This window comes from Nerophis lumbriciformis, linkage group LG34 (genome assembly GCF_033978685.3).
Source record: "Nerophis lumbriciformis linkage group LG34, RoL_Nlum_v2.1, whole genome shotgun sequence".
Taxonomy (NCBI): Eukaryota; Metazoa; Chordata; class Actinopteri; order Syngnathiformes; family Syngnathidae; genus Nerophis; species Nerophis lumbriciformis.
In genome coordinates, this window is record NC_084581.2 from 11673908 (window position 1) to 11818086 (window position 144179).

Sequence of the window (144179 nt, forward strand, 5' to 3'; positions counted from 1 at the left end):
CAGTCTCCATGCCTAAGTGCTTGATTTTATACACCTGTGGCCGGGCCAAGTGATTAGGACACCTGATTCTCATCATTTGGATGGGTGGCCAAATACTTTTGGCAATATAGTGTCTATCCAATGGTAACTATAAAATACAGTATCACAAACCCTAAACTAAGCTTTCTGCAGATCTAGAACCGAAATGTCCAAAATGTGGCTCAGTCGGTTTTTGTTGGCCTCTAGAGTTGCACGATATATTGACCATATACGATATATATATTTGGCCAATATTAGAGCTTCAATACTATCTTCATATTGTGAATTTGACATTGACAAATGAGTCAGTAATCATGGCCTCTATAATAGCAAATAAAGTAAGTTTTTTACAAATCACATTATCATTGGAGGGCGAGGAGTAGCTCAACATGCTACACTACACGACACACCGTATGAGGATACAATGAGTCATGCTAACCATGTAACCACTAAGCTAAAGCTCCTAATGTAAACAAGGGTGGGTGGATTGATACTACAGTGATCAGATGGATATTTTTTATTATCACAAAATCTTTTTTTTGACATTTTTGTTACGGTTTACAAACTCGGGCAATATGTTTCTGGATACAGGAGGGCATAAAGGGCAAAAACCAAATGATTTAAATCAGCGTCAATAGTTTTGGGTTTGTTATTATACACTATTAATTTTATTTTGCTCAAATAATTCAATTTCAATATTTAATTGATATTGCTACACCACCATCCTGTGTTTGTCTGATTAAAATTGTGATCAAAAATGTAATCAATGATGTTGAAAATGTGAAGAATCAGTATTAGCAGTGGTATCACCAATTCTGTCCCGTAAGTATTTGGTATTGGATTGATCCCCATTTGTAGTATCACCCAAAACTAATGTCAAGTAGCCAAGCAACAGAAGAATAAGTGATTGTTATATTTAAACCGAAGTGTAAATAGACCCATGTTACAACAGAAAGTAACCATGTATGAGTAAATTTACAAAGTATATTAATAATAGTTTTGAAGAAACAATACAACCGGAAATTACACAATGTTATTGCATAAATCAGCAGCCAAATAAAAAGCATTCGTAACCTGTTTTGAAATGTTTTTATTATTTATATGCCACATAACATATTGTTACATATATTACTATCATGATATAGATTTTAGGCCATATTGCCCATTCCTACTTGATACGATTGACTAATCGTAACAAAAGGTTTGTTGTTAAACATATGAATATGTTTTCTTTAAAAAAAAGAAAAAGAAAAGGGCATCTTTTCATTTTTCTAAATGTGAGACATTTTGCTTTTTGTTGCAAAGCTCTTCTTAAAAATGACATACAGCTCGCTATTAAGAGTGTAAAAGTTGGGTATTCCGTTCAAATATAAATTTTGCCGTCTCAATTTCAATTTGTCTGGTAAACGGTGAGCCTTTTGTGCAAGAAACAATAAAAAACAAAATACCTGCAAAGAGATGTACGGTACTCATTTTATTGTTATCAGCAGCAGTGTGGTTGTATTTTTTTTTTTTTTTTTTTACAGAGAAATAAACAACGCTGCTTGCAGTATCTTGTTGTGCAACACAGGAATTCAAATTCATTGTGCATCAATGACTTAATGCATGATTAATATTTTGCAAACAGTCGATATGTGACGTTAAGACATTTCATTTGTCTGCTCACAAAATGCTACAATCCAGATGTGGAGTATATTTGCTACGCAGGTGATATTGTGCGCTAAAAGTCAACTAATTTTCGATTGCATTTGATTTTCGATACTGATTAATAAAACAGATGCATTGAGAAAAACACAATAATGAGCGTTTTCTGGCACCAACACCGCTCAATGCAGGCTGACACGCTGCCCTCTGCTGGTGTGGAGGATGACTTTTAGCCTATTTCTACACATAAACTTAAAAATGTCGTAGAAAATGGTTTGTTCTGAACCAGCAAAGTGTTGGCGTGGCTATGACAGCCCCATGGCATTGTGGTCTACATAGATCTGAAGGAAATGTGTTAATTGCATCGACAACGTAGCTGTTTAACATTAAAACTCGTACAACAACAATAATGCCAAACATTATTTGTAGATGGTCACTTATTCAAAAACATTTCACATTTATGATTGATTTGATACACAGATGATCACATACTTTTTGTTGATATGAGCAAGTGCTAACATGTTAGCATTTAGCTGGTGTAAAATTCCAATCACTTGTGCTGTATGTTTATTTATTTTTCAGCCTTATTGCAAGAATGCAGTATTTCACATAGGACTGCCATCTATCTGTGGGTTGTGGTCGTGGGGGCCAGGCTAGAGGGGACGTCGTCAAATTTAGAAAACAACGCATGTGAAAATAATTGGTATGGATGCATGAGACAAAACGTGAGCAAAAAATATGTTTACAAAGTCAAATTTACTTCCTTCTATCACTTTTTTTTTTGATCACAAGCAAGTCCCCTGTGAGCGGGTTTAGAAGGGACGAGCTCACAGCATCACCTGCTGCTCGTTGAAAAGAGCCATACGTTATTTCATGCCAGAGTCTCCAAAAATGTCCAATAAAAGATTTGTCGCCAGTCACTTTTTTTTTTACAAAACAGACTATGTCGGGGTTGGAATACTCGCTAAATATAACACCAACGTATCAACACTGACCCCTCCTGCTAAGTCTTCTTATTCTCGGCAGACCAGGGGAAACATTGCACTGCGGCAGAGCACCCTTATTCATTAATGTCGTTTTTGGGAGGGTAATACCTTAAACACACCAAAACATGCTACACAGTAAATTTCACAAGCTTCAATGTGTACATTCTGGGTTTTTATTTGTTGAACTACATTAATGTTTTAGTCCCTCATGTTGCACCAAAGGAATTTACAAAAAAATGCCAGCAAGTGTCTTGTAAAAAGTCTGTAGCTTGTGATATGTCCTCATAGTTCATCAGTCACCTGATGGTTTGCAAAGGCACTGATAGTGAAAACATCCAATGAGAGTGTCTTATTATTATCATTATTTCCTCCGTCAGGAGTTTACGTATTTGCTGGGCTTCGTCAGTTAGCAACAATACTACAAAATGTACGGGCTGATTTTGATGAAACTTTCAGGAAATGTCAACATGTCATTTGATTGTAGGGGTGATCTGGATCACTGTCTGGACTCAGGATTTTTTAAAGGATTCTTTACTATCGGGCACTTGGCGGAGTTCTACGCTCTCCGAGTGCTTTTCTATTTACTAATTATCATTGTGATCTTTGTTTGAACTACATACCTTCTGTAATTTGATGACACTGATAAAAGTCTTCTTTACAGCACAAGAAAAAGTCAATTAAGTGTCAGACAAAACATTCAGTAATACATGAGTGTCGTCATTCATTAAGAATTTTCTACAGTAATTCACTTGAGTATTATTTTGATATGATTTATACACATTTAACATATTTTCGGAAGCATAATAATTCATTTTGTGGTGTCGTGCTGCTCTCCAGTCCAGTATTGGTCGTTATAATCAACAAACACTTCATTAGGTACACCATTAAACAATTCAAAAGCTTTAAAAAAAATTCAAAAGCTAATTAGATAAGTTGCACATTTACAGACCTTGTAGCCCATCGGGAAGCTTCGAGGGCAGGGGTCGGGAACCTTCTTGGCTGAGAGAGCCATGAAAGCCAAATATTTTAAAATGTATTTCCGTGAGAGCCATATAATATTTTTTAACACTGAATATAACTAAATGCGTGCATTTTTAAATAAGACCAACATTTTTTGAGTATAATAAGTCTCTTATTCTTTTTAATAACATTGTTATTCTGAAGCTAACCAATAATAAAAAAAATACTTCTTACCATTAATGTGACTTCTTGAACAGGTGCGGAAGAAAACGGATGGATGGATTAAAATGCATGAGAATGTTTTATATTTTGAACGTTATTTTTAACACTGTGATTACCAGCGGAATTATTCATTGCAGTCATCAAAAGAGCCACATCTGGCTCTCGAGCCATAGGTTCCCTACCCCTGTTTTAGGGTCTTCCAATGCATTCCAATATGAAAGCCCGATTTGTGATGCTTTGGTGAATTACAGTTTAAAAAATAAATACAAATAATAACCGATACAAAATTATAGATATACATTCCATTTCTGTCACAGGTTTAGATCTCAATTACTGTTACAACCCCCCCCCCCCAACATTTTAGCTCAACCTAAATAAAACTGCGGCCTGTGTTCCACACACAAGAAATGTCGGACTAATGACCAAAGCCACATTGATCAGGTATACCTAATGAAGTATCCAGTGGGAGTACATTACGATTTCAAATCAAATTTTTAGACAGTCTTTTGTAAGTCAGTGGCATGTGTTTGAACGTAAACACAACAAGCGTTAATTAACATGAACTAAAGGCACGGCAAAACCCTGTAGTGAAGATGTTCAAGACGGCGTGGAGACATTCTTTTTTTTTTTTACATTTCCAGAAATAGCTGTGGAGGAATTTTAGGTGGTCGGCATGTACGATACATTTCATGCTGAGCGTTTCTTTGGTCACGTATACAGACAACATAAATTGAAGGGAGGAAGACGGAGAGCTGGTAATCCAGGTGCTAACAGTGCGCCCGAACAAGTAAAAACGTTGCTAGCATGACATCTGTTGACGTAAGAAGAGGTAAGAAAAAGACCCTGTAATCACCTGCCAACTGCTAACGTTTTCATCTGTTTTGCTACAGTTTGCTAGCTTGCCAGTTTACGGCTACTTTCAAGGATGTATACTGTGTTTTAAGAGTGGGGCTACATTTGAGCAGCTAATTGGTGCTCACGGGTTGACAATAATTTGGAGACAACTTCCGACGTTGTACCAAAAAATTCACTGCTGTACGACCACCGTTGTCCCGGTTGTTCTGGTAAATAAATTATTTCTTGGCTGCAAACTCTTCCCGATGTTGCAGCCCGACGCTTTCAGAGCAATAGAAGAGCGGATATTTAGTTACTTATACTATCAAATAAATAATAAAACTTTGATACACTGAGATGTAAGATGGAAAAACTGCTGGATGAGGCAGCATTTTATAAAAAAAAGTATATTACTAAATTTTGTTTTGAGTAAACAAGTCTAAAAAAAGTCCATTGGGAATGTTTGACGACAATGTAAGCTTCAGGTGATGAAGCCATGCCCCCTGCAAGACCAGTATATACCAGAGGAGGCGCTCAAATTAGGCTGGACTCACATTCCCATTCAGGATAGTAAAAACATACCAAAGGCTGGCAAAAGTCCTTCTTGCTGCCGTCCAAACAATCATGGGTTCTCGAGAGCAAGGGTTCAGATGTTGACGCGAAACGACTCCCAGCTGTCGTCTTTGCCAACACTTCCACCGTTCTTTGCCGCTCCCGCCGTAGTCATCCCTTCTCCAGACTTTCCACCCGGTTGGTCGCCAGTGGGCGTGGCGCCCGTGTCCGGGTAGTATTCGTCGTCCTCGTCGAAGTAGCCATTGTCCATCATGCTGAGACTGGAGGCGGCGCTCAGGTCCTGGCAGTTGCCCTTGTACTCTTGGATGGACTCGTGCAGCGACCACAGCTGGCACAGCAGAGACATGTCCTGCTGTCGCAAGCCCACCTACAGGGGGCAGCCATGAGACCTTAATTAAAGAATGGCTGATAGATCACAGAGTTTACCACATGATTGTAATCTCTTTGAGTGGGAGGGATGTAATCATGGAATTGGTTATATTGTTAAGACTAGAGTTTTTAGATATACGATATAAATGATATGAATTTACCTGAGCTTTTAATACTATCGTCATATCGTGATAATGCATCTTGATGACAAATTCTAGCTGTGTCTCGCAAATTTGACGACAAGCAGTAAGAGTGCTGAAAAAAGTTTTTAGGCCATCTTTATGCTTACCCACTGCACCTCTATGTCGTATGTCAGTAGCCAAGACAAGCTTTTATAACCGGTTTTGAAAAGGTATTATAATTTTTATGCCTGATGTAATAATATTTTGCGAGATCCGATTTAAATCGGATTGAGTTTTTCACATCCCTAACAAGTGGATGACCGCATCTTTAACGTAATGTAGCATCTTCACTAGTAGCTAATGTCCTTAAGGCAATCCAGCATACTTGCTAGCAAAATAGTGGCTAACTAATCCTCACCTCAATGGCAGCAAATAAAAGTGTCTGGGGATGAGGAATAACTAAACATGCTACACTTCACATCGTTGGACCGACGGTGTGTAGTATATGGCCTAAGAGAATACAATAAGCCAGGGGTGCTCATTACGTCGATCGCGATCTACCGGTCGATCTCGGAGGGTGTGTCAGTCGATCACCAGCCAGGCATTAAAAAAATAGTCCTAAAAATGAGCGATCATAAATCTTCACTAGGACGTCACTTTCGTCACTTGATTGACATTCACGGCACCCGAGGGTCTTCTGAGATGACGCTGGCTGCTGCCAACTCATTAAAATTACCGACTGGAAGGCGAGAAACACTTTATTTCAACAGACTCTGGCGCCGTACCTGTCGTCAAAACTCCAAAGACCGACTGCACAGTTGCACAATAAAAGCTCTGCTTCATCCTGCCTGCGCTACCAAAATAAGAGCCTCAGAAAGCTGGCGTGCACAAGCTAGCAAGCTACGGAGTTTGCCGACAATGTATTTCTTGTAAAGTGTATACAAAGGAGTACGGAAGCTGGACAAATAAGATGCCAAAAACCAACCACTTTCATGTGGTATTGGACAGAAAGGAGGACTTTTTTTCTCCTCCATTCGAAAATGCGGACGTTATCATCACCACTGTCTGATTCCAATCAATGCAAGTCATCACAATCAGGTAATACACCAACGTATATTCTTGTCTTCATGAAAGAAAGGAATCTATATGTGTTGAACATGCTTGTATTATCTTTAACCACCTTTAACTTGTTAACAATATTAACTATATGTGTTAAACATGCTTGTATTATCTTTAACCACCTTTAAGTTGTTAACAATATTAACTATATGTGTTAAACATGCTTGTATTATCTTTAACCACCTTTAAGTTGTTAACAATATTAACTATATGTGTTAAACATGCTTGTTTTATCTTTAACCACCTTTAAGTTGTTAACAATATTAACTATTTGTGTTAAACATGCTTGTATTATTTTTAACCACCTTTAACTTGTTAACAATATTAACTACCCGTATTTTCCGCACTATAAGGCGCACCTAAAAACCACAATTTTTCTCAAAAGCTGACAGTGCGCCTTATAACCCGGTGCGCTTTATTACGATTCATTTTCATAAAGTTTCGGTCTCGCAACTTCGGTAAACAGCCGCCATCTTTTTTCCCGGTAGAACAGGAAGCGCTTCTTCTTCTACGCAAGCAACCGCCAAGGAAAGCACCCGCCCCCATAGAACAGGAAGCGCTTCACCCGCCCCCGGAAGAAGAAGAAAAAACGCGCGGATATCACCGTACGTTTCATTTCCTGTTTACATCTGTAAAGACCACAAAATGGCTCCAACTAAGCGATCCGGTTCATAAAAAGACGCAATCTCTCCATCCGCACACGGATTACTACCGTATTTCACAGCTGATATTCCTGTGAACCGCACTGTGGAACGGGAGCACGTACGGTGAATATTCGCACCACAGGGAATGAGAAGTCATCCTTCACTGTGGTTCTAGCTTGCCATGCTAACTTCCACCCATGATGATATTCAAAAGGAAGACCTTGCCAAAAGAGACCTTTCCAGCCGGCGTCATCATAAAAGCTAACTCGAAGGGATGGATGGATGAAGAAAAGATGAGCGAGTGGTTAAGGGAAGTTTACGCGAAGAGGCCGGGTGGCTTTTTTCACACAGCTCCGAAGGCGAACACACCTTCACTAAGACGGGCAGATAGCGCCGGTCGACATACGCCAACATCTGCCAGTGGATCGTAAATGCCTGGGCAGATAGTTTCGGTCACAACTGTGGTCCGAGCTTTCCGGAAGGCAGGATTCACAGAACTGCTGCACAACAACAGCGACACTGAATCCGATGACTTCGACGAGGCGGAGCCGGCCATTTTTGGATCCCACGCTTGCGCAACTTTTCAATTCGGACACCGAAGACGAAGAATTCGAAGGATTTACGAATGAAGAATAACTTCAGAAGGTGAGCGCTATGTTTATTTTGTGTGTTGTGACATTAACGTTCGAGCAACATTATGTTGCTATTTATTGCTCTACACCATTTTGAATTTTACTATGTTTGTGATTGCACATTTGCGTACATTTTGGGACAGAGTTGTTAGAACGCTGGTTTTCAATATATTATTAAAGTTTGACTGAACTATCTGACTGTTTTTTTGACATTCACTTTAGCGCAGCGTTTTTTTGACATTCACTTTAGCGCAGCGTAGGCGCGGCTTATAGTCCGGGGCGGCTTATTGGTGGACAAAATTATGAAATATGTAATTCATAGAAGGTGCGGCTAATAATCCGGTGCGCCTTATAGTGCGGAAAATACGGTATATGTGTTAAACATGCTTGCATTATCTTTAAACACCTTTAACTTGTTAACAATATTAACTATATGTATTAAACATACTTGTATTATCATTAAACACCTTTAATGTATTAATAATATTAACTATATGTGTTAAACATGCTTGCATTATCATTAAACACCTTTAACTTGTTAACAAAAACATATATTTCATAAATGAGTAAATATAAATTATATATATATGAATGAGGTAGATCCCCACGACTTGATCAATTGAAAAGTAGCTCGCCTGCAGAAAAAGTGTGAGCACCCCTGCAATAAGCCATGCTAACCGCTAAGCTAGAGCTCTTGCATGTAAACAAGGGTGGGTTGATCACTACAAATAGACAGTGACGATAATATTATAGATTCTTTTTTTTTTTCAGGCTGTCAATGTTAAAGCGTTAGCACATTTGATTAATAGAGATGTCCGATAATGGCTTTTTTGCCGATATACGATATTCCGATATTGTCCAACTCTTAATTACCGATTCCGATATCAACCGATACCGATATATACAGTTGTGGAATTAACACATTATTATGCCTAATTTTGTTGTGATGCCCCGCTGGATGCATTAAACAATGTAACAAGGTTTTCCAAAATAAATCAACTCAAGTTATGGAAAAAAATGCCAACATGGCACTGCCATATTTATTATTGAAGTCACAAAGTGCATTGGGGGACGGGGGTTTGGGGGGGGGGGGGGCGTAGGGAGTAGCGGGGGGGTGTATATTGTAGCGTCCCGGAAGAGTTAATGCTGCAAGGGGTTCTGGGTATTCGTTCTGTTGTGTTTATGTTGTGTTATGGTGCGGATGTTCTCCCGAAATGTGTTTGTCATTCTTGTTTGGTGTGGGTTCACAGTGTGGCGCATATTTGTAACAGTGTTAAAGTTGTTTATACGGCCACCCTCAGTGTGACCTGTATGGCTGTTGACCAAGTATGCCTTGCATTCACTTGTGTGTGTGAAAAGCCGTAGATATTATGTGATCGGGCCGGCATGCAAAGGCAGTGCCTTTAAGGTTTATTGGCGCTCTGTACTTCTCCCTACGTCCATGTACACAGCAGCGTTTTAAAAAGTCATACATTTTACTTTTTGAAACAGATACCGATAATTTTGAAACCAATACCGATAATTTACGATATTACATTTTAAAGCATTTATCGGCCGATATTATCGGACATCTCTAGTGATTAATTTTTAAAAAGTATCGCGTTACCATAAATGAATGAGGAAATCACAGTGTTAGTTTAGACTGCCGGAAAGCAGCGCACATTGCACAGGAAGTGATCACTTCACACGCCACGATCATAGTTAGAGCGATGTGCTTTGCTCCCTTCAAAACAAACTTTGACGGGACTTTAGATAAAACAGGTAATCAATAAGTATTGCAGCAACAAACTTTCTTATCATCGGCGCACGTCACATTTAAAATAGCTTCATAAAGCGAAACATGAACGTGAGGGTGGCGTCACAAGCAGGAAGGCTACATGGACAGCAAACAGAGGACCACAAACTATGCTGGTTGAGTTTATCGGCACATACCACAGATAAATTAAACAACACCTTTGCAAAATGGACAGCCACCGCACGTAGTACACTTAACATCTGTGATGATTAAGTGCTGTGAGATGTCGTTCATGTTGCTAACTAACGTCGTACAAACTAGATGTCGTTTGTACCAAAAGAGATTAATGCTGTCCGCTGAAAAAGTGAATAAGCTTGTTTGTGTAACCGAGGTTTTATAATTACATAAAATCCAGCAGAAAAAACAGACAGACAGACAGACAGTCTCTCAGGGCGTCTGTCAGGGCGACACGTCACATCCAGTCAAAATGCGCCAACAAAATGAAAAATGGCTTACATTTGTTTAAACACCTGGCTGAACAAAGGAAGAGTAAATGCAGATGTAAATGGTGCACTATGTAAAGTTGTTTATGGGTGTCTTTATTACATGATCTATTAATATACTGTATCCTATATTGTCGCAGAGACTTTCAAAATGTGCACTTAATTCTTACTATACTTAATGTCACCAAGCTTTGAGCAAATCAATGACTTGCAGTTCAGTAAAACATTCAAAAAACGTTCCTATATGACATTCTGACTACCAAATTGCATTATTATCCCAATATTGGGGTAATTTTTTAAGCAAATCTTATTTATGCAAGCAAATAATAACCTGTGATTAATCACAGTTGAAGAGTGTGATTAATCTGATTTTAAAAATGTATCATTTGACAGACCGATATTTTAAACATTATACGTATACCATATATTATCACAAAATATTTTCTCGTGTTTGTTGTTGCTCACAAACATAGTTTTTGCTTATGTTTATTTATTTTGAACTATTGAAAATATTTTGCTCAAAATATTGTATGTAATGAAAGGGAATAAGGAAACAGTTTTAATATTTAAGTGATATTGTTACTTCGCCATCCGGTGTTTTTGTCTGATTATTATTGTGATCAAAAATGTTATCTTTCAAATATCTTGAATATTTTAAGTATCAGCGTTGGCATGACTAATACCACTCTGTAACTACTTGGTATCAAATCGATACCCAAATTTATAGTACCACCCAAAACTTTAGAATTGAAACCAGAGAAGAACAAAATACATTTTAAATTGAACAGAAGTGTACATAGAACCATGTTACAACAGAAAGTAACCAGTTAAGAACAGTAAATTAGCAAGGAGATTAAAAGTTTTGAGAAAATAATACAACCGAAAATGATGCAATATGTTATTGCATATGTCAGCAGCCAAATTAGGAGCCTTTGTAATCAGTTTTGAAATGGTGCTGTTATCATTTATTATAGCAATATCGTTATTGCAGGAGGCTGCAGAATATATCACAATATTGATTTTAGTCTGTATTGATCATCTCTAAGCAATACTTTTTATGCTATACCTGACATGTATATCTAAATGCAGAAACGTTTAACTCTGAGCCGGAATGTATTCTGTCTTTTTCTTGTCATTGTTTACATAAAAATAATGACAACATAATAGGTCTCTCACCATGTCAGTCAAAGATAGAAGGTTTGAAAAAGCTATTGTAATGGATGTTATTAATGTACACAAACATTCTGAAGGTAGAAAAGACACCACAGAAAAGCATTAAATGGTATTCTGCTGCATGACACTCAATGCTGACAATGCACATTGTTTGACCGCAGGGTCACTGCATCCCCTGCATAAACAAGTCACAGACATGCCAGTCAGTGTCGGTCAAACAGATTTGGTCGCTTGGTAAACTTGGAAAGGGACTCTCTGACAACTTAAGACTGCAGATGCAAGTGAAAAATACTCACATATAAGCCTCGACCTCCAAAAAAGAAATAGGATTTAACAAAGCCTGTGTTCTCGTGGCGAGGAAGAGATTGAATATATGAAGGGAAAAATATCCTAATCCATTGCTATTCTTTATAAAGTAAGACACATGCTGAATAAAAAGTGTCTGCATATGTTATATTATTATTTTATTTTTCCATATTTAACATATTGTGTTGAAGTTTGGGGAAATGTTTATAAAACAAACAGACCCAATAATTAAACTTCAAAAAAGGGTAATTAGAATACTACACAAAGCGTGCTACTATGAACCTACCAATCCATTATTCATAAGTTCTAATGTGTTAAAATTTACAGATATTGTGTTTTTAAAAACAATGGAAATTATGTTTCGAGTAAAGAACAACAGCTTTCCAGCTTGTATTTTTAGGTTATTTCAATTAAGAGGAGAAAACTATAATTTACAGAGGATATTGATTTTTGAAATATGTAAAGTAGGAACGGATATAAAATACAAATGTATTTCAGTTTCAGGAGTTAAATGGTGGAACAAGCTCAGTGATGAGTTGAAGACATGTAGTTATTTAAGAAAGCCTTGAAAGGTGAAATAATGGGAAAAGTATAAAATATAGCAACGATTACTTTCATCCCATTGATTTTTTTAACATTGATGTTCCAGGCAATCTAATTTTCAGCGAATGTATAGGATAGGCAAATATAAGCCTTGGCTTCAGCCTATTCCTTTTAGGTCATTCTTTTTCTTTTTGTGTGTGTATGTGTATGATTGTTAATATATATAATCTGTGCTATTAAATTGATTACACAAAATGGTTGATTATATGACCGAAATAAACTAATTTCATTCATTCATTCATGATGCTTCTGCAGGCGTCTGGCGCTTGGCATCAAGTGACAGAAGCAGGCTGTTATGTTACACTTTGACCAGCACTGAGCAATATGGAATAATAATATGTGGTCTAATGCTGATACGACAAAATCATGAATGGCTGCTGGCAATGAGAGGATTTAAGGAGAGTCTTCTGTTAACATGTCAATCTGCCTTTGTTCACTTTTAAGGCTTGCCAGGTCAAGTTTAAAAGGGTATTTTTTTGCAACAATGGATACACTTACTCAGGAATCAGGAAAGCAGCAAATCTAATGGAACACAAGCCTGAAGTCATGTCGTCTTGCGCCTGGGCGATATATCGAGTTTGTAAGATATATCTATATATTTTTAAATAAGATATGAATTAAGAAAATATCGTAATATCGATATAATTTAAATCACCTTAAAATGATAACATACCGCTTATTTGTTGTGTTCCTTGATTCTCCCCCGCTCCCGCTCCCTCTCAACACTCATAGGCTACTAAACCCCTCCCCTTCTTCCTTCCAAGATGTGCTTGCATGTATAAGAACATCCATGGTTGGTTGTTTACTATGATGAGTCACGATTGGTTGAGATTAAGGCAAAACATTAGGGACAGGCCAATCAGAGGCAAAATAGGGCGGGTCATGGAACCAGGAAAGGAAATCACAACAGACATTCCAAATGACAACGAGAGAGTTGTAGAAGAGAAGATGGAATTTGAAGCGGGCGATTTATATATTAAAAAAACTAGTGGAAGATGGCAGAGGGATTCTCTTCTTTAGATTTTTTTTTTGTAGCGATTTAGACGACGTCCAGGAAACCCATAATGCGTCTACTTGGCCACATTTGGACCAATGTATGCCTCTGGATAAAACATTCATTAGAGTTGTTTACCATGCAAGCCCAAATCGAAACTGTTCTTGAGTTGCCAAGCCGGGCATATTTCGTACGAGAAATGCTGCCAAAAATGTATGCCGATGTGAGGAAGATCATACCCGCACAATTAAAAGTAAAGTCACTTACCGGGCGCTGACCAAAACCATGCGTGTGTGACAGTCCATTACATCGTCGACTGGGAATTAAAAAGTGCCTGCCTGCAAATGTATTTTTTATCCGAGCTCTGTTATTTATTTTACGTAGAAATAATATTTGTCCGTTTTTTTTATGTTATGTAATTCTGTGCTACTTAAACAGTTTATTTTCTATGCTGTTGATACCCATCTTGACCAACTGGGTTAATAAAAGTGCCACTGACTGTTTACAGTACAGTTGTCATTCACTTCAATTTCAGTGAATCTCGCTCAAAAATCTTTATATGTATACTTTCACCGGAAAATATATTGAGATACTGTATATATCGAATATAGAGTTTAAGTAAAAATATATCAAGATATACTTTTTCGTCCATATTGCCCAGCCCTATGTCGTCTACTAGACCAGTGTTTTTCAACCACCTAGTGAGATACAGTGTAGTGTGCCGTGGGAGAATATGTAGTTTTACCTATTTGGGTTAAAAATATTTTTTGCAAACCAGTAATTATAATCCGCAAATAATATGCCGTTGTTGAGTGTCGGTGCTGTCTAGAGCTCGGCTGAGTAACCATGTTATTCTCCTAAATATCAGTAGGTGGAAGCTGGTAGCTAATTGCTTTGGAGATGCCGGGAACACGTTGTGTGAGACAACAATGGTTTGTCGTGATCACAATATGCAGAGGACAGCGGGAGGCAAAGTGCAGGTAAAAAGGTATCTAATGCTTAAACCAAAAATAAACAAAAGGTGAGTGCCCCTAAGAAAATACATTAAAGCTTAGGGATGGCTATGTAGAACGAAACTAAAACTGAACTGGCGACAAAGTAAACAAAAACAGAATGCTGGACGACAGCAAAGACTTACAGCGTGTGGAGCAGAGACGGCGTCCACAAAGTACATCCGTACATGACATGACAATCAACAATGTCCACACAAAAAAAGATAGCAACAACTTAAATATTCTTGATTGCGAAAACAAAGCAGGTGCGGGGAATAGCGCTCAAAAGAAGATATGAAACTGCAACAGGAAAAGCCACCAAAATAGGAGCGCAAGACAAGAACTAAAACACTACACACGGGAAAACAGCAAAAAACTCAAAATAAGTCATGCCGTGATGTGACAGGTTGTGACAGTACACCTACTTTGAGACAAGAGCTATAGTGATGCTTTTTTGATTAATTCAATCAATCAATCAATCAATGTTTATTTATATAGCCCTAAATCACAAGTGTCTCAAAGGGCTGCAAAAGCCACAACGACATCCTCGGTTCAGAGCCCACATAAGGGCAAGGAAAAACTCAACCCAGTGGGACGTCGATGTGAATGACTATGAGAAACCTTGGAGAGGACCGCAGATGTGGGTGACCCACCCCAACCCCTCTAGGGGAGACCGGATGCATTGGACGTCGAGTGGGTCTAGCATAATATTGTGAAAGTCCAGTCCATAGTGGATCTAACATAATAGTGAGAGTCCAGTCCATAGTGCGGAGACCATCCCGAGCGGAGACGGGTCATCAGCGCAGAGATGTCCCCAACCGATGCACAGACGAGCGGTCCATCCCGGGTCCCGATTGATTGAAACTTTTATTAGTAGATTGCACAGTACAGTACATATTCCGTACAATTGACCACTAAATGGTAACACCCGAATAAGTTTTTCAACTTGTTTAAGTCGGGGTCCACGTTAATCAATTCATGGTTGGTTATAGTTTAAAGTAATATCCAACAATTGCGACAACAACTTTTTACTGTCTACTGAGTTTCATTTTATAAATGATTTCTGCTGGTGGTGTGCCTCCGGATTTTTTCTATGAAAAAAATGCGCCTTGGCTCAAAAAAGGTTGAAAAACACTGTACTAGACTTCGCTTAAAAATGCAAGTTTGTCATTCAAGCTGCAGAAAAAACAAGAATACATGACGAAATACATTCCAAAGTGATTGCTTTCATATATAATGTGGCTCTTTAAAATAATCTGGAATAAACCAGGTCAAGTTATTATGAGTGTTGATCAAGGTAAAAATGGTTTGTAATATTTAAGGTTGATATACTATTGGCCTTGCAGTGAAAATGAGCTCCGAACACATTGGAAAGTAGTCATTTGCTTTGATTAAGAGTGTAAACTGCACATAATAAGTTAGCCGAATAAACCAGAATGTTATTAATGAAAAACACCATCGATGTTGGTGTTACGGAAGAATCAAGTGTGGAAAAGTAAGGCGAGAACAAATCGTGCGTTTCTTAACGGGTTCTGGTTACCATCTCTTTCCGCAGGAGAGCCAGGGCGGCGTCGAGGCTGGCCGGCTTGTTGGCGAGAAGGTTGTCGGCGTTGTTCCTGCCTCGGCTCAGGTCGTCCTGGATCATGGTCTTCTTCACGTACATCCTCTCCATGTCCCTCCAGGAGCCGCCGCTGGAGTTGAGCAAGCCGCTCAGGCTCTTGGGCAGCGGCGGCAGACCGTCGATACACGCCATTCCCCCCGCCGTGCCGTTGGCCGACTTCCCGTTCATGGCGACGTGCAGCGGCCGAGCGAGATAGCAGGAAAATGTCACCTTTTGTGACAAAAATACCTTTTTTTTAAAAAGTTGATAGTCACACAGGAGACGACGAGGAGACGCCTCGAATGAACACGTAGTGTTGAGCAACAGTCTTCGCCTGAGGACACTGGAGACGCCGTATCAAGTCCACCGGAATGGAGGCAAAGCCACTTCCGGTATCAGCTTCAAAACAAAACAAAAGCTAAGCAAGCCCCTCAAATATAAACACAACTATTCAACATTAAAACAGCATAGAGTTCTGTCGATTAAAATATGATGGACTACAACCTAACATAATTAATTTATATTATTTAGCTTAGTTTTTACAGACGTGTTACTTTTATTTTGAAGTCGATGTCCTTAGTATTATTTGTTGGCAATTCTGAGGATATATATAACTCAGTAGTTGGAAGATAAAACGACTTCCGGTCCCCTGTAACAGTGTGGCTGCTGGGCGTCTCCTTGCAGGCAGGAAAATAAAATTTCTAGCATTTTTTTTCAACCATGTGGCAATTCATTATGCTATTATAACCTACTGTATTACCATTTGTAATGAAACAAATCATAAAAAATGTGTTTTATCACACCTGGCAATGCACCAAAAATACTTTCATGCATTTATTCATGTGTTCAAATTGCATCCATCCATCCATTTTCTACTGCTTGTCCCTTTCGGGGTCGTGGGGGGTGCTGGAGCCTATATCGACTGCATTCGAGCGGAAGGCGGGGTTCACCCTGGACAAGTCGCCACCTCATCACAGGGCCAACACAGATAGACAGACAACATTCACACTCACATTCACACACTAGGGACCAAATTATGTTAGTATCTGCTTTTAAATATTTAGGATTTTTAATTGATGACCACTTGAGTTTTAAGGAGCACATTCAGTATGTTGTAAAAAAACTGAAACTTTTACTGGGATTTTATTATAGAAACAAGTCTTGCTTTTCTTTTACTGTGAAACAGAAATTGGTGGAAACAACCTTTTTACCTGTTATTGACTATGGAGATGTGTTGTACATGAATGCTACTGCTGCTTGTCTCCACAAGCTGGATAGTGTGTACCACGGGGCACTGAGATTCATCACCAACTGCGCTCCCCTTACTCACCATTGTGTGTTATACTCGATGGTTAACTGGACATCTTTATGTGCTCGACGCCTCAATCATTGGTATGTTTTCATCTACAAAACCATTCTGGGTATCACTCCATCTTATCTGTCTTGTCTTTTAACAAAGAAACAAGGAAGTCACAATCTTCGTTCAATGAATGTTCTGCAATTTGTCGTCCCCAAAGTAAGAACTGAACTGGGCAAGAAAGCATTTAGGTTTTCAGCACCGAAGGCTTGGAATAACCTACAATCGAACATTAAACTTCTAACCCTAGTTACGTTGAATGAGTTTAAAGCTTCTGTGAAAGGATTGCAGTCTACCTTGTCTGTATGCACATGTGTCATGTGAGCAAGTTTTAATGTTGTAAATGTGAAGTTTTATGTATTTGTTTACTGTTTTTAATGTAACCTTGCTGCTGCCCTCTTGGCCAGGTCTCCCTTGGAAAAGAGATCTTTGATCTCAATGGGATTTTACCTGGTTAAATAAAGGCTAATAATAATTTAGTGTTGCCAATCAATCAGGTGCATGTCTTTGGAGGTGGGAGGAAGTCAGAGTACCCGGAGTGAACCCATGCAGTCACGGGGAGAACATGCAAACTCCACACAGAAAGATCCCGTGCCCGGGATTGAACTCAGGACCTTCGTATTGTGAAGCACATGCACTAACCACCGTTCTGCCCTGTGTTCAAATTGTGGTCTATAAATAAACTTGACTTGCCCATTCTTCCATTTTCTATAGCGCTTAGGGTCACGGGTCATGAGGCTGAGTACACACCTCAATCACATACTGTAGACAAATGAGCATTCACAACTTTGGACAATTTAGTCTCCAATTAGCCATGCATTTGTGTAAGAAAAAACACCTATGCCAGCACAGGGAAACATGCAAACTCCACACAAAGATGTTCCAATGGAGCTCCTGATCATGGGGCCGACATGCTAACCATTCGGCCACCATGCTGACCTGCATTTTAACCCCCGAGTTTTTAAATTACTGCTCAGTGTTGGAATATTAACAGTATTTGTAATCCGAGTTAATAACCTGACAATGTTTTTTTTTCATATATCAAATAATCCTTTATGTCTGCAAAGTGACACTAATCAAGACAACACACAGTGTGTGTATAAAAGTGTGTGTGTGTGTGTGTGTACAAGCTCGACAATGGTACAAAGGACAGATGGTGGGCTTCACTTTCAGCCCTGCCTGCAGCCCTGCCACGACTATAAAAGCAACAATAACATTGAAAGCAACACACACACACACACACACACACACACACACACACACGCAGATGGGTGAACCCTAAAGCTATGTTTTTTTGTTTTAAAACTGATTTGCAGCCCGATTCACTTCCCACAGTAGTCCAGTTAGGTTCGGAATGGTGTGGAAGTTGTATCAGAAAAAATGGCTAAATTCTCATTTCATTTTTTGGAACTTTACTGTTGCAACATCTTGATAGGGGAACTTAACGGGTGGGGATTGAAAAAACTACACCCCAATGATTGGTTGTACAGAGAAAAGTAAATGAATATCTAACTTTTGTCATCCGGGAGGAGCTCAAAGTAAACCCGCTGCTCCTCCACATCAAGAGGAGCCAGATGAGGTGGTTCGGGCATCTGGTCAGGATGCCACCCGAACGCCTCCCTAGGGAGGTGTTTAGGGCACGTCCGACCGGTAGGAGGCCGCGGGGAAGACCCAGGACACGTTGGGAAGACTATGTCTCCCGGCTGGCCTGGGAACGCCTCAGGGTCCCACAGGAAGAGCTGGACGAAGTGGCTGGGGAGAGGGAAGTCTGGGCTTCCCTGCTTAGGCTGCTGCCCCCGCGACCCGACCTCGGATAAGCGGAAGAAGATGGATGGATGGATGGATGGAACTTTTGAAAATATAGATGAAATACATATGGATTAAATAATATTACAATATCAATAAAGATAATACATTGGAATAGTTTTTTTTAAACATATGTTTTAAATATTTGATCAAATTTAAAAACTCAAAACTTTAATTAATCCTAAAGTCACCCAGTGTTATGTGAAATATAGTACTTTAACATGAAATCTATTTTTCTTTAAATAATGAAAAACATTAATATTAAATGTAATATTTAATTTTGAATGTTGATGTGGACAGTACATATAATTACAAAATGTTGTAAATAAACTTAATTATGTAAGAAATGTAAATGTTCTTCATTTTTTTTATGTCGATGGCTCTCATACAATTAGTTTTTGTTAGTGTAGACATATGTATAATATGATATATTATATAGATGTGATATAGGGACGGCGTGGCGCAGTGGAAGAGTGGCCGTGCGCGACCCGAGGGTCCCTGGTTCAATCCCCACCTAGTACCAACCTCGTCATGTCCGTTGTGTCCTGAGCAAGACACTTCACCCTTGCTCCTGATGGGTGCTGGTTAGCGCCTTGCATGGCAGCTCCCTCCATCAGTGTGTGAATGTGTGTGTGAATGGGTAAATGTGGAAGTAGTGTCAAAGCGCTTTGAGTACCTTGAAGGTAGAAAAGCGCTATACAAGTACAACCCATTTATCATTTATCATTAAATTGTGCAATATTGAATGATTTAGTTCCATCAAGTTCCAGGTTTGAGCACCTGCTGTTTTTTTTAAGAACTGCGCACTTTCCACGACAGCGTTTTTTTAATTTTTACTTTGAAAGCCAAACTAATCTTCCTGGTTTGAACAATTAGCTGCACAGTGTGAAGAGGCTGATCCAGGACAAGCCGTTTCAACCCACATTATTTTTATCACTGTATGTCGACAGCACACTGGGGATTAAGACGTGTGACGGGACCCCCCGTGGAGAGGACGCACGCAACCCCAGCAGGAGTCTGCTAATCCTAAAAGAACAAGCAGTTAGTAATGCTGGCTAATAACGATAAAAAAGATCAGCCTACGTTTGGTCAAGAAGGACAGAACATCTTGTATAAATGACTGTGTACATGATGCATATATGCAGAAGTAGTCAGTAAGTGTTTATTTAAAAAACATATTTTCAATATAATAAACTTTATTTGGCTTTAAAACTGTAACAGCCATTAAAATAGCAGTAAAAAACAACAGAGAGTGTAACAAATATAAATATTAAGTAGCAGAAAAGGCTCAGCGACATCAAGAATAACATACCCATCGAGGCGCTTGATGCTGAGGTGAAGGACAACTACGTCGCAGTTTCTCTGTTGGGGCTGGAAATGACTTCAAGTAACAAGTCAAAACTTTTTTTTGTATAAAGAAAACATGTCGTCTTCATTGTGAATTAAGGCAAAGTGTTTCAACACTAAAAGATCACATGATATCAAATGTTTACACTGATAAAAGTGCAAAACCAAATACCGGTATATATATATATATATATATATATATAAATATATATATTTATAAAATAAAACCCACACCAAACATCCCTGGAGGAAACTTCACCAGCCGTTTCATAAGGTACACCTGCAACAAATACAAGAAAAGTATTTAACACTAATAATAACATTGATTAAATTGCATCACGTACACAAACAGTGTTTCCCTCACATTAGTGTATTTCTTGCGACATGCCACAAACAAATGTGGACTGCCACAAATATATATTTGGGGCAAACTGTTGATGGCGGTAAAGACTATATAATTCTGCTCCGAATTTCCATGCGGTCCGCATTTAAAAGGGAAAGACAGGAAGTGTTTTTTATGTCATGCGTTTACTCCGAAATCAAATACAAGCAGTCTTGAAAAGGTGATGTACAGTAATCGCCACAGGAGGTCCGGACATGCAGGACAACTCCACGAGCCCGGGGTGTGTGCAGTACCACCACCATGAAAGGCGAGGTGTGGAAGTCTGCAGAACAATTCCAAAAGCGAACAGACAGCCTTTCACTAGTTAGCATGACAGGAAGACAGAAGTCTTCCGTCCTTTGGTAAAACTTCGTCTTCCAGGTGATATTCGTGAACCAGGGATGTCCAAAAAAGAGGGCCGGAGAACATTTGTGGACTCGTTTTTTTTATCGACCTGTGGTACATTGTAGAAATAAAACAGAAATAAACGGCAAAAATAGGGCAAAAAGGCCTAATGTAAAGAGAAAAAGTTGAAATGTGGATACTAACTTACTGCTCGATTGATTGACTTATATGACCATTGGCCCAGACCGAATCACCATGAAACATTTTCCCAAGGTGTTATTAGCGTACTTGCTGCCTACAGTGCAGCGCACACAAACTTGCAGTTTCCTTAAAAACTTTTGCTTGGCTAGCAGGCAAAGGGCGTGAGGCTCAAGAATTCTGAAAATGTATGTCACTCAAATACCGATGAATACAGAGAGAAAAATAAAAAACTTCGGCCTCTTGCGGTTATTTATCGCACTAATTAAAACCTCCATGTCGATTCGATGACGATTAATCGAGCAACCCTAATTTGGAGCAATGTTCACGGACGGACTCCAGTATTTGGCTTGTTAGTTTGCCGTTGCAGGATAGTGATGGTGGTTTGGGTTGAGGAGAGACCTGTTAGAGGTTGGATGCCGGAAAATGTCAGATGCGTTGCAACAGTCAGCCTTAAAGGGGAACTGTACTTTTTTGGAATTTTGCCTATTGTGTGAATGTAAGTGTGTCTATCTGTGATGGCCCTGAAATGAGGTGGCGACTTGTCCAGGGTGTTCCCCGCTTTTCGGCCGAATGCAGCTGGGATAGGCTCCAGGAAGGAGGTTTCCTACTTCCACCCAAGCACAACAGCTGCTCATGTGCTTAAGACAAAGCAAGAAATTCTAAAGCTGCCTACTCATAAGCTCATACATGATGTCCCAACGAGGTGGAACTCCACTTATGATATGTTGGAGCAGCAGGTAGCTATATACTCTGCATTGACCCACAAGACACTGAAGACAAATGTCAAAGACATCATCAACCTGTCTGATGATGACATGAGAGTGGCAGAAGAGGTCCTCCAGGTGCTTAAACCCCTCAAAACTGTTACGTCTCTACTGAGCACTGAAACTTCACCATCTGTGTCAATGATCCTGCCACTGAAAACAAGGATTCTACAATCCATGGCTCCAAGTGTGGAAGACAGCGGCATCACTCCAGATGTCAGGCTTTATTTCACTATCTATGTTTCAAGGAAGATGATGTGCCTTCTTATGTTGCACTTTAAGTTGTTTTTTTTATTAATGGTCATTGGTCCAAGTTTAAAGAAATGAGAAATGCCTTTTTATGTTGCACTGTTTTTCATTAAATATGTTAAAAGGAAAATAAAAATGCATGTCAAATTGATCAACAGATTGTATTATTCTCCAGTGCAATAACAGTACTGAAATGAAGGCTAAAAGGGCATTAATGGGAGCTTTAAAAAAAGAAAAAGAAAAAAATAAGTAACTAAATAGTTACTTTTCACAGTAACGCATTACTTTTTGGTGTAAGTAACTGAGTTACTCCGCTACCCAAAAATTTAAAAAAAACTACAGAAAAACAAAAACCAAAACAAAATAATAATGGTAGTTAAAAAAAAAGGAAAAATAAAAAAAGAATATCAACAGATAAATAAATAAAGCTGACTTTTATTTACAAGTTAGAACGCATTTAAAAAAAAAAATACATACGTCGTCACATCTTTAATAGTAATTGTGGACAATAGGAAAAAAAAAGAGTGCAGTCCCCCTCTACCGCATTGCGGCAGCTAGATGATTTTTTTTCGATGTGCACGTCATGCAACACGCGTTTACTAGACAAGTCGGTGTGGTATGCGGTCGTGATCTAGGGGAATGGCAGCGGTGTCGACACCGACAGGATGTGAGACTGAAGAGAGAGGTGAGGAGTGCAGGTGTGTTTTTGGGTTAAAATACGTGCCGGTTGCGGGTCTGTTGATCACATTTTGAGTGGGGGCGGCATTGATGTCATATTAATACTTTTTTTTCTAATATTGTCGGGATCGAGTCCCAAAGACCACCTGGTCAATTGTGATCGATGGGTTGGCGACCCCTGATGTAAAGCGCGTTAACATTGTGGCAGCATTATAGGAAGTTTGTGTTCTGGTAGGAAATAAACTTAGTTTTGAGTTAAACTCTCAAATATAAAATTGCCTGTACATTAAGAATATTGGAAATTATTATAACGTATTTACATCCCGTAACACAAAGTCTTAGCCTTTTGCTATTGTCTTGTGTTATTTGCAGCTAAAAGATTTGCTAAATATCTTTTTTATAACTTCAAATCAGCCCAGACTATGAATTACTTGGTGCCTCAACAGAAATATGTTAACCAAAATATTAAAAAGAGTCATCATGTATGATACAACACATATTGCAAGCACAATGACAAACATTATTAAATTGACAAGGTGTACCTAATGAAATGGACGTCCTGGGATCGTCCTCGCTCAGGAGAGACAGGAGTCAAGATGCTGGTTGACGTCCGTCTCCTGCACCCTGGCCTGACACACGGGACAGTTGACCATCACCACAATAGAAGAAGAGGACGACGAAGAGGAGGACGAAGAGGAGGAGAATGTCGATGAGGAGGCGGAGCTAGCTTGTGGTGCCGAAGGCGTTGGTGTCTTCTTTGAGTCAATTGACTTGAGCTTCTTGTTGAAGAGGTCAAAAATGCTGGAAGAGTCCTCCAGCGGCCTCTTTTTGGACCGTGGCGTCTCGTCGGCAGCAGTGCTAGTGCTCGGGACAGACAAGGGACATTTGGGACGCTGTGTAGATGATGTGCTGACGCGATCATTGTTGTTATTAGAAGCGACAGAAGTCAGATTAGTTTGTGAGTCTGCGAGGGACAAACGTCTTGCTGACTTGTTGAACAGGTCCTCAATTGACGGCTGCGTGGCACTTTTATCAGAACCACAAGAAGGTTTGGAGATCCTCATAGGCGAGCCGTTGATGCTGACAAACACTCTGGTGTTACCTACAGACTTCTTGGGGGCTGTCTTTTGGCCCAGCAATGGAAACGGTCCTACTCCTATCTTGTTGTGAAGACTTTTCGGAGAGAAGGGAGGTGGGAGGGGTTTACTGACACAGGTTGAAGGCGCAGATGGAGAAGGGCCTGAAGATGTGGGCAGCTTCCCACCGAGGACTAAGCCTTTGCCACTGAATGGGATGATGTCCCGAATATCCTGAGAGACAAACCCTGACAGAGGGACACAACAAATTAGTGTTATTAATAGGGCTGTCAATATTAATGCATTGTGACACATGTGATTAATTTAAATGAATTATCGCATTATCAGAAATGTATGAAGATTAACCCGAAAGACGCGCGTATTTATTACACGGTCTGTGATTGCGATGAGGGGCGGCCAACTTTGCTTCAAAACAGAACTTTGGATAAAACTAAGGTAACTAGTTGGTATTGCAGCAACAAACGTTTTTATCATCAGTGCACATCAAGTTTAAAATACCATCTTAACGTGAAACACATATTCGAGGATAGTGTTGCCACTCCTCTTGGCGACTTTTTTGTAAACAGCTACAAGTGACAAATCTAGTGACTTTACCCGGTGATATTAGACCATTGGTTCTTAACCTGGTTTCGATCGAACCCCAGGGGTTCGGTGAGTCAGCTTCAGGGGTTCAGTGGAGCCTCCGCCGCGGACGTCAAGACACACCCGACTCATTGTGTACGGTAAATAAAAACTTCTCCCTATCGTCGTATTATGGATACGGCAACAGCAGAAGTCACACTGGTTTTCAGGTGTGTAATTTGTTGTGAGTTCATGCACTGTGTTGGTTTTGTTCTTTGAACAAGGTGATGTTCATGCATGGTTCATTTTGAGCACCAGTAAAAAAACATATAACTTTGTCTTGAATTTGAAAAAAAAACATACATTTTATTTTTCACTAAAGAAGGGTTTGGTGAATGCGCATAAGAAACTGGTGGGGTTCGGTACCTCCAACAAGGTTAAGAACCACTGTATTAGACTCTTGTGTCTTGGAGACTTGATTATGTCTTGGAGACTCTGAAGTGAAAGCAAGCAGCAGTTTCCGTCCTCAGCGAGCAGTGACAGCTGCTGCCAATAGCAAAATGAATGCTAGCTACAACCACAACAAGCAGAGGAGAACGCTAGGCTGGCAAAGTTTACTGATTCAATGTTGTCAACAAAAGTAGCACAGTTAAGTTAAACATATGCCTTTGCTAAACGGACAGCCACCGCACGAGGACATCTTACATCTCTGAAGACTAATTCCTGCAAGAAGATGTCATTCATACCACCGCAACTGATTCGTCGTACAATACCTTGAAGATGCACAATTACAGCAAGGATAAACCAACTGCACTACACACACCAAGAGCATCAACTTGCAACTAGTCTGACTGTGAATTTATTTTGCTTCCTGGAGACATATGTAAGTAATCACAATGAGCTGGGGTCGCATTGTACCAAAGAAAAGAGATTAGCATTGTCACCTGAAAAAGGTAAACAAACTTGTTTGTTTGAACAACTGTTTAAACTAAAAGAGAGTCAATGGTGCACTATGTTAAGTTGTTTATGAGTGTGTTTACTATATTATCTATTAGTAACTGTACCTGTAAAGATTTTCAAAATGTGCACTTAATTTTTACTATACTCATTTTCACCAAGTTTGAGTTTCATTAATAACATGAGTCCAGGTGCCAGGCATCAAAACTGTATATTCCCTTTTTTTTGCTTGATAATATTTGTGTTTGTATTCAACCTATTCCGGAATGAATACGATCCATTTTTTAAAAAGAACATCAAGATGAAAATCTTGATGATTTGGTCCGTCAGGAGGAGAAGTTGAAGAATGTGTCATTAATAGTTGCAGGATCACTTGTGTGATAACTAACGCCTATTGCTGACCTAATGTTGTGTCTGTGTAATTTAAAAAAAAAGTATAGCGGGCTTTTGCAGCAATGCAGTTTCCCAGCAAAACCAGCACAAACGCAGCACAAATGATTGGGACTGGTTTGGGAAGGTTTTGACATGGTTAAGGACTGTTTATATTTAATAACAACTTATTTACATGTCAATAACATAAAATGTTAATTACTTAAAAACTACAATAGTTAAACCAAAAATGCAGCACAAAGCAGCACAAACAAATTACACTATTTCAACAGAGTTTTGAGAGGAGTAGGGGGGCAACTTCACATAGGTCTTGCAGTTCAGTAAAACATTTCAAAATAACGTTTCTGTATGACATTTTAAATCCCAAATTGCATTTGTACCCAAATATTGGGGTATTTTCTTCATACAATTTTATTTATGCAAGCAATTAATAACCCGTGATTAATCATGATTGATCACAGGTATAGAGTGTGATTAATTTCATTCATTCATCCCATTTTCTACCGCTTGTCCCGTTCAGGGTCGCTGGAGCCTATCTCAGCTGCATTCGGGCGGAAGGCGGCGTACACCCTGGACAAGTCGCCACCTCATCGTAGGGCCAACACAGATAGACAGACAACATTCACAATTATATTAAATGTAATTGATTAAAAGTACAATTTGTTTATAAAAACACATTGACACCCCAGTCTTAGGAAGTCTATACTTTTTTTTTTTTTTTTACACACATTGCAAAATAAAAGGATGCAGGGGCTTTGTGATATGTTCACTTTTGTGATAAAAAAACAAAAAAACAAAAAAACAAAATGTTTAATTTAAGCAATCTTCTATTTTCCACACACAAAACAAAAAGCAATTTCTGAGAGGGCCCAATGTAATTAAACTAAAATTGGGACATCTCTTTGTTTTACTTGTTTTTACTGTACTATGTTTGAAAATGTCATACTGTTCTAAGTACGTGTAACTGCAGCCTTCAACCTATTTCAGAGATACACGTTTAAGAAACATTGTAAAGAGACAGACCAATGATATTATTGTGTGTACTATTTTTAGCTTGAGTATAATTTACATTTCACTTGAAGCTGTTATACATTTAATAGGTATAATTGTGTCATGTCCTTTTTGTCTTTTTGTTGTTAAAATTAGTATATTTCAGACATGGTTGTAAATGGTGATTCACATTTAAACTGTGATTAATCTGAAATGACAATCATTTGACAGCCCGAGTAACATGACAGCAGATTAACGTTATAAATAAAGTCTTCTTACCTGAAGGCTTTTCTTTGGCAGGTGTCTTTCTGTCTTGTTTAGCCTCCTTCTTGCCTTTGTTCTTGCCGTACCCCTCAGGCTCCTTCACCTTGATGTAGGTACCCCCACACGTCCTCTGGTGGTCCCCCCACCAAGGGTCCACAGATGAAGGGGCCCGATTCATGGCCCTCTTTACGTAGCCGAAGTAAGGCTTGCGCTTCTGGCAGGGCCCGTTACAACGCCACCAGTGCTGGCGGTACACATCCACCTCATCGTTGAAGCTGTGGTACACCTGGGAAGATAGGGCGGGGTGGACATTTTAAGACTTGATACTAGAGGTGGGAATCTTTGGGCACCTCACAATTCGATTACAATTTGATTATTAATTGACTATTTATACATCTATAGTTATTGTATTGTTAATTTATTGTAAATGAGTTTATATAGTCTAAATATCTTACGTGTATTTGTTAATAATGTCCATATTGTCTACAAGGCTCCTCCTTTTGTGTCATTTCCGGTCCGTGGATGTTTGCGCGGACAGAAAAAGACTAGATATGTGACAAGTGTAGCTGCCTGAATGTGAAAAAAAAAAAAAGTCCCTACTTGGCAAGCAGGCATCCTTGATTTAATTGTCTTGCCTTTTAAACCCACAGGATGTTCAGACACTTTGGCTCCAGTCGCCATAAACTTGCGGCTCAAATACGTGTGTCGCCTATGTACTACGTCTATCTATGGCTGAAAATGATACCAGCCTGTGGCCGCACTGTATGATTGTTATTCTCCTGATTTACTAATCTAGTTGCTAATTTTCTTTTCGTAGCTGGGTACTCTCCGCTGTAACACAGTTCCTATCATTTAGCTTTATGTTGAAATGTACAAAGAATGTATTCTTTTCTAGTTTCAATACATCACATTCAAGTTAGCTGAGCGCTGCAGTTAGCATAGCTTGTCCTCTTCTCCTCCCTCCTCCGTGTGTGTCCGCACAAACCTAGCTGACACACAATGCTAAAAGAATGTTAGCTCATGGTTCTCCCATGGTTAGTTAGAACCAAACCTATAACTAATGTTTAGAGCAGTGTTTCATTACCTTTTTGACCTCAGGGCCTAACTTTTCTACTAAAGAGGGGACCACTCAAGTAATAACACTGAATTATTAATTTGACTATAGATTTTAATCATATTCAATAATTACATATAACCTACTGACAGTTTAACAGGATAATAACCATTGTCAAATTATATGAAACCATGAACCATAAAACCAAAGGAAGGGACTCATGAAAACTGATTTAAAAAAATGTATAGACAAAATCCAAAACCAGTGAAGTTGGCACATTGTGTAAATCGTAAATAAAAACAGAATACAAGGATTTGCAAATCATTTTCAACTTATATTCAATTGAATAGACTGCAAATACAAGATATTTAATGTTGAGTCTGAGAAACGTAATTTGTTTTTTGCAAATAATCATTAACTTAGAACTTAATGGCAACAACACATTGCAAAAAAGTTGGCACAGAGGCATTTTTACCACTGTGTTACATGGCCTTTCCTTTTAACAACACTCAGTAAATGTTTGGCAACTGAGGAGACCAATTTTTGAAGCTTTTCAGGTGGAATTATTTTCCATTGTTGCTTGATGTACAGTTTACCGGTAAGTTGTTCAACAGTCAGGGGTCTCCGTTGTTGTATTTTACGCTTCATAATACGCCACACATTTTCAATGGGAGACAGGTTTGGACTATAGGCAGGCCAGTCTAGTACCCGCACTCTTTCACTATGAAGCCACGCTTCGTAGACCACAGAACACTTTTACACTTTGCATCAGTCCAACTTAGATGAGCTCGGGCGCCGTTTCTAGGTGTTATTGATAAATGGCTTTTGCCTGGCATAGTAGAGTTTTAACTTGCACTTACAGATGTAGCGACCAACTGTGGTTACTGACAGTGGTTTTCTGAAATGTTCCTAAGCCCATGTGGTGATATCCTTTACACACTAATGTCGCTTTTTGATGCAGTACCGCCTGAGGGATCGAAGGTCACGGCCTTGCCGCTTACGTGCAGTGATTTCTCCAGATTCTCTGAACCTTTTAATGATATTACAGACCATAGATGGTGAAATCCCTTGAAATAGCATGTTGAACAAAGTGGTTCTTACTCTGTTGGACAATTTGCTCACGCATTTGTTCACAAAGTGGTGACCCTCGCCTGAACAAAACGCAGACGCTGTGTCATGTGTTTACCTCGCACAAGATGCTGTAATCGATGGCTCTCCAGTGTTGATGGCGAACCTTCACATCCCATACTTGTCCTATTTTCAGGTTGTGGGGAAAGTAATGTAAAAGCTTTCCACAATTCCCACAGGTGGAGTAGCTTCATGCTGCACAATAGGGCATTTTTATACGTCCAAAAACTAACGGGGAAGCGCCGCAATCACGTAGCATAAGCTCAAAGTTAGTAGCAGCCGTGGCGCCTTGTAGTCAACTGAGTGCCTTTTGACCAATCATTAAAGAGTATACCTGAAACCGGGTTGGCCATACTCTCTTTATACACGACTCGAATTGGATATTATCATTACTGCCACAAGTGATGGAAAATTGTACTACAACAGAGTACTGCTGTGGCCCGTTCAGACCACAGCTGAGAAATATACTTTTTGACGGCCCCTTAAGGGGCGATTGAGGGCCAACAATGGGCCGCAGGCCTATAGTTAAGAAACACTGTTTTAGAGAACATTAGTATTAATCCTGCATTTTAGAACTGTCTATATTACGTAAATATATGATATTTGGACATTTGTCCATCGATTCATGAATCGCCACAGAGTATCAATCATTTTTCCCTAACTCTACTTGGTACAATGATCTCTAAGAAGGTGGCCGGATAAGACACTCACTGTGATGTTTGTCCCGCTGTCCATGTTGATGCGTTTCATGTGCTTGCAGAATTCGGGCCCGTGGCCATCACGGTCTCGGTTGTTGTGGGTTACAAACAGGAGAGCGTGGATCATCTCATGGAGGAGAGTCTGTGAGGACAAAGTGAAGCGTTATAGGCTTTACTGGACTCCGGCTTCCTCCCACCTCCAAAGACATGCACCTGGGGATAGGTTGATTGGCAACACTAAATTGGCCCTAGTGTGTGAATGTGAGTGTGAATGTTGTCTGTCTATCTGTGTTTGCCCTGTGATGAGGTGGCGAATTGTCCAGGGTGTACCCTGCCTTCCGCCCAAATGCAGCTGAGATAGGCTCCAGCACCCCCCGAGACCCCAAAAGGGACAAGCGGTAGAAAATGGATGGATGAATGGATTCAAGTAATCAAAGAGTCCTGCTTACCTCCACCAGGTCTTTCCTGGGTCTGAGCTTGAGTAGAGGTTCACTGAGCCTGATAGAACAAAGTCCACCACGGCCCTCGTACGAACACACGCCGGCACACCTGAAACAGAGCAGGAGATATTGAGGTGCAGGTTAGTAACGACTAGGAAGCTACAGACACAAATATATGACAGCATTCACAGTTTCGAATATTAAGCTTGATATCCATACTGTTGACATTTGGATCGTCCCACCCACTACGAGACTGGCTGGGGCTGCTAAGATATGCTGCGATGTACTAGCCATTTCTTACACTTACAGTGTCATCCTAGGGCTCCATTTAACCTCCACACCGTTGAGTTTTCCCCAGAAGAACCTGTTATTGAACTGCAGGAACATGGCCCTGACATCTGGAGTGGGGTCCAGCGTCTCCCAGGACGGATCCACGATGGACAGAGGCCTCTCGGGCCGCACACTGCGCTCCCAGTGCATAAGCGCGCCGCCATTGACTTCAACTTTCCGTTTCTTGGCATGTTGTCCAAAGTCGTTAGATGACAAAACAGGCGCATTGTACTCGCTGTTAAACTGCTCTTGAAGATGAAGGGCGAGTAAGTAGTCGTTATCCATCGCATAAACGCTGACTGTTGTTAGCTTCTTCTTGCTAACCGGCCAACAACTCCAGTCTGTACCGGCCTGCCAGAATAGACACCCATACAACAGCCTCGATAGCGTCTGTCAGATGTATACTCCGGGGGCATACCGTATTTATGTCCAGATTTAAAATAAAAACAACGTCGCTATGATGTGTTTACAAAACGACAGTTGCCACCAGCGCACAGTACATTGCCCTGAAAGAGTGCACCCCGCCCAAACATTTCCGGTGTTTGTTTCAAAATATAAGTCGTTAAAAAAACAATAAGGGCGGCATTTATCGTCATTCAACATGTATTAAAGAACATAATTTAGTTACTTATCTATATTGTATACAAGTTGAACTACTGTTCATCTCTCTCGACGTAAATTAGTATTTTGTAAACATTGGACTTTATTTTGCAGTTATTACAATCACTTCCGGCCTAATCTTGACGGAAATTTATGTGGCAATTGGCAAGTGACAGAGATTTTAAATTGTACATCAACGATACAAACACTTACATATTCGTGTTAGCAGCTATTTTACATATGTCAAATAAAAATGTGTATTTTGCGTATTATTCGTAAAACTGGGTTCGATTAGCAAAAACGCTTGTTGTCGTTAAAAAACAATAAGGGCGGCATTTATCGTCATCCAACATGTATTAGAGAACCTAATTTAGTTAGTTGAACTAAATTAGTTAATCTCCCTCGACGTAAATGAGTATTTTGTAAACATTGGACTTTATTTTGCAGTTGGTACGAACACTTCCGGCCTAATCTTGCCGGAAGTCTGTTTGGCAATTAAAAAGTGACAAGAGATTTTAAATTGTACATCAACGATACAGATAAATGCATATTCGTGTTAGCAGCTATTATACATATGTCAAATAAAAAATGTGGATTCTGTGTATTATTTGTAAAACTGTGTTCGATTAGCAAATCTCGTGACGTAACAGGGTGTCACCCAGTTTACTGTTTCCTGTTTTGTTTGCTAGCAGCTAACCATGGAGAGAGAATTCTCCGCTTCTTTTGGAGTATAGTTAATTCTGTGAAACGTAGTAAATTAAACGCCGCTCAAGATGTCGGAAACTGGAAATCGATTACGCAGGCTGCTCGAGTCTCCCAATTTCGAGCCGCAGAACTACGTCAAGCAGCTGTCCCAGCAGTCCGACGGTGACAGAGACCTACAGGAGCATCGGCAGAAGATCCAGAACCTGGCCGACGAAACTGCTCAAAATCTAAAGAAGAATGTCTACAAGAACTACAGGCAGTTCATTGAGACAGCCAAGGAGATCTCGTACCTGGAGAGCGAGATGTACCAGCTGAGCCACATCCTGACGGAGCAGAAGAGCATCATGGAGAGCATCACGCAGTCCCTTTTGTCCACGGATAAGGACCAGACTTCCAAGGAGATGCAGGCTGCATTCCCCAAAGAAACCGAGGAGCTGAAACAGAGAACCCTGACATCACTGTTGGAGAAGGTGGAGGGCGGCAAAAACATAATGGACACCCCTGGAAGGCACTTGGTGTACAATGGCGACCTACTGGAGTACGACGTGGATAACATGGCCCCCATCCAGAAGGTGCACGCATTTCTAATGAACGACTGCCTGTTGATAGCCACCTGGCTGCCCAACCGGCGTGGCACGGTTAAGTACAAATACAACGCCCTGTACGACCTGGAGAGCTTCGCCGTGGTCAATGTCAAGGACAACCCTCCAATGAAAGACATGTTCAAGATCCTCATGTTCCCGGACAGTCGCATCTTCCAGGCAGAGAACAGCAAGATTAAGAAGGAGTGGCTGGAGATCCTGGATGAAACCAAGAAGAATAAAGCCAACAAGGATGGACGCAAGAAAGAGGAGGAGGTCCCAACGTCCCCCGTGAGGGCTGAGGTGTCCACTAATCCTTTTGACGAGGACGAGGACGAGCAGGCTGATGCTGGGGAAAGCGTGAACCTTAGTTTGGAGTGGATCCAGGAGCTGCCAGAGGACTTGGACGTGTGCATCGCTCAGAGGGATTTTGAGGGCGCTGTGGACCTGCTGGACAAGCTCAACGAGTACCTCAAAGACCAGCCGGTCACACAAAAGGTCAAAGAGCTCAGGAACAAGGTGGACGAGCGTGTGCGGCAGCTGACCGAGGTCCTGGTCTTTGAGTTGTCTCCTGATCGCTCCCTTCGAGGTGGACCCAAAGCCACGAGGAGGGCAGTGTCACAGCTCATCAGACTAGGTTCTTGGACTATTACATGTGTGTTTGGTGCAGAGAGCTGTTCATTAAATATGATCTTGTTTTCCAGGCCAGTCCACCAAGGCCTGTGAGCTCTTCCTGAAAAACCGTGCGGTGGCGGTCCAGACGGCCATCCGGCAGCTTCGAATCGAAGGGGCCACGCTGCTCTACATCCACAAGCTGTGCAACATCTTCTTCACCAGCCTGCTGGAGACCGCCAAGGAGTTCGAGATGGACTTTGCAGGGAACACAGGCTGCTACTCTGCGTTTGTAGTCTGGTCCAGGTCCGCCATGAGGATGTTTGTGGATGCCTTCAGCAAGCAGGTGGGAACACAATGAGAGAACATTCACAAAGTGTGTGACTGTCACTATAAAGTTTATCTTGCGTTTCTTGTAGGTGTTTGACAGCAAGGAGAGCCTGTCAACGGCGGCCGAGTGCGTCAATGTGGCCAAGGAGCACTGCCAGCAGCTGACGGAGATCGGCCTGGACCTGACCTTCACTCTGCAGTCGCTGCTGGTCAAAGACGTCAAGGCGGCGCTGCTCAGCTACAAGGACATCATCATGGAGGCGACTAAGCACCGCAACTCTGAGGAGATGTGGCGGAGGATGAACTTAATGACGCCTGAGGCGCTGACCAAGCTCAAGGTAACCATTTGGACTACACTCTGGTGGTCTAAACTTAGAACTGTGCCTTCTCATGCGTTATTGTCGGGCAAATTAATCAGTTGCAACTGGACTGTTTAGGTTGTTTTAGAAGAGGTTTCGAAGATTGGATAAGACGACTCTAGTCTCAATTAGAATGGTCTTATCCTGTTTAAGAAGGCTCTAGTCCAAGGGTGCCCAAACGTTTTGCTTTCAAGGGCCAAAGTAAAAAATGTGCCAGAAGATAGGTACCGATCCAAGATCGTTTTAAAAAGGAATTGATCGATTTTGTCGATACAAGACAAAGGAAAACATTGGATTTAATAATAGCAGACTATATGTAAGGTTGAACACTTTTAAAAATAAGGACGTTAAACGTTAAGTCTGTTTTGCCCGTGTGTAACGTCATCAAAACAAAAATGGCGGATAGCTACGATGGCTGTAAAAGGTGACAGCAAATGCCACAAGATAATATCATTAATTACAACACAACAGCTTTCAGCTACAGCACAATTGCAAAAGCCATAACAAATACAAAGGACACAACACAGTAATTGGAATTTTAAGCCACAAAATTAAAATAATCCCCTCAATTCCCCCCAAAAATGGATTAACTCGCTGGAATATAAAGACAATATAACATACATCCATAAATGTGGATGCATATGCAAAAGTGCAATATATTTATCTGTACAGTAATCTATTTATTTATATCTGCACCTTATTGCTCTTTTATCCTGCACTACCATGAGCTAATGTAACGAAATTTCGTTCTTATCTGTACTGTAAAGTTCAAATTTGAATGACAATAAAAGGAAGTCTAAGTCTAAGTCTAAGTCTAAAATAGGCAACCGCCACACCGGAAGTGACAGCGGAGTAGGTTAGGCGATGCACCGACTTCCGGAACACAACAACATTAAGTGTGACACACAACTGGCAGCCAAGGAGAAGTAATTTCATCAGAAATAAATAAATAGAAGATATGGATGAAGTAGGCTATGGAAATTAGGAAGTGAGGGACCAACCATCAACAGGTTTGAGGAGGCATACATGCTTAAGCACACCTGGTGCACTGTCATTCATCGGCGACGCTAGGGTGGAGAACAGATACTGTATGGAGGGGTAGGGGAACTTTATTTAACAGGTAAATTTACTCTTAAAATGTTGGTTACTGTAGTTTGATTGAAAATTGCTTGAATGTTAAAAATGTGAGCAGTAGAAGTTTCCTCTTGATGTTTCAACCTTAAATGCTGGTAACACTTTATTCAAAGAAGATGTGAATGCATTGGCCATCAACTGTTGTTTATTTGCTTGTTTGTATCCAAAGTTAATTTACTGTTTTTATTCCGTGACGTGACTTTTTCCTTGAAGTGAAAAACAGTGGTGGTCAATCAAGCCATGACTGCTATTCTGAAGATAGCAGGGCATAAACTATCTGAGTACACAATTGTAAACCATATCCAATTGTATTTACAATCCGCAAAGTATATGAATATACCGTCTAAAATGTCACAAAATGCCACAAATTCAGTCAGCCATTTTGAATGTTCCGCTGCGAACACCTTCGACGATTTCCCTAGATTCTACGTCACTGGAGTAACGCTTCTGCACTCTGACCATGTTATTGGATCACTCACACTATAAATACGCAAACCTTTGAAAGTAAGGCACTGTTTATCATTCACAATCCTTATGTAAGTCAAGACGACATATACTTGCCTTTTTTATGCATTCGAAATCATAAAAAAATATCTAACAATTGAGTCGACAGATGAATGGTCCTCTATTGCGCTCATTATACCCTCTAAAAACATCCAGAAACCTTCAATAATACTCCATTTACATGTTGTGACCTGAACATTATGAGTGCTAATGTTATTATAAGCGCAAACGCAGACGGACAAAATTTTGTAAGTGTATCTTGTGTTTTTTATGTTGATTTAATAAAAAACAAACAAAAAAAAAAACAACCAATACCGATAATTAAAAAAAAACGATACCGATCATTTCCGATATTACATTTCAACGCATTTATCGGCCGATAATATTTCGGCAGGCCGATATTATTGGACATCTCTATTTTGATCATATCTATTTATTTGCAAACTTTGGAAGTCTTTTGGTGTCATAAATCAGATATATATGATAATAGCTTTGATACAGACGCAACTTGTTTACTCATTCTACTGGTTCTTTAAATAACACTAAACGTTACAAGTATTTCAAACAAACCTTTAACAAAGTGATCATTTCAAACCTGTGCATTCTTCGACTCTGCTCCCTTGTACTGGAGTGCGTGCTACGTTTTTTGTTGTCGTTTTGTAAGGTCTTGCACAATTACGCCCTTCTTGATTATATCTCATTTTATTCTTTTCGTGATTTGAAAGGTTCATACAGCCGAAAACAACGCAAGCATTGGGCATTTTTCTTCGAGAAAGGCTCAATTACCCATTGAGAAAAGACGCTGGCTTGACCACCACACATTTTCAATGAGCGGGACGTGAGCTGGACGTGACGTCATTTAAAACCAAGCAATACATAATTCCCTTACAAGAAATAACAGAAATATAGAAAAATTCACCTGCAGTGTCCAGTATCCAGTATTTATTTTCACAGTCCCACAGCTTGAATTTTTTTTTGGCTGAAAATATTAATGAATCGATACTCACTGAATCATTTTTGATTGAATCGTTCTAAAAATGGAGATAATTGCTAAATCCAACCACAAATATCAAATCGAATCGTTGTTAAAACGAATCGTTACACCACTGCTTATAATACAGTATATTGACCTACATTGGAGAACTGGAAAATAACCAATGTGTTTTCCTTCATGTTTTGTACGGTATGAATGTAACAATATGAACATTTTATGTCACCGTTACAGTGACCAAAATTATCATGGTTATAATTGTTAGTGCAGTATTGTTGTATGTGCTCAGAAAATACTTATGCGCACACTGACATATTTTAACCATGTTTTATTACGAATAAAGAAATAAAAAATGACAGAGGAAATTAGAATATATTGTTCTGGCTTATTAAAGATGTATATATTTTTCATCTGAATGTTTAAATATGTTTATCTTCTTCTGTTTTAATTTGTAATGTTTTAGATTGTTTTTTAATGTTAAAGGCAAAACAAGTGGCGTGTGCTTGTCTTCCAGTTTATGTGACGTCACACAAATTTACTTCCTGTTGTAGACACCTCCGTCTGTGTCGTATTTTTCCGAGTATAGATTGATGCCTCTGTTCTAAGAGAGCACAGCCTCTAGGTTCAGTGTGCACAATTGAATATCCTACAATGTGTTTATACAAGTTCTAAAAACCTCCTTCCTGATGGTCAAGATGCCACCTCCGGTCCGCTCTATGTATAAAAAAAGAAGAAAAAGAAAAAAGGCTTTGCTACACATCTTAAAATGACTCCTGGAGCTTTACTATCTGTTTGTCAGCAGATGCAAGAATTGTAAGTTTGATCACTTTGTTTCTGTTCAGCAAATAGTCTAACCTAGCCTGAAAACAGATGAAAAACACTGTAATAAAAGAAATACAAGTATTCAGGCACATAAGTTTCAAAGCAGTTATGCCCCATAGTAACCTTTTGTACACATGTTATTAATCCATGCAGGACGAGATGCAGTCTAGCGGCATGAGCACGTTCGACACTTACGTCGGCGATGACTGCTGGGTCAATCTGAGCTACACGGTGGTGGCCTTCACCAAGCAGATGCTGAGCTTTCTGGAGGAGGGCCTGAAGCTCTACATCCCCGAGCTGCACATGGTGCTGCTGGAGAGCCTGCGCGAGATCATCCTGGTGGCCGTGCAGCACGTGGACTACAGCCTGCGCTGCGAGCAGGACCCAGAGAAGAAGGCCTTCATCATGCTCAACGCCGGCTTCCTCCACGACACCGTGCTGCCCGAGGTGGAACGCCGCTTCGAGGAGGGTGTGGGAAAGCCCGCCAAGCAGCTGCAGGACCTCAGAAAGAGCACCAGGCCCGTCCGGATCAACCCGGAGAGCACCACGTCTCTCGTATGAAACAACCCCACCAACCTTTGCGTTAAAGAAAACTTTGTTCTACTTCCTGTGGTCACTTTGAAATGAGGGACAGGAAGTGATGCTTAGTAGGTTTAAAATGAACCATCATGTTTAACTCTTCAGTGACATTTCAATTTCAGGGTTGTGTTAGGTAGCTTGATTGGCCATATTATTAGGCACACTAACCCAGCACTACAATGTCAGTCAGATAAATGTCACAAGCTTTTGAGCAGCAAGGAACGTCACTTTTTTTTAATTATTTTGATGTTTGCCAAGTGCCAACCCAAAAAGCAAGCTTATGTTAAAATTATTTTAGAGACAAATGGATTAAAAGGGACTGAAAAGTAATTTAAATGTAAACGCTCAGTGCTGTATTTAACAAATTTGCACTGAAATAAAAGATGATTTTTTTTCACACAAATTTGCTTCTGCGCTCCAATGTTTTACTTAATGTAATGGTTACCTGCAAAATAGCCATTCATTTAGGTAAAGATGATGCTAGATGACACATTTAAACTAATGATCTGGTTTTTTTTTTACATTAATCACATTTTCCTGTTACTGTTGCAGTTCTTTTGTACGTTTGAAGCCGGAGATGCTCAGTTTGTGTCTCCTCTGAGCCCAGCAGCATCACATGTGGATATTTTTAGTCTCTACTCACCATGCAACACATGATTCCGCATCGCAGCTCATCTCGTTATGATCGCTGAGGCGGGCCAGGCCTCCAAGGATGTAAGTGGATCTCACTCTAAAAGAACCTGAGGAATTCATTCAGGTGACTGTGGAAACAGAGAATGATATTACTCATGTTGCAAACAGATTACAATCTCATTTCTATTCGGGACATTTTTTGTTGCGGAATTATAGTCAGATGTGAGATAGATATGTAGAAAAACATCAATAACGCAAGCAGTCAAGCCGTGTTTAAATCACATCCATCAATCAACGCCCCCACAAAGCCCGCCCCTTCCTGTCGCATGCGCACAGCCAGGGAGCTGTCCAAAGACTGTCGGTGCTGGAGTGTTTGGGCAGGACACACACACACACACACACACACACACACTTACACGCACACACACTTACACACGCGGTACAGGTCGCAATGGAGGAAGAGTTAAAATGTCCAGTGTGCGGTTCTCTGTTCAAGGAACCCATTTTGCTGCCTTGCTCCCACAACGTTTGTCTGGCGTGCGCGCGGAGCATCAGCGTGCACACCCCGGATGGCGAGCCCCCGGTGCAGCAGAGCCGAGCCTCGGCCAGCTCGGACTACGACTACCTGCTGGACGTGGACAAGATGAGCCTGTACAGCGAGACGGACAGCGGCTACGGCTCCTACACGCCGTGTCAGCTCAAGTCGCCCAACGGCGTCCGGGTGTTCCCCTCCTCCTCCGCCGCCGCCGCCGCCGCGCAGCGCCTCTGCTCGCTCACCTGCCCGCTGTGCCACCGCAGCGTCTCGTTGGACGAGCGCGGTCTCCGCGGCTTGCCTCGGAACCGGCTCCTAGAAGCGATCGTGGCGCGGTATCAGCAGCACCGAGCCGCCTCCGCGGCCGCCTCTTCCTCCGGGGCGCCCAAGTGTCAGCTGTGTGACCGCAACCCGGTGGACGCCGCAGTCATGTGCGAGCAATGCGACGTCTTTTACTGCAACGCCTGCCAGCAGCGGTGCCATCCATCCCGTGGTCCGCTCGCCAAGCACCGCCTCGTAGCGCCGTCTGGATCCCAGCAACAGCCGGGTCAGGCGGCCACCGGTCAGCCGCCGGCCACCCCTCGCAAGCCGGCGACGTGCGTGGAGCACGAGGCGGAAAACTTCGTCATGTTCTGCTGCAGCTGCAGAGCTCCGGTGTGCACCAAGTGCATGGAGGAGGGAAGGCACGCTAAACACGACGTCAAGCCACTGGCCCTCATGTGGAAGCAACACAAAGTAAGCCACTGCACACTTTCACATGTATCAGTGTCAGTACAGTCCATCCACAACTACAACCACCACAATGTGTCCCATTTAAGGGGTGCTACAATGCAAAAACAACTTTTCTTACCTGTTGGTACCTGTTTTCGTGTATTTTTGAAATCACACCATGGAGCAGGGGTCACCAAACTACGGCCCGCGGGCTGGACCTGGCCCACCAGCGTCCAAAATCCGGCCCGCGGGAAGTCCCAATTTAAAAAAAACAACAATTGTTTTTACATTTTTGGTTATTATTTTAAAAAATCTGTCCTTTCTAATCAATTTTCTACGGCTTGTTATTATCGGTGTCTCCTAGCCGCTCCGGCAAATCATATTGTCTAAAAATGCATTTTCCCATCAATAACGTGACATTGCGCTCGCGCCGCAGTGTATATATATATATATATATATATATATATATATATATATATATATATATATATATAAATATATGTGTTAGGTGAGGAAAAAACCCAAGAGACTATATCATCTCTACAAGCCTGCAAAACAGGCTTGAAGGGATGATGTAGCCTCTTGGGTTTTTTCCTCACCGAACATATATTCCTCACCTAACATATATTCCGCTCTACCCCTGTATTGAGAACTGTATAACGGATAAACCACAGAAGCCTCGACTATATATATATATATATATATATATACAGCCCGGCTCCCGGCCAAATTGTTTTAACCTAATGCGGCCCCCGAGTCAAAAAGTTTGGGGACCCCTGCCATGGAGCCATAGCGGAGATACTTATAAAACAATCTTGGCTTCCGTCACACTTCCCACAAACGAGCCATTTGGAATTTGAGACTCAAGTGACGTATTTTTGCTTCAGTTACATCAGCGGATACCTCCATACATGGTAGAGGTTTACCCAAAGAGCTTTGTGCGAGTCTGCCATTTTTATTCAGTTGTAGTCCAAAGTTGTAGTCAATAAAATCATTTTGCCTCCTATCTGGGCAATTATTTTGACTTGGTGGGCCACATTTAGAGAAAAAAATGTGTCTCGGGGCTGTATATCTATTTTTAGGAACACTAATACAAAACCTCAAAATAATGTCTGATTGAATGCTGAAATTGTTATGAAATACCGCCTTAAATAATTTTTTTACTGAATGAGACACCCTTGAATGCACATGAAAATAAAGAATGTGGGATTTACAATATTAACTATGAACGATAAAACACGGAATATTGACAACATAGAAACGTCACACCCCCTCTCGATCGACATATTTTACAATCAAAAGAAACGCAACAAAAATGCAACAAACACAGCGAAATATGAACGCCAAGGGTAAAAAAAAACCCTTCTACAATCTGATATATCACTAAGCTTTAGAACTTTGTTGTAAAAATCTCCTTCCGCGTCTGTCCCTGACACCCGCATTTCAGACTGGCCGCTCTGGAAACACTCTGTGGAAACGCTCCCCACCCACACTGCTTGGTGCCTCGTCTGAGCTGCTGTGACTTAGATTACCATAGTAACTAGTATATCATGCAAAAGCGCAGATTCCAACCATTGAAATACTTTGTATAGTTTAAGACTTACGGTCATTTGAAAACATCACTGCACATCATAATGGCAGCTACAGTTTCCATCTTAAAGATCTAAAAACAAATATTTGGGAATGTCCAGCGGGCCAAATTGAAAAGCTTAACGGGCCGCATGCGGCCCCTGGGCCTTAACTTGCCCAGATCTGCCCTATCCTCTTGTTGTGGTCTAGTCTGGGTCGTACATGCACATGCATGCTAAAATCCTCCCCTGTTGCCATTTCTAATACAAAATAGTGTATAGTTCTAACGTATATCTGTCAGTAGACTTCATAGAAGCGCTAAAATTTACAGCATGGCTGATGGGAAGACCACAGAGTCAAAGGGGACTTGGCCTGGAGGAGGGCTTCGGCACACAATTTAAGGATGTCAAACATGTGGCCCGTGGGCCGGATCAGGCCCACAAATGGGTTTTCTCAGAATAAAAATGAGTTTTGTTTTTAAATGAAAGAAACTGCTGTTCTCAATGTGTCCACTGGATGTCGCAATAGCAATTCTGTTAGGTACACAGTAAAGCGGGGCTGCGGCTCCGACCCCTCGACCCAACGTAAAACCGGCTTCAAACACATCGTGTTTTGGCACCGTCATTTCCACAAAATGTCTCTGTCAAAAAGAAGCAGAGTGTACGCAAAAATGATCATCCTCCTATTTATTCACTGAAGTGAATGGTAAACCACATATATTTTTGAGCGAGTTTTCTCTAATGAACATGAATAAAAACAAAGCTACGATCAAAGCTCATGTACAAGCAGTTGAATAACATCCTGAAATTGTCTGCCACACAATATGTGACACCTGATGTTGATACACCTGTAAAAGCTAAAAGATGCCAGGTTTCAGGAGTAAAATAAGCAGTTGATAACCCCACTTAAAATCTGACACGTATGACGTCACACGTGCTGCAGTGTTTATGGAAGTAAACATGGCTTCAATTCTCGTAAGTCACAGTACTAGCACATTTGTGGCAATTTTAAGGATTGTGTACAATCAAATGATTGCGTTTAGAAGACTAAGAAGGAAGAGGGCAAGCATTTTTGCTCTCACAGTTTGCAAGATATTTTGCGTCGATGTCTGCTCCGAAGAGCGTGTAGCGAGCAGTCGGAAACAGGACTGGTGGAACAATAGGCCCTTTTCTACCAAAAGTTCAGGAACTTTAGGTGCTTGGAACCTCTAGTTCCTGGACCTATAGGTTCCTGTAGAAGTGTGTGGTTTGTGTTTCCACCGCATTTGACAGTTCGGGGTATTTATACAAATCAGCTGATGACGTATGGAGGAGTGGTACAGTTAATTTCTACTCTGATACCATGTAAATAAACAGACAATATTAGGTCACGGTTCTTTTACTAAAAAGTAAGTAAATGAAATCCAAAGCAATTATATACAAAATGATATGATTTATAAAATAAAGTGTACCGAATTGTTGATAAAGTCAGGATTTTGTCCGCAATGTCCAACAGTCAGAAAGTTGTCCTCTCTGTAAATGATGAATTCATGAGGGTCAGGCGATTCCTTTTGGTACATTTCAGCTGTTAATAACAATATATAAATAATAAATGTCAGTGTTTATCTCACGACGACAACACAAACACATTGGCTTTAGCGTTAGCTTGTTAGCATCAGCATTCCGTTCATTCGGGTTGCGGCTAATAACTACACAAATAGAGTGTCACTGACTACTCTTACAACATGTAACAAAGTAAATAGTAATTATTTGATGTTATTTACCTTTGTTCCACTCGTGTGCTGCCTTCTATCTCAGTGTTTTTTAACTACTGTGCCGCAGCACACTAGTGTGCCGTGGGAGACTATCTAATTTCACCTATTTGGGTTTAAAATATTTTTGCAAACCAGTAATTATAGTCTGCAAATAATGTGTTGTTGTTGAGTGTCGGTGCTGTCTAGAGCTCGGCAGAGTAACCGTGTAATACTCTTCCATATCAGTAGGTGGCAGCCGCTAGCTAATTGCTTTGTAGATGTCGGGAACAGTGGAAGGCAGTGTGCAGGTAAAAAGGTGTCTAATGCTTGAACCAAAAATAAACAAAAGGTGAGTGCCCCTAAGAAAATGCATGGAAGCTTAGGGATAGCTATGCAGAATGAAACTAAAACTGAACTGGCTACAAAGTAAACAAAAACAGAATGCTGAACGACAGCAAAGACTTACAGCGTGTGGAGCAAAGACGTCGTCCACAATGTACATCCGGACATGACATGACAATCAACAATGTCCCCACAAAGAAGGATAAAAACAACTAAAATATTCTTGATTGCTAAACCAAAGTAGATGCGAGAAATATCGCTCAAAGGAAGACATTAAACTGCTACAGGAAAATACCAAAAAAAGAGAAAAAGCCACCAAAATAGGAGCGCAAGACAAGAACTAAAACACTACACACAGGAAAACAGCAAAAAAACTCAAAATAAGCGTGATGTGACAGGTCGTGACAGTAGACCTACTTTGAGACAAGAGCTATAGTGATGCATGGTTGTTATGGTTTAAAGTCATATCCAACAATTGTGACAACGACTTTTTACTGTCAACTGAGTTCAGTTTTTTAATGATTTCTGCTGGTGGTGTGCCTCCGCATTTTTTCAACGCAAAAATTGTGCCTCGGCTCAAAAAAGGTTGAAAAACACTGTTCTATTTTACGGTCCAGATGCTGCAAGATGCACTACATATTACAATATAGCCGACACACTCAGCATTTCTTCTTCTCTGGTGGGCATGGCTCTTAATAGTGCTTTCCATTTGGATTTCGGAATTTCCGCAACTTCCTCGTGGGAAGTTTAACTGGAACACTTGTTCATTAGACTTTTTTCAAAATTTTCATATTTTTCCAATAATTATTCTACAAATTTAAATGTCTTTAAATACACATTCGGAGAGCCAACATACCATTTACAAACAGCAGTGGCATGGTCCCCGTACTCACTGTACCTTGCAGGTTTAAAATAAAAACACAAATAAATACCATTATTATCATATTCATGTTAGCTCTATTTGTCAGCTGTCAGTTATTGCACTGGGTGCACAATAACAAAGTACCTTTAGCACCAGTTTAATTTCAAACACACTTTAAACAGGGTGTAGGGCAGGGGTGTCCAAACTATTTTTCACCAGTGGCCGCATACTGAAAAGTCAAAGCAGGTGGGAGCCAGTTTGATATCTTTTTTTGTTGTTGTAAAAAATACTAAAAACAAACATATATATTTGGTTAGAGTGTCCGCCCTGAGATCGGTAGGTCGTGAGTTCAAACCCTGGCCGAGTCATACCAAAGACTATAAAAATGGGACTCATTACCTCCATGCTTGGCACTCAGCATCAAGGGTTGGAATTGGGGGTTAAATCACCAAAATGATTCCTGAGCGTGGCCACTGCTGCTGCTCACTGCTCCCCTCACCTCCCAGGTGGTGGAACAAGGGGATGGGTCAAATGCAGAGGGTAATTTCACTACACCTAGTGTGTGTGTGACTATCAGTGGTACTTTAACTTTAACTTTAAAGACATAACATTGTGTAAGATTTGTGTTGTAGGTTACAAAGCATACTATTCTTAGTTACTAGTATGATAATATCAGCTTCTTCTCATCACATTACATATTTTTGCTGTTTTTTTCTTGAATTTTTACTGTTTTTTTGGTTTGATTTTATATTTGATTCTGTACTGGAGGCCAACAAAACTCTAGCTGCGGCCCACAAATAGCCTGCAAGCTCACATCATGGACACCCCTGAAGTCACGGGTCCCGTCTCCATTTCCAAATCAGTATTGGCCTGGAAAACATGGAAGACCCCTGCTCTAGAACCCCACTGCTAAAAAGACCCCCCGTCCCCGTTCTCCACTCCGGCTAGCCCCATCCACATCTTCACCTCCACTGGCTTAAAAGCAGCTTCTTGATTAAAGGGTGATTACGGTGATTTATGTTTAAACTGCATGTTCAATAATAATGCTTTTATTGAGTTCAAATGTCAGAGTGGGGGTCACTGTATTATGCTTATAGTATATATTTATACCATGAATTGATTAACGTTGACCCCGACTTAAACAAGTTGAAAAACTTATTCGAGTGTTACCATTCAGTGGTCAATTGTACGAAATATGTACTGTCCAGTGCAATCTACTAATAACAGTTTCAATCAATCAATCAATCAATCAATCAATCAATCAATCAATCAATCGATCTATCAAATAAGGTTCACCCTTAGCAGTATGCAAACATTGCAAAGGTTTGAGTTTGTAATTTTGTTGTCCAGTGAAGAGCCAAATAGGTCACTGGGGCAAATCTGCATGTTTGGAAGCCTGGAGTCATCCATTCATCATGTTACCTTCTTTTAGCTCTTAGCGTCCATTCCCCAATCATGTCTTTGTGTCTCTTCACCCCCCCCCCCCCCCCCCCCCCCCCCTTCTTCCCTTCCTCCATCTTTACACCCTCACGGCAGATATTCCCATAAATGAACCGTGAAAATCCCATCAGGGGACGAGGAGGTGAGTGGGCGTTGATAAGTAAATGGGCAACGTATGAATAAGACATGCACAGTGCTTTAGTTAATATGGCGTTCATTATTGCATAGTTGGTACCCAACTCTGTCCTTGGTTGACAAAAAGGGGGAACTAATCAGTTATTTTGGTACACTGTAGTACAATACAAACATTCAGTAATTCACAAAAAATAGAGTTTTCCAAACGTGGACCTAAGCCCTGCTAAATCAATTTGTAGCAGTGCCTTCTGTACAAACCACGAGGGTCAGCATATCACAAGAAAGACTGTTACACTTGTGCTGTCTGACTAGTTGTTTAAAAAAACAGGAACTTTCTTAGCATGTGAGCTAACGTTTCTAACCAGGAACAAAAAGTATTGCCGAAGTCCACGAAAAGTGGTTGTACAATATTACAGTTGTATTACAGTTAGGTATCTGTATCTATAGGGAAGTATGTAACATTTTCTGCAAGGAACTTTATATGTATAAATGTATATAATAAAATGTATATAATAAAAGCAGGGATGAGCAAAACAGCCTAAAATCTATATCGCAACATATATATTGCAGATTCTTTCAATAACAATACATATTATTATATAATATATATTATTTGGCACATAAATGATAATATATACATTTCAAAATAGATTACAAAGGCTCCTAATTCGGCTGCTGATTACAATTATAATCAGTTATGATTTATCAAATATTTAAATCATTTCCTTATTTTCTTTTATTACCTAAAATATTTTGAGCAAAATAAAGTCAGTAGTACTAAATAATAAAAAATAATCAAAAACAACCATTGGCTCTGATTTAAATAATTCGTTTTTTTCACTTAAGGGTCATATTATAATTTTTTACATTTAAAACACTTCCTTGTGGTCTACATAATATGTAATGGTGGTTCTTTGGTCAACATTTTGCACAATGTTTTACAGACCATCTTCAAGCCACTTTCTAACCATCTCTTGAGGATGCGTCTTATTTATGTGCCTCTTCTTCAACTGTCTTTTCCCCGTTAGCCATGTTGTAGTTTTTTAGCGCTTCCATATGGAGTCTACTGACAGATACAGTTAGTTAGAACTATACACTACTTTGTGTTAAAAATGGCAACAGCGGAGGATGCATGTACGAGCCCAAACAATCGTATTCATCTGATAAAAGATGAATAAAGACTTCAAATATTTTTCTGTTTTGTTTGATGAGTCGTTTTACTGCCGTGTTACAAGCACTGTTTGGAAACAATTATGGTTTGTAAACGAACATTTACAAAATCTTTCTATGTAAACGTACCCATATCTGCAGCTTATATGAAAACTTTTTTTTTCTTAGAGTCCGGAAAATACGAGAAATAGCTATTCACAGGAAATTAACAAGTAGATTAATAAAAGTTAGAGAGTGGATAATATAACATCAATTGTTAATGTGTCAGCATTGTCGCAATCTGTACACAACAGGAAAGAGGAGGTCGGCTCAATCCATAAATTGGTTATATCAGTATATGGTCGACACTAGAGAGATTTTTATTTTCTCTAAATCTTTTCTAATTTTGTTAATGTTTTCAATAAGGATCTAAAGGAGTTGTAGATAGAAGTTTTTGGTTTTGTTAAGTAATTGTCTACTATTGATTTTGGTTTTTTTTTTTTACAAAAAATTGTATGTTATAAAAGAGAATAAGAAACTTGTTTAAATGATGTGCTGATACTGTTAGACTGTCAATAGCACTCACCATCAATAAATGGAAAAAATTACAGTTAATACATGTGATTGGTGTCGACCGATCTCATGATCGGTATCGAAACCGGCAGCATAAAACCCTGATTGGAACATCCCCATCGTGACTACTGTACTCGTCTGTGTCTGTGTGTGTGCGTGTGTGTGTGTGTGTGTGTATAAGGTAAAGAATGACTAACACTGTGTCTGTCTTGTTTAAACAGACCTTCACTTGTTATTTCCACTATGACTCAACTTGCAGTGTGTGCATGTGTGTGTGTGTTTTTAATTTAGTTTTAAGGATCATACGGTTGATTAGTGAAGGACAAATCTTTCTATTTGGTACTTCATCAACACAAACAGATGTCAAGCATTTGGATTTTAATGTTTGTAGCCAATGAAACACATGAGTAGAGCAGCCTCAGGGGTTGGAAACCACACACGCACAAACGCACACAGACACACACACACACACACACACACACACACGCACACACACACACACACACACACACACACACACACACACACACACACACACACACACACACACACACTCTTGCATTTGTACCTTCTTGAGACTTGTGAAAAATGCCTACCTCTTTAGGACCACACTTTCTAGATACATAAACATTTTAATTTAAAACATTAATAATATATAGAAACAATGCAAATATCAGAAAGGTAAGTGAAGTGAAGGGAATTTCTCAAGTGACTCAAAGCGCTTTACATTGTGAAACCCAATATCTAAGTTAAATTTTTAAACCAGTGTGGGTGGCACTAGGAGCAGGTGGGTAAAGTGTCTTGCCCAAGGACACAACGGCAGTGACTAGGATGGTGGAAGCGGGGATTGAACCTGCAACACTCAAGCTGCTGACACAGCCGCTCTACCAACCCAGCTATACCGCCCCAAGCTTAAAGTTGTTTTTATTTTTTATTTGTAATTGGTTTGTAATCTTCATTATTTACTTCAAGTAATTACAGTATATACATATATATATATATATATATATATGTATTTTTTTTTTTTAAATTAATTTTGGCCAGAGGGGCACCACTTAAAATTTTTACACACACTTGTTATTTCACATGTTCACCAGAGGGGGAGCACTTTTAAAAGCGACACAGTCAATTTGAAAAATCCCTCCTTTTTGGGACCACCCTAATTTTGCTAGATTTCACCACCAGGGGTGCAAATGAGACATTCTCTATTAGATGCAATGGTTTTCCGTATTGCGACCATGATTTCGGTCCTAACTTGTTCACCGGCCCTCATATGGAAGGTACTTTTCCTTGTTGATGTCTCAAGAAGGGTAGAAATACAAGAACACACACACACACACACACACACACACACACACACACACACACACACACACACACACACACACACACACACACACACACACACACTAAGGGCATACATATGCAGAAGTGAAGCGAATGAACTTTCTCTTGCACAGGAAGACACACTGATCTAGTTTTGTTTGATCAGTCAAACTGAAAACACACTATTCATTTAAAGCACCCCCCCCCCCCCCCCACACACACACACGCACACCCCCGCGCGCACACACACACACACACACACACACACACACACACACACACATGACTGTTATTCAGCATTGAAATAAAATGCCATTTCTTGCAAAGTCACCATGGACTAAACTAAAGTGTATGTGCTGTATAGTCGGCCCAACCAAATACTTTATTCAATATGTATATGTAGATGCATGTATACATATATATAAATATATATATATATATATATATATATATATATATATATATAGTCTGTGACAACATGAAAAATGCTGTTATTGTGCATAACTTTGCCTGATGACAACGTTTCAGAGGGCTTTAACTGTGACGGGCCAGCTCGACTCACCTCGGGTGCAGCGCATTACACACACACACGCACACACACACGCACGCACGCACAGACACACACACACACACACACACACACACACACACACACACACACACACACACACACACACACAAACACACACACACACACACACACACACACACACACACACACACACACACACACACACACAATTTGTTACGCTGGACTTATTTCAGGATGGTCATCCGACTGACCGAGCTGCCGAGAGGCTTAGCAGAACCGCGAAGCTGATAACAAATATATTATTTCCGCTTCTGACCTCAGCATTCCGCATGTTATTCTGTAATCAATCTTAGGCTGTGAGGAAAATGGTAAAGGTCGGTTTAGCCTGGTGCTCAGAAAAGTTGTCAAAATAGAAGCTTTGCTCGGTGACAGATAATAATACTTCCATATACTTCACTTTGTTTCTTTAAGGCCACAATTTCTTGATCACTGTACCTCCACTTAAGAGCCGTTTGTTTGCTAGTTAGCCAGTTTACGCAATAACTACTCAAGAAATATTGGATGCAGTGGCGGGCCGTGCGTTTCCCACCTAGGCCTTCAGTGATGTCCGACTTCAATGATTACCTATCAAAATACCATCATTGATGTCACCACATGACCAATGTTCCCTCTTAGGTGTGCAATTGCGCACTGCTCAAGCGTCCTCTGCGCACGGCAAATCTATGCCACGCACAAAATCAAAGAAAAAAATAAGCGCATAACAATTTTCGACACGACACGAACACGACAGAGAAAACAGTTTTCGTCATCATTGTTCAAATATTGTAACGTCTGTCGAGACGCTTTGAGGACATGAATTCCATCGATCACTTTACTGAGCAAAACTCTTTATTGTCGGCCATAAACACATCACCAAAACATTAGTAAAAAAGAAAGATATCTAGCAAAACTGGTCATTTTCTGCAGTACAAACCAGACCAAAAGCAACTTTGTTATATCAACAGCAGCCGCTCACTCTTTCACACTTGCGCCAACACATGCACATATGGCACTTAGCCAGTGATGCGTTTACAGCCACACAAAAAGTCGGACAACTCCAACACCACACATAAAGTGTAATTCCAGGTCATTACACTATGATTTACCAATCAAATGTGTGCTTATTCTAGTGTCATTTATTAGGAATCTTAATTTATAATTATTAATCATGAAATGCTGTAAGTATATTAAATAAATACTAATAAAATATATTTTTTACAAACACGAAGTTGCAGGAATGTACACACGATCCCCTGCTTACATCTCATTGTGCAACATTTGAATGTTTTAATGGGAACTAAATGTAATGTCTGAAAGGGGTACACATTATTTCCAAAGCAGGACCTCCACCCAGACAAACAATACAAGTACACAGTTCATGAAAAACAATATTTTTTGTTATTGTCATTGTAAGTGGGCCTAAACACTTATATTAGAAAATAACCTCATGGAAATGACTGCTGTCATTTGATTATAATAATAAGAGAATGTTGTCTGTCTATTTGTGTTGGCCCTGCGATGAGGTGGGGACTTGTCCAGGGTGTACCCCGCCTTTTGCCCGAATGCAGCGGAGATAGGCTCCAGCACCCTCCGCGAGCCTGAAAGGGACAAGCGGTAGAAAATGGATGGATGGATGGAGATTTAACTTGTTATTTAGTCAGGTTTGGGACAGGTGTGCTGCTGGTGTAGCCACAGTGTGCACGTCTGATGTTGCTCACATGGGCTCCACTGAATGCTCAGGGAGTTTTTGCGTTTGCTCACACACATGAAAAATTAGAGGGAACATTGCACATGACCATTGCTGGAAAAATACTATACAGAACACATTTATGCACTACTGCGCATTGTACAAAACGGGTTATTTTCTGGCGCATATAAAAATCAATAAACGCGCATCAGCAAAAATTTTAAACGTGAATAAATAAAGAAATAGAATATCTCAACTCACATTTCATCTACAGCTGAGCTAGCTTCCGGGGTTGGCCGAGATGGTCTCACAAGATGTAGTTTGTCTTTAAATATCCTTTTTGAAAATGGCCTTGCAAATATATGTGTTGTCTTGTCTAATCATAAAAGATGCAGACGAGGCGTGTTGGCTGACTTCTTAAAGATTACTCCACAGCGTGCTCATCAAAAACATCCCGCTGCCGGCATGTCTACATTCAACAACCTAAACGGGGCTACTGCGCATGCTATTCACTACTGTGGCATGCTGGGTAATGGAGTTCTTATGTTACCTGGCTCATAACGTCACTATATATCTGCCTTAGGCCATCTAGAAGGCCTTACTGACAACAACTCGTGATCTGATTGGCTATCGCAACTGTCTGTCAACTGTATGTCCCCGTTCACTTACAGTGCAAAGACACCCATATTGTTGATTCTGAAGGCTCAGGCAGATTTGGTAAAGCATGGCAACATAAGCTAGCTGAATTCTGATTGGATAAAAACTCAGCGCTGAAAGGAGCATAATATGACATGAAGAGAATATGAATACCTTTAGATATTTAGGGAAAGTAAATAAAAAAAATACTTTATCTTTAATTATGATCATGATTTCTGGTGTATTTGGCCAGCAGAGAAGGCCTTGCTGGCTCTGACGGCACACCACTGATTGGATGGGTCTTGGGCCAAGGAATAATCTGTTCAATTTTGGAGTGGATTTGAATTCCATTGCGTTATTGTTTTACATTGCAAGGTCTTGTTCCAACATTTCGCTTAACTTCCCAGTAAATGACAGAATTCGGACATACAGTATATCCAGCCTGTTCGTAGTATTCACAGATTTGTTTTTCCTGCTTTGCAATTGTATATAATTAAATTTAAAAGTGGTTTGATTGCACTATCTGCCATGGAAAAATGGTACTGCAGCAATGAATCCAGCAGTTCACTTAACATTTTCCAGCAGGAAGATACTCTGACAAGATGTGTTGTTGTGTAACAATGTTTTGTGAGTACTGTAAACTGTATGTCTATAATTGTTTCCTGATGAGTACAACATAATTTAAATGTGCTCGATCAATTTAAGAGGTGTATCATTGGGTTAACAGTAAAGAAAAAAGGCTTTTCATGGGTGCATTCATTGTTAGTGTTATTTCGCAATCCCCTGCAAATAGCATGGATCTACTGCACACACTAGGGCTAAATTGGGGACCTAAGCAGAATTTTATTTGGGGTCCCCTCACTACAAAATGTGTTCACACATTTTATCAAGTGTGATACATGTTTAGTATTAAAACAAATCCAAGGGTAAACAAATTGTTCAATAATTTAGTGCAAAATAACAAATTCAATATACATTTGAAAACATTCCTGAAATAATTCAGATTGGGAATTTGACAGTGATGTGCCGTCAGGGCCAACAAGGCCTTCTCTGCTGGCCTAACATAGCCAGAAATCATGATCATAATTAAAGATAAAATAATTTTTTAATTTACTTTTCCTAAATATGTAAAATTATTTATATTCTCTTCATGTCATATTATGCTCCTTCCAGTGCTGTTGTTTTTAGTTTTATTTTGTATCCAATCAGAATTCAGCTTGCTTATGTTGCCATGCTGTACCAAATCTGCCGGAGGAATCAACAATGTGTGCCCGTTCACTGTAAGTGAACGGGCACACATAGTTGATAAACAGTTGCGATAGCCAATCAGATCTAGGGATGTCCCATAATGGCTTTTTGCCGATATCCGATATTCCGATTTTGTCCAACTCTTTAATTACCAATACCGATATCAACCGATACCGATATCAACCGATATATTATGCCTAATTTGGAAAACCAGGTATGGTGAAGATAAGGTACTTTAAAAAAAAACCTTCCATCCATCCATTTTCTACCGCTTATTCCCTTTGGGGTCGCGGGGGGCGCTGGAGCCTATCTCAGCTACAATCGGGCGGAAGGCGGGGTACACCCTGGACAAGTCGCCACCTCATCGCAGAGCCAACACAGATAGACAGACAACATTCACACTCACATTCACACCCTAGGGCCAATTTAGTGTTGCCAATCAACTTATCCCCAGGTGCATGTCTTTGGAGGTGGGAGGAAGCCGGAGTACCCGGAGGGAACCCACGCAGTCACGGGGAGAACATGCAAACTCCACACAGAAAGATCCCGAGCCCGGGATTGAACCCAAGGCTACTCAGGACCTTCGTATTGTGAGGCAGATGCACTAACCCCTCTGCCACCGTGAAGAAAAATAAAAAAATATAAAAAAAAACCTAATAAAATAAAATAAGATAAATAAATTAAAAACATTTTCTTGAATAAAAAAGAAAGTAAAACAATATAAAAAGAGTTACATAGAAACTAGTAATTAATGAAAATTAGTAAAATTAACTGTTAAAGGTTAGTACTATCAGTGGACCAGCAGCACGCACAATCATGTGTGCTTACGGATTGTATCCCTTGCAGACTGTATTGATATATATTTATATATAATGTAGGAATCAGAATATTAATAACAGAAAGAAACAACCCTTTTGTGTGAATGAGTGTGAATGAGTGTAAATGGGGGAGGAAGGAAAAAACAAACAAAAAAAACCAAAAATAAACGCTACCGATAATAAAAAAAACGATACCGATAATTTCCGATATTACATTGTAACGCATTTATCGGCCGATATTATCGGACATCTCTAAATATATATATATATATATATATATATATATATATATAATCAGATCACAAGTTCTTGTCAGTAAGGCCTTCTAGCCGGCCTCACGTTGAACGTGACATTTACGCGTCCTGTGATTAGATACTCACCGGGATCGTTAGCGGAGGAATTTGAGAACACATAGAGTTGATAGACGGTTGCGATAGCCAACCAGATCACAAGTTGTTGACAGTAGCCTATCTAAGTAGCCTGATGTTAACGAGACTGTGAATCCAAAGTGAGTATCCATTCTCAGTTTAAATTTAGCAGGAAGCAGGAAGTGTTGCGCCGTAGTCAGACCGGGAAAGCAGAGAAGGAGAACAAAATGTTGATTAGGTGGCAGATATATATTTGCAAGGCCATTTTCAAGAAGGATATTTAAAGAGAAACTACATCTTGTGAGACCATGTCGACCAACCCCGGAAGCTAGCTCAGCTGCTCTGGCGATGAAATGGGGAAATGCTCGCCATTTCCACTCGAATAAGCCGACTACGAGGAGTACCACTGGCTAAAAAGGCGTCGAATAGGTGCTACAAATTTTGAGTTAAAATATTTTATTTTTGCACTGTTAATATGTTTTTTGCAATTTTAATTTTAACAGCACCACATAAGATATGTTTTAATTGCTGATGCGTTTTAATAAAGTTTTAAATGTGCTAGAAAATAACCCATTTTGTACACTTTTGATGTATTCAATGCCCAGTAGGGCGTAAATGTGTTCCTGTATAGTATTTCTCCAGCAATGGTCATGTGGTGACATAAATGATGGTATTTTGAAAGGTAATCATGTAAGTCGGACATCACTGAAGGCCTAGGTGGGAAACGCATGGCCCGCCACTGTAATTTGACCCAGTACAAGTGCATTACAAGACCAGCATTAATGCTGCGTGCCACAGGGAGAATATGGAGGGACATTTGGCATTATATTCTCATCAGTTACAGATAGGAAGAGGCTAGGAATAAGTTTCTGGTTAAATTAATGTGAAGCGATTTGCGTATATCTGAAGGGGGGTTCCTGCACAGCAGGTACAGTATCTATGAAGGTGTACAATCTGGATGTTTGGCCTTGAAGGAGGTCTGCACGTACAATGAGTTGTTTTATACCGGGTTGCCTCCGCTCTAATAAAAGTGGTTCGTTGTCTACTTGGTTACATAAATTTGTAGTGCCCAGAAACGGTGACGGATACCGTAATTCAAAACAGAATTTAAAAACAATATTTACATAATGTATGTATTTTAAATTATGTCAAAATGATTTATCACATAAAAAATGGTTAGAATAAAAAAAAAAAAGTGTTATTATTATTATTCTAAAAATGCTTTTCGACATCATATACATGCCTGGTACTCTCTTCAATTGAATAAAGACACTGTAAATGACTTAATATGGTTCATTAAGACTGGGTATACAAAACATTGTAATAAACTAAAAATGATGCCTACCAAAAATGTTTTGGGGAAAGTGACTTCTGCAGTGACAGTATGATGCACACACGTGTAGACAGTACACACACACACACACACACACACACACACACACACAACCACTCACACGCACACTTAAAGTAACTCAAGGCTGTGCTGCTGGACGTGAACACTGTATGTAGGTTAATGCATGCTTTGTTGCACTTCCTCTGCTCTCTAGCGCACAACCAGCACTTTGAACATAGGAAGCACTGTGTGTGTGTACACACACACACGGATATATATGCATATATATACGTATATATATATATATATATATATATATATATATATATATATATATATATATACACATATATAAACGTATCTGTGTGTTGTGTGTAACAGTAGTCATCCAAATATAGTTGAGCGTGTGTGTGATTTATTTTTGGCAACTCTGCTCCAGACCTCGTAGGAGCATCCTATTGTAGAACAATGAGCCGTGTAACCATGGATACGAGCCGCCATGAATTTAAAAGGAGGCAGAAATAAATAAATAAACAAAATGATTAGTCTGACATAATTTAATTGACTCTTGTAGTATGCCAATTATGACCTCTGTAAAGCACCCACCTCCTGCATGCATTCATACAGATGAGCAGCCGATCAATTATTGATCGGAAAGGGGTGGGAATGGGGGCTGCTCGGGCTGGTCCTACTTGCTGCAGCTCCTCTGTTGCTGGGGTGATCTCTGGAGAAGAAGTGAAGGCTGAGTAGTTAAAAGTGTGAGTCACTCTTCCTCCTGGTGCTCGCTCAGCCTCCTCATCCTCGCCTGCGTTTATGGAAGGTGACGGGCGAGCGAGACGACGTTTGGCTCTCGAAAAGTGAAGGTGGTGAAGGGTCTCGTCGGAAGGAGCAAAATCTGTTGAGAGGATTCGATAGTCAGTCATGGTGGCTGAATTCATGTTGTTTATTACAGAAGATGTGTCAGCAAGCATTTTTATGATGGTGTATGTTGTCAAGGGACAATATTCCAGAGAGAGGTAACTACTGGATATATAGTAAATCCTTGTTAATTGGTTCCGGGCCTGACAGTGGTAAATACATTTCAAGGAGGTAGGAGTTATTAATCATTATTAGACTATATGCATAGCTACAGCATAAAACAACTTCTAAACATGTTTTTTTTAACATTATGAGAACCCTCCAGACCAGGGGTGTCAAACGTGCAGCCGGAAGGCCGGATCAGGCCCGCGAACAGGTTTTATCCGGGCCGCGGGATGAGTTTGCTAAGTATAAAAATTAACCTGAAATTTTGGAATGAAAGAAACAGCTGTTCTAAATGTGTCCACTGGATGTCGCAATAGCAATTATTTGTATCATTGTAGATGATGCTACAAATGTACAAAATAAACCACATGATGTTAGTACACCAGTCGAGGAAAATGATCAAACTACATAAATAGCGTACTATAATTTGATTTTGATATCATTTTTTTATCCTGATAGATTGAAAATTAACACCAATGAGTTGACTGATGAACATTATCACATAATTTATTCAGAAAATATAAATAACGACAAATAAATATAGAATACTTTTAACCGCAACATGTAAGTGTACAAAAACCCAACAAAATCATCATTTGTACAATTTCAGAATGTGCTTGTTCTATTTTTAAACAAAGAAAACAATCTGAAATTGTCTTTATTTTCAAGTTATCGTGCCGTGATTTTACCAGTCCGGCCCACTTGGGAGCATACTTGCCAACCTTGAGACCTCCGATTTCGGGAGGTGGGGAGTGGGGGGCGGGGGGCGGGGAGCGTGGTCGTGGTGGGGCGGGGGCGTGGTTGGGGGCGTGGTTAAGAGAGGAGGAGTATATTTACAGCTAGAATTCACCAAGTCAAGTATTTCATATATATATAAGAAATACTTGACTTTCAGTGAATTCTAGCTATATATATATATATATATATATATATATATATATATATATATATATATATATATATATATATATATATATATATATATATATATACATATATATATATAAATAAGAGAAATACTTGAATTTTAGTGTTCATTTAGGGCTTCACGGTGGCAGAGGGGTTAGTGCATCTGCCTCACAACACGAAGGTCCTGAGTAGTCTTGGGTTCAATCCCGGGCTTGGGATCTTTCTGTGTGGAGTTTGCATGTTCTCCCCGTGACTGCGTGGGTTCCCTCCGGGTACTCCGGCTTCCTCCCACCTCCAAAAGACATGCACCTGGGGATAAGTTGATTGGCAACACTAAATTGGCCCTAGTGTGTGGATGTGAGTGTGAATGTTGTCTGTCTATCTGTGTTGGCCCTGCGATGAGGTGGCGACTTGTCCAGGGTGTACACCGCCTTCCGCCCGGTTGTAGCTGAGATAGGCTCCAGCGCCCCCCGCGACCCCAAAAGGGAATAAGCGGTAGAAAATGGATGGATGGATGGATTTATTTACACATATACACACACATAACACTCATCTACTCATTGTTGAGTTAAGGGTTGAATTGTCCATCCTTGTTCTATTCTCTGTCACTATTTTTCTAACCATGCTGAACACCCTCTCTGATCATGCATTCTGCTTCGTCTCCTTGTTGTGTGCGCAGTTGTGCACTGCACTCTCTACAAGCCCTAGATGTTATTGTCACATATGCATGTACAGTAGATGGCAGTATTGTCCTGTTTAAGAGTGTCACAACATTGCTGTTTACGGCAGACGAAAACGTGACTGCTGTTGTTGTGTGTTGTTACCGCGCTGGGAGGACGTTAATGAAACTGCCTAAAAATAAACCCACATAAGAAACCAAGAACTCGCCCTCGGTCATTCTACAGTTATAACGTGATTGGGCAGGCACGCTATTTATATTGTGGGAAAGCGGACGTGAAAACAGGCTGTCCACACGTCACTCGGGTCCGCATGGAGCTGGAGGGGGCGTGGACTCCAGCTCCGCCTGAATTTCGGGAGATTTTCGGGAGAAAATTTGTCCCGGGAGGTTTTCGGGATAGGCGCTGAATTTCGGGAGTCTCCCGGAAAATCCGGGAGGGTTGGCAAGTATGCTTGGGAGTAGAATTTTCTCCAAGTGGCCCCCGATCTAAAATGAGTTTGACACCCCTGCTCACGACATAAAATTTCTTGGATTTAAATGACGTCACGTCAGGCTCAATAAATATGCGTGGTGGTCAAGCTAGCGTCTGTTCTCAATAGGTACTTGGCGCCATTTAGCCTTTCTCAAAGAAACATGCCCTATGCTACATTGTTTTTGACCGTACGAACCGTTCAAATCACAAAATTGTAAATGTTTTTGCAGAGTTCCTCGAGAGGTAATCAAAAAGAGCGGAAGAGTGCAAGATTTTTGTTAAATGTTTGATTTATACACTTTAAACGTTTATTATTTTCCATTTAAGTATTCACTTTTGATATTATTTGTGTTTTATCTAGTTTTGGATTTCTTAAAACGCGGTGTTTCAAAATGCGCCAACTCTGCGAGTCTAAATAAAATAAAGCAAATGTGAGCAAAAGCTAAAAAAGTTAAGCTTTTACCAAAGGCAACAATCATATATGAAGCTTTCAGCACATACACATTGTTGACATCTGTAGTTATCCATCCATCCATTTTCTACCGCTTGTCCCTTTCGGGGTTGCGGGGGTGCTGAAGCCTATCTCAGCTGCATTCGGTAGTTATATTTTGATAAAGATGGGGAAAACACGCATACTCATAAACGATGCGTACAACAGCAAAAACGCAACAAACATGGCAGTAGATGCAAAGTTAAATCATGAAATGCAACCTTACCATTAACACAGCCACCCACAAAAAAGTTGGAGACATCCATGCTTTTCCAAGTTTTCATCTTTTTTGTCGTGTAGAATGACATCTGGACATGTCTGGGAACTTCACCCACGTATAATCGTGAATATTACCAGACAGGGCCTCACCTGCCATCATGGAAAAAAATTTTTTTTTAAAGAAAAACAATTAATTAAATTGTTATATGTATCCAGTGATTATACTATAAAGTTATTTTCCATTTAACTTCACCAGTTTTAGATTATTTTTATTCAAAATCGCTGAATTTTCACATTTGCCGTTCAAATACTGAGAAGAGACGGTGCGGTGATCAGCAGCCAGTTGAGGCACGTCACTCAGTTGTGCCTCAACATGGATTGCGGACTCGGCTAACTGCTGGCCTGCTGTGCAGTGAGACCGTATTGCTATATGAACTATATTATACATTTCCATAGTTTAGTTAGCTGAGGTATATAATGTACAGTGTATTTTGTCAACAACTGTATGTGTGCAACGTATTTCTTGTGCTGAGCAATCATAAAACTGCTGCGAAGACGCACTGTGTGAGGCTCGCAGTAATCCCGCCTCCTGGTGCCGGTTAATGCACCTCTGCCGCAGAATGCACCCCCCGACGGGAGCGCCACACCAACCAAAGCCCACACACAAACCCTCCACGTACAAGACCGAATCCACCCAAAAAAAGTCACTTAACAAGAAGCCAAAAAGTGCAAAAACAACAATGCTCGCGCCGGAGGAGCCGTGAACGACTGCAGGGACACAAAATTAGGTACACCTGCAGACTGCAGCACGGATTTCATATTTCATTCATTCACAACTCCTCCAACACGAACACCACTGTTCCCGCACTTATAAGTAGAGGTAAGACCATAATAACGTTTTTTTAATTAAATGTGCTTTTTTGTGTGCTACAGTTTGTATGTGTAAAGTTAAAGTTAAGTTAAAGTACCAATGATTGTCACACACACACTAGGTGTGGTGAAATTTGTCATCTGCATTTGACCCATCCCCTTGCTCACCCCCTGGGATGTGAGGGGAGCAGTGGGCAGCAGCCGCGCCGTGCCCGGGAATAATTTTTGGTCATTTAACCCCCAATTCCAACCCTTGATGCTGATTGCCAAGCAGGGAAGAATGCTGGTATGAGCTTTTAAACATAACCCGTTAACTGCTGCCAATCAAATGGTGAATAAGATACTCTTTAGGGTTCATATGTTTGTAAATGTGATGAAGTCAGTGCCTCACCAGTCATGAACCTCACTGCACGTCACTGCCAGACAGACAGATAAAGTCTAGGGATCTATTCCCTTGCATAGTTAGATTTTTTTTGCTCACATCTGCTTTTTGCAGGAAGATCTAGGCCTCTTGTGTACTCAGATAGTTTGCACACTGCTTGCTGTTCAACAGCCATCTTGGCTTGGTTGACTCCCGCTGTTTTTCACTTCCGGGAAGAAGTCACATGATGGAATACAAGCAATAGTCACCTTTACACTCGTAAAGGCAGGACTGGTTGCGGCCTGAAGCTCAGCCAATAGGTCGCCTTGATACTGAACTACTCTGATTGGTTTGGTATCACTTAGTGGCCAATATTTACCTGTCAGTTTTATATTTTTAGTTTACTTAGACATTTTTATGCTTAATTTAGGCTAAAAAAACATAGAATATGCTATTTAAAATATCGCAAAGCTGCAAACTTGGAAGTGCAATGTGGCGAGGGTCTATTGTACTTTAGAGTAGACAGTGTACAGCTTGTATAGCAGTATAGATGTACCAACCACTGAAAATAAGGCAACACACAGCAAACTATTGTCTACATATTGTAGCTGGCAACACTTATTTGTCCCTTGAGAATTTTTAATAAAATAAAATGTGCCTTAATCTTCATATTTGAATGCTAAACTATATATTAGGTTAGCGCTCAGCAGGTCAACAAGGAGGTTGAGCGACAGCGTGTAAGTCGTTGATGACAAAGCAGCAGAAGATTGTCAGGCGGCGGAAAATGAGAGGATGAAGAGTAGGAAAGGGAAAGCAGATTGTTTTTGACCTCCCGCCTTATGAGAACTGCTAATACTAATAAATAAAAAAAAAAACACAGCTGGCTTAGGACAGAATATCATTCAGCTAGACAGCAAGTCACGTGTAGTTAAAGACACGATAAGTAACAATTTGAGTTCAAAATAACATGTACACTCTACACCAGGGGTGTTAAATGTACGGCCCGTGGGAAGGATCAGGCTGGAAAACAGGTTTTATCCGGCCCGCGGGATGAGTTTGCTAAGTATGAAAATAAGCCGAAATTTTTCAATGAAAGAAATCGCTGTTCTAAATGTGTCCACTAAATGTCACAATAGCAATTATTTGTATCTTTGTAGATAATGCTACATATGTACACATAAATAAACCACATGATGTTAGTACACCAGTCGAGGAAAATGATCAAACTACATGATTAACATCCTGTAATTTGATTTTGATATTATTTTTTTTATCTTGGTAGACTGAAAATTAACACCAATGAGTTGACTGATGAACATTATCACATAATTTATTCAGAAATTATAAATAACGACAAATAAAGATAGAATACTATTACTGCAACATGCAAGTGTAAAAAGCAACAACAACAACAACATTATGATTTGTACATTTTCAGAACATGCTTGTTCTATTTTTAAACAGAGAAAACAATGTGAAGTTGTCTTTATTTTTAAATTATCGTGCAGGGATTTTACCAACCGGCCCACTTGGAAGTAGATTTTTCTCCATGTAGCCCCCGATCTAAAATGAGTTTGACACCCCTGCTCTACACTGACTTTAGAGGTCTATATTAATATTGGTGGACCAGCCAGGAACAGTGAAGCATGAAGATGCACTTGGGGAGAAGCAAAACGTGTTGCACCCCCTCCCCCATTTCCACTCATCCGGATGTCCCTCGGGGGTCGTTTTGACAAGGTCGACATTAACCACTTGGGGCTGACAGCCTTTTGTTCTCTTGTGGTGGTCTTTTTGGATGGGGATCTAGTCCCGAAAAATGCATTGTATAGACAAAAGTGAAAAAAAAGTGAAATCAGAGATTACTGATGCTGGACCGATGCTGTTCTATATGTTCACTTCAATGACAGGCCAAATGTGAGGGGCTAGTTTTTTCACACCTAACTCATCAAAGCGTGCTTCAAAGAAGCTTGCTTTCTGAACTTTCTGAACTAGAACAGAAAAGGATCTTGTGCCAAGCTGGAAGCATACAGTTATCCAAAATGTCTTGCTGGAGATGAAGAATCAAGTCCTGATTAGCGTCAATCGTCTGACAAAAGAGAGACATTCATTGGCTGCAAAGAATGTGACAGACGGAATAAACGTACGCCGTCTACGCAAGCAGATAATGGGGGTAACACGACTCCACTAGTTTGGAGGAGGAGAAAAGGTCAAGAGGAGGAGAACAAAGAGAACAAAGCAGTGAAGAAGTGGACTGACTTGTTACATTTTACCCCGCTTCTGAAGTCCTAATTGTGATTGTGGTCCTCATTGTGTCCTACTGGCTTCTTGAAACGCTATTCAGTTCTCACTTCTGCTCATTAATGATTAGAATAATAATTGGAGTGGTGACACAATATGGGGCAGAAGGGTGCACATTTTTGTCATAAAACTCAGATAACTTCGTTCTGGTCCAAATGAGCTTAAGCTGGCCTTAGTGGAAGTCCATAATAGCCAAGTATATTTAACACACAAGAAATTGGACTTGGTTGACTGCGCCGTCTCTGTTCAATGCAGGAAACAGAGAAAAAACGCAATGATCTGTCATCTATTAAAACGTACGTTATTATATTGTGTCCTTGGGCAAGACACTTCTCCCCTTGCTCCTGATGGCTGCTGGTTAGCGCCTTGCATGGCAGCTCCCGCCATCAGTGTGTGAATGGGTGTGTGAATGGGTGAATGTGGAAATACTGTCAAAGCGCTTTGAGTACCTTGAAGGTAGAAAAGCGCTATACAAGTATAACCCATTTATCATTATTTATTATATAATTTTTTTTTATCATACACGTGCATCAATAATTTAATTATCTTTGAAAAGTTTATGTCGGTGGTTCCAATTCAAAGGTCAAAATTTCACGACACACAGAGTGAGATATTCATTATTTATTTACTGTATATATATATATATATATATATATATATATATATATATATATATATATATATATATATATATATATATATATATAATTTATTTACTGTATATATATATACAGAGTAAATAAATTATATATATATACACAGTAAATAAATTATATATATATATATATACATATATAATTTATTTACTGTATATATATATATATATATATATATACACAGTAAATAAATTATATATATATATATATATATATATATATATATATATATATATATATATATATATATATATATACAGTAAATAAATTATATATATATATATATTTTTTTCAAATTAATCTTCATATGTCTTACTTGTATTTTTTTCTTTATCTCTACATATTGTTCTTACTATTTTACAAGTTTTATTATTTTTATTTTCCAACGTTCCTCAGATGAGCCATCTGCCTCAGGGGTTATCGGCCGTGCCTGGGGGGGGGGGGGGGGGGGGGGCGCTTTTGTGTCCGCGTCCTGGTGGCCATGGTCTAATGACCTTCTGGTTCAGATGGCTCCTGTGATAGTGTTTACACACATGTCTCCTCTGTACTCAGCCATGTAATCATTTGTCCAAATAGTTGCATAGGTGTGTATGTTGTGTGGGTGTATGTGTGCGTGTGTGTGTGTGTGTGTGTGTGTGTATGTGTGTGTGTGTGTGTGTGTGTGTGTGAGATTGTGTTTGGTGTCTGTATCTGTGTGTACGCATGTGATAATGGGTGATTTGGGTCATTGGGGTATTGTCTTTAACTTTGTAAAGCCCTTTGCGTTGCATGTCTTTTATGGATGAAAAGCGCTTTAAAAATAAAATTTGATTGATTGATTGATTGATTGATTGACATTTCAACATATTTATTATATTCTCCATAGTTTAGAGGAAGCTTACAGCTAATAAAAAGCCCAAATTCATTATCTCATAACATTAGAAAACATGTCAAAAAGTTCATTATAAATAAGAAAACAAAATAAAAATTGTGAAAATAATCAAAACTACTGGTTCCGGCTGTAATTAGTAAATGAACTGCAACAACTTTCCGAGCCTTTAAATTGCATTATATGAAAACCTGAGCAAACTCGACAGCGCACGTACAGCTGATCTGCTAAACTTGCGCACTAAGGTATGTCTCTAAAATGAGCAAAATAAGGAGCACAGCTCATTAAGTGTTCAGAATAATAGTGTGCTGATTTTTAGAACGCCCACAACACTGGAAGGTGAAGATACAAATATTGTAATTTTGCACTCGCAATTTGATTTATCTAGACTGAAATTGTTTTGCGTTGCGTGCTAACTGGCACAAACGGCTGTGCTGCGATCATTGAGTAGGTGATCACTGCTATATTAGATGGTGGAGAAAATCCTCTGTTTGTACTTGTACTGTCAAAAATTTAAAAAATTAACATATTCAGTAATGACATTCTATAACTGCTGGATGATTTAAAGGGCCGATTAAAACGAATTGTTTCATTTTGGAATCTGTTTTTGTAATGGTGTAAAAAGTAGCATAAAACGATGAATATTAAATGTTATTAAAAATGTAATTATGAGTGGATGCAATCTTCAGGTAATCGATGGCACTTGTGGTCTGACACTTAGTGGGGAAAAAACTATGGTGTGAATTTTACCTCGTTAGTTAGGATCAATGTGAACAGCCAGAGGTGGTCTCAGAGAATCTAAGGGATTAGAATTGCACAATTTAATCATTTGTGTGTGGTTTGCTGCTTTTTTAATTGCTTTGTCTAGAATTTGCTGATTTTGCTGCTTTCAAAACGCTTCTAAATGCACAAAAATAAAATAGTAAAACAAAAGTAGTGACCTCTTCCTGGGTGCATGATGAGACTGCGCCTCCTCCTCTTCCACTGAAGAAAGAAGCAAAAATTAATGAATGAGTGAGGACGAGCAGGTGGCGCTGGTAAACAAATCAAGCAAACCCTAAGCGAGGCAGCCGTGATGATGATGATGGTGATGATGATCCAGGAAATCCCTAGTCCGTCATCCGCCTCGTTAGCATCGACTTGGCGTGATGGTGGGCCCTCACACCGGCCAACAGCTTGTCATGCCAGATGGTCTCCATGGCAACCGGCTCCACAGAAGGTTGGACTTGATTTGTGAGTCGTCCTGGACGTGCACGGGGGGAGGGATAGCACCACCGGGCGTGCACGTGAGGGAAGGGGATTATGACAATAAATAAAATATAAGAACATTAAAACATTATAGGGCTATACTTCATTGTGTGAGGCGTTCAAATGGTGTTGGGAATTTTTGATACCATTTAGAAATTAAAGCATCTACTGGCTTGTGTGTGTGTGTGTGTGTGTGTGTGTGTGTGTGTGTGTGTGTGTGTGTGTGTGTGTGTTAGAGGAAGTAGTGAAGGTGAAAATGTGGGCGGGACCACAGTCGGCAGATTTATCAGCAGTGAGCACGTGTGTGTAATTGTGTTTCCTTTGTGTTGTCTAAAACTGTTGTCAACATTTACACACAAAAGGCCCCAGTGCTCTTCGTAAAAATGTTTTTGTCAATAAATCGAATGGATGTATTGATTATTGATTGTATTTGAAGCATCAATACAAACTGACTAAGTCATCGGGGTTGGTTTCCATTCACAAAAATGTGTCCCCATCGGCTAAATGAGAATAGTAATGAAGTCATTTAGTTTTGATTCATTAAGGGAAGTTCATTATCTTAGAACGAGTCCATCTCTATTCCTTAAGGCACACTAATGTTCCCTGCATTGGATGGCAAAGTAACCTTTTTCAGGATGAAACATATGCATTTAAGTTACCAACATGGCAAAAACCAAGTGTCCATTCAACAAAAGAAGACCCTGATGTTTATTTTGCCCTTTCCCTCCCCACTTTAGTGTATTGTAATACTACATTATACACTAATATGTTGTTTTTAGGCTCTCAATACAGATAATGACAGAAAACACATTCTAAACAAGATTACATTGTTTTTTCCTGCAGTGTCAGCTCTCGCAGGCCCTTAATGGCGTTTCGGACAAAGCCAAAGATGCCAAGGAGTTCCTGGTCCAGCTCAAGAACATGCTGCAGCAGATTCAGGTAACATATCTACTGTACATGCTTTACTAGGTGCACAGTCTAATGAGCCGCATCATAATTTCACTTGTTACAAGATAGTAATGTTCAGAGTTTAGGTATTCTTTGAACAATTTGTGTATTATTGCGGTTGCAGTTGCTGCACTGTTGATGCTGTTGTTGCCTCAGGAGTTGTGTGGCGAGTGCAAAGTCGCTGGGGCATGTCGCTGTCGCTGCAGTTCTTTCGACTAAACAGCAAACAAGGCTTTTTGTTCACGCCATATTACGGATTCTTGCATTGTACAAAGTCGTGTGACAAACAAATACTCAAAATAAGTCACTTCAGTGTTAATTATTCCTTCTGGGGGGAAGGAAACATCCCCATCATTACCAAAGTAGTACTCGTTCAATCCGCTCAAACACATTGTGTTATTAACTCTTTTTGCATTGCAGGGATGACTAAAGCACAGGATATTAATGACCTCTGCCAAACATTAAATACAGATTAATTAATGAGACGTAATACTAAATCTTTTCCATATTTATGTCAGGCCTTGCTTCCCTCTTTTCCTTGAAACATTGATTATTGTGTCCAAACAGCTCAATTTTTGTTTCATCTGACATCACATGGACAAAGATAAAACCTTCTGGAGGAAAGTTCTGTGGTCAGATGAAACAAAAATTGAGCTGTTTGGCCACAATACCCAGCAATATGGTTGGAGGAGAAAAAGTGAGGCCTTTAATCCCAGGAACACCATACCTACCGTCAAGCATGGTGGTGGTAGTATTATGCTCTGGGCCTGTTTTGCTGCCAATGAAACCGGTGCTTTACAGAGAGTAAATGGGACAATGAAAAAGGAGGATTACCTTCAAATTCCTCAGGATAACCTAAAATCATCAGCCCGTAGGTTGGGTCTTGGGCGCAGTTGGGTGTTCCAACAGGACAATGACCCAAAACACACGTCAAAAGTGGTAAAGGAATGGCTAAATCAGACTAGAATTAAGGTTTTAGAATGGTCTTCCAAAAGTCCTGACTTAAACGTGTGGACAATGCTGAAGAAACAAGTCCATGTCAGAAAACCAACAAATTTAACTGAACTGCACCAATTTTGTCAAGAGGAGTGGTCAAAAATCTAACCAGAAGCTTACAGAAGCTTGTAGATGGCTACCAAAAGCGCCTTATTGCAGTGAAACTTGCCAAGGGACATGTAACCAAATATTAACATTGCTGTATGTATACTTTTGACCCAGCAGATTCGATAACATTTTCAGTAGACCCATAATAAATTCATAAAAGAACCAAACTTCATGAATGTTTTTTGTGACCAAGAAGTATGTGCTCCAATCACTCTATCACAAAAAAACAAGAGTTGTAGAAATTATTGGAAACTCAAGACAGCCATGACATTATGTTCTTTACAAGTGTATGTAAACTTTTGACCACAATTGTACATACATATGATTATATACATGCTTGCACAGGGATGATCATCCATGAGTGAGATCAGCCGATACCAATAAAACTGTTCATGAACTCAACTCACCTTCATGTGTGTTCCTAAATTTGTGTTCCACGTTTTAGATGAGGATAACAGTTGGTTTACAGAGTAAACATCTAAAAACTAAAGTTTTGGGCATTGTTTTCTCTAAACGCATACATTTGTCTAAATATGGCCAAGGACACGCATTATTGTTGGTTTCCTGCACATCATCTTCATCACTAAATGAAAAATCCAATCTGCGGTAGAGAATTCGTCTGCCATTTTCAAGTATGTTTTTTTTTTGAGTCGTCAGCTTGAAGCATATCCTCTGTCTCGGACTCCTTCGTCGTCATGTGACATGGGTGCGTGACTGCTATGATTTTGCTTACTAGTTTCGATGCCCCGCCTTATCTTGCCTCTGATTGGTCAGTCTGTAATGTTTAGCCCTAACCTTAGCCAATTAAGATTCATCATACGAACACCAACTAATCATCATGAATTTTCTCTGTATGTATGGATGTTCTCATTCATCCAGGTCATTGTATTTTCTCCATATTTTTTGGGCCTGGATTCACAGTCAATTTTCTTTCTTTGTAGCTTTGATGTGAGCTACCTCGCTACATGGGTTTAAAGTAGCTAAGCAACAGGAAAAGATACTCGTTAAAAAAGTAGCTAAGCTACTGCCAAGCTCCTAGAAAATGTAATTAAGCTATGTAGCTTAGCTACATGTGGCTTGTTACTGCCCATCACTGCCTGTTAGTATCTGCTTACTTTCTGCCGTAACCAATCCATCTGGTCTCTCGCTACACGATTGGTACTGGAAGACATGATCGGTCCACGTATGCGCAAAGACTGTGTCACTGCGTCACTTCCTGTACTCGCAATTTGTACGAAATAAATACGTAAATTATTATATATTATATGCATATATAATGTATGTATGTATGCAAATATTATACTGCATAAATAAATTAGGGCTGTCCAAGTTAACGATTTAACTCATGGGATTAATCACAAAACATTATCGCATTAATCGTGGAAAGCGCAAAATTCATTTTGTCCATACATGCTCCTTACCTTTAAGGCCTACTGAAATGATTTTTTTTTATTTAAACGGGGATAGCAGATCCATTTTATGTGTCATACTTGATCATTTCGCGATATTGCCATATTTTTGCTGAAAGGATTTAGTATAGAACAACGACGATAAAGTTCGCAACTTTTGGTCGCTGATAAAAAAAAAGCCTTGCCTGTACCGGAAGTAGCGTGACGTCACAAGTTGAAAGTCTCCTCACATTTCCCCATTGTTTACACCAGCAGCGAGAGCGATTGGGACCGAGAAAGCGACGATTACCCCATTAATTTGAGCCAGGATGAAAGATTCGTGGATGAGGAACGTGAGAGTGAAAGACTAGAGTGCAGTGCAGGACGCATCTTTTTTTTCGCTCTGACCGTAACTTAGGTACAAGGGCTCATTGGATTCCACACTCTCTCCTTTTTCTATTGTGGATCACGGATTTGTATTTTAAACCACCTCGGATACCATATCCTCTTGAAAATGAGAGTCGAGAACGCGAAATGGACATTCACAGTGACTTTTATCTCCACGACAATACATCGGTGAAGCACTTTAGCTACGGAGCTAACGTGATAGCATCGGGCTTAACTGCAGATAGAAACAAAAGAAATAAACCCCTGACTGAAAGGATAGACAGAAAATCAACAATACTATTAAACCATGGACCTGTAACTACACGGTTAATGCTTTCCAGCCTGGCGAAGCTTAACAATGCTGTTGCTAACGACGCCATTGAATCTAACTTAGCTACGGACCTCGACAGAGCTATGATAAAAGCATTAGCTCTCCACCTATGCCAACCCTCATCTGCTCATCAACACCGAAGCTCACCTGCGTTCCAGCGATCGACGGAGCAACGAAGGACTTCACCCGATCATCGATGCGGTCGGCGGCTAGCGTCGGATAGCGCGTCTGCTATCCAAGTCAAAGTCCTCCTGGTTGTGTTGCTGTAGCCAGACGCTAATACACCGATCGCATCTACAGCTTTCTTCTTTGCAGTCTCCATTGTTCATTAAACAAATTGCAAAAGATTCAACAACACAGATGTCCAGAATACTGTGGAATTTTGCGATGAAAACTGAGCTTTTTGTATTGGATACAATGGCGTCCCAATACTTCCATTTCAACCATCGACGTCACGCGCATACGTCATCATACCTAGACGTTTTCAACCGGAAGTTTCGCAGGAAATTTAAAATTGCACTTTATAAGTTAACCCGGCCGTATTGGCATGTGTTGCAATGTTAAGATTTCATCATTGATATATAAACTATCAGACTGCGTGGTCGGTAGTAGTGGGTTTCAGTAGGCCTTTAATCGCATATGGTTGCCAGAAAGATGATACTTGAGCTAAAACTGTTTGCAAGTTTCGAACAAACAAATGTCATGCATTCAAGTAAAACATTTAAAAATGTTAAAATTACATTTGTTTCAAAATACTGGGGTCTTTTTTAAAGTTATATTAAATTACGCACACAAGTAATTTACGATAATTAATCACAATACAAAATTGTGTGATTAATCTGATTCAAAACATGTAATTGTTTGACAACACTAACATGAATATACATATATATATATATATATATATATATATATATATATATACGTTAGGTCAGGAAAAAACGTATATACACACAGGCTATTTCATCCCTACAAGCCTGTTTCTCTGCTCTTCAGGGGATTTTCTCTGAAGACCAGGGAAACCTGCAAAACAGGCTTGTAGAAATTTTATAATTTAAATAAAATATATATATATTTATATATATCATCTTTTTTTTTAAATCCATCCATCCATTTTCTACCGCTTGTCCCTTTTACATTTTTAAAATGTATTTTTTGTTTGTTTTAAAAAATTTTTTTTTATCCTTTTCACAAAATAAAAATTATCCACAAAAATATTAAAGTGGACCCCTATATCACTTACATTTTCAGTATATAGCGCTCAGTGGAGAAGGTGTGGATACCCCTGCACCACAGGTCGACAAGTAGTGGGGTACATTCAGAGATACGTGCTGGGATACAAGGTTTGGGAGTGTGTCTGTGGGAATTTCTCTTCATATTTCAGACGTTGCTGCTGAGAGGCTTTGATCACTGAGGGAATCCACGATGTGCTACAATTGCATGCACACTATAAAGCAGGAAGTTAATGAGGGAACACTCCTCTGGGACACCTTATTGGAGGCACAGAACCCAAAAGAGGAGATGAAGCCATACATTGTCATCCTTTTCTTTCTTTTTCCCCCTTCTGTTCCTCTTGCCATCATGCTACCTGACCCTAATGAGGGGACTGTAGTGCTACTTCACTGCCATGATTTTGAAAAAACATGGCATTTTTCATGGTAATATCATTATTGTGCTGACTTGCGGAGTTGACAACTTGCTGCTGCCTGTTGGAGTGGCAGATGTGGGGGAGATCAGCTGCACAGCCATGGCATCCACAGGGAAAACACACAAATACTACACACACAAGGGCTAAAAATAAAGCAGCGATTCAGTGGATTTACCGAACAGACGCACAGTAGTGATGAATCCACCATTCAGATATTTTATCCTCTTGCAGTAGCATTAGTGCAATAACAATTACACGATGTCATCATTAAAGCCTTGTAGAAAGTATGATATCATGAAGTCCATGTCACTCTGGTAGCTGCTACAAATAAACAATACACTGCAGGGTGAAGGCTCGACACACCTGTTTTAGTGTGTGTAAACATATTAAGAGTAAAACGGGTATTTTGGTGGTATTAAATTCTGTTGAGCTGTGCGAAAAAGTCACAAAGGTCATGTATCAGGAATTCTTTAACAATGGAGACAGCTCAAACTTATTTTAATGCAATGATTATGTCTCGTTTTTATTATTGTATAACATGTTGGTCCCAAGAGAACTGGTTCTAGGGCCCTTGCTGTGCGTCGAAGTGAGTCCGACTATATCTAGCCGGAACTTCTCCACCTCACGCACTAGCTCAGGCTCCTTCCCCCCCAGCGAGGTGACGTTCCACGTCCCAAGAGCTAGCTTATGTAGCCGAGGATCGGACCGGTGAAGGAGCTGAGCCGGAAGGCAAAGCTCTCGATTTACCGGTCAATCTACGTTCCTATCCTCACCTATGGTCATGAGCTTTGGGTCATGACCGAAAGGACAAGATCACAGGTACAAGCGGCCGAAATGAGTTTCCTCCGCCGGGTGGCGGGGCTCTCCCTTAGAGATAGGGTGAGAAGCTCTGTCATCCGGGGGGAGCTCAAAGTACAACCGCTGCTCCTCCACATCGAGAGGAGCCAGATGAGGTGGTTCGGGCATCTGGTCAGGATGCTACCCGAACGCCTCCCTAGGGAGGTGTTTAGGGCACGTCCGACCGGTAGGAGGCCACGGGGAAGACCCAGGACACGTTGGGAAGACTATGTCTCCCTTCTGGCCTGGGAACGCCTCGGGATCCCCTGGGAGGAGCTGGACGAAGTGGCTGGGGAGAGGGAAGTCTGGGCTTCCCTGCTTAGGCTGCTGCCCCCGCGACCCGACCTCGGATAAGCGGAAGAAGATGGATGGATAGATGGATGTTGGTCCCAGGCAAGCATAATGACACTTAGGCCATTGGAAACTTTGCACAAACAATTGCTCAAAATCCTTGACCGAAAATCACAACATCACCACCATCATTGGGGCGGTATAGCTCGGTTGGTAGAGTGGCCGTGCCAGCAACTTGAGGGTTCCAGGTTCGATCCCCGCTTCCGCCATCCTAGTCACTGCCGTTGTGTCCTTGGGCAAAACACTTTACCCACCTGCTCCCAGTGCCACCCACACTGGTTTACATGTAACTTAGATATTGGGTTTCACTATGTAAAGTGCTTTGAGTCACTAGAGAAAAGCGCTATATAAATATAATTCACTTCACTTCACTTCACATCACTGTTTAGTTCTCCAAAAATATAGATTGCTGAATTTAGCTAACATTCAAAGATTAGCATTAATACGAATGGCCCATCGAATCCTAAATAACACTGCACCAGCGCCACTTAAGCACTTTGTCCAGTTCACATCTGCTGTGACAACTAGGAACACACGAGCCTCCCCCAGGGGGCAGTGTAGCGTACCCAGATGTAAAACCTCTTTTGCACAATCAGCCTTTTCATATAAAGCGATAAAGGAATGGAACGACCTCACAACAAACTTGAAAAGTCTAACAGATTACTCTTCATTCACAATTGAAGTTAAAAAGTGGCTCTGGACAATCAAAGCTGCTCACACGGTCACTGAAGTGGGCACTATGATTGACATGTCAACTTAATGTGTATTATATTTATGCATGACAACATTTTGTTGTAAACTGTGAGGTGTGTGTGTTAAAATCATGGTTGTTTTTAAAAATGATGAGAGATGTGAACAAGAGCATGTATTGTCTTTGTGTGATGATGTAAATGAGGTGTGGTTGTAATGTATAATAAGTATGTGTCAATGAAAGGGCATTTTATGACTTTTCTTAATTTGATTACGTGTATAATTTTATTGTTATAATTTTATTGCATGTTTTTTGTATCTCTTTAATTTAGGTAACCAGGGACTGCAAATGGAAATGAGCTATTTAGATATAATCTGGTGCAGAACATATCTGTCTTTGAGCTTAATGTTTCTGTGCATTGTCCCTTCAAATAAAGCCTAAACTAAACTAAACAAAAGGAGATTTTCACTGTAAAACGCATCACTTTGACAAAGTGCCACTTTGAATCTGGAGCCCGCGCATGACGACGCATGTTCTCTTGTGTGCGTGTGTGCTGTCAGGAGAGCGGCGTGGAGTTCGAGGCTTGCCTGGTGGCTCAGTGCGACTCACTGATCGAGGCGCTGACGCGACAGAAAGCCAAACTTCTCACCAAAGTCACCAAGGAGAAGGAGTACAAACTCAAGGTAACAATGTAAACATGAGCACTGGACAACACAACTAATAGCAAAAACAACACTTCTCTCTTTTATTATTTGTTTAGAATTCTGACCTTTGAACTGTAAAACCATTCAAAACTAATATATTTCTTGCCAGAACAAATAGGTAATCCCTGACTGTGTGAACATAACATTTTGAGCTCAGCTACCTTGACCAACATAATGATGGACATCACGCAAAATCAACGGGGTTCTTGCACCACCAAATAATCCTTGAACATCATATGAACAATGTGGCCGGGGGCCCAACTTTGAAGGCCAATGGAACTTTGGGCCTGGGAAGATGACAAGCACTAGGGCTGCAACAACTAATCGATTAAATTGATTAAAATCGAGTATAAAAATAGTTGCCGATTAATTTAGTCATCGATTCATTGGATCTATGCTATGCGCATGCGCAGAGGCTTTTTTAAAAATATTTTTTTATTTTTTTATTTACCGTAAAATTGTTTTTTTTTTTTTTTGGATAAACCTTTATTTATAAACTGCAACATTTACAAACAGCTGAGAAACAATAATCAAAATAAGCATGGTGCGAGTATGCTGTTTTTTTTCTCAATAAAATACTGGATAGGATAGACATGTAGTTTGTCTCTTTTATCCGATTATTAATCGATTAATCGAAGTAATAATCAACAGATTAATTGATTATCAAATGAATCGTTAGTTGCAGCCCTAACAAGGACCATATCTTAACCTCCGCACACTTTATGTAATGATGTTCTATTAGTTTTACTAACTCAGTTCTGTTTTCAGCACCCCTGGGTTTGTGTTTTGGTTACCATGGGTGTTGATTAGTTTCACTGGCCTCTGATTAGTGTTCGGGATGCTCACCTGCTCCTGGGCACTAATCAGAGTGCTACATATTCCTGTTTTTCGCCACACACTGGCTGTCTGTCTTCTGTTACGATGTGGTTGCATGTTTATGCGTGGGTCGTTCTCCCAAGATGCAGACGGAACTCCGGATGCAGTGTGCAGGTAAGAAAATTATTTATTGTCCATAAATCGTTCGAAATACAAAAATACAGCGTGCCGATAGCACAGGGAGCTAATGGAATAGCTAACAAAAAAACAAATGGCTAAGCATAGCTCAGGAATCCAGAAGTAATCAACGTAACGTGTGTGTGGCGAAAAACAGGAATATGTAGCTCTCTGATTAGTGCCGAAGAGCAGGTGAGCGTCCCGAACACTAATCAGAGGCCGGTGAAACTAATCAGCACCCATGGTAAACAAAACACAAACCCAGGGGTGCTGAAAACAGAACTGAGGTACTAAAACTAATAGAACAAAACATGATCCGGGCAACGGATCATCACACTTTACCCGTTTTGTGACAAATCACAATCAAAATTAATAGTTTTCTTGCAGCAGCCAGATACCTAATCGTTTGAAGGCCAGTTAACATGGCAACAACATTCCTACTTGCAAGTTAAAATATCAGTCTGGTTGTCACACTGCTAGTAGCGACTAACTGTTAATATGCTATGTATATGCTAGCACTAGCAGCAGTAGCAGCTGTACAGACTCTGCTTGCATTTTCACACTTTCCGTATAATCATCTTGGGGGTACTTTTTCAAATAATTCAACACATTTGTTGAGTTATACATACTGTACCTTGTACATCTGCTTGATTTGCTTCACATCATTTTAGCGACCCAGACCACCAACACACAACTGATGTTAAGTTAGCTTTTTCCTCAACAATAGCTTCATCCAAGTTATGGATGACATTATTTTCACTGCCCTCAGCTGCACGTTTAGTTCTAAGTTTGCTTATTTTGCATAGGGATTTAACGACTAAAGGTATAATAATCAACCATGGAAAAACTCATGTTTTACTGTTTCAAATTTGAATTATCGTTAAACCGGGTTTCATTACCACACCCTGAAAATCTCATAATGATACTGCTTATTTCCTATAGAAGCAGCTAGCGTGTTAATTACTAGCTAGCTTAAATGCTAACATGATTACAGGAGACATTAACGCTTTAAAAATAAAACTTGGTTAAAAGATTTCAAGGTACTAGTACTTTTTCAGCACATTCAACAATACCATGATAATAATGATAACTGTGATAATTTTGGTCACAATAACCGCGATATGAAATTTTTACATCGTCCCTGCTACAGCGATACAGTATGACCGGAAGTGGAGTGGGAAAAGGTCAACTCTGATTGGCTGTTGCCACAGACATTTCCGCAATGTTTGATAGAGTTAATATGTTCACAGCTGATCACCATAATCGACCTGAAATTGATCATGATCGCCCAGCCCTATGGTAGAGTGCTAATACTGTAATATCAATCGTCCGAACTGCACTTTTTTTGGAATTATGCCTATCGTTCACAATCATTAAGAAAGACATGACGACGGATGCTTTTTTAAAAATGCATTTTAAATAGTAAATACACGCGATTAAAAACAGGCACATTTCTAATAACGTAAAATGTACGTATTTTGCTCATTCTAAGCAGACGCAGCACATTAATTTCAAAATCCCATCACAACGTTCGCTTTTTATTTTTCACCTGCATCACTGATTACTGCTCGCTGCAGACTTCATGAGAGCCAAGAAACATAATAAAACATCACTTACTGTACAATGTCATTAGGCTGCCAACTGCTAGGATGTTCGTATATTCCCATCTAGATGAAGAATGACTCATAATCCTCACGAAGAAACAGGGGGTGGAACCAAGCGTCTTTTTGTGTCGTTCATTTTTGGGTCTACGTGGCTGTCAAAGTCTACTTTTGACAGCCATGCCATGTTACCGCAGACGTGAGCACATCACCCCTATATTAGCGTCCCTTCACTGGCTCCCTGTGTGTTATCGAATCAATTTTAAACTCCTTTTATTTGTTTTTAAATGTCTAAACAACCTCGCGCCAACCTATCTCTCCGACCTCCTTCAGCCTTACTGCCCCACCCGATCCCTAAGATCAGCCGATCAGCTGCTACTGACGGTCCCTGACACAAGGCTGAAGCTTAGAGGTGACAGAGCTTTCGCCGTTGCTGCTCCCAAGCTCTGGAACGACCTACCTCTGAGTGTTAGACAAGCCTCCTCTCTTCCTGTTTTTAAATCTCTCTTAAAAACATACTTTTATTCCATGGCTTTTAACACTGAGTGATATCCATCCTGCAATGGCGCCCCATAATACACCTGCTGTGAACCTGTTTTTATGTTTTTATTTATTCTATTTTATTTTTTATTTTTTTTTTTTTTTATCGTGTTCTGTTTGTGTTGTGTTGTGTTTTGCTTGGTACTCGTATTATCTTTTAACCTGCCCATTGTACAGCACTTTGGCTACCCCTGTGGTAAATTTTAAATGTGCTTTATAAATAAAGTTGATTTGATTTGATTTGATTACTTGTCAGAATATGTCCTCGTCCTTTTACTATCCAGGTGAGAGGCATGATTTATGACCTAGGAAAAAGTTTGATGAGCAAGGAAACGAGGAAGCAGCTGTGTCGATCATGTCAACATTGGCACACAAGCTCGTGATCACAGCACCGCTATAAATAGTCTGTCTGTGTTAGTGTATATAAATATTAATCACTAATACTCAGTGGTGGGCCGTCAAGGCCAGCAAGGTCTTCTCTGCTGGCCTCACATAACCAGAAATCATGATCATAATTAAAAATAAAAGTAATTTTTTATTTACTTTTCCTAAATATCTAAAAGTATTCATATTCTCTTCATGTCATATTATGCTCCTTCCAGCGCTGTTGTTTTTAGGTTATAGAGTTTTTATCCAATCAGAATTCAGCTAGCTTATGTTGCCATGCTGTACCAAATCTGCCCGAGGCCTTCAGAATGAACAATGCGGGCGTCCGTGCACTATAAGTGAACAGGGACATACAGGTGATAGACAGTTGCGATAGCCAATCAGATCACGAGTTGTTGTCAGTAAGGCCTTCTAGATGGCCTAAGGCAGATATATATTGTGATGTTATAAGCTAGGTAACATAAGAACTCCATTACCCAGCATGCCACAGTAGTGAAGAGCATGCGCAGTAGCTGCGTTTAACCATGCCGGTAGCAGGAGGTTTTTGATGAGCACCTTGTGGAGTAAACTTTAAGAACTCAGCCAACACGCCTCGTCTGCATCTTTTATGATCACATATATTTGCAAAGCCATTTCAAGAAGGATATTTCAAGAGAAACTACATCTTGTGAGACCATGTCGGCCAACCCTGGAAGCTCGAATGGGTTCTACAGATTGTGAGTTCAGATATGTTATTTCTTTATTTTTTTCACGTTTAATATGTTTTTTGCAATTTTAATATTGACAGTACCACATAAGATATGTTTTAATTTCTGATGCGGGCTTATTGATTTTTATATGTGTGGTGGAATGTCCGAATCTTAAACAGAAACAAAAGTGAATTTAGTACAAAAGTTTTATTTACCCATAATCAAATGGTAGAAGGTTGGATTGAATTCCCATGCAAACAGACATTGTCTCCGGAGACGTTGGATGAAGCGAGAATCATGCGAATCATGCCGAGACTTGGTCTACTTGGTTATTTATGTGTTTCCCTCGTGTGTCAAGGTCCAGCTGTTTTAGACCTGTTTGTTCTGCAACATCTTCGAATCCCTTAGCCATAACAAACAATCAAAACAACTTGTACAATGTCAGGGCGACCATAGGCTCAACTTTTACACACGTATGCTCTTCAAATGGTACAAAATAGAAAAAGGTGAAAAGGGCAGAAATTCCACTACAAATGCGCCAGAAAATAACCCGTTATGTAGACTGTTGGTGGTGATTCAATGTCCATTAGTGCGTAAATGTGTTCCTGTATTTCTCCAGCAATGATCATGTGGTGACATCAGTTGTGGTATTTTGAGAGGTAATCATTGAAGTCGGACATCACTGAGTGGGAAACGCACGGCCCGTCACTGCTAATACTTGGTTAATATTCAAGTCCGAAATGTAAACAGATTTTACTTTACATTCATTAACGAGTTGGAATGCATTAAAAAGTACATCCGTTGTCATGTCTTTCATAATTATAATAAGCAGTTCCCCTTTGAGGTTTGATGATTGATTGATAATTGTGACCGCTCGACTAGAGCACTGACTAAAAAACCTCGTTGTCTGTGCGGCGGCTTTTATTCCATGGTGGACTGTAGTTTACTACATAAAAGCATCCACTCGTTCTAATTAAAGCAGGTCATCAAACTCATTATCAAGCTGCGTGTCGGTTGTTTCGCTAATGAATCTTTTGTCTTTTTTTTTCACACTTCAGCGTAGCTGGAGTCTTCACTGCGGTCTCTCGGCGGGCTTGTGTCACGACTGAACTTGCTTTTGGTCATTACGAAACGGCTGTAACATCGAATTTGAACAGATTATCTCAGTATTTTCTTCTACTGCCTTTACACTCAGAGGCACTTACTGCAGCTGCAGTCTTTTAATCTGCTTGTGGGGATGTAAGAGACTGTAGCAAAAACAAACAGATGTTTTCAGAATTCAACCAAACTGGAGGATAATCTCTTAAAAGCAAACATTTTCCTCTTTCAAAGAACACTCACGGATGGCGACTAAATTCTCAGCTTTCATTTTTTTTTTTTTGCCTAAAAGACATGAAGTTATGAAATCATGTGCTTGATCATTTCTTTTAATAGATAGTCACACCAGCGTGTAAAATTCTAGGATTAGTACAACAACGGACACTTTTGGAGCTTTTTCACGGTGCTCGTCACATTCTCGCTGGCAGGTGAATAATTGGCTGCCATCTCATTAGTGGTCAAATTAACAGCCGTGACTCCAGTTGATTAAAATGGCTCTTATGTTTTGACTGCGGCCTGCTAACGCTGCGATTACCCAAAGATGAAAGATGAGAGCGCCTTTTTTTTGAGTCTGCATTTGTCATAAATAAATCCCGGCCATGTGCTGTTTAAGGTTGTATACTGGAGGCAAAAAAGGCAGAGAGATAATTAGCCTCGAACGACACTAACACGCTCTGACACGCGTCCAAATCTAATCTAAACCATCTGACAACGTGCGATGTGCGAAAAACCTCAAATCGGATTTCCCTTGAGTTTAAAAACGTGCTTGGTTTTAGATTTGATGCTCGTCGTTGTTTAACACTTGATTATACGATGCTGCTGAAAAGTAATGACAGTCAAGTTTTAGGAGAGCTGTTACTTTTTCTGGAATTTTGCCCATCTATCACGTCGGGGTCGCATGATTTTGCGGTCGTCGTTTCCCCAAGATGCAGAAGTACGTCCGGAAACAGCATGCAGGTAAGAAAAATGATTTATTCCAATAATCAGGCCAAAATACGAACATTCAAAATGTGCTGATGGCATGGGAAGCTACGGCAAAGGCTCAGTAAAAACACTACCTAACAAAAAGAGCAAGAAGCAAATAAATCCCAAGTAACTGTTGTGTGTTGCCAATAAGACTGCCAGGCAGAGTGTCGCGTGAGGCATTAATAAATAGTTCTCTGATTAGTGACCGGGAGCAGGTGAGCGTCGCGACCACTAATCAGAGGCAGATGACAAAAATCGGCACCCATGGCAACAAAGAAAACAAACAAGGGTGCTGAAACAAAACTACTCACCAACTAAAGAAATATCAAACTAAACAAAACAAGACAGTACCTCCAAAACCCCCCACCCAACCTTCCTAGGTGGTGGGTCGCCTGGACATATTTCCTCGCTACCAGCGGGGAAGAGTCAGATGGACCGACGCCGCGGCTGGCGAGCCGGGCGACTACGGAATGGCCATATTTGTGGCCAATGAGGAGGCGGACGTGAGCGGCGCCAGAACCTCAGCGGCCGACAAGTCTTATGCCCAATTCCTGGGCATTGCTGCTGATGGCGCTGACGGCTGAATTGGCCACGTACATAGCCAATGAGGGGGCTGACGTGGGTGTCAATATCCTCTCAGCCGCCATTGTGGTCCACGCCCAAGTCCTGGGAATGGCTGCTGACGGCACAGAGAGCGTCCATGGACTGGCCACATTCGTGGTCGACAAGGAGGCGGGCTAAGAGTGCATGATGGCCGCTTGTGCGGCAGGAAAGTTAGAGCTGACTCCAGGACAAGACGCGACAATGAGCACGCTGGAGACGATGACGACGGCATCGTGGATGGACCCGCTGAACACGATGATGGCGTCGTCGTAGGAGGACCTGCTGAACACGATGATGGCGGCGTTGTGGGAGGACCTGCTGAAGACGATGACGGCAACGTCGTGGGAGGACCTGCTGAAGACGAAGATGGCAGCATCATGGGAGGAACCGCTGGGCTGTCGGTTGTGGGGCGTGGTCGGGGCGGGGGCGTGGTTGGGGGCGTGGTTAAGAGGGTAGGAGTATATTTACAGCTAGAATTCTCCAAGTCAAGTATTTCATATATATATATATATATATATATATATATATATATATATATATATATATATATATATATATATATATATATATATATATATATATATATAAGAAATACTTGACTTTCAGTGAATTCTAGCTATATATATATTTATTTTATTATATATACATATAATATAATATATTTCCTCTCATATATATATATATATATATATATATATATATATATATATATATATATATATATATATATATATATATATATATATATGTATATGTATATATATATATGAGAAATACTTGAATTTCAGTGTTCATTTATTTACACATATACACTCACACATAACACTCATCTACTCATTGTTCTAACCATGCTGAACACCCTCTCTGATGATGCATTGCTGTGTGGCACGCACAAAAGTGCTTTCATCAAATGCACTAGAGTCTGGAATGTTCCATCTCTCCCTAGCATGGCCCAAAACCGGTCAATCTTTGCTTCCTGAGGAAGATCTTCACTGCCAAGCACTTGGTAGTCCACTACTTCTTCTCGAAGGCTATCCAAGTCCAATCGCAGCTGCGGCTTGGAACTTACAAGCGTATTTCTTCATCTTACTCGTCGTCGGCGTCGCCACGGCTGTATCTTCCTCGTTTTTCTGCTTCGTCTCCTTGTTGTGTGCGCAGTTGTGCACTGCACTCTCTAAAAGCCGTAGATGTTATTGTCACATATGCATGTACAGTAGATGGCAGTATTGTCCTGTTTAAGAGTGTCACAACATTGCTGTTTACAGCAGACGAACTGCTTTACGGTAGACGAAAACGTGACTGTTCTTGTTGTGTGTTGTTACTGCGCTGGGAGGACGTTAATGAAACTGCCTAACAATAAACCCACTTAAGAAACCAAGAACTCGCCCTCGATCATTCTACAGTTATAACGTGATTGGGCAGGCACGCTGTTTATATTGTGGGAAAGCGGACGTGAAAACAGGCTGTCGACACATCACTCAGGTCGCATGGAGCTGGAGGGGGCGTGGCCTCTGACTCCGCCTGAATTTCGGGAGATTTTCGGGAGAAAATTTGTCCCGGGAGGTTTTCGGGAGAGGCGCTGAATTTCGGGAGTCTCCCGGAAAATCTGGGAGGGTTGGCAAGTATGCCTACGGGACACCTGGTGGTCCCCGCCCTTACATTTATGTAAATAATTTTTTGTGTTCTCTTGGTACTTTACCGTATTTTAGAGGAAACGGCTAAGAGCTTCTGGCACGGCCGGTGTCTGATTTTCCCACGGTTAGAGCCGACCGATCATGGGAGATGGTTGCCATGGAGATATGTCACGTGTTGACAAGCATTCTAAAGCTGGTATTCCTAATTATTTGTCAAAAATGTTTATACTTGTGAATGCTTGTTGTAGTGGGACATGTACCTTTGAAGAAGATGTCACAGAAAGTCCTCACGGTCCATCCATACAGCAACACCACACAATGCAGTTACTTTATTATATGTCATTCACAATTGGTGTGCTTTTCTAATTGTGTCAAATTGCTTGCATTAAATACCAGTAAAAGTAAATATTGGGATAGCATAATATTATTATTATAATATAATTATTTGCAATAAAGGCAGAGGAAATTAATCACAATAACTTACATAAGTTATAAAAATACTTTGTTTTTAAATGATCATTCAAACTAGTATGTTTTGTGTCATTTCTTTTTGGTCTGTTTTCCTTTAAATTGCCTTAACCAAGTCCATGTCCTCCTTGATTGTTCTGCACAGCATAAAAAACAGAAAAGGTAAAGGGGAAATGCACTTTTTTTTGGAATTTTACCTATTGTTCACAATCATTGTAAAAACATGACGACGGATGGACTTTTTTAAAATGCATTCTAACTTGTTAATAAACGTAAACAAAATTCTGCTTACTTTGGAGCTCCTCTATTTCGCCCATAAAATACAATAAATAACCATTCAAAAGCCAACAATACTCCATTTACATTTCTTGATTTGAATATTAACCAAGTATCAGTGACATCGTTATTATAAGTGCTAACAAAGACAAACTATTTTTAGCGGCACTGTAATCACAAGCCTGTGTACAATTTCGACATGACCAACTGGCGAGGTGTTTCCTCGCTTCCTTGCTCCCTGGAAGTTTATTGTAGATCATAAATCATGAATCTCACCTGGACAGAAGAAGCCTGTGTCTTTTTTTGATTGATTGAAACTTTTATTAGTAGATTGCACAGTACAGTACATATTCCGTACAATTGACCACTAAATGGTAACACCCGAATACATTTTTCAATTTGTTTAAGTCGGGGTCCACGTAATCAATTCATGGTACAAATATATACTATCATCATAATACAGTCATCACACAAGTTAATCATCAGAGTATATACATTGAATTATTTACATTGTCATGATCCATTGCCTGGGTCATGTTTGGTTTGGTATTTCTTAGTTGTTTATTTCTGTTTCAGCACCCTCGTTCGGTTTCCTAGTTGCCATGGGTGCTGATTTTCGTCACCTGCCTCTGATTAGTGGTCGGGACGCTCCCCTGCTCCTGGTCACTAATCATAGAGCTATTTATTCCTGCCTCGCGCCACACTCTGTCTGGCAGTGTCACTCGCTTTTTGCGACAGCTTGCGTTTTTGGTGTCTCCTGTTTGTCACGAGCAGGTGATCGTTCCTGAGTTAAGCTTTGCCAAAGTTTCCCGTGCCATCGGCTTGTCACCCTTGTTTTGCATTTTTTCCATCGCTTATTGATTAATAAATGAGCATCTTACCTGCCTCCCTGTCGTCCTTTCTGCAACTTGGGGACACGACCACCGCAACCATGCGGCCAAGACGTAACACTAAGGACGTATTACGACAAGTTGGTACACTTTGACAGCCATTTAGGATCCGGAAATGGCGAGAACGACACAAAGATAATGTCAGCACCCTATCAATATAGATATATTTAGCACTTTTTTTAAGGTATATTTTACTATTGTATTTTATTCATCACTCTGTGTTACAATGTAAATGTGACACTGTGTGCCCGTTTTTTTGTTTGAAATTATGTGAAAAAGTTTAGTTTCCTATACCGCTCTGCCTCCCCACCCACACACTCCTCTGTACAACAGCAACAACAACAACAACAACAACAACAACAACAACAACAACAAGTGCCTCTCAGCCCCAAAAACTAACATAGCTAAAATTTTTGCCTTGAAATGTGCCATAATTTTGCCAGGACTGACACCAACACAAATCAAGGCACCAACAAGGTGCGCCGCATCAGTTCACAAACGCTTTCCATTGACATTAAACCAGGATCCCCAAGCTACGGCCTGTGGGCCGTATCCGGGCCGCCAGCGTCCAAAATCCGGCCAGCGGGAAGTCCCAAGTTAAAAAATAAAAAAATAAAAATGTTTTTCTGTTCATAACTTTTATGGACAGAATTTCTAGGCGCAGTCAAGGCGTTGAGGGCATCTGGTTTGGTGGCTGCAGGATTTTTGCAGATGATGTGGTCCTGATGGCTTCATCTGGCCAGGATCTTCAGCTCTCGCTGGATCGGTTCGCAGCCGAGTGTGAAGCGACTGGGATGAGAATCAGCACCTCCAAGTCAGAGTCCATGGTTCTCGCCCGGAAAAGGGTGGAGTGCCATCTCCGGGTTGGGGAGGAGATCTTGCCCCAAGTGGAGGAGTTCAAGTACCTCGGAGTCTTGTTCACGAGTGAGGGAAGAGTGGATCGTGAGATCGACAGGCGGATCGGTGCGGCGTCTTCAGTAATGCGGACGCTGTATCGATCCGTTGTGGTGAAGAAGGAGCTGAGCCGGAAGGCAAAGCTCTCAATTTACCGGTCGATCTACGATCCCATCCTCACCTATGGTCATGAGCTTTGGGTTATGACCGAAAGGACAAGATCACGGGTACAAGCGGCCGAAATGAGTTTCCTCCGCCGGGTGGCGGGGCTCTCCCTTAGAGATAGGGTGAGAAGCTCTGCCATCCGGGGGGAGCTCAAAGTAAAGCCGCTGCTCCTCCACATCGAGAGGAGCCAGATGAGGTGGTTCGGGCATCTGGTCAGGATGCCACCCGAACGCCTCCCTAGGGAGGTGTTTAGGGCACGTCCGACCGGTAGGAGGCCGCGGGGAAGACCCAGGACACGTTGGGAAGACTATGTCTCCCGGCTGGCCTGGGAACGCCTCAGGGTCCCACAGGAAGAGCTGGACGAAGTGGCTGGGGAGAGGGAAGTCTGGGCTTCCCTGCTTAAGCTGCTGCCCCCGCGACCCGACCTCGGATAAGCGGAAGAAGATGGATGGATGGATGGAAAAATGTTTTTATTCATTTTATTTAATTATTATTTTTCTAAATCTGTCCTTTCCAATCCATATTCTACCGCTTGTTACTCTCGGTGTTTCCTCGCCGCTCAGGCAAATCATTTTGTCAAAAAATGCATTTTCCCATCGATAACGTGACATCATCGCGCTCGGAATATATATATATATATATATATATATATATATATATATATATATATATATATATATATATATATATTAGAGATGTCTACCTTATATTATCGGCCGATAAATGCGTTAAGATAACAGTTGATTTTACAAATTTTCATTAATTACTAGTTTCAATGTAACTGTTTTTATATTGTTTTACTTTCTTTTTTATTCAAGAAAATGTTTTTAATTTCTTTATCTTATAATTTTTTTTTAAAAGTTCCTTATCTTCACCATACCTGGTTGTCCAAATTAGGCATAATAATGTGTTAATTCCACGACTGTATATATCGGTTGATATCGGTATCGGCAATTAAAGAGTTGGACAATATCAGAATATCGGATATCGGCAAAAAGCCATTATCGGACATCCCTAATATATATATATATATATATATATATATATATATATATATATATATATATATATATATATATTTAAATGTATATGTATGTATATATATATATACATACATATACAGCAGGGCCCCCGGCCCATTTTCTTTTAACCCAACCGAGTCAAAAAGTTTGGGGATCCCTGCATTAAACACATGGAAGTCGCATACTTTTTTGGTAATGTGAACGACCGCATGAGATCGGATTTAACATAAAATACGAATTGGGCATCTAATGGTGCAGTGTATAGGGAGGCAGGTATTCCTGACCTAACAAATGGGCAACAAGTGTTTATAATGGTACATTTGTGGATTAAAAAGCACATAACATCACTTCCTGTCGAAACTGCCAGGTGGCGCGCGACCAGATCACCCACTGCACCATGAAGCTGCGCCAGACCACGGGAATGATGGAGTACTGTCTGGAGGTGCTAAAGGAGAACGACCCAAGTGGTTTCCTACAGGTAAGCAGATGGAGTAGATTTATATACTCTTGAGAGAAATTGTTTTTTAAGATCGAAACCATTGATCATCACCAATTTGTTACTGCTCGCTACAACCTCACTTTATTTGACACTCACATGGAATTAGGGAAAAAAGATTGGAGGCATATCATGTCTTTACATCCAGAGGGGTCCACAAATTAAGCAATAATCCGCAAAAGACAATATTGGATTTATTCGTGCATCGCTAAATAACGTATTTGATTGACGAGTGCCATGCTGCTGTGATCGTGACGCTAATGCGAAAATAGATAAGTTGTTTTGCAGTTGATTTCCTGCTACAAATATTAGTCTGCCATCTACAATTCATGTCTGCAGTTGATATTATGATGTGACGTTCATATTTTGTCTCATTATTTAGTCCCTGTTGTTCAGCAATGTGTGCTAGTGATATCAATATATAGTTTATGCTGTTGAGCCTACAAGAGATTTATTCATCTAGTTTATTTATACTATTAAGGATATTGATGCTAACAAATATCACCAAAGACGCTATAATGTGGTCATCCGTGTCAAATAAAGCACTTGGCTCTCCTGCACAACATCTACAACCAAGTTTCTGTTATGAAAATCGACAACAAAAATATGGTGGGTTGAATCAACAACTACAATATTTATTACTAGGACTTGACATGACGTTAGTTTATTTGCACAACCAGGTCTTTGTAGTTACATTTAAGCATAGCAACCATAAAAGAACACTAACTATCCATCCATCCATCCATTTTCTACCGCTTATTCCCTTCGAGGTCGCGGGGGGCGCTGGAGCCTATCTCAGCTACAATCGGTCGGAAGGCGGGGTACACCCTGGACAAGTCGCCACCTCATCGCAGGGCCAACACAGATAGACAGACAACAATGTGATCTTATTCTTTACGTTTAGTTCTGCTCTCAAACGCCACTAATATAGTAGAGAGTAATCTCGGTGGCATCAAAAAAAGTTTTTCAAACAGATCAAATGTTCACAACAAACATTTTACAAAGTGATTGCTGCAGACTCAAGCTGTCTGATTGTAGTCCACAAGATGATGATAGTGATTTTTTTAAGAGCCGTTTGCTTCGACGCACTTTCGTTTTTTACCTGACTTTATTAACTTTATGAACCACTTATTTCGGGACTCTATGAAAGCCCTTTCCTATCTCTCTATTTGAACGACTGGAGCACCTAAGAACAGAACAGCAATATGCATTTTCTGCTCAAACTCTACACTCACCCTCACTGGTTTTAATGCTACGCTCTAGCTGCATGACCATCGTGTGAATTAGGCTGCGAAGACGAAAAACGAATGTTACGTCATAAGCAACCCAGCAATAGCCATGCTGCCCACCCTTATCTGCATTGCGGGATTCATGACAAACAATGCTACTAAGATGGGGCAGAGAGACTCTTCCGTTGTTTGCTAACACTTTGCTTTTCCATACGTAAATATGTAAACTAGGGGTATCTCAAGTGTGGCCCCGGGGCCATTTGCAGACTGCAGTTGTTCTTTTTGGGGAGTCCCTATCACTTAATGTCATGAGGAAAAAGCTGAAAGGTTAATCAAAAAAATAATCTAAAAAAATGTGTTTTTTAATATACTGTATGTACTTTGGTACCTCAACTTATGAGTGCCCCATCTTATGATTTTTTTTTTGGATATGCCCTTATTTGCAAGCCAATTTTGAGTCACAAACCTCTCTGCTCTATTCTATTGTTTAACACACACACGCACACACACACACACACACACACCCACACACACACACACACACACACACACACACACACACACACACACACACACACACACTCACACACACAAAATTGTATTTGTTACCTTCTTGAGACCTCTGAAAAATGCCTACCTCTTTAGGACCAGCCTTTCTAGATATATAAATATTTGTATTTACAACAATAATAATATATACATACTATGCAAATATAAAAAAGGTAAGCTGCTATGTCCGTGTACCTTCATTCTATTTCCAATTCTGCAACACAAATAATAAAAAAAAAAGTTAAAAAGTTTTTTTATTTTTACTATACAGTATATGGCAGATTTGAAAACAAACAAAAAAAGGGTTGATTTTCATTAAAATGTTGCCATAAAATTAGATTTTGTGCTGTTTTCCTTCTACGGATTTTTATTTTTCCAAATAAACACAAAACTCCAATTCATGTTTATCCAAAATGCAAAAATGCATGTTTATCTGTGTGATGACAAATTGAACTGGAAGCAGTATTTTAGCTTTTACTTCGCGTTTAGCATGTTTTTAGCATAACGCTAACATCTTTGTTCAGCAGGAGTCCTATTGTCGTTTCATTAAATAGTTGACCAACTTTTGCTTCAGAAATGAAAATAGAAAAAATGGCCCAAAATTAGTTTTTTGATTTGCATTTGAGAATTCGAAATCGAATAAACGGAATGTACACAGACCCTTTTACTCAATTATTATATTTTTTGAATTTTTTTGTTTGTAATTGGTTTTTAATCTTCATTATTTACTTCAAGTTATTACAGTATGTCTCTATATACATATTTATTTTTTAAATTTTGGCCAAAGGGGGCGCTTTTCAATTCCTTACACACACTTGTTATTACATATGATGACCAGAGGGAGAGCACTTCAAATTTTTACACACACTTGTTATTTCATATGTAGACCAGAGGGGGAGCACTTTTAAAACTGACACACAGTCAATTTGAAAAATCCCTCCTTTTTGGGACCACCCTAATTTTGATAGATTTCACCACCAGGGGTGCAAATGAGACATTCTCTATTAGGTTTTCCGTATTGGGACCATGATTTCGGTCTTAACTTGTTCACCGGTCCTCATATGGAAGGTGTTTTTCCTTGTTGGTGTCTCAAGAAGGGTATAAATACAACACACACACACACACACACACACACACACACACACACACACACACACACACACACACACACACACACACACACACACACACTAGAAAGTATTGTTAGGATTTGATCACGGTGATCCCAGGATGCAGAGACGAGAGGCAATGTTGAACAATAAAAAGGGGAATATTTAATAAGTCCAACAATTACAACAAAAGGCGATGGGGCAAAAAAAATGCACACCATGAATAATCAACAAAAACAGGTTCCACAGTGGTCGGCAGGGAGGTAGGCCAGGGCGCACTGAACACAGCAATAAGTCCAACACTAAAATCCTCTTTACCTCAGGGGGGGCTAGGAAGCAAGCACAAAGAGGTGAGGGATTACAGGAATAAGGAGTGGCAACATACCGGGACTGATGAAACGAAGCAGGCACATGCACGTGGGAGGTGCAGGAGACAATAACCGGCGAGGCCAAGCTGACCGTGACGTGCCTATATACCGGAGTGCTAATTGTGAGCAGGTGTGCATCAAGGTCCGCCCCTCGCCGAGGACAAATCACTAGAAGCACAGGTGTAGACAAGAGGAGAAAGCAGGAAAAACACTAAAAACACAACAGTACCCCCCCCCCCTTAATGGACGCCACCTGGCGGCTTACCTGGTTTCTCCGGAAAGTGATCATAAAAGGTAGTTAACAGTGAGGGGTCTAGAATAAGTGAACGTGGGACCCATGATCGGTCCTCGGGGCCGTAGCCCTCCCAGTCGACCAGATACTGGAAACCCCTGCCCCTTCTCCTCACATCGAGAATAGCCTTGACTGAGAACGCGGGATGGCCATCAATAAGTCTGGGAGGTGGAGGAGGCACCTCTGGAGGACTCAAGGGACTGGTGGAAACGGGCTTGATTAGAGAGACATGGAATGAGGGATGTATCCTCAAAGATTCGGGAAGGCGTAGATGCACGGCGGAGGGATTAATGATTCGCTCAATGGGATAGGGTCCAATAAATCGTGGCTGGAGTTTCTTGGAGTCCACTTGGAGAGGTAGATCACGGGATGACAACCACACCATCTGACCGGGCCTGTAGTCTGGTGCTGTGCTGCGGTGGCGGTTAGCGAGGCGCTGGTTGCGTTCTGAGGTGCGTAGTAGTGCAGACCGGGTATTGCGCCAGGCTTGATGTGCACGGTGCAGGTGGGCAGCCACAGAAGGGACAGTGACCTCGGATTCCAGAGAAGGGAAAATGGGAGGTTGGTAACCGTAGGCAGAGTGAAAGGGTGACATGCCTGTAGCAGAGCTGATGAGTGTATTATGGGCATACTCGATCCACGGTAGATTGAACGCCCAGGAGGCTGGTTGCTGGTGACAGACGCAGCGGATGGCGGCCTCCAGATCTTGATTGGTGCGCTCAGTCTGACCGTTTGTCTGCGGGTGGTATCCTGAAGAGAGGCTTGGCGATGCTCCTAATGATTTGCAGAATGCCCTCCAAACTGCAGACGAGAATTGTGGCCCTCTATCCGACACCACATCCACCGGGATACCATGCAGCCGGAAAACATGGTGTACGATCAGTTCTGCCGTTTTGAAGTGCAGAGGGTAATTTGGCAAGGGCTACGAAATGGGCCATCTTGGAGAAGCGGTCCACCAAAGTCAATATCACAGTGTTGCCCTTGGATGGTGGAAGTCCTGTGATGAAGTCCAACGCCACATGTGACCACGGGCGGGAGGGGATGGGGAGTGGGCGCAGAAGACCAGCTGGTGCCCGGTGTGAGGCCTTATTACGGGCACAAGTGGCACAGGCGGATACGAATTCCCTGGTGTCGGCCCTGAAGGTTGGCCACCAAAAGCGCTGGGACAGGAGGAAAATGGTACGGGTAATGCCTGGGTGGCAGGCGACCTTGGAACTGTGGGACCAGTTCAGCACTTCTGGACGGAGCTCTGGGATCACAAACAAAAGTCCCTGAGGGCAGTTCTTAGGAGAGGGGACGTTCTTGAGTCCCTCCTTAACACGGCCTTCAATGTCCCACTGCAACGCTCCCAGCACTTGTGATGGCGGAATGATCATCTCGGTCTTGACCTCTTCCTCGGGGCAGGAGTGCATCCTCGACAGGGCGTCTGGCTTACCATTCTGGGAGCCGGGGCGGAAGGTCATGGTGAAATTGAATCTGGCTAGGAATAATGCCCACCTTGCTTGTCTGGGATTGAGCCGTCGAGCAGTTCGAATGTAGGCCAGATTCTTATGGTCTGTGAATACCACAAAAGGGGTCTCCGAGCCCTCCAGCCAGTGCCTCCATTCTTGCAGCGCCAACACCACGGCAAGTAGCTCTCTATTGCCGATATCATAATTGCGTTCTGCTGGTGTCAGGCGGCGTGAGAAGAAGGCACAGGGGTGCAGCCTCTGGTCGGAGGTGGAGCGCTGGGAGAGAACAGCCCCCACGCCGGAGTCAGATGCGTCAACCTCGACAAAAAATTGAGAGGAAATGTTAGGGTGGACAAGAACCGGTGCAGAGGTGAACGAAGACTTGAGTTTATCAAAAGCAGACTGAGTCTCTGAGGTCCATAAAAAGGGGAGCTTAGTGGAAGTCAGTCTCGTTAATGGTTCAGCTACTCTACTAAAATTACGGATAAAACGACGATAAACATTTGAGAAACCTAAAAACCTTTGGAGGTGCTTTCTAGACGTGGGTGTGGGCCAATCAACCACCGCCTGGATCTTCGCTGGATCTGCTCGGAGTTGACCCCTCTCAACAATAAAACCCAAAAAAGGAACAGACTTGGAATGAAAAACACATTTCTCAGCCTTGACATACAGACGATTCTCGAGAAGGCGTTGGAGAACTAAGCGGACGTGCTGAATGTGAAGTTCAGGGGTCGGCGAGAAAACGAGGATATCATCCAAGTAAACTACCACGAAGCGGTCGAGCATGTCACGCAGGACATCATTGATGAGGGCCTGAAAAACGGCAGGAGCATTGGTGAGGCCGAAAGGCATGACCAGGTATTCAAAGTGTCCTAGTGGTGTGTTAAATGCAGTTTTCCATTCATCCCCTTGCTTAATTCTGACTAAGTGGTAAGCATTGCGGAGGTCCAACTTGGTGAAATGTCTAGCAGCGTGTAGTGGGTTGAAAGCTGAGTCGAGAAGCGGAAGAGGATACTTATTTTTAACAGTAATATTATTTAGGGCTCGGTAATCGATGCAGGGACGGAGTGTCTTATCTTTCTTTTCCACAAAGAAAAAACCGGCGGCTAGAGGAGAGTTGGAGGGACGGATGAGACCAGAAGCGAGCGAAGTGGTGATATATTCCTCTAGTGCATCTCTTTCATGTTTTGAAATGTTATAAAGACGGGATGAAGGGAGTGTGGCACCAGGGAGGAGATTAATGCAACAATCATAGGGACGGTGTGGAGGTAGCGACAACGCGCGGTCCTTGCTAAAGACTTCTTTAAGGTTGTGGTAAGCAGTTGGCACAACCGATAAATCAATAACCTCCTGGGTTACGACGCGTGTGGGAACAGTGTGAGGGCATGCGGACCGCAGACAGTGCGTATGACAAAAAAGACCCCAGTTAATGATAGTGGTCTTGACCCAGTCAATATGGGGATTATGTTTTGCTAGCCAGGTAAGCCCGAGCACAACAGGAGCCGAACGAGAGGGAATGATAAGAAAATTGATTGACTCAAAATGGTTACCGGATAATTTGAGAGATAACGGCTGAGTTTGATGGGTGACGCTCGCCAGGTGGCCTCCGTCGAGGGATCGGACCACTCTAGGTCTGGGTAATTTAGCAACGGGTATAGAAAAATGTTTAACAACAGACTCATCAATAAAATTGTCATCAGAACCTGAGTCAATGAGCGCCCTAATGTCCAATCTCTGGTCCTTATCCCAGGTAAGTATGCCCGTGAGTTGAAGCCTAGATAATGTCTGACCTGTAGATGGCAGTAGAGGAGCAGGGTCGGTCGCTGGAGGAGGTGACGCTTGGATGCGGCGAGGAGGTGACGCTTGGATGCGGCGAGGAGGTGACGCTTGGAGACGGCGAGGAGGTGACGCTTGGATGCGGCGAGGAGGTGACGCTTGGATGCGGCGAGGAGGTGACGCTTGGATGCGGCGAGGAGGTGACGCTTGGATGCGGCGGCGGGCAGGACGAAGAGGACAGTGGGTGATGCGATGCTCAGCCTTGCCGCAATATAAACACAGCTGGAGACGAAGGCGACGATCTCTCTCAGCTGGAGCGAGACGATTTCCTCCGAGCTGCATTGTCTTCTCTTTGTATGATATCGGCGGGGTATCGACACTGGGTATCGGCGCGAATGCAGTTTGACGCGCTCCATGGCCACTCCCATTATATGTTGAAGTGCGGAGTCTCTCCTTTTCCCAGTCAACAAGGCGATTTTCAATCTCCACCGCCAGAGCGACGAGCTCATCAAGGTTGTCGGGAGTTTTAAGCGGGATCATCTGCTTCCGGACTTGGTCAGCCAGACCGAGGGAAAAGACGTCCACCAATGCGGAAGTGGGCCATCCACTATCAGCCGCAAGCCTTCGGAATTCGATGGCGAAGTCCGTGACGCTCCGCTGTCCTTGCTGCAGACGAAGTAATGACCGAGCTGCCTCACGTCCTGGCCTTTCGCGCTGGAAAATGTTCTTCATGGCTTTGGCGAACGCGGCGTATGAAGCACACACGGGAGATTGACGCCCCCATTCCGCGGTGGCCCAGGAGGAAGCCCTGCCACTCATATGGGACATGACAAAAGCCACACGAGCTCTTTCGGAGTAAAAAGATGTTGGTAGCAGTTCAAAAAAAATCTCACACTGGGTGAGGAAGGATCGCACGTCACCTGATTCGCCGGAGAATCGCTCGGGCTTGGAGAGTGGAGGACAAGCAGCAGGAGGGATGTCGTTAGGCAGCGGATTATCTGCGGGACGAAGATGGCGCAGTTGGACTGCTGGGTCGGCCGAGGGAGAAGTCATTGCCTGCAGCGCGGTGAGTACATTTCCCAGTTGTGTCTCCAGGGCATTTAGGCGAGAGTCTTGGCGTTCCCCAAGCAGGCTAAACTGTTCTTCCTGTTGGCGTAGAGTTCTTCTGACCGGTTCGGTCTCTGCGGGATTCATGATGTGGCCGGTTATTATGTTAGGATTTGATCACGGTGATCCCAGGATGCAGAGACGAGAGGCAATGTTGAATAATAAAAAGGGGAATATTTAATAAGTCCAACAATTACAACAAAAGGCGATGGGGCAAAAAAAATGCACACCATGAATAATCAACAAAAACAGGTTCCACAGTGGTCGGCAGGGAGGTAGGCCAGGGCGCACTGAACACAGCAATAAGTCCAACACTAAAATCCTCTTTACCTCAGGGGGGGCTAGGAAGCAAGCACAAAGAGGTGAGGGATTACAGGAATAAGGAGTGGCAACATACCGGGACTGATGAAACGAAGCAGGCACATGCACGTGGGAGGTGCAGGAGACAATAACCGGCGAGGCCAAGCTGACCGTGACGTGGCTATATACCGGAGTGCTAATTGTGAGCAGGTGTGCATCAAGGTCCGCCCCTCGCCGAGGACAAATCACTAGAAGCACAGGTGTAGACAAGAGGAGAAAGCAGGAAAAACACTAAAAACACAACAGGTATTTTATTATACATCAAATGGGGTAAACTCTCTATGAAATATTTACCAAACAAAATCAAGTGAATGTCAGTTTAAAGCAAGAAGAAAATTGTTCCTTTGAACTAAAAAGAAGGGAGAAGTCAAGCAGTGAAGCCGTCCCTCCCCCTTAGCTCCTGGGCCTAGCCAGCGTCTGCACTACAGATTTTTCTTACAGAGTGCAAACACATTTAGCGGCTCTATTGCCATTGATTTTTTCATAGCGGTTTTCACTGAGAAGGTTAACTGCAACCTGGAAAAAATAAAAGTGTCGCATGAGGTCTTTGTCAGTGCAAGAGTCGCGGTAGTCCAATTAAAAGTGCAAAGGGTTAGCATGAATTTTCAAGCTGAGATCAAATTACAGTGTTGAGACGTACACATTAACTTCCATTTAGCTTGCCTAAATAATTAATGACATGTTTAATGGTTGTAACTGGAAACTCTTAGATGCCAGAAACATAAAACATCGGTCACACAGGCAAAACCAAATTAGAAGCAACAATAAGAGGGCTGTATTAAAAAAAACTGTCCTTTATTGAGATAGTAATGCTTAATTTTATTGTTGATTAACAATGTTTATTACTGCGATTGTAGTTTTTGCCCTCATTAAACCTATCTGCACTCCAAGCTACAGTCACAATATTAAACATATTGCTAAACACATACAGTGCTAATGTTGTTGTATACATACAGTGCAAGTTAAACTAAATAGGTGAATAAAAACATTTTTTAAATTATGACAGATTAATCTAATTACGTGGAAAAGTGGGGTCCAAATTGCGGCCTGGATCACTTGTTTAATTAGCCTGTGGCACATTCTTAAAATGGGAAAATATATTGATTTTGCACTGGATTATCATTTGCCATAGATGGCTTCTTTTCACACCATTCCTCACCATGCAGATTGTTGACATGTTTGTCCTCAAAGGAATGTCCCATATTCTTGAGATACAAATAGGCCTAAACTGCTGACTGCGGGCCGGAAGAAACTGCTTTCCTAAATTGTGCCATGCATTGTTCGGTCCGTCAAAGGTCGTAGCGGACCTCATGACACATTGTCACCTATAGTGCGGCACAAAGCTGAGATGCAAACTGTTTTATTTCTCACCACTAGTATTTCTATGTTGGTTTATGTCTATTAATGTTCTCATTCATCCAGGTCACAGTCATCTCAGGCCATTCAATCGATCGCAACTGGACTGTTTGGTTTGTTTTAGAAGACGTTTGCCTCTCACCCGAGTACGCTTCATCAGTTCATGCTCACAGACCTAGAATGGTCAGATCTAGTCTTAGACTTAGATTGGTCCAATCTAGTCTAGCGGCTGGTGCCAAAACCGCAAATTTTTATACTCCAAAACCAGCAGAATAGTTTTGCCCTAACGTATTGAGAAAAAACAACTCTTTTGATGCAAATGAGCAATCCTACCATCCAAGCCAACGACAGTCGTTGAAGTGTAATTTACCCTTGTTAGCATTGAGGTATCGTGTGGCAGAACGATCGCTGTGGATCGACTGCTACCAGTCCAAAATAGTCAGAATGTTAGCATTCCATTCTGTTGGTTTTGGAGTATGTATATTTGGGGTTTTGGCACCAGCCGCTAGACGAGATCTGACCGATCTAGAAAAACTGAGCAGTCCAGTTGCGATCGATTGAATGCCCTGAGACTATGTTGGTTTAGATTTTGCTTTTATAAAACTAAAAATACCTAAATCCCCCCCCCCCCCCTCCCCCTTTGTTCTCTGACTTTTAAGTATGCAGCGCTCAGTGCAAAAAGATTGGACACCCCTGCATTAAATGTTGCATGTATACCAGTGACGTGCGGTGAGGTTCATGGCTGGTGAGGCACTGACTTCATCACAGTCAGATTTACAAACATATGAACCCTAAAGAGTATCTTATTCACCATTTGATTGGTAGCAGTTAACGGGTTATGTTTAAAAGCTCATACCAGCATTCTTCCCTGCTTGGCACTCAGCATCAAGGGTTGGAATTGGGGGTTAAATCACCAAAAATGATTCCCTGGTGCAGCGCCGCTGCTGCCCACTGCTCCCCTCACCTCCCAGGGGGTGATCAAGGGGATGTGTCAAATGCAGAGGACAAATTTCACCACACCTAGTGTGTGTGTGACAATCATTGGTACTTTAACTTAACTTTAACTTTACACATACAAACTGTAGCACACAAAAAAAGCACATTTAATAAAAAAAATGTTATTATGGTCTTACCTTTACTTATAAATGAAGTCCATGCGCCGCTCATTATGACCAAAAGCATCGATAACTTGTTCATAGAACTCTTCTTTATCTTTTTTTAATTTTAAAAGTCTCTCTGTCTCGATGGAGATCTTCTTTTAATTATTACCTCCTGCTTCGATTGAAAGTCCAGTTTAGAAAACTGTTTTATTTTAGATATGTAATCCTCCATGTTAAAAGTCCAGGCGAAAGGAAAAAATAAACGATTGCTAACTTGCGGCTTGTTGTCACTTATTCTGCAGCCGAGTAGTCGCAGAAATGATCTCTGGGATCACTAGCGCCCTCTACCACCAGGAGGCGGGATTACTGCGAGCCTCAGCCAGCGCGTCTTCGCAGCAGTTTTATGATTGCTCAGCACAAGAAATACGTTACACACATACAGTTGTTGACAAAATACACTGTACATTATATACCTCAGCTAACTAAACTATGGAAATGTATAATATAATTCACATAGCAATACGGTCTCACTGCACAGCAGGCCAGCAGTTAGCCGAGTCATTGCGCAATCCATGGTAAGGCTCAACTGGTTGCTGACTCACCGCAAGTGTATTTGAACGGCAAATGTGAAAATTCAGCGATTTTGAATAAAGATAATCTAATACTGGTGAAGTTAAATAGAAAGTAACTTTATAGTATAATCACTGGATACATATAACAATTTAATATATTTTTTTTCTTTTTACATTTTTTTTCTTTCCATGATGGCACGTGAGGCCCCGCCTCACCAGCCTCCCCTGACTGCACGTCACTGATGTATACATAATGACTTGAGTGTAAATCTATTTATATATTTTTTGTCCAAATATACATCCCATATAGTCAGCTTGCTTCTCGCTACTTCTGGATACTGAACAAGGTTTGTAATGCATCATTTTTTGCTCTTGGCCTTTTATTTGCAGAGTGGATTAGTGGAAAGTGTTTTTCTTCATATTTGGCAGTTAAGAAGTACAATTCCTTAAATATTTGAAATGTGCAAATGTGCTGATTTCCAATTGTTATGGGAGATGGAATGAAATCAGACAAACAGAATGTATCCCAAAACAGAAGAGTCAGCCAGCCATCTTTGAATATCAACATTGAATGCAGATGCTCTCATTTCCTTTTCTCACTAATGTCTTACCTTCATTGCAGATCTCAGACGCCCTCATTAAGCGGGTAACGTCGTCTCAGGACCAGTGGGTCAAAGGTAACTTGGAAGCCAAGGTTGGCCCCGAATTCCACCTAACCCTAAACACAGACTCACTGCTCCAGACCATCCTGCAGCTGGACTTCTGCCAAGGCAAAGGTAAAGTAGACCTTTTAATTCCTGCTGTTTAGACTATTTTCACTGGTATTACGGTCAATATTAGGGAACCAAAATGACATAATAATTTTGTACTGTTACATTAAGTATAAATAAACCCTCCCAATGCAGCATGTGTAATTATGGGGATGTTGCCATTTGTGTTTTGTATCCTTAATGACTTGTAAGTGCACGGTGATAATAATAATTACAGTAAAAGCATACTGGGGTATACGACTGCCACATCCGCAGATTAAATTCATTGCTGCATAATTCAGTCTTACATAATGTGAGTACTCGCAGTGATGATGCGTCAGTGGGTTTATAACAGGCTTAACATACCTCCTATTTGACATGGAAAAAAATAGAAGACATCATTGTCCTAATCATCCCCCTGAATGTAGGCTCACTGTCACAATATTTAAGACTGTGCTGTGTTTTAAACAATTTAATATGGATATGATTACATTGTGAATTGGTAAGACACAATACAATGTATAGTCCACAGGACAAAAGGTACAATTAAATATAGCCCAGAACATTACAAAGGATTATGGATTAGAACAACAAGAATATATTCTAAGAAAAATGTTAAAAAGCTATAATATTGTTACAATGTTTTTTATTTATGCTATTTAACGGCATAGCATGTTTTGAACTTTGGAATGATTATTGGTTAATACAAAAAAGAAGAATATCAAAGTGGCCCCACATATTCTCCCATTTTTCTGTATGTGGCCCTTTGAAGGAAAACGTTTGGACACCCCTGCATTAAGAGTTACGGTGGACACCTCTATGGGTAAATATATGCTGATGGTTATCGTAACTGGGGCCTTTCAGAAGATGCAAATGCACTTTAGGGACTTGTAAGTAATACATATTGATACTCGTGTGTGCCATTGCGACGTGGTATTTCCAGATGTGCAGGAGAGCCCCTTATTGAAACAAATGCAGCAGGCAGCAGCAGGCAGTGGTGAGGCTGACACCGTGACAGAAAGTCCAGGAGGTATTTCAGAGAGCCTACATGTTGTAGAAACCCTGTTCTCCGTTCTTTTCCCCAAAATGATTGGCTCTCCCTTCCAGTCAGTTCTTTATCAATCACACCCCCTCCGGAAGCCATCTAGGTTGGAAACTTGCCCGTCTTCCTACCACCTACTTCCCATAACCCACGCATGGTTTTGTTATTTTTAAGCTCTTTTATATTAAATGGAGCACTCTTTAGGATGGCACCAAAAAATCCTACAGTAACACAATTTATAGCCTCAAGTAGTTGCCTGTTTAGCTTTTAACCGTGGACATTTGGATTTAAAAATGACTCTCTCACCAAAAATATCAAAGAATTGGTCACAGTTGCAAGAACAAAGAACTACCTTGGCTATAAATGCTAATGTTGTCCTCAAATATCCGTATTCAGGAGGTCCTCGGTCTACGTACGAATTCCGCTGCTTGGTTACCATCACTGTCCATTTCATAGGAGCAGATCCTTTTACATGTTCGATGCTACCATCTTTATCCTTCATGATGGTTACGGCGTTTGAGCGACTCGGACTGGGAATGCAAACATTACTGATCGGTTCCTTTCCACGCACTGCCAGCAGAAGAGACTAAGTAAACATAGGGAAACTAAGAAGAACAAAAGTTATCCTTCCTCGATGTAGCATCACACTACTACATTTTCTTGCACCGCACACACACACGCATCTAGTTCTGTTTTTCTTTTTGTACAGCATTAGGCCCTTTTCCACCAAAAGTTCAGGAACTTTAGGTTCCTGTAGAAGTGTGTGGTTCGTGTTTCCACTGCATTTCACAGTTCAGGGTAGTTTATACAAATCAGGCTGATGACGTATGGAGGAGTGGTTTACTGTACTTCTACACTGATACCATGTAAATAAACAGACCATATTTTGGTCACAGTTATTTTACTAAAATGTAAGTGAATGAAATATAAAGCAATAATATACAAAACGATATGATTTAAAAAATAAAGTGTACCGAATTGTTCTTAAAAATGTCAGGCTTTTGTCCGCAATGTCCAACATTCAGAAAGTCGTCCTCTCGGTAAATGATGAATTCATGAGGGTCAGGCTGTGGTCCGTTTCAGCTGTAAATAATAATATATAAGTAATAATTGTCAATGTTAGCATTAGCTTGCTAGCATTAGCATTCTGTTTACTCAGGTTAAGGCTAATAACTACACAAATGGAGTGTCACTGACTACTCTTACAACATGTAATAAAGTAAATAGTTAATATTTGATGTTATTTACCTTTGTTCCACTCGTGTGCCGCCTCCTTTATTTTACATTTGTCCAACAAAGTCTCAGAGTAGTGAAGTTATTCATTATTAACTCACATTATGTTTTGCATATGGTGAATGTTTATATTCATCTTGGAGAAAGCAAATCAACAAGTTTAATTAAATAGTGGTATTTCAGTTTGAGTACATAATAAGATAAGGCCCCTTAGTTTGATATTCGCAGGTGGATTGGATCACTTCTCGTAGGAAAGAGGCCCTAATTGGGACTTTGGAATGCAAAAGTGATAGCCCTATCTTTGAGAAGAGACTACATGTTCAGCCCAACGCCAACATTTAAGTTATGACTTAGAGAAGTTGTTTTTCAGACACTTACACACAAACTTCTCCCTTTTATTGTCAGGATGCGCTCTCCTGACTTAGCATACACACACAGAGACAGGAAGGGGGAATATAAAAACTGACGGTTTGGCTTCTCCAAGTTAGGAGTGCATCATTTTCTTGACCTGACCTCCTCCAGGAACTGCAGTCCTGTATAATGACACTCGCTTGTAATAAAGCAACTTTTGGTTCAGTAAAGCGTCTCCGACGTTTCTTTTTATCCAGCCCCACTGCTGTGTCACCCTTCTGTCCGGACGAGGATAACAAGACCAGAAATACACATCAATAGTAAGCAGCTGAGGTCGTTGCTGAATACTCCTCAGTAAATAGGTTTAAAAGAATCTGTCCACTTCTGGTGGCTTTCGCGTATTGACATGATGTTTGTAAAAAATAATACAACAACATTAAACTGCATACAGTATAATTGAAATACTACGGCTGAGTAAAAACACTCCAAGATAGTTTCACTGATCAGCATTCTTCAGCACAAAGATGCCCCACAAAATCGAAAAAGCTGCTTTCGGTCTTCTTTCTGTCCGTTGTCAAGTTTGTTGTAATAGAAATACACAATAAATAAGAAATAAACTAGTCACTGCGTATATTCTGATGGCGGTCATGTGTTTGAAAATAAGTTTTAGGAATGACCCCAACTTTGTTCAACCAATCAGCGTTTGACAGCACAGCCCGCCCACTAAAAGGCTCTGGGTAGCATCCAAAAGTCCCACTGAGCAGGCAGGAACTCCGAAAGGTTCCTGAACAACTAAATCTACCCTGATAGTGTTTGTTGGAAACGCAGAGGGAACTTTATTTACCCGGGTAAATGGAAAAATTACTGTAAAAGTTCCTGCGGTGGAAAAAGGCCTATTTGATAACATTTGGTAGTGCGTTATAACCACAAATCGTCGTAACACGAGGACCGCCTGTAATGATTGTTGATTCTCTGTCTCTGTCTTGACTGCTGCCTCCCCATCTTTCTGTGTCTTATAACTTGTCTTCTTTTGAATTAGAGAATGATGAGCTTTTTAAAACATATATATTTTCAATCAGTTCCTTATAATGTAATTGGACAACCAGTGTTGAAAAAAATATGTCACACTGACCCCCTTTATCGTGGACGGTTACAAGATATGGTCAAGCCTTTACTGCTGACCAATTTTCGTTTCTTGAATGAACTTAGAGCTTGATTTTTTGATGCCTTTTTGAAATAATCCCCTTGATTTGCACTGAAGCTCCTATTCCATCTTGTTGAAAGACAATCCACAATTAAGATAAAGTTGTTTCTCTGATCCGTCCCATTCATTTGCTCCAATATGGTTTAGAGATGTCCGATAATATATTATCGGCCGATAAATGCGTTAAAATGTAATATCGGAAATTATAGGTATCGTTTTTTTTATTATCGGTATCGTTTTTTAAATTGTATTTTTTATTTTTTTATTAAATCAACATAAAAAACACAAGATACACTTACAATTAGTGCACCAACCCAAAAAACCTTCCTCCCCCATTTACACTCATTCACACAAAAGGGTTGTTTCTTTCTGTTTTTAATATTCTGGTTCCTACATTATATATCAATATATATCAATACAGTCTGCAAGGGATACAGTCCGTAAGCACACATGATTGTGCGTGCTGCTGGTCCACTAATAGTACTAACCGTTAACAGTTAATTTTACTCATTTTCATTAATTACTAATTTCATTGTAACTGTTTTTATATTGTTTTACTTTCTTTTTTTATTCAAGAAAATGTTTTTAATTTATTTATCTTATTTTATTTTATAATTTTTTTTAAAAGTACCTTATCTTCACCATACCTGGTTGTCCAAATTAGGCATAATAATGTGTTAATTCCACGACTGTATATATCGGTTGATATCGGTATCGGTTCTTAAAGAGTTGGACAATATCGGAATATCGGATATCGGCAACAAGCCATTATTGGACATCCCTAATATGGTTACATTCTACTAATGATACACTCTCCTCTCAGTGGAGACCGGACCCTCGGTGCCGCCAGCCCCCCTCCTGCAACTGGAAAAGTGCTGCAGCAGGAACAATAGTGCCACCCTGGCCTGGAGGGTAACTGCACCCCAAGCAAACCCAATTGAGGGCTACATACTGGAGCTGGATGATGGCAACGGGGGACAGTACAGGGTTTGTGTGAAACACACAACGACAAACACACACACAAATCACTCTAAAATGTACAATTATTAGCATTAGGGATGCACAAAACATTTTTTTAAGTCGAAAACCAATAATTTCTTGTTTCTCAAAACCGGTACAGAGAACTGATTCATAGCCAATATTATTTTTTAAATCAAAATGGAACTGTAGTTTGTGCACACCTTTCTTTGTGGCATTTTATAGGCTTTCAAAACACCGTTGTGGCGATGCTGGCGTTTCAGACGCCTGATAAGGTTTGAAGTGTTGAAGCTCAATTTTTGTCCCTTCTCACAGAGGGAAAAATGTTTGCAAAACATCCATCCATCCATCCATTTTCTGCCGCTTATTCCCTTCGGGGTCACGGGGGGCGCTGGAGCGTATCTCAGCTACAATCGGGCGGAAGGCGAGGTACACCCTGGACAAGTTGCCACCTCATCGCAGGGCCAACACAGATAGACAGACAACATTCACACTCACATTCACACACTAGGGCCAATTTAGTGTTGCCAATCAACCTATCCCCAGGTGCATGTCTTTGGTGCAAATAGCACGCAAAATGTCTTCCTAACAATGGAAAAGTCCCACACAATTAAAACCATGTTTGTTTACGATGAGCTAAGGAGAAGCCAACATGTTACACAAGAAAGTCGAAATGCTGGCATACATTTTTAATGCTCCAGTTTCACTTCTCTCCTTTTTCCCTTGTAAAAATGACAACTTTATTCTAGTGATGTTATGACTACAGTATGGCCATAATGGCTTTTTTCTTGTTCAATTGTAAGCGTATTCTTGTAGCATTCTGAGCTTTAGTTCTGGTAAAAAAAATATTTTATTACAATAGCATTATGACTATTTCCTCTAAAAATACAACTTAATTTTGGTGATGTTACTTTTTTTGAGCAAATACAAAACTTTAACAACATTCTGGATTTCTTCTTGTAAAATAAGACTTAACCCTTGTAGGGTTAATTTTTTTTACTGTAATAACATAACTTTTGTTAGAATAATAACTTGTTACATTTTCTTTTTCTTCTGTGGCCCTACTTTTTCACTTTCATCACATCACAGTCAAAATATACAACATAGAGTAGCAAGAAACACGTCAATAATGAATACAGCAAAACATGTTCTAGACCAAAAATCACTTCATATCCTTTACTGTTTGCTCGTGTTACCATAGCTGAGTAATTGTGTAGAAATATGGGGAAACAACTACAAATGTGAGCTTCATTCACTAACTGTGTTAAAAAAAAGATAAATTCCAATAATACATAATGTTGGATATAGAAAACATACAAACCTTTTTTTTTTTTTTTAAATTAAATCACAATTATTGAAATTCAACGATTTGGTGCATTTGTAAACAGCTAAAATGATGTACAAAGCAAACTATAACTTGCCACCCAAGAATGTACAACAATTATTCTCAATAAAAGAGGATAAATATAACCTTAGAGGAAAATCTAATTTAAAACATACGTATGCTCGTACAACACTTAAAACTTTTAGCAAAGCAGTATGTGGAATTAAATTATGGGACAGATTAACCAAAGAATACAAACAAAGCACCAATATGATTCAGTTTAAGAGACTGTTCAAACTACAAGTGTTCACAAAGTACACAGAACAAGAATTATGATGAACATTTGTTTATTGAGACAAAGATTATTTAAGTATTTAATATTTGTTTGCTTACTATGGCATAATATTTATTTTTTATTTGTTCACTGTTCTGTTACAGAGAACAAGGAAATTGGATACAATTGCTATGGTATGAAAAGGTGTAGGATTAAATAAGCTCTGCTTCTTCCTACTCCTTTTCGGACGTGCTATAATGAAACAACTGGAATTGTGTGATGCATTTCATTGTATCGTATGCATGTTCGAAATAAACTGAAACTGACCTGAACTGTACACTTCTTATAAGCTTTCCTACAGCTGCACTCATGCATTTTTAACTGTACATGCCCTTGACTTTTAACATACTGTAATATACATAATGAAGCCTGAATCGTGTGCACACAGGAGGTTTACGTGGGGAAGGAGACAGTGTGCACGGTGGATGGACTCCACTTCAACAGCTCCTACAACACCAGAGTGAAGGCCTACAACGCCGTTGGAGTGGGGCCGTACAGCAAGACCGTGGTGCTCAGGACATCTGATGGTATGATAAAGTCTTTGCTACCTTATACAAAGTTTGTCAGAAAAGCTCCAGGACTGTTCATACTCATCACATTTTGTAATGTGGCATCATACACTGACATCAACTAGCATGTCTACAAATAAATTCTGCCGCATTTTCCACCTTCAGTGCGCAAAAAAGGCAAGATTTGCGGCAGGGCAACTGGCGTGACCTTGACAACACGCCTGCTCACTGTGAGAAGAACATCACTGTGCTGGAGCATTTTTTTTTGAAGACTTGGACGTAATATGGCCGTGACTAGAATCCTTCCAGGAGTGCATAAAGGCTGGGAAAGTGTTAGACCAGGGGTCCCCAACCTTTTATCCACCAGGGACCAGTTTAATGTATGCATTATATTCACGGACCGGCTTTCCACATGTGGCGGATAAAAACACCAAAAAAATTAGCATGAAAAATGTGTTTCTTTGCAAAGAGATGGTCCCCCGCATGTTGATGGCATATACTGTATACCAGTGTTTCTTAACCATAGGGCCCAGTGTTGGGCCGCGAGCGCCCCCTATAATGTAATATATGTGTTTTTCAGCTGTGGTCCGTATAGGCCGCAGCGGTACTCAGTTGTAATAGACTTTTCCACCACGTGTGGCAGTAATTACATTATAAAACAAACAGAAAAAGACAGGCGCTAATGTCATAGAGAAATTTCTTAAGCGCAAAAATTATGACTAAAGTGGTGAAGCTGTATTTTCATTTGGACTTTAATTTTATTGACAGTTTAGTTAAGAAACATATGTATTATTAATTTTGTTTATTTATTTTAGCATTTGAATATTTGTAACATATTGTATGTAAATGTATTGTTTATTTGGTTAGTACTTCTTTTTCAAAACAGTCCGACTTAAACTTAAGGTTTATTTGTTAAATTAATAATATAATCTTTGTAATTAACACATGCCTTTAAATCATTTGATAAGGTAGTAAACTGTAAGTAGGTTAGATATAATTATTGAATAGGATCAAAATCAAGAATAAGATTACTAATTCAGTGTTAATATTGGAGGGGTCCCCGGACTCCTCCGTATAGAAAAAGTTGGGTCCCGAGGTCAAAAAGGTTAAGAAACCCTGCATATGGAAATTAGTCTTTGGCTACAATCTGGCACATTAACATTTTATATGTCCATTAATGTGCATTGTCCCATGTACTATAACAAAGTAGTTGTAATATACATCTTGTTATGTATACAGGGGGAGTAGTGATGGCACAGTTCCACAAGGGGGTAATGTTGCTCTAGGTTTTATTATATACATTTACAATATATATAATACACAATACTAAATATATATATATATTAAACAAGAGAATGGAGTGTACGGTGGGAGACTATGTGTATGAATGATTAGCTGTTGAGTATTACCTATTTGTTGGATGAGGAAGCAAACATGTCCAAAGGGGCTAAGCAGAAGAAGATCCTTGAGACAAGCGGGAGGTCCGTGGGGCTGAGAGAAGCGTCAAGGGGTCCGTGTCCAAGCGGAGGTCGAGGATGAAGGGATGCAGTCCAGAATCCAAAGGGGAACAACAGGGGATCACAGGAGAACTCGGGAAAGCACTGCGGGAGGACAACACGGACATCAGACACGGAAACAAGGAAGTCACAGGGGAAGAGCGAGTACGCAGGATAGAAGCCAGACAAGGGGTGCTTACTAGGGTAACAAATGGTTAAGTTCCGGCCAGGATCCTTGGGTCCACTGGTCTTTATACAGCTCGCCCTCATCAGTCCCAGGTGTGCAGATTGCTGATCGCCCACAGCATTGCCGGCATGTGGGCGTGACGCGGCCAGCGCGAGCAGGGGCATGTTTCGGCGCGCTGCCAACAGGGGTGCTGGCAGACCCAGCTGCCGGAGAAAAGCGGGTTTGAGCCCGTGCCGTGACACATCTATTAACAAGCTTATTGGTGTGTTTAGTGGGAATGGCGAAAGTTAAGTCGGAGAAAATGCGGTAGTTTATAAATTAAATAATGTTTCTGTATGCAATTGCGTCACGAACCGGTGGTTGGGGCCCCACTGTGCTAGACCACAGGTGGATTACTTTGAAAGGGAAATTTGTAGTCTGGTTATGGTAACTTTTCTGACACGTCACGTATATGTTGACAATCACTCAACAAACTAGGGTGATGGGGTAAAGTTTACGTATTTGTTTACCCGGTAAACATATACGTGGATTTAGCTAAGAGGATGGACTCATAAGAAAGTTGTGTGCAATTGTACCAATTAAGTCAGTTGGAAATGGTTTTGTTGCCATGGCGCCCGCTAAGGCAACACGCATCATAATTCCTTCTTTTTTTGTGAGACTATAAAAGGCTTGAATGCACGAGAGAAGGGGGGAGGAGAAAGAGGAGGAGAAGAATAACAATGGTAAGCAAGAGGGATAAACCGTTATCAGTCACAAAACACACACTCTTTGGCCATTGTGTTTTTGGACGAGTCATTTAGTGCTTATTGGTAAGTATGCAGTCCACACAACATGCCACTGAAGATTCTAATTTGTTGTATTCACCGATGATTGACTGGTAGTCTGTCCATGAAGTGAGGTCAACTGAGAAATAGGGCTTCCATGTGACCCTCAACAGTATAAGCAGAACAGAACCTGAATGGATATGTTAGGACTTGGTCAAGGTGTTGACCCCAGAATGCAGAGACAGGAGGCAAGATGGAATCAAAAAAGGAGAATCTTTAATTAAGTACAAAAAGGTTAACAAAAGGTGATGGGGCAGAAATGCACACCATATAACACAGCCAACCTCAGAGGAACCTCAGAGAATGGCAAGGGGAAGGGCCCGGGCACACAGAGCAAAGGAAAAGTCAACAATAGATATCTTCTCCACCTTAGGGAGGACAGAAAAAACACGCAGAGGTTAGGTGTATAATAAGGGCGAAAAAACGGCAGGAGAACAATAAAACACAACAGGATGTGATGTGTTGTGTCGTAATCGTCCAACCTGTGTGTGATGACTGATGACAAAGTGTCTTCAAGCCCAAACACGATGTGTCGCTGACGTTAGCGCCTACAGAGTGAGTCTTTCCCACACCAAAATGTTCCCGCCAGATGGCTTGTTGACTCGCCAGACTCTGATTTCACTTCTCGAGTAGGCATCGTTCGGACTGCATCACGGTGACTGCATGTTCTTTTCCTTCCACAGTGGCTTGGTTCACCTTTGATCCCACCTCAGCTCACCGGGACATTGTGCTGTCCAACGAGAATCAAACGGTGTCGTGTAACAGCTATGATGACCGCGTCGTGCTGGGGACCGCGGCCTTCTCCAAGGTAACCACCAAGAGGATTTGTGTTAGAAAAACACTGCTTAATCCCTTTGTGTAGGGCGTCCACTACTGGGAGGTTTGTATTGACCGCTACGACAACCACCCGGATCCCGCCTTTGGCATCGCCAGGATCAACACTGTGAAGGACATGATGCTGGGCAAAGACGACAAGGCCTGGGCCATGTATGTGGACAACAACCGCTCCTGGTTCATGCACAACAACTCGCATACAAACAGGTAAGTACTGCTCTGAAAACTGTTCCCACAAATACACACCCCATTGTTTTTTCTGCATATTTCATGTGCACAGGGCAGAGGGAGGCATCACTAAGGGCTCAACCGTGGGCATCCTTCTGGACCTGACCAAGCACACGCTGACGTTCTTCGTCAACAAGGAACAACACGGACCAACCGCCTTCGAGAGCCTGGAAGGGGTCTTTATGCCAGCTGTCAGCCTCAACCGAAACGTGCAGGTGCTTAACTTCAATGGCTATTATATGTCAACCTAAACTTGGTTGGATTAATGCTAGTTCACAGCAGCTTAGTCTGATTGTTGACTTTTCTGTATCGCTTCAGGTGACCTTATCAACAGGTCTGGAGTTGCCGAAGAACCGCAAACAATAGGCAACTGATGCCCCCTGTTTCCCTCAAAGTTCCCCTCAGTGTGTCTGCTCCGTCATTTAGGTGTCAGCGACTTCCTCAAAGAAATTCATGTTGATTTATCATCAGAGCGACTAGCAGAACCACACAGGAAGACAGCAGACTCTCCTATTGTCAAGAGTTAAGCGGCGACTCAGGTTGATTCAGCCATGAAATATTTAGGTTAGCTACGAAAGTGTCATGTCCGCTGTCGTACGCCAAGCAAGCAGAAAGACCGTTCAGTTTGAGCTTGATTCTGTTTTTTCAGTCACAAAGCAGCTGCTTGGCACAAACATTTTTCACAGGTTTTGTCGGTAGTGACCTTTGTTTACTTTACTCCATAGCCGATGTCTTTGAGACAAGACCCAACTGACAGTTTAAGGGACAGTTTCAACATTTTGGAAGAAGCTTGACGGTAAGTTTAACTTCGTTTAGCGCAATGATGATGAATGACTTGCATATTCAATTCAAACTTTGTTTATTGTTTGCCCCAGCCTGACTCGCTATCGATTGTCCATTAGCAAAACTAGGTATTATGAGGTACCACAGTCGTCCCTTGTTTATCGCGGTGGATCGGGACTGGACATGACTGCAATAAATGGAATTCCGCGAAGTCTGATTATTATAAATATATCTAATATTTTCATAGTTTGAGCATCAGAAAAAGTTAATGACCTTCTAATTTTTTTTTTAACATTAATAGTGCCCTGTAAACATTAAATAACACCTATATAGTAAACTAATTTCACCAAATATAGGAGCCTTGAGTGTGTTTTACTGTAGATTACAGTATTTACCGGTAGCCCGGAGGATCCTCCAAGCTTCATTGCTGATAGTTGATAGTCCTGCACTGACCGGAGTTCAAAAATAAGTCCATCAAAAGTTCTTCTGCAAAAAGTTAACTCGAGATTACTGTGGTGAAGATATAATAGTGCCAAAATTAACCACCTATTGTTTTGTTACAGTGTAACACTTCATCTGGCAACAGAACTTGGCATAGTGAAAATATTCACAACATCGCCACAACATAAAAAATACAAATCTGTGATGTTGTGAAGATTCGAACTGCAATAAAGCGAGGGACGACTGTACTTCTCGTCAGCCAGGTTTGAAAATCTGCATACAACGCAGTCTCTAGTTTGCTGCAATGCTCCGCTTTCTTGCTGCCCTCAGTCTCCTCTAGAGTATCAGTTTGTTGCCCTGGCCTAGTACATAGAAGATATCGTCCTCCTCTGTTGTTATAGTTTGCTAGTGTGGCTTGATTGATTGATTGCGTTAAATCGGCCTAATTATTAAAAATTTACATTTTAAAAGTAAAATAAAATATTATCAGCAAACAAATCTGTGTTCTAAGAGAAGTAAGAGGGTTTGGCATCAAAAATAATCTGAAATGTCTTCACTGTGAGGGGGTAAAGAAAAAAAAGCAAAGGAACTATGCTTTTTGTTGTCTCGAGACAAAAAGTTAATATTTTATGTGCAACGTCTAGGAGGAGAGTGAGCTTTTCTTTTATAGCGCTCTCATCTTTTAGTTTCTCCGCAGTGATGCCTTTAACCAATGAAAGTGGCATCTGCCATGCTGCTACAAATGATCACTGTGACCCGTCATCAAGATTAATTTGGCCATCATCCAACACGTTAACACAAAGTTGCCATCTGAAAAAGGAAATCCCAATTACAACAGCTTTAACTGCAGTTCATGTTGGATGTTATCACAGTGCACTATATAGCCAGTTGAAGTCTTTCAAAACAGGAGGTGGTCTTGTGTGTTGAATACAATGTAAATAGATTTAAAAAAAAAAGAAAAAAAAAAGAGATGCGATGCAGAGCATGAAGCGGGCATCAACTAGGTTTACAAGAACATATCTTTTCAAGCTGCATTGTAAATACTCTGCATTATTATATTGTCGATTGCTCCCAACTGCTGTGAAAGCCTGTTCTCTGCTGTCTGAGGGAGGAATTACAACTCCTGCTTGAGTCAGGATTCTAAAGATGTGAAAGCCATTATAGTCTGACATATACCAATATATATTTGCTTTTTAGCCTTCATTTACAGTAACCTTTTAATCAATCCTACTTAATGTTGCGAAAGGCAAAATAAATAAATAATATGGAGGTCAGTTGTTCTAACTTGAATATATGTGTTATGTTTTCTTATTGGATATACTTTCACTTTCTTCTTACTATACCTAAATCTTGTGTGAATAGAAGAAACTGAATGTATGTTTGTAAAAACTATGGGTAACACTTTAGTATGGGGAACATATTCATCATTAATTAGTTGCTTATTAAAGTAACAAAGACTTAATTTAGAGTTATTTGGACACTGGGGGAACATATAAGAGTTAGGGTTAGGGTTACTAATAAGCAATACTTCTGAGGTTATTGAGGGAAGACTCTTAGTTAATGGTTTACTGGTTGTATAATAAGGTCATGCAGAACAAGACATTAATAAGTACTTAATAATGACTAATTAAGAGCCAATATGTTACTAATTTGCATGTTGAGAAGCAACTAATTAATGGTGAATATGTGTTCCCCATACTAAAGTGTTACCAAACTACGATTTAATAGGCCTATTAAAAAAGCCACAAAGATCAGTTTGAGAGTAACTTCACAGAGAAAACAAACAGGTGGACAAAAGTATTGAGACACATGCACTTTCGCTTTCTGAGGGTAACATGCGTTCAAATATTTGTGCCCATGCAGTGTATCATTTGATGGACAGTGTGGGTAGGCTTCCTCCCACCTCCAAAGACATGCACCTGGGGATAGGTTGATTGGCAACACTAAATGGTCCCTAGTGTGTGAATGTGAGTGGGAATGTTGTCTGTCTATCTGTGTTGGCCCTGCGGCGAGGTGGCAACTTGTCCAGGGTGTACCCCGCCTTCCGCTCAAGTGCAGCTGGGATAGGCTCCAGCTCCCCGCTACCCCGAGAGGGACAAGTGGTAGAAAAAGGATGCATGGATGGGCTGAACAGTGTGCTCTCGGCCGCCAGAAACCACTTCCATTCAAGGGCTTGCTGTATAATGTCTCAAAACAAGCTCCAACTCAAGATCAGCTCATGATGCGTTGATTTCAGTTTTCACTGTGCGGCGGCCGTGTGGATGTCACATAATAACGTAGAGAGAGCCATTGTGCAGCATGTACTTCGACCTCACACCCGCCCGCCTGTGAATGTCTTAAAACTTTACATATATTTATTATTTACGTAATGGTGCTTGGGGTGGGAAAACGGTGCATGTCACTGCTATTTAACTTTAAAAGTAATTGATTTAGTAAGTATGTACTGTATATACATTTATGAATAACAGGTTCATTTTTGATTTCGCCCTGTTCTTTTTGTCGAGTGTTATAAAGTTGCTGCTGTTGATTCTGTGGACTTTCTCTATAAGGATTTTAAAGTTTAACCAAGTGATGTATATAAGGAGCCAGCATTTACTTTGTCATTCTTTAAACAATCCCCTCCCCTCATTCAGCCCTTCTCCCTTCTTGCCAAGCTGTGAATGTTTTGTACAACTACATGGTTTGTAAATGAGCATCATTTAATGTACAAAGACACTGCGCACGCACACACACACACACACACACACACACACACACACACACGCAAATATCTTTTTTCGTCGTTTATAAAAGAGAAATAAATACTTGTGATGACAAAGTTACAAGGTGTCCAGCGTGGTACAACGTCCACAATAAAGCTTGAAACATGGCTGACTCTGCTGTTTCTTCTTGTCATGTCTGTGGATCATGTTTTTGTTTACGGTAGTTATGTTCTGCTTGGTTTTTGGACACTTTTTAGTTTCTGCTTTCACTCCCTTGCCTTGTCACTATGACTACTCATTAGTTTCACCTGTCTCACGGTTTGCACTCGCGCACCTGTCACAAATCATGTCTGTATTATTTAAGCCCATTGTTGCCAGGAAGTCAGCCTGGCGACATTACCTCCGCTACCTTTCATTCCAGGCCATTGTTCCATGCACGTTTTTCATGCCACAGTAAGTGTTGTATATTTCATGTTCATAGTTTTTTGCCTTTGTGCAAGTCTTTTGTTTTCATGAGCAAAGTTTGTACTTCCGCCTTTGTGCGCGCTTTTCATTTGTTCCTTTTGTTAGTGTTTAAATACATATGTACTCACCTCCAAGCCATGTCCGATCCAGTTTTACTTGCATCTCGGGAAAACAAAACCCTCACAGTCCACGTATTGACACTTCTGCAGTCATCGCATCAATTTCTGCTGTTTTGTTTACATTGATTTCAATTAATTTCAATGGGAGACAATGATTTGAGATACAAGAACCTATTCAGCTCGTAAGTTGGGGTACTGTACTATACTACTACTCTCACACTGAAATACATTAAGTCTTCTGCATGTCCAGGGCCCTAATAAATCAGGGTTTTTTTTCTCAAATTCCCGGTGGTTTCATCTACCCATCCACCTTCTTCCGCTTATCGGAGGTCGAGTCGCCGGGGTAGCAGCCTAAGCAGGGAAGCCCAGAATTCCCTCTCCCAAGCCACCTCCTCAAGGTCCTCCCTGGGGATCCCGAGACATAGTCTCCCCAACGTGCCCTGGGTCTTCTCTGTGGCCTCCTACTGGCCAGACGTGCCTACCGGACAGACCTCCCCAGGGAGGCGTCCGAGGGGTATCCTGACAAGATGCCTGAACCAGCTCATTTGGCTCCTCTTGGTGTGGAGGAACAGCAGCTTTAACAGGTTTTCTACAGTTTTCAACAAATCTATTTTAATACTTTTTAATGCCATTTTTAATGGCACTTAAAAAAATGAATGCCCATCAATATAATATGGTTATTATATAAAGCAGGGGTAGGGAACCTATGGCTCAAGAGCCAGATGTGGCTCTTTTGATGACTGCATCTGGCTCTCAGATAAATCTTACCTGACATTGCTTAAAATGATAAGTAATGAATAATTCCGCTGGTAATCAGTGTTAAAGGGGAACATTATCACAATTTCAGAATGGTTAAAACCATTAAAAATCAGTTCCCAGTGGCTTATTATATTTTTCGAAGTTTTTTTCAAAATTTTACCCATCACGCAATATCCCTAAAAAAAGCTTCAAAGTGCCTGATTTTAACCATCGTTATAAACACCCGTCCATTTTCCTGTGACGTCACATAGTGAAGCCAACACAAACAAACATGGCGGAAAGAACAGCAAGCTATAGCGACATTAGCTCGGATTCAGACTCGGATTTCAGCGGCTTAAGCGATTCAACAGATTACGAATGTATTGAAACGGATGGTTGTAGTGTGAAGGAAGGTAGCGAAAACGAAATTGAAGAAGAAACTGAAGCTATTGAGCCATATCGGTTTGAACGGTATGCAAGCGAAACCGACGAAAACGACACGACAGCCAGTGACACGGGAGAAAGCAAGGACGAATTCGGCGATCGCCTTCTAACCAACGATTGGTATGTGTTTGTTTGGCATTAAAGGAAACTAAAAACTATGAACTAGGTTTACAGCATATGAAATACATTTGGCAACAACATGCACTTTGAGAGTGCAGACAGCCCAATTTTCATCAATTAATATATTCTGTAGACATACCCTCATGTCAGCAGGCCAGGGAAGCTAGGGTCGATATTCTTCTCTTGATCATCTTCGGTGGCATAAGGGACGGTGTGAGCCAAGACATCCAGGGGGTTTAGCTCGCTCGTCTGCGTGAACAAACTGCCGCCATTTCTTGCCGTGCTATTGAGGTCCTTTGTCCCTGAATTGCTCACACACTCCGGCAGATTCAATGGGGGTCTGGCGGCAGATTTCTTTGACTTTATCGTTGGAAATGCATCTGCTTTGAGTGTCGCAGGATATCCACACATTCTTGCCATCTCTGTCGTAGCATAGCTTTCGTCGGTAAAGTGTGCGGAACAAACGTCCAATTTCTTGCCACTTTCGCATCTTTGGGCCACTGGTGCAACTTTAATCCGTCCCTGTTCGTGTTGTTACACCCTCCGACAACACACCGACGAGGCATGATATCTCCAAGGTACGGAAAACAGTCGAAAAAACGGAAAATAACAGAGCTGATTTGACTCGGTGTTTGAGAAAATGGCGGATTGCTTCCCGATGTGACGTCACAACGTGACGTCATCGCTCCAAGAGCGAATATTAGAAAGGCATTTAATTCGCCAAAATTCACCCATTTAGAGTTTGGAAATCAGTTAAAAAAATATATGGTCTTTTTTCTGCAACATCAAGGTATATATTGACGCTTACATAGGTCTGGTGATAATGTTCCCCTTTAAAAATAACATTCAAAATATAAAACATTCTAATGCATTTTAATCCATCCATCCGTTTTCTACCGCACCTGTTCATGAAGTCGCATTAATGGTAAGAAGTATTTTATTTATTATTGGTTAGCTTCAGAATAACAATGTTATCAAAAAGAATAAGAGACTTATTACACTCTAAAAATGTTGGTCTTACTTAAAAATGCACGCATTTAGTTGTATTCAGTGTTAAAAAATATGATATGGCTCTCACGGAAATACATTTTAAAATCTTTGGCTTTCATGGCTCTCTCAGCCTTAAAGGTTCCCGACCCCTGATATAAAGTATAGTCAAAACGTACAATTGTCTGTATACACACAATTGTAAGCATTTGACAATGATAATCTTGAATACTTGAAAAGTTTATAATATTACTCATAATGATAATAATAAAGTTTGCATTAACTGTACTAACTAGTAAATTAGAATTGGCTTGCAAGACTGTTTCATCTGAGAATTTAGTGGGAGCAACAGCTTACAGTTGTGGTGGCGACAGCAGAAGTGGCTTTGTTGGTCATGCCAAAGAAATTTGGCACCTTAACTGCTGCCTGCCTTTTATCGCTGACTGGTGATTAACTAATAAGGTGTGGGATTTCACCACATTGATGCCCGTTGAGCAAAGTTTGGGGGTATTTTTGCACATGCCGTAGAAAGCCTCTCTGGGTTTACAAACAACAGACTTTAGCCAAGTTTAGAAAAGTTATCCAGCCAGTCACTTTTGCTGAAATGTGCAGCTACCCATTTCCCCGCCATGTATTCATTTTATAGCTTTCGCCACAGGATGAGTACGTTCACAGGATGTAACGTTCCAAGTGTCCGATGTTCTAACTTTGTGCACCGGCCGTAGACATTAGCCAAATAAAAAGCTTCCGCCTGTCAATCATCACATGTACCTTTAATCAAAATAATTAAAGAGGAACTGTACTTAAGCCCTCTGAATTAGTTGATCATTATAATATAAAATTTGTATCACTTTTAAAACATGCTGTAAAAATGCATATCCTCTGAAAATATGCTTTATAATAGCCATAACCTGGAGGATACATTTTTTTAATCGGGATACAATTCTTAAAAAATAGTTTAAAGTTTTAATGGAATAATAAATGAGCATCATACGAGGAATGCAAGTGATGCATGTGTTCGAAATGGATGATTGATCTAAACATTTTAGAAAAAGACATGCCACGTAAATGATATTTGGAAAAATGCCAATATATTTAAAGGGGAACTGCAATTTTTGGGGAATTTTGCCTTCACAGTCCTAATGTAAGACAAGAACACCCATGTTTTTCTTTTTTTTACCCATTCTAAATAGTAAATAAATGCGATCAAAAGTCTGCTGACAATGTAGCTTATGACAGTTGCTCCATTCTGCTTATAAAGCGCTTAAAAACATCCAAACACCTTAAGGTTTTATATATATGCTGTAGTAAGTATATATATATTATGTAGAAGCGGAAATATTTATAATAACATGTAATATTTACACATTTTGCTAATTTTAAGTATACACGGCACATTCATTTCGAAAACGCATCACGTTTGCGACTGATAGAATCTTGTTTTATTCCCGTTTTGATGAAGAATGACTCATAATCCTCGCGAAGAAAAGGAGGGTGGAACCAAGCGTCTTTTTGTGGTGTTCTCGCCATTTCCAGGTCTAAATTGGCTGTCAAAGTGTACCAACTTGTCGGATTACATCCTCTTCCTTCTTCTATCAAGGTCGGAGACATGACTTATGATCTACAATAAACTTCCATGAGCGAGGAAGCGAAGAAGCAGCTCACCAATCGGTCATGTCAGCATAGGCACACAAGCTTGTGTCGCTATAAATAGTTTGTCTGCGATAGCGCTTATAACAACAATATCACTAATACTTGGTTAATATTCAAGTCACAAAATGTAAATGGAGTATTATTGGCGGTTTTTTATTGGGTTTTATGGACGAAATAGAAGACCTCCCATTGGCTCCGTTGTAAGCTGACTTTTATTTACGAGTTAGAATGCATTAAAAAAATACATCCTTCGTCATGTATTTCATAATGATCGTGAACAATAGGTAACATTCCAAAAATAGTACAGTTGACCTTCAACTTTTTGAATAGATTTACAACCTCAAAGTTGTTTAAAATGGGTAAAGTAGATAGCAAGTTATGTATAAATTGTCAGGCAGCTAAAGGAGCTCTAATTCATTTACTGTGGGAATGTCAAAAAATAAAGTTGTGGTGTTGTAAGAATTGCTTTGGTTGTCCATCCTAGGCCAATGCAGGTCAGTTGAGGTTTCTGCGTAACAAGAGTTGCTAATGTTAGCCAAGTTAGCTCATGTGTGTTGAAGTGGAGACTGAAATAAAGGAGTCGTGTATGAAACAAGCACAGCGTTCTCATTAACATGCAGAGGTGGGTATAGTACCCAAAAATCGTAAAAAATAAATTAAAAAAAGTAAAAGAGTATAATTTTTTTGGAATAAAAGTAAAAGTAAAAAGTAGTCATCAAAATGATTACTTGAGTAAGAGTAAATAAGTATTCTGTGACAAAATTACTCAATTATTGAGTAACTTGTGAGTAACTTCTGATTTATTTAATAGCTATTTTTTAATGGTTCTTGGACTACAATTGTAGTTGATGTGACCAAGTGTGTGTAAAACATAACATACATATACAATTTATTGCAACATGATTTCTCTAGTTAGAAGTGGAATTCCTGTCGGCTGACATGTGAACATTTCTACTTACACTGATGACAGCAAATTATATAAATGTTCTTTTTACTGGTTTGAAAGTAATCATTAAAGATTTGTGCTGCCTTGTCTGACGTCATGTCACCTTTTACAGTCACTAGGTTTCTATGCTCTAAATTAGTCTGATTTGTCAAATAATTCAGTTTTCTTCTATTTTCACAGCTACAAGTGGAGTTCTAGTTTCCATGCTCTTATGTAATGTGACCGATGGCCGTATCGTAAAGGAATGTTATTGATCCGATGATGATGTGCTAAACCTCTTTGTTGTTTAGAAGCTACATACACTATTAACTTTTCTTTGTCCGTGCACATAATAAATATTGACAAAGTGCTTAGATGTTTCATTAAATTACTGTATTTTTGCCTGCCAGAAGGTGATTCAACGTAATATTTAGATATTGACACAGCTTTTCTGTGCACACTGTACATACTGTACTGTTTAAATGTTGAAATACCCTTTATAAATTTCAAATCAACCCAAAACAACACTTTGGTGTTTGCCAAAAAGTGATTCAAAGTAATATGTTGTTATCGACACTGATTTTCTGTGCATAAATGGTTAGATTACCCTGAGGCGTATCGCAAATATCATAATAAAGTACATACTGTGCTGTTTACATGTTGAAGTACCCTTCTGAAATGTTGAAAATCCCCCCAAGCAGCAAATACGGATAGCTGTTACGGCGCAACTCCACCTGCATACACAACAGTACGCAGAGCCGGCCCAAGGCATAAGCGTACTAAGCGCTTGCTTAGGGCCCCGCGGCCACCAGGGGGCCCCCAAAAGCAATAAACAAAAAAATCGTATTTTTAATTTTTTGCATGTACGAGTCTGACTGATGATTTCTAAATGATCAAAGATATATTATTGTACAAAAACACAATTTTAGGTCAACAGAGTGCTGCTGCTAATCTAGGCTTAGTGATTCTTCCTGCCTCTCTTTAAATGTAAAGCTGCCTCTGCTGCACCTGTGACGTTTGCCGCCTGCTATGGCGTCACATTAGTGCCAAAAATCCGAGCGCATAAAAACTGATTCTCCACTTCGTGCGCGCGCGCGACACCCTTTTGCGCGCGTGTGGTGCCTTTTTGCGCGTGCGCCGTCTCGGTCTGTGCGCTGGCATGTTTCGTTTTGGCACTTTGGGGGCGGGTATGCTTAGACGGCCCCTTCTTTCTGATTGGTCAGGCGAAATGCTCAGAGCCAATCAGAAGTATAGCAAGGCGGGTCATCGTCAATATGTATCAAGATTGTTATAGGCGCAAAGTTTTCACTTCTTCTTGAACATTTGTTTTCTAATTTATGGAATTTCTTTTGATTCAGCCATAAAATTAATGAAATAATCTTTGAATTTTGTTTTTAAAATGTTAAAAATAGCCTTTTAATAATGTATTCTGAAACAGATTAAAATAATCAGAGAACTGACTATCACTGACCCTACACAACTATGTTGCACAATTAAGTCTTTTTTTTTTATAGCGAAAGAGGTAATTTCAACAGGTGCAGCATCCTATGTCATATCTACATGTAATAAGATTTGTAACAAGGCAAACCGTTTGTAAATTGGTCGAAAATCGAGCAAGTTATGGTAATTTAATTGGTACATGTACTAATTAAATTACCATAACTTGCTTTGACATCAATGTAATGATTGAGGCTAGCTGTCCGAGGTAAGATGGCTACAACGTTGCTACGCTGGAGAATGATTGGTCATATGAAAAATGCTCAGAGCCAATCAGAAAGGAGGGGCTGTCTAAGCATACCTGCCCCCAAAGTGCCCAAAAAAAATGACAGCGCGAGGAGAGATGCCAGGAGTACACAGAGAGCGCACAGACCGAGACGGCGCGCGCGCAGAAAGGCACCGCGCGCGCGCAAAAAGACACCACGCGCGCGCAAAAAGACACCACGCGCGCGCAAAAAGACACCACGCGCGTGCAAAAGGGTGTCGCGCGCGCACAAAGTGGAGAATCAGCGCGCGATAACAGTTTTTATGCGCTTGGATTTTTGGCACTAATGTGACGCCATATCTTTCCTCTCAGATTCAGACAGGACTGAGCAGGTGATCAGAGGACCACTGTCTATTAAGGAGAACTTTTCATTCCCCAAACGGCATGATGGCCGAAGTTTTCATTATCATTATACCTACAGACAGCTAGTCAATGGGGAAAAAGTCAAGCGTAGCTGGCTGACTTATTCAAGAAGTAAAGATGCAGTCTATTGCTTTTGCTGCAAATTATTTTCCAAAAAGTCCTTAAAACTGGCAGCCGAGGGACAGCGGGATTGGGTCAACATAGGTGCACTGCTGAAACAGCATGAAAACAGTGAAGATCATTGTAGCAACATGGTGAAATGGAAGGATTTTGCCTTGCGTCTTTCAAAGGGGAAAACTATTGATGAATTTAACTTCAGTAGACTGCGCTCTCTTTGTACAAAGTAAACATTAAATATGAACAATTAACTAAAAATGTAAAATAGTAATTAAAGACTAATATGTACAAGACTGATGAGACAAGATGACACTTTTACTGTAAATACAAAGCTTTATCACATGGACTGTTCAACCCCAGGCCACTCTTGTAGCTGAATGTTTTCTACATTTTAAGATTAGGAACCATATGTGGCACTCTGGACATCATTCGTTCATTCATTGGTATTATTTATGTTCTTAACTGGGCCACCCCCATATCTTTATAAATGACATGTCATTTGTAAAGACATGCCAGGCTGACAATAGGATAATGTAAACAACACTGCCAGAGCCGCAATGAGTTTATAGTAGATGTGTGAATGATCAACAATCAATATTATTGGCAGAAATAGAGGGCCCCAAAATCAAATTTTGCTTAGGGCCCCATGGAGGCTTGGGCCGGCACTGACAGTACGTTCCGGCCAAATTAATTATAAGGACCTGACGGCACAGTTTTTGCTTAGCCCCGCTCCCCAGTGACTTTAGCCCCGCCTCTAGTGACTTTTTTTTGCTCCACTCTCATTGTCTTTTTCTTTTCACTCCACCCTGGAGAGTTTTTCTAGCCCTCCTCAACACTCTTTTAAGGGACTGTTTAGCTCCGAGATTGGGGATGGGGGAGCTTATACTCGCCGCCTGACTGTTGGTACTGACGGCTGTGCTGCGGCCAGCAAGATCGCTACCACCGGTCTTTCGGTTTGCCTGGCCGTACCCACCAACCAGACTACCAGCACACGCTCCAGAACTGGTCCCTGACCCAGCACCCTGTCCATGGCAGGTTGCCACACCAGCCATTTCTACATACAGCTACCAAAATAAAACAACAACAACACAAAAAAAAACAAAAAAAACATATACAATGTGGTGGCCTCTGCGGTGTTCCACGCCATCGTCTGCTGGGGTAGAAGGAGCATGGCCAGAGACAGGAGCAGACCCAACAAAGCAAGCGACTCCACCCTCGGCCGCCCACCAACTGTCGTCCAGTGTCCAGTCCGCATGGATGAGCAGATGCGTCTAAGAGACTGAGGTGTCAGTTAAGTTAAGTTAAGTTACAAGCCAGAATTTGAGTTTCAAGCATCCCCCACACTAATGGGCATAGCGAATGTCACATAGTGAGCCCTGCAAGATGCGCCCAAAACGTCTGGTCTAACTTGCTAGCGTTAGCTTATAACTAGAGATGGACATAACTTTATTTTGCAAGCATGGGAAGGAAGAAAGTGAGTGTGAAGGACAGTGCTTAGAACAGTGATTCTTAACCTTGTTGGAGATACCGAACCCCACCAGTTTCATATGCGCATTCACCGAACCCTTCTATAGTGAAAAATAAAATTTTTTTTTTTTTTAATTCAAGACAAAGTTATGTATTTTTACTGGTGCACAAAATGAACCATGCATCAACATCACTTTGTTCAAAGAACAAAACCAACACAGTGCATGAACTCACAACAAATTACACACCTGCAAATCAGTCTGACTTCTGCTGTTGCCGTATCCGTAAGGTCGAAAGGGAGAAGTTTTTATTTACACGATGAGTCGAGTGTGTCTTAACCTCTGCGGCGGAGGCTCCGTCGAACCACTAAGGCTGACTCACCGAACCCCTAGGGTTCGATCGAACCCAGGTTAAGAACCATTGGCTTAGAAGAATAAGTGGATGGTATTCATTGAATTAAAGAAATCAATCCAAATTGCATCATTGCATATACATACACACATACACTTACATATATTGCAGCTAACTGCTAAACTGCCAGCTTCTTTGCCAAAACAATCTGAAAAGGAGAATAATTTCCAAAGGAAGTTGCACAGATGTGTGTGTTTTTTGTGATTAGCTGAAATAACATTTCCTCTAAATTGTGTGAGGGAAATCCGGGTCAGATGTTTGTGCTGTAAAACCAAGACGTGCTTTTTTCGTCCTGCTTTTGTATTTTGGACTAATGTAGACTACTGTGTGTGTGTGTGTGTGTTATGATGACTCATGTTCATAAAGTGTTAATCATCCATCCATCCGTCTATTTTCTACCGCTTGTTCCTTTTGGTGTCACTGGGGGTGCTGGAGCCTATCTCAGCTGCATTCGGGCGGTAGGCGGGGTACACCCTGGACAAGTCGCCACCTCATCGCGGGGCCAACACAGATAGACAGACAACATTCACACTCACATTCACACACTAGGGCCAATTTAGTGTTGCCAATCAACCTATCCCCAGGTGCATGTCTTTGTCTAAAACATGAAGAAAATGTTTTAGACATTATATCATTGGCCGAAAGGTTTGGCCACCATAAAAACTAAATCTGTGATGACAGCATTTGGAGCGATTCTAAATGAGCATTACCATACCAGTATATAAGCCACAGCCACTAAAATTTAGAAGAAAAAATATTTTCCATATATTAACCGCACCGGACTGTAAGCCACAGATTGTTTTGAAATGAGTTATTCACACAGAAAGATTTTGTGAATGTTGATTTACATACTTTAGTTGTTTGCAAACGGTGCCTGTAACACGGCAACAAAACGGCCGATCAAACAAAACAGAAGTCATCGTCATGGCACTAGCGGCTGAAACGAGCTCTCCAATCAATTTAATCCAATGTTAATCATGATAACTAATAATTGTTATTTTGTTTTCACAAATATTATACAAATTATTATAGACTAATATATATTGTAGAAACTACTAGTATATTTTAGTTTAAAGAATGTTTGAAATACGTCAATGAGGCGCTTATGTCCTTTATTTATATATATATATAGTACTTGTTTACAGCTCCACTGCATGCTACTGACCACTAGATGTCAGCCTTTCCTCACTAGATGACTGATCCCAACACTGCACGGATATAAATGATCTTCATCATTGGCCAATGCATTTGACTACCCATTCAATTACTGACCCCCCATCCATACATAAATTACACAATAAAGTCTTCTAGAAAATGCTTTTTGTCAAATTGTCTTTTTGGTTAAAAAAAATAAAAATAAAAATTGTAAAGATTTATAGAAAATATACACCCTTTTTTGTTCGAAAATGTGTGCCTTTTTGCAGAAGTGTTGCACGTTTGCTTTTGTCAAAAATAACATTGTTTTGAAAACATTATACATGTTTTTAATCATATTCTTGGCAAAAAAATAACGTTGCTCAAATTTTTTTAAATTCTTGTAAATTATTTTTTATTGTTTGAAATATGCAATTTTTTCTCTCTAAAATAACCGTTTTAAGATTTATTTTGGCTGTATATATTGAAATATGTTGTTGTTTTTGAGTGTGGTACTACTAGCTGTTAGTGATAATCCATTTAAATTGTAATAATAGTGTGGAAGGTTTTGAAAGCTCCCCAGGGATCATTCATTATTGCTGCATGAAAACATTTACATAATATTATGCTACTTTATTTGCATAATGCTGACACACAAACATCCACATGGCCATGCTAATGCCAGCAATTATTTGCAGTATGAGTGGAACATTAATGACACGTGTGCACAACTTCCTAACAGCCTCAATGGGTTTTGAAAAAAAAAAGCTTTCTCTTCACCGCCAGGAGACAAACATCCCTCCTGTGAAAAAGCAAAGACGTTTTTCATCAAATTGAGTGGAAGCTAATTAGTGGATGTGGCTAATTTTCACGTTTTGTGTTTGCATCAGGCAATTAGCTTAGCTTAACTCGGCAGAGAACTACTTGTCGTAATTATGTCTTCTTTTGTCTGCAGATGAGACAAAAATGAGGGATGTCTGTGTGGTCGACACTTTCCGGACGCTTAAAGCTAAGCTTTCAGCGGACAGACATGAGGACACAGCAAAATAATCCAAAAGGTAACAAAACGTCAAGGAAACAGAATTGAAAGTTACCTCAAGGAAAGGTGAAGTGTTCTGGGAAGACTTTTGGTGTCACTGTTGCAAATTATCGTACCTGAAGCTTAAAATTATCGTATTTTGAGGAGAATTATCGTACATAACCAGTTGGAGCAAGAATGAGAACTGGATTGTCCTTCAATGGGCCTTATTCTCTCCCATATGATGGAAACAAAAGTTGACTATATAGTACTATAGACTATACATAGTATAGACCAGGGGTCGGGAACCTTTTTTGGCTGAGAGAGCCATGAAAGCCAAATATTTTAAAATGTATTTCCGTGAGAGCCATATAATATTTTTTAACATTGAATACAACTAAATGCGTGCATTTTTAAGTAAGACCAACATTTTTAGAGTACATTAAGTCTCTTCTTTCTTTTTATTAACATTGTTATTCTGAAGCTAACCAATAATAAATAAAATAGTTCTTACCATTAATGCGACTTCTTGAACAGGTGCGGTAGAAAACGGATGGATGGATTAGAATGCAAGAGAATGTTTTATATTTTGAACGTTATTTTTAACACTGTGATTACTAGTGTAATTATTCATTAATTATCGTGTTAAGCAGTGTCAGCTAAGATTTATCTGAGAGCCAGATGCAGTCATCAAAAGAGCCACATCTGGCTCGAGAGCCACAGGTTCCCTACCCCCCGCTATAGATTATGTAGACATATGCTGAATTGTGTTTCATTTTATTTGTTAAACAATATCTAATTATATTTCCAATCTGCAAAGTATGTGAAAAAATCGTCTAAGCATCCACAAAACGCCCCAATTTTAAACGGCCTCTGCAATTTTCGTGCGTTTGGGATCTGATGACGTCACGGGGGGAAACTCCTCTGCACTCCAGTCAGCAGCTCAGTGATACTGGAAATACGCAAAACTTGGAACGAGATGTGCTGTTCATCATTCAGAATCCAAATAAGACAAGAACGCATGTCAGTGTTATGATAATACTAATTTATTATTAATGCCCTGTATGAGTTAAAGTCTGTATTTACGCTAGTGTTGTCCCGATACCAATATTTTGGTACCGGTACCAAAACGTATTTCGATACTTTTTGGTACTTTTCAATACTTTTCTACAAACCCCGTTTCCATATGAGTTGAGAAATTGTGTTAGATGTAAATATAAACGGAATGCAATGATTTGCAAATCCTTTTCAACCCATATTCAGTTGAATATGCTACAAAGACAACATATTTGACGTTCAAACTCATAAATATTTTTTTTTTTTTGCAAATAATCATTAACTTTAGAATTTGATGCCAGCAACACTGACAAAGAAGTTGGTAAAGGTGGCGATAAATACTGATAAAGTTGAGGAATGCTCATCAAACACTTATTTGGAACATCTCACAGGTGAACAGAAAAATTGGGAACAGGTGGGTGCCATGATTGGGTATAAAAATAGATTCCATTAAATGCTCAGTCATTCACAAACAAGGATGGGGCGAAGGTCACCACTTTGTCAACAAATGCATGAGCAAATTTAAGAAAAACCTTTCTCAACCAGCTATTGCAAGGAATTTAGGGATTTCACCATCTACGTATCATCAAAGGGTTCAGAGAATCTGGAGAAATCACTGCACGTAAGCAGCTAAGCCTGTGACCTTCGATCCCTCAGGCTGTGCCGCATCAACAAGCGACATCAGTGTGTAAAGGATATCACCACATGGGCTCAGGAGCACTTCAGAAACCCACTGTCAGTAACTACAGTTGGTCGCTACATCTGTAAGTGCAAGTTAAAACTCTCCTATGCAAGGCGAAAACCGTTTATCAACAACACCCAGAAACGCCGTCGGCTTCGCTGGGCCTGAGCTCATCTAAGATGGACTGATGCAAAGTGGAAAAGTGTTCTGTGGTCTGACGAGTCCACATTTCAAATTGTTTTTGGAAACTGTGGACGTCGTGTCCTCCGGACCAAAGAGGAAAAGAACCATCCGGATTGTTATAGGCGCAAAGTTGAAAAGCCAGCATCTGTGATGGTATGGGGGTGTATTAGTGCCCAAGACATGGGTAACTTACACATCTGTGAAGGCGCCATTAATGCTGAAAGGTACATACAGGTTTTGGAACAACATATGTTGCCATCCAAGCAACGTTACCATGGACGCCCCTGCTTATTTCAGCAAGACAATGCCAAGCCACGTGTTACATCAACGTGGCTTCATAGTAAAAGAGTGCGGGTACTAGACTGGCCTGCCTGTAGTCCAGACCTGTCTCCCATTGAAAATGTGTGGCGCATTATGAAGCCTAAAATACCACAACGGAGATCCCCGGACTGTTGAACAACTTAAGCTGTACATCAAGCAAGAATGGGAAAGAATTCCACCTGAGAAGCTTAAAAAATGTGTCTTCTCAGTTCCCAAGCGTTTACTGAGTGTTGTTAAAAGGAAAGGCCATGTAACACAGTGGTGAACATGCCCTTTCCCAACTACTTTGGCACGTGTTGCAGCCATGAAATTCTAAGTTAATTATTATTTGCAAAAAAAAAAAAAAAAAGTTTATGAGTTTGAACATCAAATATGTTGTCTTTGTAGTGCATTGAATTGAATATGGGTTGAAAATGATTTGCAAATCATTGTATTCCGTTTATATTTACATCTAACACAATTTCCCAACTCATATGGAAACGGGGTTTATAAATAAAGGGGACTACAAAAAATTGCATTATAAGCTTTATTTTTAACAAAAAGTTTTACAGTACATTAAACATATGTTCTTATTGCAAGTTTGTCCTTAAATAAAATAGTGAACATACAACACAACTTGTCTTTTAGTAGTAAGTAAACAAACAAAGGCTCCTAATTTAGCTGCTGACATATGCAGTACCATATTGTGTCATTTATATTCTATTATTTTGTCAACATTATTAAGGACAACTGGTAGAAAATGGATTATTAATCTACTTTTTCATTTAATGGTAATATCTGCTTACTTTCTCTGTTAAAATGTAATAATCACTTATTATTCTGTTGTTTGAATGCTTTACATTAGTTTTGGATGATACCACAAATTTAGGTATTGATCCAATACCAGGTCGTTACAGGATCATACATTGGTCATATTCAAAGTCCTCATGTGTCCAGGGACATATTTCCTGAGTTTATAAACATAATATAAAAAAAAAAAATGAAAGAAGATTTTGTGATGCTAAAAAGAATCGATGTAATCATAGTAGTACTTGGTATCATTACAATGGATGTCAGGTGTAGATCCACACATGGTATTTGTTTACATTCAGGAACGGCGTCATTAGCGGTGACACCGGTGAGCTACGGTGTGTAGTGAAACATGTTTAGCTATTCCTCGTCCTGCAGGGATGATACTTGTAAGAAACTTACTTTATTTGTCGCCATGGAGGGGTGGACCGATACTTTTTAGAGGCGGTATAGTACCGAATTTTATTCATTAGTATCGCGGTACTATACTAATACCGGTAAACCGTGCAATCCTAATTTACGCCGGCTCCTTTTTTTTAGTTTCATTTCTTTCACAAACGTATTTAGTTCTGCCTCCATTAGTGTTCCTGTGTACTTACTACTTCTACTGGGTAGAACAGGAAGCCTGGTAATTAGATTGAGCACTGCTGCCAAATAGTAACAGACTTGTGTATTGCTCTAACATGAATACCAGAGTGTAGCCAAAAATAATGAAACTCTCCCTTGCTGTTCGTGATCCCCCCGACACCTCACCACGACCCCGAGGTGTCTCGGCCCACTATTTGATAAATACTGACTTTACTGGTTTCTATGATGTGTCGCCATGCCAATTGAAGTGGAAACAAAGATGTTGGGATGTAGGAAAAAAAGGAGTCACCACTGCCGCTTTTCTCGCAAGAGGACCGAGTTGTCGCTTCAAGTCCCTCTTAAAGACGTCAGATCGCACCAGCAGATTTGCCGTGGAGGATTTGAAGGCAGGCAGGAGGCCGCCGGGGGAGTGGGGAAATTGCATTCGCGGCCCGCTACAAGATCCCGATAAGAGCAGATTTGTTCTAAGGAGGCAATGACGGGACAAGGTTATCGCAAAAAAGACTGGGCCCGCCTCCTCCATCTACCATAAAGACAAGACGACTTCTTAATGGAGGCGCAACAGGTAGGCTAACACACAACAACAATAAAGTACCATTTTATATGCATGGCAATGACAACAAACTTGTAACTTTGCTGTTATTTACAAAATGCCAACAAGGCATGTTGGGTGTTCCAGTGGCAACAATCATTGATGCTTCAATATAGTAAGCCATCATATATATTGGATGTATTTGATGGAACAAAATTGCTGTGTTCAGGGTTGACTAATAGGTGTAGTATACTTGCCCTATATGTATTTCGTCTTTACCTACCTGTTAATTGTGTTACATGTCTTGTCCCTTTTGGGGTCACGGGGGGTGCTGGCGCATATCTCAGCTGCATTCGGGCGGAAGGCGGGTACACCCTGGACAAGTTGCCACCTCATCGCAGTGTTGAGTGGATAATTTACAATAAAAGAAGGTATTGTGCGTCGCTACAGCATTTGTTTGCACCTGCGCTGATCGGAGTAGCGGCAGCTAATCCAGCGGGCACTTAAAGTCAGCTGACACGTCATCTTTAAAAGGCATGTTGTGTGACGTGGATTACACTTGAATTGCTATTGCGACATCCAGTGGACACATTTAGAACCTAAAAAAAAATGCAGCTCATTTTGAGTTGAGTTGAGTTTGAGTTTATTTGGAACATGCATGCATACAACATGATACATCACAATTTCAGTTTCTCTATTCAACATGTTTGAAAAGGAGTAGAAAGAAGCAGAGCTTATTTACTCCTACCCCTTTTCCTTTACATAGCAGTTGCTAAAACATTTGTTCACTTAAATATAACGGTACTCCATAAGTAATAACAATAAAAATGAATAAATAAATAAATAATAATTAGTGAAGTAAGTTATATTTCATATGGTGAGGTAAATAAGATTATCTAGAAAATTAATGGATGGAGTAAATAAATTCAGAATTTTTATCATGGTTCTTCTTCTTTGTACTTTGTAAACACTTTAAGTTTGAAGAGTTTCTTGAAGTGGATTCATTTAATACATTGTTTGATTTTTTGGCTTAATTCATTCCATAATTTAATCCTACATACTGATATACTGAAGGTCTTAAGTGTTGTAAGTGCATACAAATGTTTTAAATTACATTTTTCTCTAAGATTATATTTCTCCTCTTTTCTTGAGAAGAATTGTTGTATATTCTTGGGTAGCAGGTTATAGTTTGCTTTGTGTATAATTTTAGCTGTTTGCAAATTCGCTATGTCGTGGAATTTCAGTATTTTCGATTTAATAAATAAAGGATTTCTATGTTCTCTATATCCAACATTATGTATTATTCTAACTGATCTTTTTTGTAACACCGTTAATGAATGAAGTGTATTTTTGTAGTTGTTTCCCCATATTTCTACACAGTAACTCAGATATGGTAACACTAGCGAGCAGTAAAGAATATGAAGCGATTTTTGATCCAGAACATGTTTTGCTTTATTAATTATTGACGTGTTTCTTGCTACTTTATGTTGTATATTTTTTACATGAAATTTCCAGTTCATTTTATCATCAATCATTATACCTAGAAATTTGGTTTCATTTACTGTTTCAATTTCTATTTGTCTATCTGTATTTGTGTTTGACTTTCCTTTCTACTGTTACCAAATAGCATTATTTTAGTTTTACTGAGATTCAAAGATAGTCTGTTTGTGTCAAACCATCTTTTTAATGTGTTCATTTCTTCTGTTATTATTTGTATTAGCTTTTGTGTGTTCTCTCCTGAACAAAATGCTGTTGTATCATCCGCGAATAATGCTAACTTTAAATCTTTTGTAACTTTACAAATGTCATTTATATAGAGATTGAACAATTTTGGTTCTACTATTGATCCCTGAGGTACCCCACAGGATATATTTAGAGTTGTACACTGCAAAAACTGAAATCTAAGTAAGATTACATATCTCAAATAAGGGTGATAATTGCTTATTTTCTGTCTGATAAGATAATTCTTCTCACTAAGCAGATCTTATGCGAGAGTATTTTACTTGTTTTAAGGGTTTTGGTCCTAAATTATCTCAGTAAGATTTTATGACCTATATTGAGTAAAACATGCTTGAAACTGGAATATCAACTGATGCAAAGCTGTATCATCAACACTCACAAGTATAAAATTATTTTTTTTAAAGTAATAATTTCTTACTTCAAGCATGAAAAAAAAATCATGATGCCGAGCGCATATCATTATGTCAAGATAATGGCACTAGCATTTACTTAATTTAAGAATATTTTTCAACATATTGAGCAAAAAGGTCTAAAAAATGTTTCTACCAAGAAAAGTGCACTTGTTATTAGTGAGAATATACTTATTTTAAGGTATTTTTGGTTTCATTGAGGTTAGCTAATTTTACTTGTTTTGGAAAGCCGCATTTTCTTGTTCTATTGGCAGATAATTTTGCTTACCGTAGTTCAAATAAAATACCCCTAATTTTTGTATTTTTTTTTCTTGTTTTTGAACACTGACTTTTTGCAGTGTAGAAGTGTGTTCGCCTATATTCACGTATTGTTTCCTGTTTGTTAAATAACTTCTAATCCAGTTTAAAACCAACCCTTTGATGCCATACCGTTCTAGTTTTTTGATTAAAATATTGTGATTAATTGTGTCAAATGCTTTTGTTAGATCCATCAACACTGCTGCTGCACATTTTTTACTATCTATTGCATTTGTAATTTATTCTGTAATTTTAATTAAAGCCATATAAATTATACTTAGCAAACTCCCTATGCTAAGTATAAAAATTGATTAAACCTGTTCGTGGGCCGTACGTTTGACACCCCTGCTTTAAATCAAGAACAAGTTGACTGCCTTGGCGTATATAGTGTGTGCGTGAGGGAGAGTGTGTGTGTGGTTGAAGAGACGGTAACGACAAAGTCAAAGTTAAAAGAGGCTTAACGTCTGTCACCGTCACCATGTGTCTGTCATCTGTCAGGATTAAACAGGCTGTGGCGCGGTAAAACTGATGTCACCTGCATGTGTCCATCATGTTTCCACGGTAACCTCAGCTCATTCTGAAGGCGAGTTGTACACACTACAGTGTAGCAATGAAAGGCGCTTGTTATTTAAAAGCAGACAAAATGTTGTTGTACTTGTGTAATGACACTAAAGCTCCATCCGTCCATCCATCTTGATTTGTTAGAATACAATCTGGGTTAGTCACAGTGATGATCATGTGACACAGGATTACCTGGTCAAATCGGTCAGCATGGCTCAAGTGGTAGAGTGGTTATCTCCCAACCCAAAGGTTGTGAGTTCAATCCTCAGTCCTGTGACCGTGTTGAAATATCCTTAAGCAAGATACTGAATCCCCACTTGCTCCCGATGCTGTCATCAGAGGGTGTATGTCAGTTTTTCTGACAATTTCTTGTCGGAGTTAAATATATATATAAAAAATCCCTGTTACACAAATATCCACGTGTGAGAACTCGCTTTCACAGCAGTGGACATTTGTTTTTGGTCTATTTCTTTTGTCAGAGTTACACATTTTGGGGTGAAAAATAGACTTGTTGTACTGTACAAAACAGAAATGTTCAGTTCTGAGAAGCAGCGTCCACTGCAGTGGATATTTGTTTTTGGTCCTTTTCACTGGGGAGAGTTTAAAATTTTAGAAAAACAAAAAGCTCTGCTACACAAAACCAAAAGATGTCTACTTCTGAGAACTATAGCATCCACTGCAGTGGGCATTTGTTTTTAGTCTGTTACTTTTGTCAGGGTTACACATTTGGGGGATGGTGGTGAAATCCCTGGTATACAAAACACAAATGTTCCCTCCTGTGAATCAGCGTTCACTGCATTGGCCGTTTGTTTTCGGCCTATTTCTCTTGCCAGAGTTTCAAAAATTTGGGGAAAAGAATGGCCTTGTTATACAAAACATAAATGTCCACTCCTGAGAAACAGCGTCCACTGCAGTGGAAATTTGTGTTCACAACATAGCATACGGATTCACTATCAAATTATGGATTTACAATCAGATTTCGATGAGGGCTTTGCCGACACGTCGTTAATTTGTCAATACGCGCCAATATAGTAATGCTTAGTAATGTAATGTGTAGTATATATTTTTCTCTGAAGTGACCATAAAGTATTTATTTGGTTTACCAAAGCAATAATTGTTTAATTGCCTTGCAGTCTTTATATTTAAGCTTGTGCAGTTTAGTTTGCCTCTCTCACGCACACGCACACACACACACACGCACACACACCTGCCAGTATATCACAGACGTTAGCTTGGAAGATTGATGGCATTAAATTGCTTCTATCCAGTATTTTTTTATCAGGATTTACAGGCGTTGCTGTAGCCAAAGCTCTCCAGCACCACTCACGTTCATAAATCATTCCTTTTCACCTTGCCGACACTGCACACACACATACACACACACACACACACACACACGCACGCACGCACATGCACGCGGACACGCGCACATCTCTGAGTGTATGATGTACACACACACACACATAAATGGACTTTGGGATATGGCTGTAACAAGATGGATGATCCGCTGCCAAGACAAAGCTGCAAAGGCGTGCATGCAGCAACACGTGTACACTTGGACTCTGTAATGGAAAATGTCAATCTCTGTCCAGGCAAACATTCCTGGCCTTACACCTCCTTGCTCTCATTACAGCAAAATGTCACCTCATTTCCCCAAAACACGTCACATGATTCATTTCGAGGGTGAAAGAGGCGACAGGGACGGCGTGACGGAGAGAGAGCAGTCTGTCTCAGAAATGTTCCATTAGTTCGTTTTCCCGATGTCACTGACTCAACTTGACCCGGGATTCTCAGGGATGGCACCGAGCTAAGCAGGACCGGCCAAGAAGAGCGCAAACGTGAGCTCGGACCACAAACTCTTCATGTGCTTCCATCTTGGTGGGAACACTGGGGAAGTCCCTTGTCTGTGCCAAGGGCACAAGGCAAGTTCCATAAAAGCATGCTTAGACAACTTTGGTGTGGAAGAATAGAAGAGATCCGTCATCAGTGACCTCTGAGCACACAGAAAGATACAGGCAGAAAATATTTTAGGGATGCAGAAACACACTCGACGTACAAGCACAGTGAGTACCAAAAGAGACGGAGTTACGCAATGCAGTGTGTTGATTGGTGGACAGAGAACGGTCATTTCCAGAATGAGGAAAATATTTACACTATGATATCACTCTGATATCATGCAATGATGTCACATTATGTTGACACTGTGATGTCATGCTATGATGTCACTCTATGTTGTTACTCTGATCACATAGTAAGTTGTCACCTTGCGATATGCCATGGTATCACTGACTGAAATATTGCTATGTTGTCATTCTATGATATCATACTGTGATTTCATTCTGATATAATTTAGTTATAGTTTAGTCTTTATTTGAAGGGACAATGCACAGAAACATTAAGCTCAAAGACAGATACACTATATTGCCAAAAGTATTAGCCACCCATCCAAATGATGAGAATCAGGTGTCCTAATCACTTGGCCCGGTGTATAAAATCAAGCACTTAGGCATGGAGACTGTTTCTACAAACATCTGTGAAAGAATGGGCTGCTCTCAGTGATTTCCAGCGTGGAACTGTCATAGGATGCCACCTGTGCAACAAATCCAGTCGTGAAATGTCCTCGCTCCTAAATATTCCAAAGTCAACTTTATTATAAGAAAAGGGAACAACAGCAAGTTGGCCACCAAGTGGTAGGCCACGTAAACTGACAGAGAGGGGTCAGCGGATGCTGAAGCGCATAGTGCAAAGACTTTCTACACAGTCAGTTGCTACAGAGCTCCAAACTTCATGTGACCTTCCAATTAGCCCACGTACAATATGCAGAGAGCTTCATGGAATGGGTTTCCATGGCCGTGCAGCTGTATCTAAGCCATACATCACCAAGTCCAATACAAAGCATGGGATGCAGTGGACTCTAGGGCAGTGGAGACGCCTTCTCTGGAGTGATGAATCACACTTTTCCATCTGGCAATCTGATGGACGAGTCTGGGTTTGGAAGTTGCCAGGAGAACGCTACATTTGCTACAATGCATACTGCATTGTGCCGAGTGTGAAATTTGGTGGAGGAGGTATTATGGTGTGAGGTTGTTTTTCAGGAGTTGGGCTTGGCCCCTTAGTTCCAGTTAAAGGAACGTTGAATGCTCCAGGATACCAAAACCTTTTGGACAATTCCATGGGATGGCACTTCAAGTTCATATGTGAGTAAAGGCAGGTGGCCAAATACTTTTGGCAATATAGTGTATGTTCTGCACCAGATTATAGCTAAATAGCTCATTTCCATCTGCAGTCCCTGGCTACATAAATTAAAGGGAAACAAAAATCCTGCAATAAAATTATAACAATAAAATCATACTATAGCATGTAATTAAATTAAGAAAAGTCATAAACTGCTCTTTCATTGACACAAACTTATTATACAATACAACCACCCCTCATGTTATTATGTACGATTAGAAGATTTCTTACCTATATTGATACATAATGATCAAACAGGTTTTATACATCAACGCCAAACACAAGACTATAAGAAAGACACTACATATTATGGATCACATTCAAAGAAAAAATATTGAAGCAATTGTTATAAGTGTCGATGCTGAAAAGGCCTTTGAATCGGTCAATTTGAATTTTCTTTACAGAGTGCTATATCAATTTGGCTTCAAGGTTACAATTATTAAAACTATACAGGCACTATATAACAATCCTACCGCTAGGATTAAAGTGGATATCTATCAAATAGTTGTACCTTCAAAATGGGTTCTACACAGGGATGTGCATGGTCACCATTAGTCTTTGCACTATATCTGGAGCCACTAGCTCAGTGCATGAGACAAAATGAAGATATCAAGGGAATTATTAAAGGGAGAGAGCATAAATTGGCCTGCTATGCGGATGACATTTTGGCCTACCTCGGGCACCCAACATACTCTCTTCTTAAATTAATGCAATCGTTAGAACAGTATGGTCAATTATCAGGATATAAAATCAATATATGTAAACCTGGCTCCTCTCATATAATTATAGCCCCACTAGGATAAATCAAAAGCAGTTAACCCCTGGCATGACAAACATAGTATTTTAAATACCTGGGCATCAATTTATTAAAAGATCTTACAAATTTATCAGAACACAATTATCTACCCATACATAAAAAAATAACACATAACACGATGGAACTTGATTCTATTAAAATGAACGTACTGCCAAGACTGTTGTCTTTATTTCAAACCCTGCCAAAAGAGATTAACCAAAACCAATTCAATGAATGGGACAAAATGCTATCTAGGTATATATGGCAAAGTAAAAGGCCAAGAGTTTGTCTCAATCAATCAATCAATCAATCAATCTTTATTTATATAGCCCTAAATCACAAGTGTCTCAAAGGGCTGCACTGTGACACCCCTCACCTAAATCACTGTGTCTCAAAACTTTACAGCTGGCCAAACAAAAGGGAGGATGGGGTTTACCTTGCCTCAGATATTATTTTGCAGCGCGGAAGAGAGCAGTGATATGCTGGTGCAACCCGTCATATGTTGCTCAATGGAAAAATATTGAAGAAGAAATGCCCTCCATCCCCAAACAAGCAATCCTGGCGGGTAACAACCTACAAACCCACATAAATAACATTGATAACCCATGGATGAAATGGACACTTAAAGCGTGGAAAATTATCATAAAGAAATACAAACTTGAGAATTCCACACAGAAAGATCCTAAGCCTGAACTCAGGACCTTCATATTGTGAGGCACATGCACTAACCCCTGTTCCACCGTAATTCAAGTATTCATTACATTTATGTATTGTGCAATGACAATAAAGCTCCATCCATGAAGTGATTGTAATGTTGATAATAGAGGTAATTAATATTATCATTCATTATCAAAAGTGTAATTAGTTTTACTATTTTCATTGTTCCATTTGTAGTGCAACAATGTTCATTGTTCATTGTTCATGTTCATCTGTTATTACTATCTACTTCATTAACTGTTTTTTGGTACAAACCCCGTTTCCATATGAGTTGGGAAATTGTGTTAGATGTAAATATAAACGAAATACTATGATTTGCAAATCATTTTCTACCCATATTCAGTTGAATATGCTACAAAGACAACATATTTGATGTTCAAACTGATAAACCTTTTTTTTTTTTTTTAAATAATCATTAACTTTAGAATTTGATGCCAGCAACACATGACAAAGAAGTTGGGAAAGGTGGCAATAAATACTGATAAAGTTGAGGAATGCTCATCAAACACTTATTTGGAACATCCCACAGGTGAACAGGCAAATTGGGAACAGGTGGGTGCCATGATTGGGTATAAAAGTAGATTCCATGAAATGCTCAGTCATTCACAAACAAGGATGGGGCGAGGGTCACCATTTTGTCAAGAAATGCGCGAGAAAATTGTTGAACAGTTTTAGAAAAACCTTTCTCAACCAGCTATTGCAAGGAATTTAGGGATTTCACCATCTACGGTCCGTAATATCATCAGAGGGTTCAGAGAATCTGGAGAAATCACTGCACGTAAGCAGCTAAGCCCGTGACCTTCGAGCCCTCAGGCTGTGCTGCATCAACAAGCGACATCAGTGTGTAAAGGATATCACCACATGGGCTCAGGAACACTTCAGAAACCCACTGTCAGCTACATCTGTAAGTGCAAGTTGAAACTCTCCTATGCAAGGCGAAAACCGTTTATCAACAACACCCAGAAACGCCGTCGGCTTCGCTGGGCCTGAGCTCATCTAAGATGGACTGATACAAAGTGGAAAAGTGTTCTGTGGTCTGACGAGTCCACATTTCAAATTGTTTTTGGAAACTGTGGACGTCGTGTCCTCCGGACCAAAGAGGAAAAGAACCATCCGGATTGTTATAGGTGCAAAGTGGAAAAGCCAGCATCTGTGATGGTATGGGGGTGTATTAGTGCCCAAGACATGGGTAACTTACACATCTGTGAAGGCGCCATTAATGCTGAAAGGTACATACAGGTTTTGGAGCAACATATGTTGCCATCCAAGCAACGTTACCATGGACGCCCCTGCTTATTTCAGCAAGACAATGCCATGCCACGTGTTACATCAACGTGGCTTCATAGTAAAAGAGTGCGGGTACTACACTGGCCTGCCTGTAGTCCAGACTTGTCTCCCATTGAAAATGTGTGGCGCATTATGAAGCCTAAAATACCACAAAGGAAGACCCCCGGACTGTTGAACAACTTAAGCTGTACATCAAGCAAGAATGGGAAAGAATTCCACTTGAGAAGCTTAAAAAATGTGTCTCCTCAGTTCCCAAACGTTTACTGAGTGTTGTTAAAAGGAAAGGCCATGTAACACAGTGGTGAACACGCCCTTTCCCAACTACTTTGGCATGTGTTGCAGCCATGAAATTCTAAGTTAATTATTATTTGCAAAAATAAAAAATTAAGTTTATGAGTTTGAACATCAAATATGTTGTCTTTGTAGTGCATTCAATTGAATATGGGTTGAAAAGGATTTGCAAATCATTGTATTCCGTTTATATTTACATCTAACACAATTTCCCAACTCATATGGAAACGGGGTTTGTATAATTTTTGGTATATTTGCACATATCGTATTTGCTGCTGATGTTCTGTTGTTGTTGTTTTTGTTGTTGTTGTCTCTCTGTCTTATGCCCCTCTTGTTACCTCAATTTCCCCCTCTGTTTTCTTTTTTTTCTCCTTCTGTCTATCCCCTTCTGCTTCGGTCCGGCTGCACCTAGCACTAAATATACCCATTTGATAAAGTTAAATAAAAATAAGGCAACAAGAGATGTATCCCACACTTCTGTACAGCAGATATGGGCATCTACATCAACAATATGTCAAAACATGTCAGGTAAAGATTCCATGTAATATACCGAAAATATGGTCTGATTACAAGAACATTTGAAAAAGTACATGAATAGGAAGAAATAATGAACCTTTTTGAGCAACAATATGATTTGCCTGAGTGGCTGGGCAGGACAGGTTAAACCCCACACCCAAATAGCTTTTTTACATTTCCATATGGGGTCACGGGCGCGCTGGAGCCTATCCCAGACCATGTGCAGCTGGGATAGGCTCCAGCACCCCACGACCCCATAAGGGACAAGCAGTAGAAAAATGGATGGATGGATGGATGACAGCCCGTTGAGGCAGCAAAGTAGATGGGCCAGAATAAAGAGCGCCCTCTGCTGGCTGACTACATGACCTCAATGTAGCGATAATAGGCTACCACACAACTAAGAGGTAAAGTCGATGTCGTACAAAAGAGTGAGGCAGCTGGTGAACAATTACGATCACAGAGAAGGATGGCGTCCTCTCTAACCCCCTCCTTCCTGTCCTCGCCTGTCATAAATGGCATAATGCAAACAAATGATGCTCACAAATTGAACACTGCAGTGCAACAATGCACACGTATAGACCCACGCGCACACACACGCACACACATACGTAAAATAACAATTTCTAATCCAAATACTATACTCTGATGTGACTTCAATTCATTTTAATTTAAAAAGTGATTAAATTCCCTTCTTGCTTTTCATTGTCCTCTCACGTGTGTCTTACACATACTGTGTGCACGTGTGTGTATGTGTATGTTTGTGTGTGTGTTTGTGTCTGTGCAACACTGCGACATACCTGCTACGTACCTGCTTCAGAATACATAACAAGCTGTGTAAGTGTAAATATTGCTAATTAGCACACTCAATATGATAAAGGCTGTTATTGTGTCCTCTCGCATACTTTGGTGAACCGCAGAAGACAAATAATATTTGGCATAATGAAAACAAATGCATCGTGCAAAAGAGGGAGGATGAAATTGAAGTGAGGTTTTTCTGTAACGACAACATTGGTTGGCTTTTGAATCAAATTTACTGCTATGAAATAAAGACTGGAAAATAACATTCCATGGAATATCTTCTGATGAGGTATGTTATGAACTGAACTTTGACCTTTTTCAGGTCACTTTGAAACAACCGCAAAAGTATGAAACCAAAAGATGGCAATAAAATGTCACCAAACTGTATATCAAAATAAATCCAGAGTACTGTATTTTTCGGAGTATAAATCGCACCGGAGTATAAGTCGCACCTGCCGAAAATGCATAATAAAGAAGGAAAAAAACATATATAAGTCGCACTGGAGCCCGGCTAAACTATGAAAAAAACTGCGACTTATAGTCCGAAAAATACGGTAAATATTTATATTTAACAAGGTGGTTTATTTTCTGTATTTGCATGACAAACATTAAAACAATTGTAAATGAAAAAAACAAATAAAAACAAACTTAAAGAGAATGCAGATATTTTTGTTTTACTGTACTGTTTTTTTAGTCTGTAATAATTATTTTAAAACAACATAGTTTACTTGGAAATAGAATATCAGTGAAGATTCCTGCATATCCATATAATATAATATAAAAATATAATATATCAGTATCTATTATATACTGTATATATAATATGTAAATATTACATATATGTTATATTTTATATTGCTACTATGGTATATTGTTAGCTTACTTTATATATTTTGTTTTCGCCCTCTTTTTGTACCCTTGTGTGCATTATCCTCTCCATCCTTATCCTTTCCATCCTTTGTAACTGAGCTACTGTGTGGAACAATTTCCCTTGTGGATCAATAAAGTTTGTGTAAGTCTAAGTCTAAGTCTGTGTTTCAGTACTAAATATTTACATTTAGTGCGGACACTAAAGTACTTCCAGAACTGCTGACTAGTTGCTCTTATTATTTTTAAATGTACTCGTATTTTGATCCCTTTCATCTTTCATCGCACCTGCGGTGCTTGCTCTGCTGCGCCTGCCCAATTACAAAGTGTGCATTCATTTGCACCACACACACAACAACACAGACTCACAAAACACACTCTGGTGTTGTTTTGTATTTTTCTTATTTTTAGATTTCAATTTCCTCATTTTCTGAACCACATCTCATTTCCTGTCACCCTCTTTGAAACCTTGCCTCCACACTACTGTTTGTGTCCATTTCTACTGTGCGTGCATGTGACTGTGAGTGTGTGTTTGTGTGTGCGCGTGCGTGGTTGTTTGTGTTTGACCGCCACATTATTTTATTGTGTGACACACACTCACATGCATGTTTGTACACACACACACACACACACACACACACACACACACACACACACACACACACACACACACACACACACACACACACACACACACACACACACACACACACACTCACGCAAACAGAAAAGCAGATGATTACCACAGCAAATAAAACCAGGAACTTATGCATAATAACAATTACGGAGAGATACACACATACCTATGGTGCCGAATGTAAAAGTTCTGTGACACTTTTCTATCAGATATATTTCTCATATTTAGCTCACTTTTGTCTCGTTTAACTACGTAATGTTTGTCACGTTTCGCCAATTTCATCACATTTAGGTTTGAATTAAATTTTGACTCTAAATATATCTAAATGTTAAATCGAATGATAAATCTTACATATTAATCTAAATGTGAAATCTAAATCTTTAATCTAAATCTAAATCATAAATCTTAATCTAATTGTTATATCCAAACCCAAATGTTAAATCAAAATCTAGATGTGAAATCTAAACCTAGGTAAGGCTACGTTGTTAGTTAAAGTTAAAGTTAAAGTCCCACTCGGTGTGGTGAAATTACCCTCTGCATTTCACCCGTCCGCTTGTTCACCCCTTGGGAGGTGAGGGGAGCAGTGAGCAGCAGCTCACCCCGATTTAACCCCGAATTCCAACACTTGATGCTGAGTGGGAAGGCAATGGTTCTAGGGCTGGGCGATATAGCCTTTTATTATTATCTCTGTATTTTTAGGCCATGTCACGATACACGATATATATCTCGATATTTTGCCTTAGCCTTGAATGAACACTTGATGCATATACTCACAGCAGTATGATGATTCTATGTGTCTACATTAAAACATTCTTGTTCATACTGCATTAATATATGCTCATTTTAAACTTTCATGCAGAGAGGGAAATCACAACTAAGTCAATTTACCAAAACTGTATTTATTAAACTGTTATTAAGCAGTGGCACAAACATTCATGTCATTTCAAAACAGAAAGTGCAAGATTGTCAGAGACATTTTAAAACAAGCTATTAGTGCACTTTTGTGCATGATGTCACCAAGAAGACATATCAAAACAACACTAAATTAAAGTGCACTTTTTGTACAGAACGCCACTACAATAGTTTAAAACAAGTAAAGAGCACTTTTGTGCATGATGTCACACAAGATAGTTCAATAAGTGTCACATAAAAATGAGCTGCATATCAAATAGTATATGTCCTTCATTATGTGGTAGGTTCCTGCGGACGTTATCTCCGTTTGTTGTAGATATTTTTTTTCATACGGTGTTGATCTGGAAACAGTGGCTTCGGCATTTGTGGCACCGAACGGAGATGTTGACATGCACAGTTTCAAGCGCTCTTCATTCTCTAGCGGGTGACTTTTCAAATGATGCTACATTAGCAGTGTTTCTACTTTTTGTAGCAACGCTTTTGCCGCATAAATGTTCAACATATTCCCGCTTGAAGCCAAACCACCGCCGGACAACGGACCCCGTGCTGTTTTTCTTGGTAATGAACTCTTCCTCCATTTGTTACCAAATTCGCACCTTCTCTCTCTCGTATTACCACCCGCACCGCACTGTTAGCATCACAGCTAACGTTACCATGTCGCTACCTCTCTGCTCCGTGGGAGCGTGTGACGTTGCACACGTATGTAAGAATGTGCGCTTGTTTTAAGTCTCTATGAGAAGGAGAAACAGGAAAAAGTGGGAAACGCATGCAGTGTAATGCCCGCAGCTAAAAGCAACTGCGTGAGAACGTGTACTCGAATATCACAATAGAGTCATTTTCTATATCGCACAGAGACAAACCCGCAATATATCGAGTATATCGATATATCGCCCAGCTCTAAATGGTTCCCATTTTTTTTACAGTCTTTGGTATGACTCGACCGGGATTTGAACTCACGATCTTCCAGTCTCAGGGCGGACACTCTAACCACAAGGCCATTGAGCAGGCTAGCGAAGATTGTATAACGGTACACGCTCGTACAGTAATGATACCATTTAAGCTTTTTTCTGTGTCCCCCTTGCTAACTTAGTTTAGCACAATTTGTTAAACAACATTTAGGCTTTCGTGTTGTTTCGCACTTTTCTTTCATCTTTTGGTCTCAACTTGTGTTATAGTGCGCATTGGTTTCGGCTTGTTGAAAATTGCCAACTGCACCACGGTTAGCAGCAAAGTTGGGACTTGGCTGCAGCTACTGGCAGCTAGCTGGTCGCTATATAGCCACGGCTAACGCAGCCTAGTCAACCATAGTCGACAGAGAAACGCTACGAGAAAGTACACTGGACACGTGCAGCTAGCCGGTCGCTATGTAGCCGCGGCTAACGCAGCCTAGTCAACCATAGTCGACAGAGAAACGTTACGAGAAAGTACACTGGACACGTGCAGCTAGCTGGTCGCTATGTAGCCTGGTCTAACGCGACTTCGTCAAACCATAGTCGACACAGAAACGTTACGAGAAAGTACACTGGACACGTGCAGCTAGCTGGTCGATATGTAGCCGCGGTGAAAGCCTAGTGTATGCTCTTGTCTCACGTAACTTGCGT

The 144179-nt window shown here is 40.3% G+C and overlaps 4 protein-coding genes and 1 long non-coding RNA gene across 7 annotated transcripts; 2 read left to right on the forward strand and 3 right to left on the reverse strand.

Moving 5' to 3' along the window:
- Window positions 1-1479: 1479 nt before the first annotated feature.
- On the reverse strand, window positions 1480-16386 carry fam89a (family with sequence similarity 89 member A). Its single transcript, XM_061930012.1, has 2 exons — window positions 15970-16386; window positions 1480-5604 (listed from the first exon to the last, which is right to left on the reverse strand). Exons 1-2 carry the CDS (start codon window positions 16216-16218, stop codon window positions 5311-5313), a joined length of 543 nt encoding a protein of 180 aa, XP_061785996.1. The 5' UTR covers window positions 16219-16386; the 3' UTR covers window positions 1480-5310.
- Window positions 16387-20640: 4254 nt separating this feature from the next.
- Window positions 20641-31571, reverse strand: sprtn (SprT-like N-terminal domain). Its single transcript, XM_061929904.1, has 6 exons — window positions 31045-31571; window positions 30747-30846; window positions 30311-30439; window positions 27433-27703; window positions 23701-24482; window positions 20641-20819 (listed from the first exon to the last, which is right to left on the reverse strand). Exons 1-5 carry the CDS (start codon window positions 31350-31352, stop codon window positions 23734-23736), a joined length of 1557 nt encoding a protein of 518 aa, XP_061785888.1. The 5' UTR covers window positions 31353-31571; the 3' UTR covers window positions 20641-20819; window positions 23701-23733.
- Window positions 31572-31651: 80 nt separating this feature from the next.
- exoc8 (exocyst complex component 8) lies at window positions 31652-38687 on the forward strand. The gene is made up of 4 exons (XM_061929903.1): window positions 31652-33590; window positions 33658-33911; window positions 33985-34233; window positions 37859-38687. Exons 1-4 carry the CDS (start codon window positions 32441-32443, stop codon window positions 38264-38266), a joined length of 2061 nt encoding a protein of 686 aa, XP_061785887.1. The 5' UTR covers window positions 31652-32440; the 3' UTR covers window positions 38267-38687.
- A 602-nt stretch (window positions 38688-39289) lies between these two features.
- Window positions 39290-113808, forward strand: trim67 (tripartite motif containing 67). 3 transcript variants are annotated; one of them, XM_061930002.1, is made up of 13 exons: window positions 39290-40184; window positions 66886-66981; window positions 74288-74410; window positions 87025-87135; window positions 99045-99198; window positions 99944-99994; window positions 100115-100201; window positions 103825-103988; window positions 106026-106164; window positions 109337-109461; window positions 109516-109694; window positions 109768-109930; window positions 110034-113808. In XM_061930002.1, exons 1-13 carry the CDS (start codon window positions 39369-39371, stop codon window positions 110079-110081), a joined length of 2256 nt encoding a protein of 751 aa, XP_061785986.1. In that variant the 5' UTR covers window positions 39290-39368; the 3' UTR covers window positions 110082-113808. The 3 variants fall into 3 exon arrangements, with proteins under 3 accessions (XP_061785986.1, XP_061785987.1, XP_061785988.1); XM_061930003.1 differs by lacking the exon at window positions 99944-99994; XM_061930004.1 differs by lacking the exons at window positions 99944-99994; window positions 100115-100201.
- On the reverse strand, window positions 65548-65997 carry LOC133576624 (uncharacterized). The gene is made up of 3 exons (XR_009811662.1): window positions 65851-65997; window positions 65736-65778; window positions 65548-65592 (listed from the first exon to the last, which is right to left on the reverse strand). It is a non-coding gene; the product is annotated as an uncharacterized lncRNA (long non-coding RNA).
- Window positions 113809-144179: the final 30371 nt, after the last annotated feature.

Excerpts from the sequence above, each read along its gene's own strand:
- fam89a (XM_061930012.1), bottom strand. The coding sequence starts at position 16,218 with ATGAACGGGAAGTCGGCCAACGGCACGGCGGGGGGAATGGCGTGTATC. Across the intron at positions 5,605-15,969 it reads CTCTCCTGCGGAAAGAGATG|GTGGGCTTGCGACAGCAGGA; the intron begins GTAACCAGAACC and ends TGCCCCCTGTAG.
- sprtn (XM_061929904.1), bottom strand. The coding sequence starts at position 31,352 with ATGGATAACGACTACTTACTCGCCCTTCATCTTCAAGAGCAGTTTAAC. Across the intron at positions 30,847-31,044 it reads TGGAGCCCTAGGATGACACT|GTGTGCCGGCGTGTGTTCGT; the intron begins GTAAGTGTAAGA and ends GCTCTGTTTCAG. Across the intron at positions 27,704-30,310 it reads ACAGCGGGACAAACATCACA|GTGTACCACAGCTTCAACGA; the intron begins GTGAGTGTCTTA and ends CTATCTTCCCAG.
- exoc8 (XM_061929903.1), top strand. The coding sequence starts at position 32,441 with ATGTCGGAAACTGGAAATCGATTACGCAGGCTGCTCGAGTCTCCCAAT. Across the intron at positions 33,912-33,984 it reads TGGATGCCTTCAGCAAGCAG|GTGTTTGACAGCAAGGAGAG; the intron begins GTGGGAACACAA and ends CGTTTCTTGTAG. Across the intron at positions 34,234-37,858 it reads AGGCGCTGACCAAGCTCAAG|GACGAGATGCAGTCTAGCGG; the intron begins GTAACCATTTGG and ends TAATCCATGCAG.
- trim67 (XM_061930002.1), top strand. The coding sequence starts at position 39,369 with ATGGAGGAAGAGTTAAAATGTCCAGTGTGCGGTTCTCTGTTCAAGGAA. Across the intron at positions 87,136-99,044 it reads ACCCAAGTGGTTTCCTACAG|ATCTCAGACGCCCTCATTAA; the intron begins GTAAGCAGATGG and ends CCTTCATTGCAG. Across the intron at positions 99,995-100,114 it reads TACGGTGGACACCTCTATGG|ATGTGCAGGAGAGCCCCTTA; the intron begins GTAAATATATGC and ends TGGTATTTCCAG.